Raw genomic sequence first — 129,147 nt, 5'->3', positions numbered from 1 at the left:
TTGGTGGATGTCTCCAAACTCCTTTCCTGCCCATAACATCCTGAAACGCTTACCCTGGAGACAGGTACTGACATTATGCTAGAGTCTGTTCGTACATCAAAACATAATTTGGCATAAAAGATTAAAATTTGAAACCAGTGTTCTTATTCATGTTGACAATGTTATTTTAGGGCTGTAGATTCCAGGATTCTGCATTTGGACAAACTTAAGATATCTATTCTCCGTGCTATATATTGTACTTGAAGAACTGGGGCAAACAAACATTGAAGGTGTAATCACACAGAAATACAGTAGAAGTCTTTCTTTTTTCATGTTGGTGTTGATGTTAAATGAAGAATTTAGTTTCGAGGACGGACTAAATATGAATTCTAATACCTATCCGCAGATTAACAATGTGGTGATTACTTTCGACAAGCAGGAAAAGACTGTCATGGCACTGATAAATAGATCAAATTCAAACACAGAAGATACTTCATGTAGCCTCCTTTTTAACCAGAAGTCTGTGACACACACACTAAAACAAAAAACAACAGCAACTATATATATATATATATATATATATATATATATATATATATAATGAATGGTGTGTCCATCGAGATCGATGATGACCATCGTTGTCATCCAGATGGGGGATGGGGGATGGGGGGAGGGTGGTGGTGGGGTGGGGGGAAGGATGCTCATGAATCTATCTGTGAGTGCGCAGATGGCTGAATAGTCCAATCTGCGCACGAAATGTTCGCTGACAGTTGGGGCAGACAAAGACAGGCATATCATTGTCAGGGAGCTTGTTTGCCCGTGACTTTCTGGCCTGCCTCTTCTCAACAGCTGCAGCAGTCCTGTTGGCCTCGCACAACCTGGCGCCTTTGTGCACAGCAGCGCGCCATTTGTCACGGTCCACTGCAGATTCCTCCCAGGAGTCAGGGTTGATATCAAACGCTTTCAGAGAGACTTTCAGAGTATCTCTGAAGCGCTTCTTCTGACCTCCGTGTGATCTCTTCCCTTGTTGCAGCTCGCCATAGAAGAGCCTTTTGGGCAGCCGATGGTCTGGCATGCGCGCCACGTGTCCAGCCCAGCGAAGCTGGGACTGCATCAGGATGGTGAAGATGCTGGGAAGGGTGGCTTTTGCGAGCACCTCTGTGTCAGGGGTCTTGTCTTGCCACTTGATGTTCAGTAGCTTCCTGAGGCATGTTGTGTGGAAGTGGTTCAGCTTCTTGGCATGTCGTTGGTACACTGTCCAAGTTTCGCAGGCGTACAGTAGTGTGGGGAGAACTACTGCTCTGTAGACCTTTAGCTTGGTCTCAAGACTAATGCCTCTTCTGTTCCAGACATTTGCATTGAGTCTACCAAAAGCTGCGCTTGCTTTTGCAATCCTGACGTTCACTTCATCGTCGATTGTCACATTTCGTGACAGTGTGCTGCCAAGGTATGTGAACCGCTCCACCGCACTGAGTCTCTGACCGTTGACTGTGATGTTGGGCTCAACGTAGGGTTTCCCTGGGGCTGGCTGATGGAGAACTTCAGTTTTCCTCGTGCTGATGGTAAGGCCGAAGTTCCTGCTGGCAGTGGCAAACTTGTCGACGCTGAGTTGCATGTCAGCTTCAGATCCAGCGTTGAGGGCACAATCATCAGCAAACAAAAAGTCTCTGATGATGTCTGTCATGACCTTCGTTTTTGCTTGAAGCCTTCTGAGGTTAAACAGCTTGCCATCTGTTCGGTACTTTAGGCCGATTCCAACATCGCCATCTCTGAAGGCATCAGTAACCTTTGCAGAGAACATGAGGCTGAACAGCGTTGGAGCCAGGACGCAGCCTTGCTTGACACCATTTGTGACAGCAAAAGGAGCAGATGTTTCACCATTGTCCTGGACTCGAGCCTGCATGCCTTCATGGAATTAGCTGACCAAGGAAATAAATTTCCGAGGGCATCCGTACTTGGCCATGATCTTCCACAGTCCCTCTCTACTCACGGTGTCGAAGGCCTTAGTGAGGTCGACATAGGTGGAGAACAGATCAGCATTTTGCTCCTGACATTTCTCTTGCAGCTGCCTTGCAGCAAACACCATGTCAGTGGTTCCGCGCTCTTTCCGGAATCCACATTGGCTCTCAGGCAAATAACCTTGGTCAAGGTGTGCTGTGAGGCGGTTAAGTAGGATCCTGGCAAGTATCTTGCCTGCGATGGAGAGCAAGGAAATGCCCCGATGGTTATCACAGGCTTGCCGGTTCCCCTTTCGCTTGTACAAGTGAATGATAGATGCATCTTTGAAATCCTGGGGGATCGTCTCTTCTTTCCACATGAGTGAGTACAGCTGATGAAGCTTCTCAGTCAGCACAGTGCCTCCATCCTTGTAGACCTCTGCTGGTATGGAGTCTGAGCCAGGTGCTTTGCCACTGGATAGCAGACGGATTGCTTTCTGGGTCTCAAGAAGTGTTGGCGGATCATCCAGTGCTTCGTTGGTGGGGACTTGTGGGAGACGGTCTATGGCTTCATCATTTATGGAGGAAGGGCGATTTAAGACACTGTTGAAGTGCTCAGCCCATCGTTCAAGAATGTTCTCCTTCTCGGTGATCAAGGTATTCCCATCTGCACTGAGGAGGGGGGATGATCCTGAGGATGTGGGGCCGTAGACTTCTTTTAAGGCATCATAAAACCTCTTCATATCGTGCCTGTCAGCATATCCCTGGATCTCATCAGCTTTGTCACTCAGCCACTTATCTTGCATCTGGCGTAACTTTTGCTGAACAGTCCTGCGAATGTCATTGTATGCATCCTTTTTTGATGTGGACTTTGGGTTGCTCAGGTGGGCTTGATGCAGACGGCGTTTCTCATCCAGAAGCTGCTTGATTTCATCACAGTTTTCATCAAACCAGTCTTTGTGCTTTCTGGTCATGGGTCCCAGGGTCTCTGAAGCTGTACTATAGATCAGCTCACGCAGGGTCCTCCAGTCAGACTCCACATTCTGGTTGTCCAGAGAGGCGGATTCCAGACGATCTTCCAGCAGCTCCACAAATGACTGTTTGATGGTGATGCTTTTCAGCTTAGCGATGTTGAGCCGTTTTGGAGCCTTCTGGCCTTGGGGGCGTCTCTTGGGTTGGATTCGAATATTCAGCTTCGAGACTACAAGGCGATGGTCTGTCCAACACTCGGCGCCGCACATGGTCTTTGTTACACGTACATCTTGCCTATCCCTTTTCCTGACGATGACATAATCGATGAGATGCCAATGCTTTGAGCGAGGGTGCATCCATGACGTCCTGTTACGGGTAGGGAGGCAGAAAACTGTGTTGGTTATCAGCAGTTCGTGCTCTGCACAGGTCTGAAGCAAAAGCAATCCATTTGGGTTGCAGTGGCCCACACCGTGCTTTCCAATCACTCCATCCCAGGAGATGTAGTCAGAGCCAACTCTAGCATTGAAGTCCCCAAGAATGATGAGCTTGTCTGCTTTAGGGATGGCAGCAATGACAGAGTGAAGGTCCTCGTAGAACTTCGCCTTCACTTCATCCGGGTTGGTCATGGTTGGGGCGTAGGCACTGACAATGGTGAGGTGCTTCTGGCCAGATGCCAGTGGGAGTTTCATGGTCATAAGCCTATCGTTGACTCCCTTTGGGATTCCAGCTAGCTTGCTGACAAGTGCTGTTTTTACTGCAAAACCAACGCCAGCCTCACGTCGCTCTTCGCTTCCTCGTCCACTCCAGAAGAAGGTGTAACCAGATCCCCGTTCACAGAGCTCGCCTTCGCCTGCAAGCCGAGTCTCACTCAAGGCTGCGATGTCGATGTTGTATCTGGCGAGTTCGGATGCAACTAGTGCTGTTCTCCTTTGGGGTCTGTCCGTGTTATCTCTGTCCAGGAGAGTCCTTATGTTCCAAGCACCAATGGTGAGAGGAACGATCCTTGTTTTTTTCTTTTCTTTCTCTTTGTTTCGACCGCTGATGTAGGGTCCCCGCCAGCCGCGGTATGCTGGCCAGGGTGATATGGAGCAGGCAATTTTTAGGGCACCTTTTCTAGCCCCTTCCTCATGCCAGGGAGGTGAGCAGTGCATTCCTAAAGAGGGCTGCTCAGACGCTCAGACGGCTGCCGAGCTCCATCGCTGCTCCTGTCGACGAAGAACGACCCTATGGCCTGAGCCGCCTGCGTGCAGGTCTGCGGCTGCGACTGCCAGTGTACCCACACCTGTCGTTTCGTCGCTCGCCTGTCGCCACAGGACTTGGGGGTGATGAAATGATGAAGGATGAAAGGTCATTTTGGATGACTGATGACTTGCGCGATGAGTTTGTTTAAAGTGAAGAGGAGTTGCGCAACGTCGACCTCACTCTCTCGTCCGGGTCCACCAATTTCCAGTGGCAAGACTAAGTCGAGACGACTGGATGATGAGCACGGATGCAGTGGATGACCAAGATATCCTTTCAGTGTCTCATCTTGCTCTCTGCACTCCACAGTGCGTTGCTGTAACCGCCTTCCTCTCCGTTGAACCGATAGGTTTCTTCCGCAGATTCTGCCGGATCCAGATTTCGCATACATGGGTAGACACACCCCGGAGACCAACTGCGTGTGGCATGCACACAGCACAGTGGAGCTAGATGGCCGTCGGTGGCTCTCCTGAGCCGACGCCCTTTTATGGATCTCCATAAGGGTGTCTAGCCACCCGCCTCACCAGTCCCAGAAGGGAGCGGTGGAAGTGCCGGTTTAGTCGTCGGCAACCCGACCCTGAACAGGTTGTACTGGATTACAGGTTACCAGTAGCAGATCTAATGACCTGACCTGACAGTAATATATATATATATATATATATTATTGGAACGATAAACAAACGTCAATGTTTCTGTAAAAGAAAAGCCAGGTTTTGTATTTGTATTTCTCTTTTTATCACAACAGATTTCCCTGTGTGAAATTCGGGCTGCTCTTCCCAGGGAGAGCGCGTCGCTATACTACAGCACCACCCATTTTTTGGTATTTTTTCCTGCGTGCAGTTTTATTTATTTTTCCTACCGAAGTGGATTTTTCTACAGAATTTTGCCAGGAACAACCCCTTTGTTGCCGTGGGTTCTTTTGCGTGCGCTAAGTGCATGCTGCACACGGGACCTCGGTTTATCGTCTCATCCGAATGACTAGCGTCCAGACCACCACTCAAGGTCTAATGGAGGGGGAGAAAATATCGGCGTCTGAGCCATGATTCAAACCAGCGCGCTCAGATTCTCTCGCTTCCTATGCGGACGCGTTACCTCTAGGCCATCACTCCACTTTCAGCGTCATCACACATTTCTTGTCAACTATGACTTGCACAAGTCAAAATTGTGTTTCGATCTGGGAAGAGAGACAGACAGACAGACAGACAAACAAACAAACCTACTAAGACAGACAAGAGAGGGAAAGACTGACAGTGAGACAGATACAAAGAGAGGGAGTTGCAGAATGCAGAGCAACAGACACGTAAGAAATGATGAGAGACCAATAAACATACATAGACATAAGAGATAGACAAGAGAGAAAATGTGCAAGCGGACTGACAGACAGACAGACAGACAGATAAACAGATCGTAGCGGAGTGGTGACCTATGCGTAACGTGTCCGCCGAGGAAGCGAGAGAATCTGAGCATTCATGACAAATCCCACAGTCACCAGATTGTTCTCCCTTCCACATCCACCAGACCTTTAAATTAGTTATCTGGACGCTAGTCATTCGAAAGAGATGATAAACCGTGCACTTACCGCACATAAAAGAACCCATGGCAACAAAAGTGTTGTCGCTAGCAAAATTATGTTGATGCTAAAACAAGAGACACTCCCAGACAGAAAAAAGGGTGGCGCTGCACTATGGCGACGCGCTTTCCCCGGTAAGAGCAGCCCCGGAGTTTCTCACGAGAAATTTGTAGTGACAGTTCAGTTCAGTTACTCAAGGAGGCGTCACTGCGTTCGAACACATCCATATACATTGCAGTAACAACAAAAAAGTACAACACAATACAAATCGCCAAGTCTGAAAAAACAAAAGCAACGAATGCCAACCTAGCCTCACCTTCACCATGAGGGACAACACTGTGTCCGTCAGTCAGGGGATGGTCCAGTCTTTCCCACCCCCTTCAGGCCCTCCTCCTCCTCCTCCTCCCCACTGGCCACCCTGCCTCCAGGCACCAGCCATCGGGCCAGCACCCTCCTGCCCCAACCCCCGGGCAGCAGCTGGCACAGGGAGAGAGCCAGAAGACGGCGTAGAGGCATCCTCCTCAGGTACATCTCGTCCCCCACGCGCCGCACGCGCCAGGCCAGCCTCCTCTCCACGGACCATTTCCTGGAGCACACCGGAAGAGGAGGAATCTGCATCACAGGCCACATGTGCAGCTGACACAAAGCCCGGGCATCAACGTCTGACGGGGCGTGGGGGGCAATGGCTGCTGAGTGGATGGTTGGGATTTTCCTTGGTGATTCTGCTCCTCCAGTGATGGTGGGGATTTTCCTGGGTGATTCTGCTCCTCCAGTGATGGTGGGGATTTTCCTGGGTGATTCTGCTCCTCCAGTGATTGTGGCAGCTGTGGATGAGGACATACTGCAGACAGTGACTGTGATGAGACTTGGAACACTCAGGCTTTGCATGATGGACGTCTTCGTCACTAAGTCTTTACGTCCCCAGTGGACTGAAACCTTGAAAATTCGGTCCACGTTCTCTTAAAACAAATTTAACGTAAAGTCAGATGCTTCAGTACAAAAATTTTCAGCAAGCAGAACTTTAAATGTTTCTTGTTGCGGTTCACTGTTAACGAACTGTCAAAATCCTAACTGTCCAAACCCTTCACACACTCGGGCAAACAGAAAATCACGAGACCCCTTTCCCAAGCAAGGTGTATTAGCCCAACACACTATCGGGTAACTCCTAGACTCTTCGAGCACCGGCAAGAGCCAACAAAGGACTGACCTGTCAATAGCCAGTCACACGTCTTTTATCCCCACGGCTCGCCCAACATTCGACAGGAATGGCGGCCAGTGATTGGTCAGTCTTTGGCCTAGTTCCCATCGGGAGGCCCAGTTCCAGTTGAGAAGCAGGTTAGTGGAGGGAATGTGTGGGTGTGACCTACATTAGTCATCGATGAATGGACTTATCGATCTATTGGGAGGATGTATTACGAACTTAAATATTGATCACTCTGACTGCTGAGGGAGGGTTTTGGGACAAGATGTTGTTACAAGAACAGTTAAGCTGTGGCGAGAAAGGTCAGGAATCCCCCAGTTTATAAATGTAACTGGGTCAAAGGGTTTTGAGCGTAAAATGTGAAGACCTTTCATTTTTCAAATCAAATCAGGATAAGTAAAACTGCTTATATGATATACCTATATAAAAAAATAAATAATAATAAAATAAAATAAAACAGTAAAGGTAATAATGACATTATACGAGTCTCATAAGGGACTCTGTTGTCAAAATCATTGCTTCGGTAAAAACTATTTGAAAATCTCAGAGAGAGAGAGGGAAGAGAAAGAGAGAGAGAGAGGAGGAGGAGGAGGAAGAGACAGAGAGAGAGAGACAGAGATTACAAACACAGACTCGATTACAGAGACTGACACAGAGCGAATGACTGACTGACTTGGGCTGGCTGACTGAATGATTGATGCTTTACACCGAAACAAAAAAAGCGATACAGTGTACTACAATCCACGCAACACCTCCACAACCACTGACAATGTCACGTCAGCACACAGAGTCTCTGTTAGCATGTGTGTTTGTTTAACCCCCCACCCCCCGACTGCTAAACATTGGTAAAACAGTGTGACATCAGCTTTAAATGTAGTTCCCATGTAATATACAACTTCTGTTCAAATGTGTGTGTGTGTGTGTGTGTGTGTGTGTGTGTGTGTGTGTGTGCAGTGCGTGCATGTGTGAGTATGCACAAGTTTTTATATTGACATGCACTTGTATATATCCTAATTTCTACTGTGTCTGTGTTTGTGTATGATTTTCGATTTATGTTCGAATCTTGTTATGTACTATCCCCCCAATATTCCTTGTGACCCCGGTACACTTGGTAATAAAGACATATAGACATATTCTATTCTATTCTATTCTATCTTTTGTTTACTTTTTGATTGTGTAACTGAATTTGCTGTTGGAAATATAGTTCCTATCTTTTGTTTACTTTTCGATCGTGTAACTGAATTTGCTGATGAATGTTAATATGATACCAAGAGGAAGAAGCCCAAATAAGGAATGGTGACTACATTCATCTGTGTGACTAAGAAATGTAACAGGCGTAGTCTTTGAATGCTTTTGTGCGGTTTTTTTTTTTAGTTACTGCGCGCGCATGTGTGTGTGTGTGTGTGTGTGTGTGTGTGTGTGTGTGTGTGTGTGTGTGTTATGTTTATTGTAAAGCGCCTTGAGCTCCCTTTCAGAGAGGAAAGCGCTCAACAAGTATCCATTATTATTATTATTATCTATTCATTATTATTGATATCATTAATATAAATATCTTTTTATCATATTTTATTTATTTATCTGTGTATTTATTTATTTATCTGGGCCAAATGCTCACCTTATGTCACAGATTGATATAAGCTTACAGCTGGGCCAACAGCAGAGTGAGAGCTGTATCATCAATGGTTTCTCCACTGCAATGGGAACTCATTTACAGCTTGGCCTTTTGTGAAGGACGATGACACTCTATGAGGCAAGATTTGCACTGGCTCTTAGTGCTGCGGCTTTGGGGGACCATCCCTAACACCGACTGTCCTAAAACCCTCTTGGCCGAGAGAGTGGGGCCGTAGTTTGGGCACTCTGTTGTGGCATGTATTGTCACCCCTGCATGGATTGTCGCACCAGTGCAGAAGGGCGACAATATGTGCATAGAGGGCTGTACGTTTTGTCGCCGGCGACAATCCATTTAGCGGCGACAGTACATGCCGCAACACACTCTCCATCATCAACATATTCTCGCCCAGATAGTCGGGACAGCAGTTGCCTCCTCTGCTGTTGTGATGGTCATAGTCGGACACGACCGACTATCAAGTTATGTAAGTTTGTGCCTGCCTATGTGTGCGTATGTGTTAGGGTAGCTGTTAGATACACATGTATTGCTAAAATGTATGTATGCAGTGTGTGTGTGTGTGTGTGTGTGTGTGTGTGTGTGTGTGTGTGTGTGTGTGTGTGTGTGTGTGTGTATAGTCACATTTTGGTGTGTGTATGTAACATAAATGTAATGTTTTATGTTAACAAAGCGTTTTTGTAAAGCACCTAGAGCAGATTTCTGGATAGTGTGCTATATAAGTATCCATTATTATTATTATCATCATCATCATCACACACTTCGGGGTGGCACCGTGGCAGAATGGGTAAGGCGTTGAACTTCTGATCCAGTGTTTATCAGTGATCAGGGTTCGTTTTGTTTTGTGAAGGTGTTGTGTCCTCGGGGGAAAAAGCACTTTTCTCCCATTTTCCTGACTCCATCTGGGCGTGAATGGGTCCACGACTTCCACTGGAAAAGGTTTAACATTTTCCCTTTCACCGCCTAGAGTGAAATAACCCTTGGTGCCAGAAGCACGACAAAAAAAAAAGGCGTCTAAGAATAGCTGGGGATTCCCCTGTGATGTGAACGAAATATGACTTATCATCCCACCACCGAAAATTAAGAGCAGTGGGTTGTAAACAACCGACCCATGATCTGGTCGCATTTCAGCAATATATGTGTTCTATTTGGCTGGTGCTGAAATGCGACATAGGTGTTCTATCTGGTTGGTGCTGAAATGCGACATAGGTGTTCTATCTGGCTGGTGCTGAAATGCGACATAGGTGTTCTATCTGGCTGGTGCTGAAATGCGACATAGGTGTTCTATCTGGTTGGTGCTGAAATGCGACATAGGTGTTCTATCTGGCTGGTGCTGATTTGCGACATAGGTATGTTGTCTGGCTGGTGCTGAAATGCGACATAGGTGTTCTATCTGGTTGGTGCTGAAATGCGACATAGGTGTTCTATCTGGCTGGTGCTGAAATGCGACATAGGTGTTCTATCTGGTTGGTGCTGAAATGCGACATAGGTGTTCTATCTGGCTGGTGCTGAAATACGATATAGGTGTTATATCTGGCTGGTGCTGAAATGCGACATAGGTGTTCTATCTGGTTGGCGCTGAAATACGACATAGGTGTTCTATCTGGCTGGTGCTGAAATGCGACATAGGTGTTCTATCTGGTTGGCGCTGAAATGCGACATAGGTGTTCTGTCTGGCTGGTGCTGAAATGCGACATAGGTGTTCTATCTGGCTGGTGCTGAAATGCGACATAGGTGTTCTATCTGGTTGGCGCTGAAATGCGACATAGGTGTTCTATCTGGCTGGTGCTGAAATGCGACATCGGCGGTGAGAGGGAATTTTTAAAACAGCGGAAGGAGAGGACTGGGCCCCGCCTTCCTGCCCCGATGACCCTAAAAGGCTATGGCACCTTTGACCTTAAACCCCGGTTTGATTGTAAGGCACCGGCCGGAAAGAATCGAGTCTACATACAGCTAAGAAGCATAAATAGCTTCCCTATTAATAAACAGTATGTAACCAGTTTAGGGAGTCGACTGAGTCAACCACGAGACAAATATGCTCGTTAGTGACTGTATGCAAACAGAGCACACACACACACACACACACACACACACACACACACACACACACACACACACACACACACACACACACACACACACACACACACACACACACACACACACACACATCTGGTATCAGAAACAGGTGACAAAATAAGTACACACGTGTGAAAATCGGAACACGTTCAAACCCAAACGGTGAGAGTGGAGAGGAAGGTTCCAGAGGCCAGCTGGACTTTGTGACGAAGCTCTGGCCGCCCTGAGGTCACTGACCTGCCCAGTTAGTCCACCTGCATGCCGTCTGTGTGTGTGTGGGCAGTGAAGGGCGTGTGCCTGTTACCTTAGTAAATGGGGACTGGAACACTGAAACCGTTTTTTATACCCCGTTTCTCTCTCTCTCTCTCTCTCTCTCTCTCTCTCTCTCCGATGATGATGATGATGATAATGAGTGAGGGCTATATTAGCAATGGTTTCTCCATTAGGTGGAAGGAGGCAGGTGGCAGAATGGTTAAGACGCTCAGCTGCCAATACAGAGAGTCCGTGAGGGTGTGGGTTCGAATCCCGCTCTCGCCCTTTCTCCTAAGTTTGACTGGAAAATCAAACTGAGCGTCTAGTCTTTCTGATGAGACGATAAACCGAGGTCCCGTGTGCAGCACGCACTTGGCGCACTGAAAAAGAACCCATGGCAACGAGAGTGTTGTCCTCTGGCGAAATTATATAAAATGAAATCCACTTTCATAGGTACACAAATATGTAAGCATGCACTCAAGGCCTGACTAAGCGCGTTGGGTTATGCTGCTGGTCAGGCATCTGCTCAACAGATGTGGTGTAGCGTGTATGGATTTGTCCGAACGCAGTGACGCCTCCGTGAGAAAGTGAAACTGAAATCTCCATTACAATGGGAAATCATTTTCAGCTTTGTCTTTTGTGTAGGATCATGACTCTCAAACAAGGAGGCAAAATCGCACTGGCTCTTAGTGCTGCTACTTTGGGGGCTTTGGGAACCATCCCAACACCGACTCTCCTAAAACCCTCTTGGCCGAGAGAGGGGGGATGTAACTTGGGGCAAGACACTCTCCACCATAATCAAAAGTCTAGCCCAGAAAGTCGGGACAGCGGTTGCCTCCTCTGCATTTCTGATGGTCATAGTCGGACACGACTGAATATCATACAATGATAAGAAGAAGAAGAAGAAGTAGTAGTAGTAGTAGTAGCGGTAGCTGCAGTAGTAGTATAACGAACAGCCCATTATAGCCTCGGTGTGTCCGGCATCAAGATGATGATGATGATGATGATGATAATAAAACCACCGCGCTGGGTTTATGTCGCAGGTCATGAATCTGCTCCCTTTTTGTTTGTTTGTTCAGTTGTAGATGTTTTGTTGTTGTTGTTGTTGTTGTTGTTTAGAATCTAAAGCTGATATGAATCGGGATCACTCACCTTCTTTCAGTCTCACAGTTTCAAAGAGGTGTCAAAGCGTGCGTACTGATCCATATGCGCTACACCACATCTGCTTTATATAATTAAAAAAAAGGGGGGGCGGGATGCCTGATCTTTGCATAAGCCCAACACGCTGATGAGACCTTGGGAGCCTGGATAGGCTTGTATAGGATGGGAATAAGAAAAAAAAAGTGAATACAATGAAATATAGTGAAGTGAAAGATATACAGAGTGCAAATGATAAGAAAAATCTAAACAAACAAACAAAGATTTTTTTTTTTAAATTCATGAAGCATAATACTCTGTTGCACTTACACGGTGTCTGTCATAGTGTCTGTGTGTCTGTCTGTCGGTCTGTTTCTGTCTCTCCTTCTCGCGTGAATATTGACCGTAGAGAATTCAATGTGGAGAACAAAAATAGGGGTGGGGGCAGGGGAGGACAAACACTAATCTTGTTTGAATTCTTGCTTCATACGGCGTCACAATCATCCGCGGAACCTCTGCGACAGAAACACCTTGCTGTTCAAACAGAAAGACAGAAAGACCGCTACGTAAGAATGTATAACAAACCATGAAAGTCAACGGACAAAACTTGTAAAGATTCGGCTCTATAATTTTGCTTTCTCATACAAACCCGTGTGCTTGCCTGAGTTGAGCATTTATACAGACTTCCACATACCTTCCAACAATAACTTTTTTTCAGCGTCTATTGTCCGGCCCAGCCTCCGGTATACACGGCCACGAAACCTGAAGTTTAGACAGTGGGACTGCACAGGTTTGGGGAATGTTGACCGTTATACTGCCAGTTGTGTGCGTTTAAGATTGATTGGTCTGTTTGTGTTACATGCACCTGTGGTGTGTTTTGCTCTTATGCCGTCAGAGAACTCGATCGGCCAAACCGGGTTGATGAACGTTGGTTTCTTGTTCTTGGACAGTTCTTTTGTCATGTGTGTGTGTGTGTGTGTGTGTGTGTGTGTGTGTTGGGAAGGGTGGTGGGGGACTTGGGGGAGGGGAGGGCTGAAGAGATAGACTCACGGAGACAGAGACAGAGACAAGTAGATGGAAAGAGAGACAGAGACAGACAGACAGACAGACAGGCACATAGACAGACAGACGGTTTCAAATTTCGGTTTGAAGGAGGTATCAGAGCGTGCTGTTATGTATGTGTGTATGTGTGAATGTGTGTCTGCATGTTTTACATTTATTTGCTTTTTTATCATCATTGTTGTCTTTTTTGTCTTTTTTTCTTTTTTGTGCGCTTAGAGTTGACTTCATCAAGATTTTGCGCCTTGTAAATATTATTATTAGTAGTAGTATTTTTATGTATTTTTCTCCTTTTTTAGGAGGGGGAGTTTGTTGTTGTTTTTTGTGTGGGTTTTTTTTGTTGTTGTTGTTGTTGTTTTTTTCTCAAGGCCTGACTAAGCGCGTTGGGTTACGCTGCTGGTCAGGCATGTGCTTGGCAGATGTGGTGTAGCGTATATGGATTTGACCGAACGCAGTGACGCCTCCTTGAGCTACTGATACTGATACTGATACTGACTGATCCATATAAGCTAGACCAAACACTCACAGTCTCAGACACCTAGGCCCAACATTTCAACCGACAAGCGTACACATGTACCTACATACCCAGGCGCCCCCACCTACAGTTTTATTGGGCCATTGGGTTGCAGTCAGAGGCTGTCACACACTGACCCATTGGCGTAACGAACCACGTCACATGCCACACACCACTGATAGGTATATATTCTATTTTTAAATTAGTGATCACACACACACACACACACACACACACACACACACACACACACACACACACACACACACACACACACACACACACACACACACACACACACACACACACACACACACACACACACACAGACGGACAGAAACTCGTATCCAAATCTCCCGACCGAATATGTCTCCAATGTCTGTGTTGTGATATCCATTACTTTTCAAAGGTAATTCTTTCAAAAAGAGGAAAGCCTGTGTCCTTTCCACGTTCACAGTGTCAGTACACATTCAGTAGCACTTTCAATGTGTCAATGCGTGCGGACAGATCCATATTCGCTACACCACATCAAGAAAAGAAGGTAAGACTAGATGCCCCAGACCAACGCATAAACCCAGCGCACTGGTCAGACCTAGAGAGCCTGCCAAAGGTTTGTATTAAACATGACCTAAAATGAAGGAGGAGGAGGAATTTTGTTTAATGTCCCGTCACACATATCGGTGATTGAAGACATTTTGTTAAAGTGTTCATGTATACATTTGATTATTATCGGTTAGAAGGGGTGGGAGATTTGAATGAATGGAGGGTTGGGGGAAACTGGGTAAATGAGGGTGAAAAAAAAAAAAATTAAATACAATTACAGGAAATTTCTTAAAGGACTTCGTAAAAGAGAAGTCGTTAAACTTACAAGCGAAACAACTGATAATGAATGCAAAAAGTCAAAAACATCAACGTTCTCAGTCATTTGTGAAGACGCATTTTCGTGAACATAAGGCTTCATCAAGCTACAGTCAAAAATTATATGCTTAATTGTCAGGTTACTGAAGCATATGCACTTGACATTAGAACAATACTTGGTCCGTAATGAATTTGATAATAGTCTGAGAGCTAAACTCAGAACTGGTCTGCGAATCGGACCAAAGTCTGAGAAAGTCAACTGATGTGTAAATACATTAACAAATGTTAACATGTTAGGCCCAACGTACGTGACAATGCGATGTTACCTGTTTCTCTTGCCAGGGTTTTCTCATACATTGCCAGGGAAGTGTATTAAAATATTCATCCCTTTTTCTCAGTATGTTATCAGTCACACACACACACACACACACACACACACACACACACACACACACACACACACACACACACACACACACACACACACACACACACACACACACACACACACACACACACACACAAAATATATTTGTTCTACAACTCATTTTAGCAGATTATGTCTAAGAAGAAGTTACAAACATGTGGGAATCTATCAGTCCCACAATGGAACTCTCGCTCTATGACAACAAATATTGATAATATTAATGCATGCATACCTTTCTAATAATTTTCATCATATTCTCCTTCTTCAGTCCTTAAATGTTACTAAAAACAAATTACCGAATCTGAAAGGTTATTATCATCATCCGGTTTATCATACAAGCGAGGATTCTGACAGAATTAGTACAGCTATTATGTGCTGTGTGGTTTGAATTACGAACGTGCCCATCTGTCTCGTGTTTCAAACTATACCGAAAAGATGTCAGCAACATTTGTAAAACTGCATGTCTCGTATAATCAAACCATACATTTTGCGTCAGTCTACTACCCTAAAGGTCAAAGTAGGCAAAATGCTAATTGGTTGCGAGCATTAAATTGCTCAAAAGAAAGATGGATCGTCGGAGGAGATTTTAATTCCCACACGCCCTTCTGGAAATGTCACTGTCAAATAGTATCTCATCCTGATTTTGTCGAAAATATTGTTGATTCATCGTCACATTTACTGAACGTTGGGAGGATTACGCGTATCCCAGATGTGGCTCATCATAGAGCATCGGCACTTGACCTAACCTTCATATCATTATTTCTAGCTTTAACAGTACAGTGGGATACTGGCGATGATCCACTCGGCAGTGACTACGTGCCAATCACACTGTCTTGTAAGACCACATCTAAATACAGCGGAGAAAATGAAATCCCCAAATTTGATTATGAATAAGCAAACTGGGAAACTTTTCAAAACTATCTCATGAAGGTGAAATAGTTTGTGATGATTTAAATGCTTTTTATAATGAACCTTTAAAAGTCAGTTGTTTGAGCTGGTGAAATAGCTATCCCCCCAAATAAATGTTCAAAGAGGAGTGACACTTTTTCTTAAAATGTTTGGTGGAATGATAGATGTGTGGAGTCTGTCAATGCAAAGAAATTAGCATACCTAACATGATTAAGACTAAGAAAAGTACCTGATAAAGATGCTAAAGAAGCCGCTCATAAAGAAATGTGCTTCACAAAAATCAAGGCGAACAGTCATAGCCCAAGAAAAAAAGACGGTACTGGGCACAGTTCTGTTTCAATGAAGTATCTGACCATAAAGATATGAAAAACGTGTGTGTTTGTGTGTCTGTGTGTCTGTCACACACACACACACACACACACACACACACACACACACACACACACACACACACACACACCACAGAGAGTACAGGAAATAGTTGCCTATATCAACAATACACAACATGCATATGCATTCAGTGCCTACTGTCTGAGAACATCGGGTAAAGCGGAATGGTTCCATAATATCCGGAGACTATAGATAAAGAGTCCACGAGGCCAAAAATGGCCGTTATACCCTTTATGTCGGCTATAGCGGACATCGGATATACTGACACCCTAAGTCTTATTTCCCCAGAGTGGCCAGTACAGCCGGAATTTACTGGGGAGGGGCCGGGCCGGGGTGTGTGGGGGGGGTTGTGTAGGTATGAGTTGTTGTTGTGTTGTATTTGTGCAATATGTTGGCTGGTTTTTGAGTGGTAAGATAGGTGTGTAGACGACTATATAACCGCGCAGAATAAGTTCACCCGCTTTCCTTCCCTTCTCTCACCATATCTCCCCCCCACCCGCCCCATCCCCAGCTTACCCCCATTCCTACAAATCCCCATCCCACCACCCTATCCTATCCCCCGTAGCTGCCCCACCTCCCATCCTAACCACCACCACCACCACCCTTCTTATCTCCCTCACCCTAAACAATCAACTGACTCATACCTGTGTCCTTCTCCACCCCGCCCTTCTTCAGTCTCTCTGTTTGTCGGAGTTAATGCCCAAGGTTTTCTTCATCAGATTCAGAATGCAATCGGTTCAATTTTGAGGGCAACATCCATTTAATTCATGCTCAAAATCAGAATGTAACATGTTTAGCATATATATATATATATATATATATATATATATATATATATATATATATATATATATATATCCGTCATCCCCTCCAGTCTGTCTCTGTCTCTCTCTCTCTCTGAATGAATGAACTGTCTGAATCCAACAAGACTTCATTCTGCAACACATTTTCATGGACAAAAAACGAGACAAACAAGACAAAAGGAATGATGGCACAGTTTTTTTGTTTGTTTTGTTTTTGGTTTTTTTTGTTTTTGGTTTTTTTAGTCCACACACTGCTCAGTATACTGTAGCTTCGGTTCGAAGCCATCTCTCCCTCTGTCTGTCTGTCTGTCAATCTCTCCTTCTTCGCATCTCTTCTTTCCTTACCTTCTTCCTCTCCCTGTCTCCTTCACACGTATGCATACTATGTTATTTTGTGGAGAATTGTGTATTTTTTATGCCATTTATTTGTTCTTTGTTGTTGTTGCCATGCGATGTGTATGTATTTTTTTCCCCACTTTTTTTTCATTTTGTATTTCCTAAATTAGTTTGTACAGTGTTTGGGGTTGTTGTTTTTTTTAAAGAGGGTAGGATGAAAACAGGCTGGTAAGTGCTTATTCCTTTTCCGAGGGGCCCTCAATTAAAAAAAGTTTTGGTTTCGATTTCGATTTCGATCTCTCTCTCTCTCCTTCTCCTTTCTGCTCTCTGTTTTAACGCATAAAAATAAACATTGCTACAGAGAGAGACAGACAGAGACAGACAGACAGTGGGAATTGTACAAAAATTCTGAGTACACTGTCTGTTTTCAGGTGATTCCACCCGCCATTGACCCCAGTTGCCCGCCTCCACAACTCCTTCTGCACTCATATCTGACAAGAGAGTTGTCGCCCTTGTTAGCAGTGACGTCGGGGCAGTCGGCATGTCAGACTGGCAGAAATGTTTGTTGATTCCGGTGGAGATTCGGGAAATGCTGTAAGTTCTGTCTAGCCAAGCTGACACACAGGTTGTTTTCTTCAGCAGTGGTTTTTTTGTGGGGGAAAAACACACACACAAAGATTTTTCGAACCAAACTCCCGCACTGTGTATGTTTGTGGGAATCGGGCATAGCTTTCGTCGTCGGAAAGCAGCTAGATCTGACACAGTTAGTTGAATACAAATATGAAGCTCGGTCAGATCATTAGATCTAATATGAAAGTTGCCTTTTTTTCTTTTGAATTATGAATGTGATTTTTCAAAAAGTCATCCATGTTTCCAGATACCCCTTTCCCGATATCTTACTCTTTTTATGTCACATAGTGCCTTGATTAAACCAACTACCAAGCAGCAATGTTCAATGTTAAGCAAAGTTGGTTATATGCCCATACACGGTTCAAAATACACAGTGTTTGTGAGGTATTCCCTGTAAATCCTGTTTGCAAAGTAAAAAGATAAGGTCTGCTGGGATATTGATTTTACTTTAAAATTTTAGTCTGTTTAAAGTGTCCACTGCTGGTACAGTGTTTTGTAAGTATTGAAATGATTTGACTTAGGTTCTGACATGACAGTATTCATGTGCATATTTTCATCATCATCCATGTATTACATCAGCAATCAACTCACTGATTATTCTGTCAGTTTAAAGGGCACAATAACCAATTGTAATGTAAACAAACGGAAAGTAATTTGTTAAGTCTGGCCAGGAACAGTGGTAACATCCAAAGCGTGGAAACGTGGGCTGTTCACGGGTGTTCAGTTCTGGCACTTTAGTTGGCCCAGCGAAAGTTCATGAACCCAGGAAGTAGGGCATGGATATAAATAAACGCGGCTGACAAACAGCTGTATGCTTGTTCAGCGGTAAATCTGCTTTGTTTCTTTCACGCATCATCTTCCCGGATGGATCAGAAATAACGACAAAAGAAGTGGGTTTCTACAAAGAACGCAAATACGCTTTCCATTGACTCCAAACACAATATGTTTTCTTACATAGCAATTGTTGCGGCAACGGTTGAAACATACATGAAGAAAGAGAAGAGAAGGTCAGCAGAAACATGATCACAAAAATCGTAAAATTTAAATACCTCACTAAGAAAACATACGCTTATTACAATGAAATCGTAAAAATCACCAGTTGACCTACCAGAAGGGAAGAAACACCCAGAAATCATCAGCAAGAGCGGCATGAGACCTGACATAGTGCTCCACTCCAAGGCAACGAAACAAGCGATTCTGACTGAGCTCACTGTACCATACAAAAGCAGAATGGAGGAAGTCCACATCTGCAAGACTGAGAAGTTTGCTAGTCTAGCCAGCAGCCTGAGAAAATCTGGCTTCAAAGCCAAAGTCCTCACCATAGAGATTGGTGCAAGAGGGTTTGTGAGCACATCTGCCTACAGCCTCATGAAACAGCTGTCGATTTCTGGCAGAGGGAGGATGAGGGCTCTTAAGGCAATGGCAGAAGCAGCTGAAAAGAGTTCCAGCTGGATCTGATCGATGAGGAATAAACGTAAAATTCATTAGGGTTAAATTTCCCTACTCAAACTAGGCGTACCATGGCTCAGTGGTCAAAACATCTGCCAGAAAGGTGACTCAGTCTTGAAGTGGTGACCACCCTGGAGGCGCGGGTTCGAACCTGCTGAGGACCAGGAGAAAAAAGGTGGCAATACAAGGGCATTCACAAGTCATAACCTGGGTGCGCCCGGCCCCCTTACAGTGTAAGGAGTTAAGGGCCAAACACTTGACTGAGGGGGCTTCTTCTCTAAAGACCTTGTACTGTCCAGCTCCCCCTAGAGTTGCTTATCACTGTAAACAAATGCTAAAGGAAATATAGAAGTTGGGAGTTTGGAAAGAGAGAAGTTGAGTGTGAGCTATAGCTGAGCAGGGGGGGGGTGAGCTGTGGCTGGGCTGGAGGGAAAGGAAGAGGTATAACTTGAGGTGTGAAAAAAAAAACCACTTGACTTACATTTACACATCGGCTTTGTATGCTACCTGACTATGTAAGTGCAAGCATTCTTTGCACGAGAAGGGAAAAGCTTGAGTTAAAGCTTTGGGTAATGAGAGTGAAAAAATCATGCAGAGCAGAGGAGTAAAATTTTATCATTATCATCATTACTTCTTCATTTTGTTCTCCATCATAAAATCTTGTTTACATTCTTCTCTTTCGGTCTCTTCTTTATATTATGTGTTGTTTGTTACTGTCACTGTTGGATCATTTAATTTCGCTATGTGATTTTTCTTTTTCTTTATTTATATAGATATATTCAATCATTTTCTTTTGATTCAAACAGGATGACGTACATGGCAGTGGTTTGAAATGTACAATGTCAACACTTCCAAGTCCTGGACCAACACTGTTACTGATTAACATATTCTTTAGGTTTTGACCCAAGAGACTGTGGACTGATGGAGTGTCAAGTGGCTTCCCACTCTGATGATGAAACAAGTCAACTGACCTGGCCGGATGGCAGCGAGTATCTACGCATGTTGCAACAGCATAGAATATCTGACGAAATGGAAAGTTGAAATCCAGAGCTCTGAAGACTTTTATTCCACGTTCAATCCACCTTTTAAATTCTTGAGAACTCTGTGTGTGTGTGTGCGCGCGCGTGCATGCACTCTCATGTGAGATGTGTGAAAGTCCGTGCATGATAGGTTGTACCTTGTTCTAGTTGTGTGTGTGTTTGTGTTTACTGAGCTTAAAAACGTGACAATTGGTTATTATGAATGCGCAATATGTAGGATGAATAATGTGCAATATGCAGAATGAATGTACAATGTAATATGTCTAATGCTAACGTCCATATTCTAAATATATTTCTGTTAATAATTACGATGTAATAATTAATTGCAATGTTTTAAAAGTGAATATGTGAAATGCTTTTATTTTAGAACATATGTTTATTACTCTACATATTACTCTTGTTTAATCACGTAAACCATGTGTGGGGGTTGGGTGGGTGCGGGTGTGTGCTGATTATCTGGTTGTGGCTTTCCGCAATTTATCTTTATTCTCATCTTATCTGTCTATTATAATCAGTGTGCAATACAGTAGGCTATGCTTATAATTATATTCAAAATAATGTTTCTTAATTCTTTCTGTTTTTACATTAAGAATACCAGTTGTTACCTGCAGTGTGTGGAGGTATGTATGAAATGGTGTATGTGATATTTTTTACATTTGTGTCTTCGTAATATTCGTAAAAGCTGTTGTTGACTTTTACAGTTATGGTCCCCATGTTGTTTACTTGTCTATGTTGTGATAATGCACCTGACCAAATTTCTCCAGTTGGAGATAATAAAGTTATTCTTATTCTTCTTATTCATATTCTTATCGAGGGCCACTTTTTCAATTTTTTAATCGTTCACATATAAATGCGCACGCACACATACACAGACACATTGCATGCGCCCACACACACACACACGCACACACGCACGCACGCATGCATGCACAAGTCTTTTGCACTCATATGATAAAGTATATATATGCAATACCAGTCTCTCTTTGTATCTTTGAATGGAATTACCTTATTTATCTGGTGGCATGTGTACACACATGAGTGTACATATACAGATGTACCCGGTACATGTCTGTGCATTTCAATGAAACTGACATTTCAGTGTCTTTTTTTTTTTTTTTTTTTTTTGTCAGTCGCACACTTTTGGTCATAGGGATAGCACTGTAGAAAAGCGTTTGTTATTACAGTCACTTGGTGATCCTTTACAAAATATTTACTGTGCAAAATGAACTATCAATCCAAATTATGTTCAGCATTACATGTTTTGAATCATCTGCAATACCCTGACAAAACCAGACTGATAGATACAGTTTGTAGAACATCTAGCCAAAGACTGTCCTTAAAAATGATACAATCATATGAAAAAAATACTTTTTTTAGCCGGCCAGATGTAGATTTAATGGCATGACGTATGCATCCAGCCAGAATGTAATTTACTCAAGTTGCAAAAGTGCAGGTCTAATGTTACATCCTGTAACCAGAAGTGGTTTTATTGTCATGGATTTCCATTTCAGGTTACCTACTGACCCAGGTTTAATGGTAGATCATTGCACTGCTCTCTTAACTGATAGTGGTAGTGTATCAGGAAAAAAAGAAAAAAAAGAAAGGGGTCTGTGGGGGGCGAGGGGGAGAAGGCAGGAAAAAAAGAAAATAAACGTTAAAACATTTCCACACTTTTTTCCCAAACTTATTTTTTTTAGTTAGATTACTTGACCCTTACAAAATATTTTGTCCTGAATACAGTATGCCGTGATCAGTTTTTAAAGCCCTTGAATTAAAATGGGAAAAAAAAGAAAGGAATATCCTACACAAAATTATCATTTTCAGCAGACCAGATATATGCACAAGTTACGTTTTTAGCATAAAATTATGTACTGTGCAGAAATGTTAAAGACATACTTACCAAATTAACTGCACTGTATTCTCATTATGTAAACTTGTTTTAGTCCACTATTTTTTCCAAATCAACTCTTCAGCAGTTATTTTGGAAATTGTGTGCAGTAGCATATCTGCCAAACTTGTTCAAATGTATTGGTATGTCTTGTATCCTGTATTTTGGAAATTGTGTGCAGTAGCATATCTGCCAAACTTGTTCAAATGTATTGGTATGTCTTGTATCCTGTATTTTGGAAATTGTGTGCAGTAGCATATCTGCCAAACTTGTTCATATGTATTGGTATGTCTTGTATCCTGTATTTTGGAAATTGTGTGCAGTAGCATATCTGCCAAACTTGTTCAGATGTATTGGTATGTCTTGTATCCTGTATTTTGGAAATTGTGTGTAGTAGCATATCTGCCAAACTTGTTCAAATGTATTGGTATGTCTTGTATCCTGTCTTAGAGTGTGTGTGTGAGTGAGTGAGTGAGTGTGTGTGTGTGTGTGTTTGAGAGAGAGAGTCTGTGATGTAAAAAGTGCAGAAGGCACACACACACACACTGATAAAAGGCTTTTTTAGATTGAAAAAAAATTGAATAACTTGGTATGTCACCTGGTAAGTTAAGCTGTGCCCTTCAGTTCTGCAATGTGAAGGGCAGTGAAGGATAATTGGAGGTGAACCTCAACTCTCCAATAAAAGCTGGGCACAAGGACTACAAATGAAGATGTGTAGAGGATAGGACAGACACAGATCCAATCCTTTGGTGTGTTTGTTGCAAGGAATAGTTGCACGATGAAAAAAGCTAGGTTGAAGAAGCCTCCAGTTGATGCTATGCGACAGTGGAAGAGTTGTATATTCCTTTTGGGCAGAAAGGTTGGATTTGTGGGCAGTGTATCATCTGTATGTGCAAGCATACTTTGTGTGTGTGTGCATTAACAATTTTTACTGACAAGGAAACAGTGGTACTGAGTGGATGTTCAAATGTTGGTTAGTGTATAGTTATAGATTATACACAACGTTATGGATCACATATTTTTACACTTGCATGTACACAATGTGTGTGTGCATAACAACCTTATTTTGATTGTCACTGTGTGTGTCTCTGTGAGTGTCCACAGTAAACTTTGACCATGCATTTTTTTAGGAACTAATATATATGTCTGTTGAAAAGTTTTAAGCATGATGACAAGTTTGTCAGAGGATAGAAGCTTTAAAAGGCATTCCAGTTTAATAAGTGAAGTGCATTTAGCTAGGATTACCGGAACATAGTTGTACAGTTTCCTTAGTTATTTTCTTTCAGGAATCTTTGTGCATGAACAGGAAGCAATAACACAACTATGTTGCACGCTTGCAAGTAACATAACATGTAAGTTACACTGCTTAGTTACACACTTGGGGGTCATGTAACATGTGAGTAACACTACTTAGTTACATGCTAAAAAATAAATAAATAAAAACTTAGTTACATGCTTGGAAGTCATGTAACATGTGAGTGACACTAATTAGTTACACACTCAGAAGGTATGTAGCATGTAAGTAACACCACTTAGTTACATGCTTAGAAGTCATGTGACATGTAAGTGACACTACTTAGTTACAGGCTTGGAAGTCATGTAACATGTAAGTAACACTTCTTAGTTACACACTTGGAAGTCATGTAACATATAAATCACTACAACACAAATAGGCAGACAGTAATATCAGAAGGACATTGCTTATACTGTTTTGTTTTTGTCATTTGTTAATGTGTGTGTGTTTATAAGAAATGTGTGTTTATGTGCAGGTATGTGTATGTTTGCTAGCAATGCACACACATGTATGTACAAATGCACTCACACCAAAAACAAGTGTGCAGTCACACATCAAGAGGACAGGCATCTCCTCACTTGTACACATGTGTATACACATGTACATGCCGGTATGCATGCACATTGTCAGGCATGCACATGCACACACACACACACACACACACACATTCAAACACACAAACAAACAACACGCGCGCACACACACACACACACACACACACAAGTGACAAAGTCCTCACCTTGATCCTATGCTGTGTTCAGGACATCCCAGAGAAGAAGGTTGTGGTGGGAATCTGTGCCATGGCCAAGAAGGCCCACTCCAGCTCCATGAAGGAGATCATCAAGCGGCTGGAGAACTTCTCTCGCCTGCAGATCATCATCTTTGACGAGGAGGTGATCCTGAACCACCCTGTGGAGGACTGGCCACTGGTCAACGCCCTTATCTCCTTCTTTTCCAAGGGCTTCCCACTGGACAAGGCCATCGCTTACAAGAACCTCCGTCAGCCCTTCGTCGTCAACGATCTGGAGATGCAGAAGATACTTCAGGACAGGTTAGTCACTAACCGCAGTCCTAGGTTAGTCACTGAATGCTGTCCTAGGTCAGTCACTGAACGCTGTCCTAGGTCAGTCATGCTGCTGCCCTAGGTTAGTCACGTTGCAGCCCTAGGTTACTCACACTGCTGCCCCAGGTCAGTCATGCTGCTGTCCTAGGTTAGTCATGCTGCTGTCCTAGGTTTGTCATGCTGCTGTCCTAGGTCAGTCACACTGCTATCTTAGGTCAGTCACACTGCTGCCTGTTTGGGGAGGGTTTGTTTTGTGTGTGTGGTGTTTTTTTCTCTGCCAACCATGACGTCTCAATAGCACTGCTGCTAATTCTGACTACCTCCATACCCAGCCACACACAGGGTCATTCTGACTGTCCCTAACGACATGATTTGTTGTCCTACATAATCTCAGTTGAATTATACACTGCTGCCCTACATGATGAAATCTAAATTGTGCTCCTGTGCTACATAATATAATCTGAATTACATACTTGCTGTCCCACATAATGGAAGTTGAATTGAATTCGTGTTGTCCTTCATAATGTGAGGTAAATTACGAACTTTTCCTATGTAATGTGAGCTAAATTGTAACCTGCTGTTCTGGATAACAAGCTGAATTGTATTCTTGTTGTCCTACATAATGTGAGCTGAGTTACACACTTGTCCTCCATAATGGAAGCTGAGTTATGCTCATGATGTCCTACATCATGCAAACTAAATTATATACACTTGTCTTACATGATGTAAGATGAATAATGCACTTGGTGTTCTACATAATGTAAACTGAGCTATACACTTAATGTAAACTGAACTACGCACTTGTTCTTGTCCTTCATAATGTAAGCTGAGTTACACATTTGTTGTCACATATTATGAACACTGATTTATTTCTGCATCAGGTTTGGATCCCCTTTGATTTCAGGACAGAAGTGTACAGGGTTTTGGCAGAGCACAGCGTTCCTCACCCACGCTACACAGTGCTGAACAGAGAGAAGGATCCAAACTGTATGTGTTGGCTGACCCTAACTGTATGTGTTTCCCAAACACACAGACTGTCTGACTCGAACTGTATGTGTTTCCCCAACACACAGACTGGCTGACCCTATGTGTTTCCCCAACACACAGACTGGCTGACCCTAACTCTATGTGTTTCCTCAACACACAGACTGCCTGACCCTAACTCTATGTGTTTCCTCAACACACAGACTGCCTGACCCTAACTCTATGTGTTTCCTCAACACACAGACTGCCTGACCCTAACTCTATGTGTTTTCTCAACACACAGACTGGCTGACCCTAACTGTATGTGTTTCCCCAACACACAGACTGCCTGACCCTAACTGTATGTGTTTCCCAAACACACAGACTGGCTGACTAGTGTTTTTGTCTGCTTTTCTACACACTTTAATCGGTGTCTAGCGATGTCTAGTGTGTGTTCATGTACCTGTTGTATGATCTGTTCTTCCCCACTCTCTCGCTCTCTCTTTGAAATCATAATTATGTTGTTATTATGAACTTGTAACCACCCTCACTGACTTGTGTCCGTGGTCATTAAACCATTTAGAGTTTCTCTCTCTCTCTCTCTCTCTCTCTGTCTCTCTGTCTGTCTCTCTGTATCTGTCTGTCTGTCTCTGTCTCTCTCTCTGTGCCTCTGTCTCTTCACTCTCTCTCTCTCTCTGTCTGTCTGTCTGTCGGTCGGTCTCTCTCTCTCTCTCTCTCTCTCTCTCTCTCTGTCGGTCTGTCTGTCTCTATCTCTCTCTCTATGTCTCTGTCTCTTCACTCTCTCTCACTCTCTTTCTCTTTCTCTCTCTCTCTCTGATCACATCTGCTTTCACATCCTTCACTTCCTGCTGGTTGGTGATTGTTAACTGTCCTCTCCACCACCACACAGCTACTCTTCATCACCTTTTTCTTCTTTCTTTTTTAGAATTAAAAACAACAACAATCCTTCCCTCTTCCATATCTGTATGTCTTGTCTGTCCCTGTCTGTGCCTCTGTCTGTCTGTCTCTCTCTTTTTATTCTCTCTCTCTTTCCCTCTGTCTTGCTCTGTTTCTCTCTCTCTCTCTCTCTCTCTCTCTCTCTCTCTCTCTCTCTCTCTCTCTCTCTCTCTCTCTCCCCCCTTCCTCTCACCTCCCTCCCATAACCCTGGTCCCACCCCCTGTAATCTGTGTTTGTCCACATCCCTTTGTACCTCTGTCCCTTGATGCCTCTGTCTCTCGCTGCATTTGCTTTTGTTTGATGTGTTTTTTTTGTGTGTTTTTTTTACAACTCTCACTTTATTCATTCATTTTTTGCATTCATGCAAGCATTTGTGTGCCTGTTGTTAAGTGTCTATGTGTGAAGCTTCTATCATAGTAACATATTACTCACGCTCTTTTTATGAATTCATTAGCAGTGCTATTTCTCTTAGATTTTTGTCTTTTTATATGCATATATGCATATGGTTGCATATTAAAACAATGATAGATAATGTAAGTTGCATGATGTCTCCACCAATGGAAAATAAAGGTTCATTGATTCGTTTTTTCTTTCTTTCTTTGTCTGTTTCTATCTCTCTCTTTCTCCTTTTATCCCACTCTCCCTCTCAGTTCCTATCTCTCTCTATCTCTCTCTCTCTCTCTCTCTCTCTCACACACGCGCACACACGCACACACACACACACACACACACACACACACACACACAGAGGCGTGCCAACACCCATACACACCCTCACATTCACATGTAAAGGTCCCATTCCCTTCTTTCCCATATATGACTCATAATTATAGACTTTAAAGACTGACATCAGTAAATACTGAAATATACAGGCTTCTTCTGCTGTGGCTGTTTAAGAAATGTTCATTGCTTTTGCACATCAGGTCTGAACATTCATCATGTTTATTGAAAAATGGATTCTTGTTTGGCATTTTTCAGGTGAGGTGAAAGAAACAGACGACTCCATAGAGATCAACAGTCAGCGGTACATTAAGCCTTTTGTGGAGAAACCCATTGATGCAGAGAATCACAATGTCTACATCTACTTCCCTCAGTCTGCTGGCGGGGGAAGCACACACCTCTTTCGGAAGGTGGGGTCAGTTTGGACGTGTGTTACCTGAATTCCTTGTTTGTTTTTTACGATGTTTTTCTTCTTTTTATTTGGGGGTACTGATACATAAATATGTGTGAAATGGATTTTTGTGTAAGTGTATGTATATACTTTTGTATGGAAGCATGTATTATTTGACTGTTGTTTTTTTTACCTTGGTTCTTCCTTTTGGGTGAGGGCTTGCATGTCCATGTGTGCATGTATATCTGTGTGTGTGTGGTTGTGTTTCAGCCAGCTCCGAAACATCAAGATGTTGTGGGGGTTGTTCTTGAAAACAGTGGACGGTCTCCTTTTCTTTTGATGGCCATAGGGGCAGTGAATTTTGTTTGCTGACTGATTTGCTTCCAGTCTTTGACAAGGCCCTCACAGTTGTCTGACCTACAAACAGTGTGAAGTGAATCAGCTATTTGGGTTGGATCCTAATGATAGCAATACCACCCCTACAGAGGAGGAAAGAAGCGTGGCATGTGACTTTAAGTGCACATACATGGAATGGTGTAGATTGCAAGATAGATTATAAACTAGCAACCATGTGTTTCAGTGCCATAAACCATACTGAACCCACATACCTTTCTGACTTACTTTCAATCTATACTTTTTCTTGATCTGTACTCTTGGTTGCTAAATCTACAGTGTTAATAATTCCTTGAAGGAAACAAAAAGTCATAGGGTCAACACTCCTTTTCCTCCCTTGGCCCAGCAGTATGGAACAAACTACCCATCTCACTCCGTCTCATGGATTCCCCACTTCAGCTTAAAAAGTCTCTCTAAACACACCTCTACAGTTCTCCCTACTTGAACTTCTGTTGGTGACTGTGTGTGTGTGTGTGTGTGCATGCATATGCTTGTGTTTGGTGAACCTGATTCATGACGTTTTTCTTTGCATAACCTTTTTACAGTAAGCACCATGAGCTCCCTGACTGGGAGGAGTGCGGAACAATGTCAGAAGATGGAGATTTGACAGACCTCTGTGTGTGTAGGTGAAAGACCGCAGCAGTGTGTATTCTCCACACAGCAGCAGTGTGAGAACAAATGGATCATACCTTTATGAAGACTTCATGCAGACAGACGGGACAGATGTCAAGGTGAGATGGACTGCAGGCCGTGTGTTTGGAAATGTGTCTGACTAGGTAGTGTGGGTTCGATTCTCCTTTGGATCTGGACTTTTACTCCTCCTTTCACTAGACCTAGAGTAATGGTCTGGGTGCTAGCTAGTCTTATGGATAGGATGATAAACCAAGGTCCTGTGTGTCCTGTTGCAACTGAAAGGTTGTCCCTCGCAAAATTCTGTAGAAAAGTCCACTTTGACAGTAAAACAAATAGTTACAGATAGAAAAAAAAATGGATACACTGGCGGCACAGTCTCAACATGGAGAACATAAATTTCACACAGAAACATCTGTTTTGACAAAAAGCAGTACTGGTCATTGAGAGGCTGATGTGCTACATAGAATCTGTTGTGTGATAGGCTTGGGTTATATACATCCTCTGTCTTTGGTTTGAAACAAAATTTATTTATATTTGAATTAAAAAAAAATATAAAAGACACAAATGTAGAAAGGAAGTCAAGCTATGACTTGTTTTAACTTTCCAGCGATTCCAGGTCTTTGGTTTTGTACTATGTCAGTTGGAATCTGTACCATACAATAATAATGATGATAATGATAAACATAACACTTATATGATGCAAATTCGCTGTGTAGTGGGTTCTAAGCACCTCACATGAAACAATACATTGAGACTTAGGGGTTTTGAAGGAGCCTTTTTCCAGAATATCTGAGAGAATGATAGTGGAGTAAATGTAAAGGACAGAAGATACTAAGTAATTGGGGAAAAGATCTTTGAAGTGATGATAAGCTAAAAAGCCATTTTTGTACAGAATTCTATACTGGATGGGGAACCACTGAGGTTGATGTAAGAGAGGGGTAACATAATCTATTTTTTTTAAATAAAAATAACTCTTGCAACATTGTTCAAGATCATCTGAAGGCATGAGATCAAACCAGAAGACAAACCAGCAAGGAATTAATTGTAGTTGTCAATGCGACTCAGGATCAAGGAACAGACAAGCTGAGTAGTTGCTTTAACATTCAGATACATTCAAATGGTACAGACTTTTCTCACTTAGGAGTTTTCAGTTTTACGAAAGTTACTGACATAGTCATGCATGGGCAGAGCTGAATCAAAATATGCACCCAGGTTTCTGACGGAATTTTGAAAGTTGACATCAACTTTACACACAGTCAGGGTATGGTCTGAAATATGACAGAATTCACACTTAAAGATTATGAATATGGCTTCTATGTTAACATGATTAAGTCTGAGTACCATCAGTCAGTGAGTGTGTGGTGTGTGTCAGATCTACACAGTGAGTGTATGGCATGTGTCAGGTCTACACAGAGAGTGTGTGGCATGTCAGATCTATAAGGAGAGTGTGTGGCATGTGTCAGATCTACACAGAGAGTGTGTGGCATGTCAGATCTACACAGAGAGTGTGTGTCATGTGTCAGATCTACACAGTGGGTTCAGACTACCAGCATGCAGAGGCTCGCAAGTCGCCCTGCCTGGACGGGAAGGTGGAGAGGGATGCCAATGGAAAGGAGGTGCGCTACCCCGTCCTCCTGTCCGCCAAGGAGAAACTCATCGCTCGCAAAGTCGTCTGGGCCTTCGGCGTAAGTCTGCACACACATTTGTGGTGATCTAGTTTTGTTGTACTGCTAGCTGTGGAGTTTGGCCGGTACAAGTATTGCAGCAATCCTAAGAGTAACTCTGGCACCATCAGTCAAGGAATTTACGTAAACAACCAACCTTTTTCCTTGCTGTAACACTTCTCTCTTTGTCTCTGATTCTTTCTCCCCTTCCCTTGCATGCGTAAATGGCTTATAGCACTTCACTCAGACTCTTATTGTTATAGACCTCTCTTTACTGTAGCCTATATTTGAAAAGAATAAAATGTTTATAAGTCCAAACAGTGTGCATATGGATGTAATGACTGAACCTTACAACAACATTATTATTTATTATTATGAATATTATGATTATTTTTATTATTGATATTTCTGTTGTTATTGTCACAACTTTCGGCTTGTGTGTTTGGCATGCTGATTAGGTGGCCAGAGTTTGGAGAAGTTTGTTGTGCTGGTGTCTGTTAGGGTAGAGGCCCTGTGGTAACATACCTGACCAGGAAGCGAGTGTCCATGGGTTCAGATCCCATATATGGACCAGGATTTTTCCTTTCCTTTCCACTGGACCTTGAATGGTGGTCTGGTTGCTAGTCGTTTGGATGAACCCTGACCACTGGTGACTGCTGGATCGTAAGTCCAACGCCTGATTGATTCTGCCACGGCAACCTCCTAAACTCTTAAAATATCACTGTACTTGGGCTTGATTTTCTTGTCCAGGTACGTATTTTATTTTATTTTCCAGGTGTGGATGTGGATGTGGTTAGGGGTCGTTTTTTGGGGTGTTTATTTTTCAGGTTCTACTGGATAGCTTTAGTTTTTCAGACCTGGAATGGCCCTGCATGGCTGGCTGGGCTGTAATTGTGCAGGAAACAAAGATAGATACATAGATAAATAAATGAAAGTATAGATAAAATCATGCGTTGACTGTTGACAGCAAAATGTGTGTGCGTAAATGAATGAATGAATAGATAAAATCATGTGTTGACTGTTGACAGCAAAACATGTGTGGGTAAATAAATGAATGAATATCTAGATAAAATCCTGTGTTGACTGTTGACAGCAAAACGTGTGTGGGTTTGATCTGCTGAGGGCCAATGGGAAGTGCTATGTGTGCGACGTGAATGGGTTCAGCTTTGTGAAGACCTCCAGCAAGTACTACGACGACTGTGCTCGCATTCTGGGGTGAGCTGCTGTCTGTCTGAGCTTTGTATTGTATTGTGTTGTTCTAAATTGTATTAATTTTTGTCAAAATAGATTTCTCTGTGCAAAGTTCAGACTGCTCTCTCCAGTAGGAATGCTTTACCACACAGTGCAGTACCACTTTATTTTTTCTTTATTTTTTTTGTCTGCGGGTATATTTGTTGTACTGTCAAAATGGATTTTTCTGTAGAATTTTGCCATGTACAACCCCTTTGTAGCCATGGGCTTTACATTTTGCTGAGTGCACACTGCACATAAGATCTTGGTTTATTGTCTCATTAGAAAGACTTCATGCCTGTGCTGAATTCTTGCTTTGTCTTTCTGTCTGACCCCTCCATTTTGGGGTTCTTTTGTTTGTCCATTTCTTGTTCTCTCTCTGTCTTTGTCTGCTTCTGTATCTCTCTTGTCTTTATCTCTCTCTGCCTCTGTCTGTCTCTCCCCCATTCTTTCTGTCAGACTTTATCTCTGTCTGCCTCTCTCTCTCTCCTCAGTCTCTCTTGTCTTTGTTTCTGTCATATGTCTTTGTCTCTGTTTCTTTTGTCTCTGTTTCTGTCTCTTTTTTTCTCTCCCCCGTCTCTCTCAGATTGTTGTTTACTAGATGTTTTAACCTTTTTCATAGTCTCAGTAAAAGCTGACTTTCTGTCAGTGTGGCACTACTTGGCAGAAGTGAAATCATGGTTCAGTTTGACTCACCCCAGAAATGCCCTGTCAGTGTGGCACTGCTTGGCAGAAGTGAAATCATGGTTTGATTTGACTCACCCCAAAAATGTTCTGTCAGTGTAGCACTACTTGGCAGAAGTGAAATCATGGTTTGATTTGACTCACCCCAAAAATGTTCTGTCAGTGTAGCACTACTTGGCAGAAGTGAAATCATGGTTTGATTTGACTCACCCCAAAAATGTTCTGTCAGTGTAGCACTACTTGGCAGAAGTGAAATCATGGTTTGATTTGACTCACCCCAAAAATGTTCTGTCAGTGTGGCACTGCTTGGCAGAAGTGAAATCATGGTTTGATTTGACTCACCCCAAAAATGTTCTGTCAGTGTAGCACTACTTGGCAGAAGTGAAATCATGGTTTGATTCGACTCACCCCAAAAATGTTCTGTCAGTGTAGCACTACTTGGCAGAAGTGAAATCATGGTTCAGTTTGACTCACCCCAGAAATGCCCTGTCAGTGTGGTACTACTTGGCAGAAGTGAAATCATGGTTCAGTTTGACTCACCCCAGAAATGCCCTGTCAGTGTGGCACTACTTGGCAGAAGTGAAATCATGGTTCAGTTTGACTCACCCCAGAAATGCCCTGTCAGTGTGGTACTACTTGGCAGAAGTGAAATCATGGTTCAGTTTGACTCACCCCAGAAATGCCCTGTCAGTGTGGCACTACTTGGCAGAAGTGAAATCATGGTTCAGTTTGACTCACCCCAGAAATGCCCTGTCAGTGTGGTACTACTTGGCAGAAGTGAAATCATGGTTCAGTTTGACTCACCCCAGAAATGCCCTGTCAGTGTGGTACTACTTGGCAGAAGTGAAATCATGGTTCAGTTTGACTCACCCCAGAAATGCCCTGTCAGTGTAGCACTACTTGGCAGAAGTGAAATCATGGTTCAGTTTGACTCACCCCAGAAATGCCCTGTCAGTGTGGTACTACTTGGCAGAAGTGAAATCATGGTTTGATTTGACTCACCCCAAAAATGTTCTGTCAGTGTGGCACTACTTGGCAGAAGTGAAATCATGGTTCAGTTTGACTCACCCCAGAAATGCCCTGTCAGTGTGGCACTACTTGGCAGAAGTGAAATCATGGTTCGATTTGACTAACCCTAGAAATGTTCCTGATGTGTTGATGTCAGTGGTTTTTGTTGTTGGTCAGCACTCTGATTCTGAGGGCGGTGTGTCCCACTCTCCACATCCCCTACCCCCTGGGACCAGCACCTGAAGATGACCCTGTTGTGCCCACCACTTCAGGGCAGATGTGAGTCTCTCTTGGGGATGTGTAGGGGTGTATGTACACGCACATCGACATTATTCTTCCATGTTTGCTTTTTGTGTGCATCTGCACATACAAACATGTGTGTGTGTGTGTTTGTTCTCATGAAAACACATAATTATGCTGGTATGCACACTTAGATTTTTTAGGTGTGTTTTATGTTTATTTCATAACTCTTTGTAGGTGGACGGAAGTGTATTTGGTGGGTTGACTTTTCTCACATGTGTATGTTTTACCAAAAGGATTTATTATAAATGTATGTGTTTCCTAAAGGATTTAATCTGTGTGTGTGTGTGTGCATTTTCCAAAGAATTAAAAACATGCATGCATTTCCTTAGGGTTTTATTATATGTGTATGCATTTCTCAAAAGATATTATATATGTATGTTTTTTAAGGATATCATTATATACATACCGTAAAGTTCGGTCTATAAGCCGCAACTTTTTACCCCAGCTTCAACCTCTGCGGCTTATACAGTGATGCGGCTTATTTGCGGATTTTAACGATCCCGGGAGTGTCACGTTCTTGTCTATTCTTAGCTGCCCTTCAACTCACCAAAATCATGATTTCTGTCCATGAATTTTTGGATGAGCTTCAGGATAGTGTGCTAACTGTTCACGTTTTATAAATCAAATCCACACACATTAAAGCCTTCAGATCAGCATTAAGTTCTACTCTGCTCAAGCGTACACCCTCATCATGCCGAAAACGCGACATTATGCCTATGATGAAGCCTTCAAATTGAAGGCGATCGACCTAGCAGACGACAGTGCAAGCAACGAACCAGCAGTGACCTCCACCTTCATGTTCATGAAGTGAAAGCGAGGCTGAAGTCAGTGACAAGATGGCGGAGGAAGCTGTGCTGGTTCTCTTCAACTCAGACACTGAAGACGAAGATTTTAGTGGATTCAGTGAGCAGGATGACGTTGAATAAATGTGACTATCCCTAAATTATGGATCTTATTTTCGTTGTGTTTTTTTTTGTTTTTTTTTTTTTTTTGTTTTTTTGGTGGCAATAGCAGTATTTTCACCTGCTTTTCTTTGTGTTGTTCCCACTTGTGTTTATTTCATAATCTACAGTATCGACAGCTTTTCTGTAGTATCAGTATGTGTTCCGGTACCAGAAATAAGTGCGGCTTATAAACCGGTGCAGCTTATGTATGTATAAAGTTCAATTTTTTCCAAAATTTAGTGGGACCGAACTTTAATTTATGCAAATGGATTTTGTAAAGGAGTCATTCTGTGTGTATGTATTTCTGAAAGGGTTTATTCAGTGTGCTTGTGGTTGTTTTTTTTAAAGGTTTGTAACATGTGCATGTTTTCTTTAAAGGATGGAGCTGCGATGCGTTGTGGCTTTGGTTCGTCATGGAGACCGCACCCCGAAGCAGAAGTTGAAGATGGAGGTTAAGAACAAGCTGTGAGTTGAGCAGTATGTGTTTTATTTGAATCTGTGTGTGTGTTTGCTTGTGTCTGTCCTGCCAGCAGTCCCGTTGGTAGCTTCTGGTGACTGCGGTGACACCTCACCCACAGTTCTGTGCAGGGCTAGACCTGCTGTACTGCTATGACTCATGCCTCAGTGCTGTGTTTGTGGCTAATAAGCGGGATTTGAACCCCAAGCACCCAGAGAATCATATCAGACGCAACCAGTGAACCAAGCTTGTGAGGGACTCAGATGTTCTGTTCACAAAGGCTTTGGCCCTTTAGAAGTGGTGGTGGGTGAGCGTAAGCATGTTTCAGCACTGATTAATATGGCAGAGGCTGCTGTCGGATACTCTTTTTTTACATGCAAAATAAAATTAAAATAAATTGATATAACAATTTTTTGATGTAATGTTACACCAGTACCTTTAAAATGATGTAATTTTCTAACCATGTCCATATTATAAAATGAATGGTTATGTCATTAAAAAAAAGTACATCGCACTGTATATGTTTATATGTTTAATAGTGATGCACATAAAAAGACAGATCTCTGTGTTTACACATGGTACATGTTGCATCTTTAGAAAGGTTATTGTGAGTTTACATACATGAAACAATAAACTTTCATCTTGAGAAAGATTTATGTAAGTTTACACTCATCAGTCATCAGTGTTGCATTTTTAAAAAGGTTTATATGAGTTTACAGACATGAAAGTTGCATCTTCAGGAATGTGAGTTTATGGACATCTCATGAAGTTGCATCTTGATGAAGATTCTGATACTTTACAGTTACTAATGTTGCATCCTAAGAAAGATACCTGTGAATTTACAGACAAGAGTATTGCAGCTCAAAAAAGATATCTGTAGAATTTACAGACACGAATGTTGCATCAAGAAAGATTTCTGTCAGTTTACAGACATTAAGTTTGCCTCTTGAGAACGAGTTACCCTAAGTTTACAGACATAAACTTGCAGATCAAGAAAGATTTCTGTAAGTTTCACCCTTCACCTATCTTTGATATCTGCAGATGTCGTTCGGGCACCAACATCTTTAAGTTTAAAGACAAGAAAAATTACCCGTTGCATTATGTTATCTGCTTGCCTTGCAAATCCAGGCATGTGCTGCGCGTTGCAGGTTCTTTGAGCTGTTTGAGCGACACGGGGGCAAGAAGCAGAAGAACCTCAAGCTGAAGCACCCTAGTCAGCTGCAGGAGGTGCTGGACATTGTGCGACGCCTGCTGGACTCTGACCTGCTGGAGGATCCTGAGCTGCTCGACAAGAAGACCAAGCTGCAGCAGATGAAGCTGGTGCTGGAAATGTGAGTGGGGTCATCAGCAGGACTTGGGGTGGGTGGATGGAGGGGGTGAGGTGGGAGTGATATTTGGCACTGTACAAGTCAGAATTTAGGCAGAGCAGTTGTAAAAGGGCTGACTTTGATGTAGGGCACTGTGCAAGTCGGGACTTGGCAGAGAAGGAATGTAGATGGTCTAACAGCACTGTACAGAGAGTGGGTGTGGAGGGTCTGACACCTGTAAGGAGGAACGTGGCAGAAAGGTTAAGACGCTCATCTGCCCACTCAGAGAGTCTGTGAGAGTCTGGGTTTGAATCCCGCTCTCGCCCTGGAAAATCGGACTGAGCATAAACTGAGGGCTCACTGAAAAGGAACCCAAGGCAACAAGAATGTTATCCTCTGGCAAAATTCTGTTGTAGAAATCCACTTTGATAAGTAAATAAATATATATGCATGCACTCAAGGCCTGACTAAGTGGGTTGGGTTATGATGCTGGTCAATCATCTGCCTAGCAGATGTGGTGCAGCATATATGGATTTGTCCAAACGCAGTGTTGCCTCATTGAGAAATTGAAACTGAAACTGAGAGAGTGGGTGATAGAGGGTCTGACCTTGACACAGCACTGTACATAGAGTCGGTGTGGAGGGCTGTACATAGAGTGGGTGTGGAGCACTGTACACACATAGAGTGGGTGTGGAGCACTGTACACAGAGTGGGTGTGGAGCACTGTACACACATAGAGTGGGTGTGGAGCACTGTACACAGAGTGGGTGTGGAGCACTGTACACACATAGAGTGGGTGTGGAGCACTGTACACAGAGTGGGTGTGGAGCACTGTACATAGAGTGGGTGTGGAGGGCTGTACATAGAGTGGGTGTGGAGGGCTGTACACACATAGAGTGGGTGTGGAGCACTGTACACACACAGAGTGGGTGTGGAGCACTGTACACAGAGTGGGTGTGGAGCACTGTACACACATAGAGTGGGTGTGGAGCACTGTACACACACAGAGTGGGTGTGGAGCACTGTACATAGAGTGGGTGTGGAGCACTGTACACACATAGAGTGGGTGTGGAGCACTGTACACACATAGAGTGGGTGTGGAGCACTGTACACACACAGAGTGGGTGTGGAGCACTGTACACACACAGAGTGGGTGTGGAGCACTGTACACACATAGAGTGGGTGTGGAGCACTGTACATAGAGTGGGTGTGGAGCACTGTACATAGAGTGGGTGTGGAGCACTGTACATAGTGTGTGGAGCACTGTACACACACAGAGTGGGTGTGGAGCACTGTACACACATAGAGTGGGTGTGGAGCACTGTACACACATAGAGTGGGTGTGGAGCACTGTACACACATAGAGTGGGTGTGGAGCACTGTACACACACAGAGTGGGTGTGGAGCACTGTACACACATAGAGTGGGTGTGGAGCACTGTACACACATAGAGTGGGTGTGGAGCACTGTACATAGAGTAGGTGTGGAGCACTGTACATAGAGTGGGTGTGGAGCACTGTACACACATAGAGTGGGTGTGGAGGGCTGTACATAGAGTGGGTGTGGAGCACTGTACATAGAGTGGGTGTGGAGGGCTGTACATAGAGTGGGTGTGGAGCACTGTACATAGAGTGGGTGTGGAGGGCTGTACATAGAGTGGGTGTGGAGCACTGTACATAGAGTGGGTGTGGAGGGCTGTACATAGAGTGGGTGTGGAGCACTGTACATAGAGTGGGTGTGGAGCACTGTACACACATAGAGTGGGTGTGGAGGGCTGTACATAGAGTGGGTGTGGAGCACTGTACATAGAGTGGGTGTGGAGCACTGTACACACATAGAGTGGGTGTGGAGCACTGTACACACATAGAGTGGGTGTGGAGCACTGTACATAGAGTAGGTGTGGAGCACTGTACATAGAGTGGGTGTGGAGCACTGTACATAGAGTGGGTGTGGAGCACTGTACACACATAGAGTGGGTGTGGAGGGCTGTACATAGAGTGGGTGTGGAGCACTGTACATAGAGTGGGTGTGGAGCACTGTACACACATAGAGTGGGTGTGGAGCACTGTACATAGAGTGGGTGTGGAGCACTGTACACACATAGAGTGGGTGTGGAGCACTGTACACACATAGAGTGGGTGTGGAGCACTGTACATAGAGTGGGCGTGGAGCACTGTACACACATAGAGTGGGTGTGGAGCACTGTACATAGAGTGGGTGTGGAGCACTGTACACACATAGAGTGGGTGTGGAGCACTGTACACACATAGAGTGGGTGTGGAGCACTGTACACACATAGAGTGGGTGTGGAGCACTGTACACACAGAGTGGGTGTGGAGCACTGTACACACAGTGGGTGTGGAGCACTGTACACACAGAGTGGGCGTGGAGCACTGTACACACATAGAGTGGGTCTGGAGCACTGTACATAGAGTGGGTGTGGAGCACTGTACACACATAGAGTGGGTGTGGAAGGTCTGACCCTGATGTATAACACTGTACAAGTCAGGATTTGTGAGAGTTGGGGTGTGGGGGGTGGAAGCTGAGGAGGGTGGGATATTGGGAGTCAATCCAGAAAAGCCCTGTGCAGTTTGTTGGTCTCTTGGTATATTGGAGTTGAATTAGAGCGTGATTGGGAAGGGGTTGGAGGGTATTATTCTCTCCCCTTTATTTCTTATCTGTCTGTCTGAGTTGTGATTGTTATCATAAACCTATAAACTGTTTACAGTTTTAAATTGACAACAAGCATATCATTTCTGTGTTTTGTTTGTTTTCCTTTTGGATGTCAATCTTTAGAGGTAGAAACTGACTCTTTTTTTTTGTAAGCACAGAAATGGTTATGTCCACTTTAAAATGCCTGTATACTTCTCTGCTATCAAAATGATAGGAAAATAAACCCAGATTCAGAATTGTCAGTAATTTTCCTGAAAAGAAAAAAAAATGTTCACTTTATTCTCTTTATCTCATAGCTTTTGTGCCAGTTTTTGTTGCTTTTTTCCGATACATTATTCTAGAGTACAGAACTCAAAAGGTAGAGGACTTATTTGTGATGTTCTCTGGCACAAAGCAGGTTCATTTTGTGTTTGAGCATTAACATAATAAATATATGTTCTAGCCCTTTCATTCTCCATGGTTCTGCAACCAGTTGCAAATATGAATATTTTTTATATAGATGCACCTGTTCCACTCCACAAATGCAACAATGACCAAACCACTTTTTACTTTCTCTCGCTCGCTTTTTTTTTTTTTTTTTTTTTTCACCTGTACAGAAATTCTTATTAAAGCAGAATCTCATGTGAGTCATGGAAGCTTTGCCTCTTGCTTATTTCAAGTCTCTGTGTGTGGGAATGTCCTTGATATGTGCTTTCATCCTGATAGAAGGGTGCACAGGCTTGTTCAGGTTTGTAGAGAATGGACCCTGCTTATAATGTCCACATGAACAGCAGGTGTGGTTGTGTGGTGAGGTGTAACAGTGGGGGAAGGTGCTGGCTGCAGGTATGGGAGCTTTTCTGGCATCAACCGCAAAATACAGCTGAAATACTTGACCGAAGAAGAATGCCACAAGCAGACATCTCAGTTGGGTGGGTTTGAGTCTTCCTCAGCACAACCCCCTTCTTTTGTATTCCCCGGAGAGTTGTGTTGCCCAAACTAATGCTGTTACATGATTTACTCAGGAAGCGTCACCCTTGTCATCTGGTATCATGTCTAGCAGTGATGTATACTGTTCAGGAGGCTCTGTAATTGGGAATCCTTTTTTGTATCCCTGTCTTCACATTGTTTCAGTGGCATTTTTTTTCTGGAATCCCCCAAAACAAACAGATGACGGGTGCAGTAGCCAAGTGGTTAAACGGTTGGACTTTCACTCTGAGTGTCCCAGGTTCGAATCTCGGTAAGGGCACCTGGTGGGTAAAGGGTGGAAATTTTTCCTGATCTCCAAGGTCAACTTAATGAATGTTACGTGCACACCTGCTTGTGTCTGAACCCCCTTTGTGTGTATACGCAAGCAGAAGATCAAATACGCACATTAAAGATCCTCTAGTCCATGTTGGTGTTTGGTGGGAAACAAGAACATACCCAGCATGCACACCCCCCAAAACAGAATATGGCTGCCTACATGGTGGGGTAGAAATGGTCATACAGGTAAAAGCCCCACTCATGTAGATACGAGTGAAGGTGGGAGTTGCACCCCACAAACGAAGAAGAAGAAGACAAACAGATGTGACTACTGCAGTCCCATTGCAAGCAGTGGTGTTCAGTAGTAACTGTTCTGATTCGTTGTGTACTCAGGACTGACTTACAACATTACACGTTTCTGACTGTGGCTGCCAAATAGTCCCACGCAGTTCCAGCCGTGGACTGCAGCTGATAAATTGTCAGTTGTGATTACTGCTTTTGGTTTTGGCTGTTGCCAGAAACTTCAAATGAATGCCAAGCAAGAGTGTCAGGAGAAAACTATTCTCTGAACTTCCTGTGAAGGCAGTGTTTGAGAATATGTTCATAATTATGGCTTTGCGCAGATTTTATGCGATACAACCAATTACTTGGCCCAGGGGTAGCAATTCAGTGGATTTACGTGGTCAGAAATGTGTTAATCACCCAGATGCAGAGCCAGACTGTGTGAGCGCCTCCAAAGTGAGAATGTTTGTGTGAATCTGGTGCCATGTGGGATCTGCTGGGCAGTGGAGAACCTGTTTGAATGTTTGCCGACACAACAGGAGCCCAAACCTTTGGCAGGGACGTCTTTCATGAATCGGTAGCAGGTGTACTGTTCTGTATGCATTTTGCCAGGTGCCTGCTTGCTGCTGTGTGTCACTGTATGCTTATTTTGTACTGCTTTGTCACTTTTTTTTTGTTCCTTCAGTTTGGTATAGGTTTGGGGTTTTTTAATGCAGATGCGGAAACAACAAACATAAAAATTCAATGACAACAGTTGAGTCTTTTCAGGATGTCTTTTCTTTCTTTCTTTATTTTAAGTGTACAGATACTTCTTCCCTCTTTTCTTCTGTCCCTCCCTTGCTCTCTTGCACAAGTTTTTTTTTTTTTTTTTTTTTTTTTTTTTTTTCACTGGGCATCATATTCTGTTGTGATCATTTGTGATTTGTATTCATGAATTTTTGTTCTTGTTGTTTATATTGAAAGTCCCATTCTTAAATCATTTTGCTGATTGCACCTGTCATATATATTTTGTTGTATTTTTTGTTTTTAATTTCTACCCCAAAGTGGTATGTGTATTTCCTTTGAGAATTTCTTATACCTACTGTCTGCCTCTGCCACTCTCTCTCACTTTCTCTCTCCACTGTATCTCTGTGTGTGTCTCTCTCTTTCTGTGCATATGTGTGTGTGTGTGTGTGTGTGTGTATGGCGTGGGGTGTGTCCTTCAGGTATAAATTTACAGGCATAAACCGCAAGGTACAGTTGAAGTATGAGCCTTCGCCTTGCTCAAAGAATGATGATGGCAGTCAGTGCAGCATAAGTCTTGGCCGGCTTTTGACCTTTGTTGTTGTTGTTGTTGTTTTTCTTTTGTCTTTCTTCTGTTTCTTTCAGTTTGATGTTGATCATTACTGCTACTGAAGTTTTGCTGTGTTTGGAAAGAGGGTGGGTTGTTGTTGTTTTTCCTTTTTGAGTGTGTGTGTGTGTTGTTGTTGTTGTTTATTTGTTTGTTTGTTTTTGATTTTCATTTTTTTAATTTAGGTGGCTTCAGTCATCGTCAAAGACTAACTCAAACAACAGAAACAGAAAGAATAACATGCATTGCTAATCCAGCATTCTAACATGTAAAACCTGTGCATTTATACATAGTTACCTACTGATCAATGACTGAAACCAGTATGTTTTGTGAGGTGTGGTTTTTGTCATTGTAATGATATCAATGGGTATTTATAATGCGCTCTGCCTCCTTAGCACAGGGCCCAGAGCGCTGATATTTAACATCAGTATGGGGGATTGGGGGGGGGGGGAATAAATAACACAGGGCACTACATGGAATGTTTCAATGACAAAGCATGCACACACACACACACACACACACACACACACACATGCACACACACACACACACACACACACACACACATGCACACACACACGCACACACACACATGCCACATGCCACCCGCCACACCACACCACACACAAATACCTTGACATCCATAAAAGTAGATTTGTACTAGCAAACTGAATGTCTGCTTTTTTGAGGTAGCATTGACTTGAAGATTGTGTACCTTGTAAATGGAGAGTTGCCATTCTTTATTGTTCAAACATATCAAGTGACTTGTTGATGGAGGTACCTCTCTGTATCTTAAGGAATGCACGGATAAGTTGTTTGGGTTTTTGGTGGGTTTTTTTTGTTGTTGTTTTTGTTTGTTTGTTTTTTGTAACATAGGACTGAGAGTGTGAATCTGTTTTTGTGTGTCTGTGTGTGTGAGAGAAACTTGCATGCTGTTGATGTTACAGTCAAAGTAGCATGGACTTTGAGGAATAAAGCATGATATTAAAGTTGCTGTAATTTTTTTAATATACTATACTCTTCTTGATTTTATAGTTATTTCTGTTACTGGTAGTAGTAGTAGTAGTAGTAGTATCTATCAGTTCTTAGTAAACATTCTGCTTTTCAGATGTGTTGTCTTAGGAATACACAATGGGATGGTAATATGTAATAATTGTGTGTGTTTGTGTGTGTGTGATTTGTGAGATTGGCATAAACTGTTCACAAAAATAAAATATAATCAAAAGATCAAGCAACAGGTTTTCACCACAAGATACGGAGGTCAGAGCTCAGAGGAATTCCTTTCTGTATTTACCCATAGGGTAGAAGACACACAAATACTTAGGTCTTGAAAAACAATGTTACACACTTTGAAATATCTATTGATCTGCGGTACCTGGGTATGTTTGTGTGTGTGTGTGTTTCTACAATGATGCACAGATTACAGGTAAGAGTCCTGACATAGCTTACCAGAAAAGTCCTCTGTGATGAATTACTAAAATGATTGATATTGTAGTGTGCAACAGTGTGCTCTTGGAAATGCCTTGTGATGTTTGGAACCTTTATGTAAAGTTGTGTATGTATAGGTTTTAAATAAATTTGTATTTCCTGCTGAAGCATTTTTACAAAATAGCCACTATGAACCAGGAACCTTGATTGGCTGAGCGGAAGATGTTTTAATGTGGAATGATCGTGGTGTTGCTGTCAGAAACGCTGATTCTATGAGCAGGGGATAGTTTGGAGGGGACAGACGAAGTTTAAAGTGGTGAGAAGAGAAGAACCCTATGGAGTTAGAGATGGACAGTCAAGAAAAGAAATAGGCAATATTAGATAAGATATGCCCCATTAGCCCTGAACATAGATATGGACGTACATACAAAATATCAACAACAACACGGGCTTAATGACCGGTCATATAAACATTTATTCATTCACCCGTAACATCAAATTTTAATATTTACTCCAACGCACCTTGCACTCTCAATCATACATCTACTCTAACACACATTTATACACATTCGCTCAACCAAGTCATTTGACCCTTATGTAGGTCACTAAATTCATTCATATCCTTCCGTCAGGTTCCTCCTCGAACCGTCCAGGGAAATACAAATAATAAAACTTTTCTTTCACCAGGATAACGTCCACAATAAAATCGTGATGTCAAGTTCCTTCTCAATGTAATACAATAAAGCCTGTCCGAAGCCTACCCCACAGCTGACGCACAGTCTGGCCATTCACTTTATAGGCGTAGATGCCAGAATGGGGAGGAGCAGGGGTGTAAGGGAAATGGTAAGTGGAAATGGGGTATAAGATGGGGCACAGAAAATGAACCCTGGAGTCTCCAGAATGCACAGCCCACAGCCCGGCCCAGAGTAGCCTGCCACCTCAACACACGTAACTGACAGGACAGACGAATTCTTGCCCACTCGGAATCCTAAATCCTTCCTCAAGGATTTTTACTGGGATTATTGTGCTAATAAATACACCTAACTTGTCACTCCCCCGTTTCAGGAGTCTAAAGCTAGAACATACATAGAATACAACAAAACTGATCCATACTAGAACGAATCTAGCACAGCTGAAGGTTCCAACAATCACACAGACTGTTCTCCACTGACAGTTGCAGAACAATTCTGACTTCTGGCACTAAAGATCTTTACGTTTTTATCTAAAGTGACTTCTAACCGGGACTCTTCCCAGACAATAGGTCTCTATAGATCTATATAGTGATACAATACTATACATATAAAGGTAGCTCACCTATCCAATATAACATGTTGAAGTGGCAGGAGGGTCTACACTATTTCTAGGGCTTTTAATATTTGTGTTAAAACAATTAAGCTCTGCAACAACATAACGATTATGTTCCAACAATAGTACATATTTAGATTGATGGCTGTGGCAGTTGCAGACGATACGCCAAAGGATCCCTCGCTGCTGTTGATTCTGAAGTGGGGAGGGGAGCTCACTCCGGCTGGCAGGATTCAAGCAGAGAATCTGGGCAAAGCTTTCCGAACCCTGTACCCAGGGGGGCAGGGTGAGTGGGCAGGTGTAACCACTTCAGAGAACTGTCAAAAGTGTTGGCTCGTAGCAGGTGTGATTTTCTCTCTGTGTGTTTATGTAAGGGTGGGAGGCATGGATTGCTTCCATCAGCTAGTGCTGTACCCTGTTTTGGGGGTTAGTTTTTATCCACACGTATAGAGGGATGAAACTTGATGAAATTGTGAATGGATTTTACAGGTAGAACAAAATAATACTATATACAAGGATGTCTGGTGTAACAATAGATAACAGATAGCAGGATACATAAGTTAAATAGATAATCATATATATTATTTGTTTGACCATATTTAGCAACCTCTGACTTTCGGCTCGGGGAACTAACATAGACATAATACATATCACACAAAACTGCAAGAGACGAGCATTTTCTTAAGCTAAACCATTTTCTAAAAAAATAATGTGTTAAAAACTGTAACCAAAAAGAGCCACTGAATGAACGAGCTTTTAACGAGTTCATGTATCATTTCTGTACATTAGGACAGTCAATGCAACACAATATGTAATATAATTGTAACAGTTGTAATTGTAACAGTTAAATAACTACAAATCCTCAATTTCCAACCATATAAAAATTATCTATAAAATCTGCTTCTAGAGTAAAGATTTTTTTATGTCAAAATTCAAGAGAAAACTCAGCGGACAGCTCCTGTGTCGGCACCGCTTGGTGGTGCTTTTGGCACTAGTGATCAGCAATGAAATACTTCATTTAAACCAACTACAACCCAGTTATATATGTATGATATGAATCAGATTGATAACAGAAATGCAAACATCTGCAAAACATGCTATAAAAATGTCTAGGTATTATAAAAACATATTTTGCTCAGATTGGCACTGACGAATTCCAACGGTTTGAAGAAGAGATAGTTTTGTGGGGCCGATATACTGTCAGACATTTCGTACCATCGCATGCCTGTAACTTAGGTGTACATGGAAAGCGATACACGAGAAGAAAGCTTAATCATTTACATTTTAATGCACAATCTAAACTCCACAGCAACTATATTGATTTATAGAAAACTAAGGTATTTTGTATAACTGAGTGGATTTCAAAGATCGCACCAAAATTCATTCACATAAATATTGTTTTAAAAGAGTTATCGGCTTTCCGGCCCAGTGATATCATTAAAGCTAAAAAGTATGATCTTCCTGAAGTCCAATAACATAAAAACTATTATCTCATCTATTAGGAAGTGTTTATGATTTGACAAATTGATGAAAAATCATACGGCTCCCTGTAAAGGGAGATAACTTGTGACCGATTTACCAACTTCCTCAGTAACCTTCAGTGAGTCACAAAAGTTGTCTGCTAAGTTGGCCCAACAAAGATTGTAGTTAACCCGGCTACATCTCTCTCTCTCTCTTTCTGTGTGTGTGTGTGTGTGTGTATGTGTGTGTATATATATATATATATATATTGCATACGTTCTCGAACTTAAGTATCTGTGTCTGTCTCTCAATATACATGTGTGTGCATGACTGAAGTCTGACTGACTGACACAGGAAATGAATGATGAAGTCAGCTGTCAGTCAGCACTACCCAGATAGGCAGACTGTTGTGCAAATGACTGGGTGTTTTTAAAGCATTTTAAAGCTTGGTCGCTGACCAAGGATAGGCTCTGAATAAGTATCCATATCAGTCAGTCAGGTGGTGCCAAGGAGTGCATGATTTTTGGGGGGTTGTGTTGTTTTTCGGCAGTGTCACTGACCAGTTTAAACCATGGTGGATGAGTTGTGTGTGTTGGTGAGATGTAGGGTTCCTGTGGTGCAGGTCAGTTTGAGGCACCAGGTCTGGGGTTTCTCCGTCTCCACAGCACCTTCAGACACGACCTCAAGATCTATTCCTCTGACGAGGGTCGAGTCCAAATGACTGCAGCTGCATTCGCCAAGGTACTGTGATAGTTCTTTGTTGAATGTTATTACGATGATAAGGTGCATTCACCAGTGTACTGGGGGTGAAAAAATTTCTTGGGAGTCATGAATTACATGTCCGGCCTAGTTATAGAAAAGCACACTCACATTGATCAACCAACTATTGTATGCAGGTGAAATTATGAACCGTGCTCACCCCACTCCTTAGACCTTTTCTGTCTACAATTGGATGCAAAGTTCAGCTCTTTCGGTCTACAATTAGATGCAAAGTTCAAGCTATCCTGTCTACCATTAGATGCCAGGTTTGGCATGAGCTTTTCTTTTTCCTGACAACAGGGTCTGCTGGCGCTGGAGGGAGAGTTAACTCCCATTGTGGTGCAGATGGTGAAGTCGTCCAACACTGAGGGTCTGCTGGACGGGGAGAGCAAAACATGCAAGTCACAGCTGGCGTAAGATGGTCCTCTCTTCTTTTTGCTTGTCATCTGTTCTTTTTCCTTTGTGTCTGTTCCTTAAGCTTGTGTGCTTTTCTTTTGGCTTATTGTCTGTTTTAGGTTTTGAAATAGGTTTTAAAGTCCTGTTCAAATGCACTATTTTCTATTTCTTCAATGAACACTGGTGTATGTTCTCTGTATGTTATGTTTCAGAGTGAAGGAAAGAATGCAGTCTATCTTCAACCAAGACCACAACTTCACTGAGGCAGATTATACTAAGGTGTGTGGGTGGTTGTGTTGGGTTTGTCTTTATGCTGTCCACGGATTCATTTGTAACGTGAACACTGTCTTGTTTAACAGTGGGCTGGAAATGTGGGTTGGAAATGTGCCTGGTTTGTTCGGGGTTGGGTTTTTGTTTTTTTTGTTTCTGGTGCTATATTTTAGACGTATATGTTAACATGATTGGTGTGTACGATGTCTGTGTGTATTAGCATGCATGCATATGCATTTATATGAGTGCAAGCTCAGGTTTGCTTTGATTTTTTTATAAGAGCACACACACACACACACACACACACACACACACACACCACATGACATGTACTTACACACATACACCACACACAAATACATACCACACCTCACTACATGTGCACACACACACCACTACAACCCCTCACCCTCCACACAAAAACCACTACACCCCCCCCCCCAAAAAAAAAAAAAAAAAAAAACACACACACCTAACCCCCAAACACAGTCACACCCTTATCCCCAAACACACACACACACATACACACACACCCTTAACCCCTAAACCACACACACCCTTACCCCCCAAATCACAAACACAACCCCCCATACCCCCCAAAACACACACACACAACACACTCACTGCTGTGCACAGGCTGAGTCCTTACTAACCTGTGTTTCCAAAACAGGGGATTATAGTTGTTTGTTTTTTGTTTTGTTTTTATATCCAAGGATGTTGATGGGCAAGAGGAAGACAGATTGACCTAATTATATCATGATTGAAAACAAATCTCTTTCAGGCTGGCCTGTTTGTAACATATTGAAAAAAACTTTCTTACCAGCTGCTGTATGGAAGTGGTTAGCGTCACGAACTGACAACTTGGAGGATGTGGTTTTTTTTCCCATCAGCAGTAGGGTTTTTCCTACCCAGGGTTGAGTGTCCTATAGACTCACATGGGAAGACTGGGACCACACAGTTGAGGGTCATCCACTTCACCGATGTGTCTTTGGAAGCGTTGCTCAAATTTCCTGACCAGCACTGCAGATGTATGTATCCCTTAGTGCAGTCGATGCTGGGATATATTGCGAAAGTATTGCATTGTCAGGTTGCCCAAAACCTAAATGGAACATCTTTATCACCCCCATCATCATTCAGCATCATGGAAAAATGACAAACAAAATATGCTTATATATTCAAGATGGCGCCAAGCAGTGGCAACACGGGGATAGCTGCCCTGTTTATTTTGTGTTTAATTCTGTTTATGTGTGAGGGAAACAGTTGCGATCTTACAATATGATCGTGACACGCTGCTGCATTTTAGGGAACGGGTAGGTGAGTCCAGTGTTTTGAGATCTCACTTCAACTTACTCTATCATGATTTACAATCATCAACAATGAACTCCGACTGGTCAGCACGCAAGGCTCAGTCCTCGAGGAAACGCGGAAAGCAAGGTGGGGCCCTTTCAAGGTTACGCCAACGAAGTTTTCGCCCACCTCTGTCCAGTATGTTCCTACCCAGCAAAACTGACGAACTCACATGTAATATTCAGACGAGGAGAGACTACAAAGAGTGCTCTATGTTTTGTTTCATTGAAACACGGCTTAACCCTGACATCCCTGACAACCACCAGGCTTCATGGTACACAGAGCTGACCGCACTGCTGACTCAGGCAAGCAAAGGGGCGGTGGTGTGTGTTTCTTCGTCAACACACGCTGGTGCTCCGATGTCAAAGTGCTGTCAGTTGCCTGGTTCCCTGACGTGGAGTTCCTAACCATCCAGTGCCGACCCTTCTACCTCCCATGCGAAATTCCCCCAGTGACGCTGATCGCTGTGTACATACATACCACAGCGAACCACTCCGCCGCACTTGGTCTGCTAGTACACGAAATTATCAAGTGCAAGAACAGTTGGCCTGACTCTACCATCATTGTTGCTGGTGATTTTAACAAAGCCAGCCTCAAGAAAGAAATGCCAAAGCTGTACCAGCAAGTGGACTGTCCAACACATGGTGACAAGACCCTCGACCACTGCTACACCTCCATCAAGAAGGCGTACCACTCGATCTGCCGTGCGCCTTTGGGACAGTCCAACTACAGCATGATTTTTCTGGTGCCAGTGTGCCGGGGACTTAAATGAATATACCGACACAGTGTGTGATTATATTTCATTCTGTGAAAGTGTTTGCATTCCATCAAGAAATATCAAAATATTTTCAAACGACAAAATTTGGTGTAATGGGGCTGTTAGGCAAAACCTAAAGGAAAAAGAGAGAGCTTTTCGCGAAACTGATGATAGAATAGTCCACAATAAGGCAAAAAGAAGTGTTGAAAAATGCATTAAAAAGGCAAAGTTTTTATATCTGAAAAAATAGAAGAAAACCTGTCTGCAAACAATTCTAGGAATGTATGGACCAGACTGCAGAACATCACTGATTATAAAATGACCCACCAGACAGTCGACAGCGCTGACAGAACTCTTCCAGACAAACTCAACACATTCTACTCCAGATTCAACAAACCATTGTCTACTTCTGACGTGGTTGCACCCCAAATCACCCCCACTCCCCCTTTCATAGTCCAAGAGAATGAAGTCAGACGCCACTTCAGTCATCTGAAAATGAGAAAAGCCGCTGTTCCTGACAACATCTCACCAGGCCTTTTGAGAAAGTGTGCAGTCCAACTATCTAGTGTCTTCACTGACATATTTAACATGTCCCTTCAGTCTTGTGTGGTGCCACACTGCTTTAAGAAATCAACATTCCTGTTCCAAAAAAAGCACAGCCTAGTTGTCTTAATGATTATTGTCCTGTAGCCATAACATCAGTCGTAATGAAAACATTTGAACCCTTGATTCTGCAATTCCTAAAAACCTGCATTCCTCCATCTTTTGATCCCTTTCAGTTCGCCTATAGAGCTAACAGATCAGTTGAAGATGCCATTAGCATAGGTCTCTACCACGTCCACAGACATCTCGAAAATTGTAACAGCTGTGCCAGGATCCTTTTCATTGACTACAGCTTTGCGTTCAACACAATAGTGCCATCAAAACTATATTTTAAACTGAAAGACCTCTCGCTGCCTGAATCAGTTTGTACATGGATCCTAAATTTTCAAAGATGCAGACCGCAAGTTGTTGAAGTTGGTGACTTCACCTCCTCCACATGTGTTCCCCACTGTTGTACTCACTATTCACACATGACTGTGCAGCTCAAAATGAATGTAACACCGTGGTCAAGTTTGCCAACAATACTACTCTAGAAGGGCTGATTTCAAACAGTGATGAGTCAAAATATAGGGAAGAAGTACTGGAATGTGTCAGCTGGTGTGATCAAAACAACTTAGAACTCAACGTATTAAAAATCAAAGAATTAATTTTAGATTTCAGGAAGACCAGATCTGACCCCCTACCACTTGTCATTAAAGACAAGCAAGTACAGATCAACAGCGACTTTAAATTTCTCGGACTGATCATTTCCAACAATTTCAAATGGGAGAAAAATACAGAAAAAATTGTTAAGAAAGCACAACAGTGCCTGTACTTTCTTCGGCGCCTCAAAAAGTTCGGAATTAAAAAAGAAATCATGGTTGATTTCTACCAAGCAGTCATTGAAAGTGAGCTAACCTTCGCTATTACTGTTTGATACAGAAACATTTCCAAGGCAGAAGTTGCAGCCCATAACAGAATCGTAAAAACTGCCACCAAGATTACCTGGGCTGATCTACCTTCTCTAGAAGACATACATTATAAGCGGCTACTCAAAAAAGCAAAATCAATCAGCCAGGACGAATCACATCCAGCTATTGGTATTTTCGAGATGCTCCCCTCTGGTCGACGGTACAGAAGTATAAGGACGAAAACCAATCGCTTTGCCAATAGCTTTTTCCCCAAAGCAGTCAATGCTCTGTCTCTCGAACAAATCCAGTGTGATGAATAGAATTGCACAATCAACAACCATCTACCTGAAGATCTAGTCATCAACCCCATCCACATGTAATACTCAGCTTCTGTTCAAATGTGTGTGTGTGTGAGAGAGAGAGAGAGGGTTTGTGTGTGTGTGTGCGTGCATGTGTGAGTATGCACAAGTTTTTATATTGATATGTACTTGTTTCCTAATTTCTACTGTATCTGTGTTTATGTATGATTTACGATTTATGTTCGTATCTTGTTATGTACTATCCCCCTGAATATTCCTTGTGACCCCGGTACACTTGTTAATAAAGACATTCTATTCTATTCTAATTCTGGGCACCAAAAAACATTAACAAAAACCCTTTTTTTCTGGCTGCAGTTGAATCCCACCAACACACTGGCCCTGACCAACGCCATGGTGTTTGTGAAAAACCCCAAGGCCATGTGTCAGCAGGTGCACCAGATGATCAAGGAACTCACAGCCAAGATACAGACCCTTAAAGCCAAGGTGGACAGCACAGGTGGGTGTGTTAGCGGTTCATTTGTTTCCAGTCTCTTTCACATGAGTGATTTCAGACAAGGGGGTTAGATGAGGGTCTGGGGGGGGGGGGGGGGGGGGGGGTTAAGGAGGAGGAAAGAGGGAGGAGTGTGATTTTTTTTTTTGAAAAGGAAGCTGATGGTGGTGTGGTGAAATGTAGAAGGCGTTAGTTATGTTAATGGTTAACTCACTCCGGACGAAAGGCCCTGATCGAGGCCCAGCTGTTTGTTTCAGACGAAGGGCCCCATTCGGGGCCTTAAATAGTTTTGAATTTTTGTTTTGGAGTAGCGTCTAATTTCCATAATGACATTATGAGCTAAGACTATCTTCACTGACCTTTCCACTCTCCACTGCCACCAGAAATGCAGTGTGTGTTGCTGTGCTTGAGAGCAGGAGAGTTATTTTCACACTGACTGGTTCATGTGAATAGTGCATGTCAACAATGGCATCTGACCCACTTTCGTCTCAGTCACAAGGCAGACAACAGACTTAGAGGAAGGGGCCCTATTGCAGCAGTGTACCTTTCTGAAGTTAATCTGTTTCAAACTCTTTGTGCTTTCTTGGATTCATTTACAAGTCATCAGTGTGTGCAGATTTCGAACAAAAATATGGATACTGTATCATGTGTATGACAGCATGAGAAGGGAGGAAGTTTTGTTTTGTCCCCAACAAACTCGTTATGTTACTGATCACTTTGGAAGTTTTTAGTTTATAAATTCTACCATTTGTTTTTTGATGATTGTTTTTTTCTTACCCATACAAATGGGTCGTCTGTGGGGAAAGTCAGGGGAGCTAACTGGCAGTACTAACACAAACATGCAAGAAACAACAACCAAAAAACAACAACAAAACACGCAATTTGACCACATTTACGAGGTGGTCAACGTTGTCAGTTATGGTCAACAATGAACAGCAGAAAGTAATGATTAGCTAATGGTCAGGTTCTGCCAAGAATTGTATAACCATCACAGAGTAGTTCAGTTTGAACACAAAGGTCAGCAGTTATCAACAGTGGTCAGGCAGTGATCATAAAAAACTCATGAAGACATCACAATACAAAAATCTGAACACTTTGGGGTTGTGGTCAACAGTGGCCATTGACCTGGGGGAACATTGACCTGGTGGAGCAAAGACCTACAAAATGTAAATTTTGGGGAACGTAGAGCTGAGGGAACATAGAGATGACTTATAGATTCCCCTCCTCACTGTTTCCGATGCACTAGACTTACGTGTTTATTTACTTATCTGTTCATTCTTTCATTTATTCCCTTCAACCATATAGGTATGTCACAAGAGAGGAGCTTCAATGCAGGCTATTACAGTTTGACTTCCCCGCCTTTTATTTGCATCTGTAAATTTGTGGTGGACGGGAGAGGAAGAGGTGGGAGGATGGGTCAGTAAAAGGCTAGCCTAGAACAACGCCCCTCCAGACCCCACCAAGATGAGATTTTTCCGTATATTTATGGAAATATATAAATCTGAGAGACCCACAAGGGTCAATCCTGAGATCCATGTAAATCCATTGTGAAAATCAAGGGGCATATGTATGTGTGATTGGTTTGTTTTTCGTTGAGCGGACTTGCACATCGATCCATATTCTCAAACGGTTTGGATTTTTTTTTTAATTCAAAATGCAGCAAACTTTATGTTTAGTGAACCATTTGAAAACACAACTCAACGCCATAATTTTCTTCACATTGCATGCATGAATCTGAATCTGACTCTAAATTTAATACATTCAGAAACAGAAAAGTTCTTCAGTCGGTTTTCTCCGTTTATATACCCTGTAGTAAACGGGCTTTTTGAGAAGAGAGTGACTTCTCAGAGCGCCGAACTCGGACATATGTTTCATAACCGTGGTGGTTGATTGAAGTCATGTCCGTAATGCTGATCATGACAGAAGGTGATCTCTATGTGGCACATGTTTGTTGAGACCACTGTGAAACACACACACACACAACACAACACAACACAACACAACACAGCACAGCACAGCACAGCACAGCACAGCACAGCACAGCACAGCACAGCACACACACACACACAACATAACACACACACACACAACACAACAACACAGCACAGCACAGCACAGCACAGCACAGCACACACACACACACACCACACACACAACATAACACACACACACACACACACACGTTTGATAGTTTTACCATGCTACGCATTTGTGAAAAGGCTGGTGTCTATTCAGACACATTCACTCTCATGCGTGGAGAAATACTCTCACATAAATTATGACACAAGGGGGAAGGGGGGGTATGGGGGTGATGACCCAGAACGTCCCCAGGGGACATTTCAGGACACTAAAGTGACCCCCGGGGGACGATGTAGGACACTGACAAATCTCCTAGGGGACAATTTGGGACACTAAAGTGACCCCCGGGGGACGATTTAGGATACTGACAAATCTCCTAGGGGACAATTTGGGACACTGACAAGACCCCAGGGGACCTACATGAGGGGGGGGACAATTTTGGACGTTACACCTGGATTCAAACCCAGACCTGTAGGGCACTGTATTGGCGAAGTGTCTTAACCATTCTGCCACCTTCCTCCTTTTACATAGAGTTTATTTTATCACTTAAGTATTACGCAGTTCCTCTGTGGATGTCACATTAAGACTCAGGTGGAGGAGGTTTTGTGGTGAGGACTATGTGTGTGTGTGTGTTTGGAAAGGTGGACATTCTTCAGAGTAATAATTCTTCATTTTTGTTTGTTTTATTAAAATTACTTGTTTATTTTTGAGTGAGCATAATTTTACTTTTGGTATGTTGATGTTCTTTGACTTGTCAGCTGTTTAATCCTTGATACCCCCCTGCCCCTTCTCCACACACACACACACACACACACACACACAACACCCACCCACACACCCACACACACACACACACACACACACACACACACACACACACACCACACACACACACACACACACACACACACATAAACACACACTACTGTCCCATCCCTCCACACCAGACACACACACAGACACCCACAAGGTCACACACTCCATCCCCCTGTCCAACCTTCAGCTGTACAACGGAGAGTCATGGGAGCTGCTGGCTCGGCGGTGGGGCAAGCTGGAGAAGGACTTTCTGCTGAAGACTGGCCAGTTCCAGGTCAACAAGATCCCTGACATCTACGACTGCATCAAGTACGACCTGCAGCACAACCAGCAGACACTGCAGTTTGAGCGCGCTCACGAGTTGCACATGTGTTCTAAGGCCCTGGCAGACATCATCATTCCGCAGGTATTGTGTTGCATTGTATTGCACCATTGTCCCGGAAAACGGAGTATCTCTGCCTACACGGCAGGGTAAAAAAACGTTCATATGCATAAAAGCCCACTTGTGTACATACGAGTGAATGTGGGAGTTGCAGCCGGCAAATGAAGAAGTGTTGCACCACTCTTTTTGTCACAGCAGAATTCTCTGTGTGAAATTTGTGTTGCTTTCCACAGGGAGAGCGCGTCGCTACACTGAGAGTGGCACCCTTTTTTTCTGTCTTTGATTTTATTTGTTTTCCTGTCAAAGTGGAATTTTCTTCAGAATCCTGCCAGGAACAACCCTTTTGTTGCCGTGGGTTCTTTTGCGTGCGCTAAGTGCATAATGCACATGGGACTTCAGTTTATCATCTCATCTGAATGACTAGCTTCCAGACCACCACTCAGGGTCTAGTGGATGGGGAGAAAATACTGGCAACTATGGGATTCAAACCAGTGCACTCAGATTCTCTCGCTTCCAAGGCCAACTCTCCACAACCCCACATCTGGGATGTTAGGCTACGATTCCTCGCAGTCCCACACTGTCTCACAGTTGTTGTTGACATCATCATTCAGCAGGTAATTGGGTTGTTAGCCTACCATTTCTCACAATCACACACTTTCTCACAATTGTTAACATAATTCCGCAGGTGTTGGGGTTGTTAGCCTACCATTTCTCACAATCACACACTTTCTCACAATTGTTAACGTAATCATTCCACAGGTGTTGGGGTTGTTAGCCTACCATTTCTCACAATCACACACTTTCTCACAATTGTTAACGTAATCATTCCGCAGGTGTTGGGGTTGTTTGCCTATGATTTCTTGCAATCCCACACTTCTCACAGTTGTTGTTGACATCATTATGTAGATATTCGGGTTGTTAGCCTATGATTTCTTGCAATCCCACACTTCTCACAGTTGTTGTTGACATCATCATTACATAGGTATTCGGGTTGTTAGCCTATGATTTCTTGCAATCCCACACTTCTCATAGTTGTTGTTGACATCATCATTATGTAGGTATTCAGGTTGTTAGCCTATGATTTCTTGCAATCCCACACTTCTCATAGTTGTTGGTGACGTCATCATTCTGCAGGTAGTGGGGTTGTTAGTGTTAAAAGGTGGGGTAGTAGAGTAGTGGTGGGGGCAGGGGTTGAGTAGGGGTAGGTGTAGAAGGTGAAGAGGTAGAGTAGGATAACAGGCAGAGGATAGGTGCACAATCCACTCTCTCCTCGTACCACAGCAGGGTCTTTTAGAAAGATGAATTGAGGTGTTTATTTCTCTAACTTAACAGCACACAGCCCCCTGGTATTGTCTTGTCAGTCTGGCTCTTTTGGCTTCTTCTTGGCAAGGCAGAAAGTGACGAAACCCCTCTGCATACTGGTTTTATTCTCTCTCACCCATTCACTCAATGCAAATTATCTTACAACCCAGATCTTCCCAATTGGTTGAGGTTAACTGACCAATCAGCCAAGTACACTACCAGACCCTCCCACACTGGTTGTGGAGGAAACTAACCAATCTGGAACCAGCAGTGCTAGACTTTACACTTTTGATGCTTTCCCACGGAACCCACACTGACAAGGAGAAGGGGAAGGAGGGGGGTGGGGAGGGGGGTGGAGGTGACGAAAATGGGAAGGGAAAGGGGAGGAAAGATCGCTCAGCCCTGATTCTGTTCTAAATAGCTCATGATAAACACACCATACCACACGGTTACCATTGAAGCAGATGCCATCCTGCCAGAGATCAACAGGGATAGCACGCACACACTCTGGTAGTGTCATGTGTGGTAAATATCAGAATCAGAGAGGAAGGGTCAACAAGGGAGAAAGCGGGTGTGATGTTGATGGAAAGGAAATGGAAAAGGGCAGGGGACTGTAAACATCTATGGCCTGACATCTCAAGAGACATCACATTTAATTAGTATTTATATTCCACAATAACTTGCTTCCTCTGGACTCAGTGCTAGAGGGGGTGAGGAGGGAGAGGGGGTGTAAGCAGAGATAGATGCCAGGGAGGGGGGCCTGTAGGGGTAAGGGGGGTGAAAAGGAGAGGGGGGCTTAGGATAAATGGGGTGCCATCCTATGAAGTATCAACGCCCATAATTTCTGGTCTTGCTATCTCGGCACTCTGTGGCCAAGGGTAAAGGGGATGGGGGAAGGGAGAGATGGTAGAAAAAAAGGGGGGTGGGGGGTGGGGGTGAAGGGGGTTTACAGCCTGTCCGAGGAAGGAGTTCATTTAGTGTATTGGTAAGAAGAGAAGGGGGAAGGAAGGAGAGGATGGGGGATGGGAGTAGGAGGGGTCTGTCAGTAAGCAACGTGTGCTGCAAAATCTCTACCATTGGTGCCTGACACACTATAACATCCACCCCTTGCTTTTGAAAGCAATGTCCTCATTGCTGCAGATCGCATACAAATCAATCACTTCATGCAAATGGTGAGACTAGTTCCCTATCCAAGAGCATTAGTAATCAACACAAGTAGTTCACCCAGAGAGGGGACCTAAGCATAAGAATCCTACCTCTCTGTTCTCAACTCCTGGCTGATCGAGGACCATCCTTTTAGGGTGGGTGCTGAACCCAAATATTCCTGAAGCAAGGAACTTGAGTGGAGGACATTAACGGATAGACAAGTTACCCGCAATCTGTTACTTCTGAACCGCACTACAAGGTAATTTCGTGGGGTTCGAATGTATACCTTTGTTCGTCCGAGCACTCCTACGGGCTGGAACCTGAGAACTGCTTGACCCACTTCGCGCATCATCGTCATGACTCTGGTCTGATGCTGAAGGAACCTCGGGTCTCACCACCGGAGAGGACCCTTGGATGGGAATCAGAACCCATCCGTCATCACTTTCATCATCACTGTTCTCAACCCTGTTTGGTTTGGCCTGTCCTCCTGTCTTTTCTACTGGTGACAGAAACTGAGGTGGGGCAGTGACAAGGAGAAGGTCTGCACGGTTCAGGGTGAACTCACGCCCACCCGTGAATGGACGCACTACATATACAGGCGTGTTGCTGAAAGGACGAGCAGTCACTATGTGCAAGTCTGGAAGCCACCGATCTTGAATCTTTCTCCTTCCAGTTCCCCGGTTCTTTATACGGACCATGTCACCTACAGCCAGTGACATGTCTGTGCAAGGCTGCTGTTTGTCAGCACGATCCTTGGCCACCTTGTGGAGATGGTTCTGAACCTTGGAATGAGCCTCAAGAAGCCTGGCCCGATGTTGGCGGACCCAGTCTGTGGCTCTTGTGGCAGCAGCTGGTTCCCGACCTAAGAGAACATCGACTGGTAGTCGGGGATCCTGCCCAAAGAGAAGGTAGTGAGGAGAGAATCCTGTTGTGGAATGGGGCGTGTTGTTGTAAGCCTGTACAACCTCCTGCAAATATACCGGCCACCTTTTCTTTTGTTCGGCTGACAGTGTTCTGAGAAGATCATGGAGGGTGCGATTGAAACGCTCACACTGCCCATTCCCCTGAGGATGGTATGGAGTTGTCCTGGATTTGTGGATTCCATACATGTCACAAAGGGATCGAACCAAAGCTGATTCAAAATCCCTCCCCTGGTCACTGTGTATCCTCTCTGGCACCCCGTAACGACTGAACCATTCTTTCACAAGACCCTGGACAACTGTGTTTGCCTCCTGATTTCTGGTGGGGATAGCTACTGTGAATTTGGTAAAATCATCCGTCATTACCAGTACATTTTCCCGACCATCACTTGCCATCTCTAGCTTTGTGAAATCTATGGCTAGGATCTGCAGAGGACGACTGGCATGAATGTGCCCCATAGCTGGTTTTGCAGTGGCTCTCCTGTTCACCAGACAACGAGGACAGCGATCAATGTACTGCTGCACATCTTTTGCCATTCCCGGCCAATAGACTCGCTGCTGCAACAGACTCAGAGTTCTGTCCAGCCCTTGGTGGCCCATTTTGTCATGTAGCTCATATAAAACTGTGGGTCGGAGTGTGGTGGGAAGTACAATCTGCTCGACATTGCCCCAGCTGGGGTCTATGACATGCCTGACTAACACGCTATCCCTCACCTCAAGCCTGCGATACTGTCTCAACAAGGACTGTTCAACAGCTGACCTCTCCCTTGGCTTGCTAGGCCACAACTTCAAGACTGAGTTCAACTGGGGATCCTCCATTTGTGCCCTGGCCAGATCCTGCCGTGACAAGGTCGGCATTACTGGTGTCCCTGAATCAATGGTTGTCACCTTCTTATCACTGCCTTCCCGCTTGGTGACACGTGAACTCTGACACCAAACCTCTCGCAGGCTGGCAACTTCCGGGGGAACCTGTGTTCCACCTTGGTGAAACACCAAGTGAGAAGGAAGTCGAGACAGGGCATCAGCCCTGTTATCCCTACCAGGCCTGTATTTGACTTCAAAGTCAAATTGAGCTAACTGCGCAGCCCATCTCTGCTCTAACGCACCAAGCTTGGAAGATTTAAAATGAGCTAAAGGGTTGTTATCTGTGAACACTTCAAATTTTGAGCCCAGAAGATAGCCCCTGAATTTCTCAGTCACTGCCCATTTCAGTGCCAACATCTCTAATTTGAAGCTGCTGTAGTTGGCCTCATTTTTCTCTGTGGGGCGCAGCCTGCGGCTGGCATATGCTACGACCCTAGTAGTCCCATCTGGCTGCTTCTGACTAAGAATTGCACCAAGGCCCTCAAAGCTGGCGTCAGTCTCCAGGACGAAAGGCCTTGAGAAGTCAGCAAAAGCTAGAACCTCAGATCCAGTAAGTGCCTGCTTTAGCTGATCAAAAGCCACCTGGTGTTCTTCTTGCCATGCCTGGCTGATAGATGCCAGTTTCCCTTTCTTGCCACTGGAATGCTGGTTGACAAGACTATGAAGTGGTCCAGCAATTTTGGCATAGTTCTTCACAAACCGCCGATAATACCCAGCAAACCCCAGAAAAGAACGAAGTTCCCTGACATTTGATGGTGTGGGCCAGTTCTGCACTGCTTCAGTTTTCTCAGTCTGACAACTGATCCCTTGGGCAGAGATAGTATGCCCCAGATAGTCAACCTTATGTCGCAACAACTGGCACTTCTCTAGCTTTATCTTCAAACCAGTCTCTTCAATTCTCATCAAAACTCTTTCCAGATGTTGCAAATGTTCTTCAAAAGTTTTAGAGAACACAAGCAAGTCATCCAGATACACCAGGAGAAAACTGAAAAGGAAGTCTGACATGACTGAATTCATGAGACGCTGAAATGTGGCAGGTGCGCCAGACAACCCAAAAGGCATTCTAGTATACTCATACAGCCCAAATGGAGTGATGAAGGCTGTCTTTGGTTGATCTAGTGAGTCCATGGCTATCTGATGATACCCACTTGCAAGATCCAAAGTTGAGAAGAATTGTGCGCCAGTGAGCGCATCAAAACTTTCCTGGATTCTGGGCAAGGGGTATGCATCCTTCACAGTTTTGCTGTTCAGCCGCCGATAATCAACACAAAGGCGCACTGACCCATCCTTCTTGCGGACTACAACAATTGGGGCTGCATATGGGCTGTGGCTTTCTTTCACTACCCCCTTTTCTATGAGATCCCGTATATGCTCCCTGACCTCTTGAAAATCCCGAGGGGGAATGGGTCGGTATGTCTGAGCAACTGGGACATCATCTGTGGTTGGAATTTTGTGCACCTCCCTGTCTGTAAAGCCAATGTCTGCCCCTTCGGATGAAATGACATGCTTATATCTAACAAGGAGATCCAAGACCTGCCGCTTCTGCTCCTCTGACCCTTCAAAGCCCTGCAACTGTGAGTTCAAAGACTCACCTGTCCCCTCTGCCTGACTGGGTGACTGATTCTGCACAACAATCTCTTCCGAGTTGACCTGCAAATGGGGCGTTTCTCCTGATTCTACCGACTCAACCGCATGCAGGACTGCAACTGGAGTTCTGGAATCCAAAACAATATCATCATCAGACAAGTTTGCAACTCTAATATACCTAGAAGTGTTGTCAGTGCCAACTAAAGTGGGGACAACAAACAAGCCTGGGGGTAGGGGGTGACTAGAGGGTTCTGCAAGCAGTTTTCTAAAGGGTCTTTCTATGCCACTTATCTTCATACACATCAAACTGCAACCCGGAACCCGTGTTCTACCCACTACTCTAGCAATGCCCCGGACAGAAGTGCAATGGGCACGTACTTCACTGATGACTGGTTGCAGACAAGGTGGAAAATTTGCATCATAAATTTTCTCACTACTGAGGGGAGAAAGAACCTGCTGCAAAACATTCATACCTAGGATAGCAGGGGTATGCTGTTTGCGCACATAGATGGAGGGGTCAGCTGAATCCTTTACAACCAACAGGGATGCCTGGCATTTCTTCCCAAATACCTCTACCTCTCCTTCCAACAAACCAACATATGGAATGTCTAGCCCATTGGCTGCCTTGACAGTCAGCCAACTCGTTTGCTGGAGAGGAACCTTACCTAACTGCTGTCTGTACCAAGATTCTGAGATAGTACTAACTTCACTACCTGTATCCACTAATGCCTTAACTTCCCTCCCCTCTATCACCATGACTGTTTGTGGGCATCGACCTGTCAAGTTGGTAAAGCTAGCCTTGGTGTTCGCCTCCACTGTTTGGCTTCTCACAGCAGAGGCATCTAGTTTCCCCCCTGGCTAGGGCGGTTCTGCTGCTCATCCCTCTTCCTTTTTCTGCAGTCCCGTTTGATGTGGCCAAGCTTTTGGCAGTAGTAACACCGCCCGTCGTTCACTGGTGCCTGGGTCGTCGATCTTGGGAGGGCCACAGGGGATGGTCCAGGGACTGTGCGCTCCTGCAGGGTTGCCATGGCAGTCTGCATGGCCTGGACAGACTCCGTGAGCGAGGCCAGTTGTCTCCTCAGTTCCATCACCTCTGGCGATGGTTGTGGCACCAGCTGATGCTGGAAAACTGCTGGCATGGCATCTTCTGGTTCGCCCTCTTCCCGGGTCCATCTGAGGGCTTCGTCCCGGATGGTGCAGAAAGTGGTGCTGTCCCGCTCCCGAACGAGGCGCCGTAGCTCTCTCTTGAGTGGAGCAGAGGTCAGGCCCTCGATGAACCTGTCACGAAGCATCTCCGCTGAGACGTCGTCTCCATCTCGTTCGTTGATCCGGGCCTCCATGTTCCTCAGCTCTTGCGCAAACTCAAGAACGGATTGTCCTGGTGCCTGACGTCTGCCATGGAAGGCTGACATCAACCCTGTCAGAGGCCGGCTGTCTCCAAAGGTCCTCCTTAAGATTTCCAAGACCTTCTGTGGTGTGTTGATCTCGTCTCCTGTGTATGCCAGTACTTCGCGTCTGGCCTTCCCCTGCAGGTGACGGATGATGAAATCCACTGCCACTGGATTGGCTATCCGGTAAGCCTCCAGGACTCTGCTGACCTCTGCAATGAAATCCTCTGCAGGCCCATCAGCAGACTCTCCTGAGAAGTGGGGTAGCTTAGGTGGTGCCCACCACTGTGTTCCAGCTACCTGTTGACCTTCGTCTGCCATTTCGTGTTGTCTTAGGGTCTTGCTTGGGCTGTGTTGGGCTGCGTTGAGCTGCGTTGGGCTGCGTTGGGCTGTGTGCTGCTAAAGCTAAGAGACACCTCACCTGCTGATCCTGTCGGCGACGCCAAGTTGTTAAAAGGGGGGTAGTAGAGTAGTGGTGGGGGTAGGGGTTGAGTAGGGGTAGGTGTAGAAGGTGAAGAGGTAGAGTAGGATAACAGGCAGAGGATAGGTGCACAATCCACTCTCTCCTCGTACCACAGCAGGGTCTTTTAGAAAGATGAATTGAGGTGTTTATTTCTCTAACTTAACAGCACACAGCCCCCTGGTATTGTCTTGTCAGTCTGGCTCTTTTGGCTTCTTCTTGGCAAGGCAGAAAGTGACGAAACCCCTCTGCATACTGGTTTTATTCTCTCTCACCCATTCACTCAATGCAAATTATCATACAACCCAGATCTTCCCAATTGGTTGAGGTTAACTGACCAATCAGCCAAGTACACTACCAGACCCTCCCACACTGGTTGTGGAGGAAACTAACCAATCTGGAACCAGCAGTGCTAGACTTTACACTTTTGATGCTTTCCCACGGAACCCACACTGACAAGGAGAAGGGGAAGGAGGGGGGTGGGGAGGGGGGTGGAGGTGACGAAAATGGGAAGGGAAAGGGGAGGAAAGATCGCTCAGCCCTGATTCTGTTCTAAATAGCTCATGATAAACACACCATATCACACGGTTACCATTGAAGCAGATGCCATCCTGCCAGAGATCAACAGGGATAGCACGCACGCACTCTGGTAGTGTCATGTGTGGTAAATATCAGAATCAGAGAGGAAGGGTCAACAAGTGAGAAAGCGGGTGTGATGTTGATGGAAAGGAAATGGAAAAGGGCAGGGGACTGTAAACATCTATGGCCTGACATCTCAAGAGACATCACGTTTAATTAGTATTTATATTCCACAATAACTTGCTTCCTCTGGACTCAGTGCTAGAGGGGGTGAGGAGGGAGAGGGGGTGTAAGCAGAGATAGATGCCAGGGATGGGGGCCTGTAGGGGGTAAGGGGGGTGAAAAGGAGAGGGGGGCTTAGGATAAATGGGGTGCCATCCTATGAAGTATCAACGCCCATAATTTCTGGTCTTGCTATCTCGGCACTCTGTGGCCAAGGGTAAAGGGGATGGGGAAAGGGAGAGATGGTAGAAAAGGGGTGGGGGTGGGGGGTGAAGGGGGTTTACAGCCTGTCCGAGGAAGGAGTTCATTTAGTGTATTGGTAAGAAGAGAAGGGGGAAGGAAGGAGAGGATGGGGGATAGGAGTAGGAGGGTCTGTCAGTAAGCAACGTGTGCTGCAAAATCTCCACCATTGGTGCCTGACACACTATAACATTAGCCTACCATTTTTCACAGTCTCACACTTGCATGTAATTGTTGTCATCCTTCCTCCCTCTTTCTCCTCTTCTTTTTCTCTCTCTTGTTTCTATAAGATTTGCATTATGAAAAAAACAAGAAACCTACCACAATGACAAAGAAAATGTTTTCAGTGGAAAAAACATAAGAGGGACTTTCCAAGCTTTCTCACACATTGTGACTGACCACGCAGAATGACACCAACTACACCATCAGTGTGTTCATTGCATACCAATATTTTTAAGAGGGCACTGACTACAAAGAACATGTTGAGCATTTAAGTCCACAGTGTGATTTACAGCTTCTTCATCCGCCATCTTACCTGAACAATTGATCACTGTAGGAATCATTCAGTATGTGATATATTTTTTTTTTATTATAAAGTATCCAAGCAGTAAAGTCGAGTAAAAAAAATGGGGAATAGGTTAAAAGTTTGACAGATAGAAATAAAAAAGTTGTTTGGATGTTAGTGAAATGTAGGTCTGATGTTGCTCAGACTGTCTAGCTGTGCATTCACTTACTGGTCAGTGCAACATTTCAGTAGATCTACAACAAAATCTTGTTTTAGAATGAGAAAATATAATGATTTTTGATCAACTTATGCTCTTAACAGATTGTCCAATTGCAGTGATTCAGTTGGTTTAAATGAAAGAAAATAACCCTGAGACAGGCAGTCAGCAACATTATATGATTTGATGAGCCTGTGTTTGACAGCGTATTTCAGAGATTGACATAAGCTTACGGTTAGGTCAACAGCAGAGTGAGAGTTGTATGACCAATGGTTTCTCCACTGTAGTAGGAATTCATTCACAGCTAAGTCTTTTCTGAAGTGACTCTGACCCTCACACGAGGAGGTAAGATTGCACTGGCTCTTGGTACTGCAGCCTTGGGCACCACTTGATCTTCGGGGACAGTCCCAAAGCTGACTGTCCTAAAAGCCCTCTCGGCCGAGAGATGGGGATGTAACTTGTTCAAGACACTCTCCACTATAATCAAATTCTAGCCTGGGACATCAGTTGCCTCCTCTGCTGTTCTGATGGCCCTAGTCAGACACGACAATCACACATACAAGACCATCATGTGTACACAACTATCATCATGCTTACACAGCGTACACAGCTATCATACATACATACACAAGTATCATTCGTACATGACTATGATATATACAGAACTATCATACATTTGTACACACTATCATACGTCCATGCTGTGACCGAACAGGAGTACGGGATCACAGTGGAGGAGAAGCTGCACATTGCCCAGAATTACTGCTCCATGTTCCTCAGCAAGATCCGCAGTGACTTCCAGCAGGCCATCAGCGTCAGTGGGGAAGACTCCATCACACGCCTTGATTCCCGGTAACATACCAGTGTCTGTTGATATCAGTTATACTCCACCACACGCCTCAACTCCCAGTAACATACCAGTGTCTGTTGATATCAGTTATACTCCATCACACGCCTTGATTCCCGGTAACACACCAGTGTTTGTTGATATCAGTTATACTCCACCACACGCCTCAACTCCCAGTAACACACCAGTGTTTGTTGATATCAGTTATACTCCACCACACGCCTCAACTCCCAGTAACACACCAGTGTCTGTTGATATCAGTTATACTCCACTACACGCCTTGATTCCCGGTAACACACCAGTGTCTGTTGATATCAGTTATACTCCACCACACGCCTCAACTCCCAGTAACATACCAGTGTCTGTTGATATCAGTTATACTCCACCACACGCCTCAACTCCCAGTAACACACCAGTGTCTGTTGATATCAGTTATACTCCACCACACGCCTCAACTCCCAGTAACATACCAGTGTCTGTTGATATCAGTTATACTCCATCACACGCCTCAACTCCCAGTAACATACCAGGGTCTGTTGATATCAGTTATACTCCATCACACGCCTCAACTCCCAGTAACACACCAGTGTCTGTTGATATCAGTTATACTCCACTACACGCCTCAACTCCCAGTAACATACCAGTGTCTGTTGATATCAGTTATACTCCACTACACGCCTCAACTCCCAGTAACACACCAGTGTCTGTTGATATCAGTTATACTCCACTACACGCCTCAACTCCCAGTAACATACCAGTGTCTGTTGATATCAGTTATACTCCACTACACGCCTCAACTCCCAGTAACACACCAGTGTATGTTGATATCAGTTATACTCCACCACACGCCTCAACTCCCAGTAACACACCAGTGTTTGTTGATATCAGTTATACTCCATCACACGCCTCAACTCCCAGTAACACACCAGTGTTTGTTGATATCAGTTATACTCCACCACACACCTCAACTCCCAGTAACACACCAGTGTCTGTTGATATCAGTTATACTCCACCACACGCCTCAACTCCCAGTAACACACCAGTGTCTGTTGATATCAGTTATACTCCATCACACGCCTCAACTCCCAGTAACACACCAGTGTCTGTTGATATCAGTTATACTCCATTTCACGCCTCAACTCCCAGTAACACACCAGTGTCTGTTGATATCAGTTATACTCCACTACACGCCTCAACTCCCAGTAACACACCAGTGTCTGTTGATATCAGTTATACTCCACCACACGTCTCAACTCCCAGTAACACACCAGTGTTTGTTGATATCAGTTATACTCCACTACACGCCTCAACTCCCAGTAACACACCAGTGTTTTGTTCTTATTGGTTATACTCCACCACACACCTCAACTCCCAGTAACATACCAGTGTTTGTTGATATCAGTTATACTCCACTACACGACTCAACTCCCAGTAACACACCAGTGTTTGTTGATACCAGTTATACTCCACTACACGCCTCAACTCCCAGTAACATACCAGTGTTTGTTGATATCAGTTATACTCCACCACACGCCTCAACTCCCAGTAACACACCAGTGTTTGTTGATACCAGTTATACTCCACTACACGCCTCAACTCCCAGTAACACACCAGTGTATGTTGTTAACGGTTTGACTCCATCACACGCCTCGACTCTTGGTAACATACCAGTGTTTGTTGTTATCGGTTAGACTCCATCAAACGCCTCAACTCCCAGTAACAGACCAGTGTTTGTTGGTTACAATTAGACTCCATCACACGCCTCGACTCTTGGTAACATACTAGTGTTTGTTGGTATCGGTTAGACTCCATCACTTGTCTCAAGTCCCGGTAACACACCAGTGTATGTTGGTATCAGACTCCATCAAACGCCTCAACTCCCAGTAACAGACCAGTGTTTGTTGGTTACAATTAGACTCCATCACACGCCTCGACTCACGGTAACATACTAGTGTTTGTTGGTATCGGTTAGACTCCAACGCTCGCCTCAACTCCCAGTAACAGACCAGTGTTGGTTGGTATCGGTTATACTCCATCACACACCTTGACTCCCGGTAACATACTAGTGTTTGTTGGTATCGGTTATACTCCATCACACACCTTGACTCCCGGTAACATACCAGTGTTTGTTGGTATTGGTTATACTCCACCACATGCCTCGACTCCCAGTAACATACCAGTGTTTGTTGGTATCGGTTAGACTCAGTCACACGCCTCAACTCTCGGTAACATACTAGTGTGCGTTTGTATCGGTTAGACTCGGTCACACACCTCGACTCCTAGTAACACATTAGTGTCTGTTGGTTACAATTAGACCCCATCACATGGCTTGACTATAGGTAAGACCCTGGTATTTTGTTTGCATCGGTTAGACTCCATCACATGTCTTGACACATGGTGACACCTTAGTGTGTGTGTGTATCGGTTAGACTCCATCACATGTCTTGACACATGGTAACACCTTAGTGTTTGCATCGGTTAGACTCCATCACATGTCTTGACACATGGTGACACCTTAGTGTGTGTGTGTATCGGTTGGACTCCATCACATGTCTTGACACATGGTGACACCTTAGTGTGTGTTTGCATCGGTTAGACTCCATCACATGTCTTGACACATGGTAACACCTTAGTGTGTGTTTGTATCGGTTGGACTCCATCACATGTCTTGACACATGGTGACACCTTAGTGTGTGTGTGTATCGGTTGGACTCCATCACATGTCTTGACACATGGTGACACCTTAGTGTTTGTGTGCATCGGTTGGACTCCATCACATGTCTTGACACATGGTAACACCTTAGTGTGTGTGTGTATCGGTTGGACTCCATCACATGTCTTGACACATGGTAACACCTTAGTGTGTGTTTGTATCGGTTGGACTCCATCACACACCTGGCACACCTTGACTCCAGGTAGCACCCTAGTGTTCCTGGTAACAGGTTAGACTCTATCACACACCTGGCACACCTTGACTCCAGGTAGCACCCTAGTGTTCCTGGTAACAGGTAAGACTCTATCACACACCTGGCGCACCTTGACTCCAGGTAGCACCCTAGTGTTCCTGGTAACAGGTTAGACTCTATCACACACCTGGCACACCTTGACTCCAGGTAGCACCCTAGTGTTCCTGGTAACAGGTTAGACTCCATCACACACCTGGCACACCTTGACTCCAGGTAGCACCCTAGTGTTCCTGGTAACAGGTTAGACTCCATCACACACCTGGCACACCTTGACTCCAGGTAGCACCCTAGTGTTCCTGGTAACAGGTTAGACTCTATCACACACCTGGCACACCTTGACTCCAGGTAGCACCCTAGTGTTCCTGGTAACAGGTTAGACTCCATCACACACCTGGCACACCTTGACTCCAGGTAGCACCCTAGTGTTCCTGGTAACAGGTTAGACTCTATCACACACCTGGCGCACCTTGACTCCAGGTAGCACCCTAGTGTTCCTGGTAACAGGTTAGACTCTATCACACACCTGGCACACCTTGACTCCAGGTAGCACCCTAGTGTTCCTGGTAACAGGTTAGACTCTATCACACACCTGGCACACCTTGACTCCAGGTAGCACCCTAGTGTTCCTGGTAACAGGTTAGACTCCATCACACACCTGGCACACCTTGACTCCAGGTAGCACCCTAGTGTTCCTGGTAACAGGTTAGACTCCATCACACACCTGGCACACCTTGACTCCAGGTAGCACCCTAGTGTTCCTGGTAACAGGTTAGACTCCATCACACACCTGGCACACCTTGACTCCAGGTAGCACCCTAGTGTTCCTGGTAACAGGTTAGACTCTATCACACACCTGGCACACCTTGACTCCAGGTAGCACCCTAGTGTTCCTGGTAACAGGTTAGACTCTATCACACACCTGGCACACCTTGACTCCAGGTAGCACCCTAGTGTTCCTGGTAACAGGTTAGACTCTATCACACACCTGGCACACCTTGACTCCAGGTAGCACCCTAGTGTTCCTGGTAACAGGTTAGACTCTATCACACACCTCAACTCCCAGTAAAACACTAGTGTTTGTTGGTATAGGTTCTCTGATTTTGGATACTTACAGAAGATATTTCCTTACTTAAAATCAAATGTGGAACTTGACTTGTATATTTCAATGGCTTCTCACCATTTTCCTCAGTTGTGAAACTATAAAAAAAAATATGTGAGTCAGTTTCACTTTTGAATCTGTGTTAGGAAATTCCTTCCACATGCTACTGCGAACATCAGTGCCCAGCTAAGAAGTGAGTGTCCACCAGTTCTCAGTCCCACACTGGATTGGGATTTTTACTGCTCCCCCACCGCACCCCCACCCCCACCCCTCTCCCCATCCACAAGGCCTTGTGTGGTGGTCTGGATGCTAGTCTTTTAGATGAGATTATAAACCAAGGTCCCATGTACAGTATGCATTTAGCGCGCATAAAATAACTCACGGTGACAAAGGGATTGTCCCAGACAAAAGTCTGTAGGAAATGGAACATTACTTTGTTGATAAAACATATACATTTGCAGACAGACCACAACAGTAAAGAAATGGTTGGCACTGCACTGTAGCAAGTGCAACCCCCCAACTTCACACTGAGAAATCTGTTGTGATCAACAACAGCAACAAAACATCAAACATGTGTGTGTGTGTGTGTGTGTGTGTATACAGTGCAGTAGACTGCAGTACAATATAGTGCAATACAGTGCAGTAGACTGCAGTACAATATAGTGCAATACAGTGCAGTAGACTGCAGTACAATATAGTGCAATACAGTGCAGCAGACTGCAGTACAATATAGTGCAATACAGTGCAGTACACTGCAGTACAATATAGTGCAATACAGTGCAGTACACTGCAGTACAATATAGTGCAATACAGTGCAGTACACTGCAGTACAATATAGTGCAATACAGTGCAGTAGACTGCAGTGCAATACAGTGCAGTAGAATGCAGTACAATATAGTGCAATACAGTGCAGTACACTGCAGTACAGTATAGTGCAATACAGTGCAGTACACTGCAGTACAATATAGTGCAATACAGTGCAGTAGACTGCAGTACAATATAGTGCAATACAGTGCAGTAGACTGCAGTACAGTATAGTGCAATACAGTGCAGTACACTGCAGTACAGTATAGTGCAATACAGTGCAGTACACTGCAGTACAGTATAGTGCAATACAGTGCAGTACACTGCAGTACAATATAGCGCAATACAGTGCAGTAGACTGCAGCACAATATAGTGCAATACAGTGCAGTAGAATGCAGTACAATATAGTGCAATACAGTGCAGTACACTGCAGTACAGTATAGTGCAATACAGTGCAGTACACTGCAGTACAATATAGTGCAATACAGTGCAGTACACTGCAGTACAATATAGTGCAATACAGTGCAGTACACTGCAGTACAATATAGTGCAATACAGTGCATTGATGCAGGACCTTTGGATGCCATACAGTGCCTGCCACCAAGAGGAGAGGAAGAGCACAAGGCAGACAAAGCCAAGTGGCAGTCCTCCTCCCTGTGTCTTGCCTTGTGTCCTTCACTCAGCATGCATGCCCTGACAGGGACTGTAGACAAGTGCTTAGAGCAATGCAGTTTCACTGCTGAGGGTGCTGGTTTTCCCCCTGGGGTCGGTACCTGGTGGGTAAATGATGAAGATCAGGTGTTCTCTTTTTATTTGGGATCTCCCTGTTCAACGTAGGTGTAGACCTGCTTGCCCCTGAGTGCATCCATTGAGTGTGCATGCAGAAGATGAACTATGCGCGTTAAAGATCTTGTGTCAGTGTTGATGTTTGGTGGATTAAGGACACATGAACATTACCAGCATATATACTGCTCCTGGCTCCTCCCTGGACACAGAGTGTGGCTGCCCGCATGGCATGGTAAAGACAGTCATGGACGTAAAAGTCTCCTTGTTGGTACACAGGAACATGGGAGTTGTGGCCCACAAATGTGGGAGACGTGTTGTCCAGGCCTGAGTTGTTGTCGGCTTTCCCCACCAGCAACTTTTTTTTTGTTCCATTATCTTGTATTTTCTAAATGACATGAGCATCATTTACCTGCATCACATGTACAGTAAATTCAGTGTGTGTGAGAGAGAGAGATTGTGTGTGTGTGTGTGTGTTCTTCATTGATTTTATGTCTTTTCACTAAGAGTGATATAAGACAAAAACAAAAATGGAGTGATGGGGGGTTTAAAGTGAGAAGGGGGTGGTGGTGTAATGGGCTGGTCATGAGAAAAGTGTGTGTGTGTGTGTGTTTGAGATTGTGTGTGTGAGTCTGTGTGTGTGGTGTGTGTATGCATGTGCATGTGCAGGTATTTCTTAGGAAGTAGTTTTCTGGGAAATCGATAGAAAAAGAAATATCTATTTGTATACCTGTAAGTGTGTATATCAGCCTTAATTTGGCCCAACAAAAGTTGGTTTAGAAAACAGTATGATGAAACGCAAATTTTCAGTTCAGGCAGAGTGTCAAAGACTTGACCAGACATCAAAAACTGGGAAATCTGTTAAGAAGTATGTATGATCAGGCCTGTGTGTGGAACGGTTTTTATACTTTTTAAATGTCCACATGCCATGACATGGAAAAGGAGCACATGTGATTGCCAGCAGATTATCCAATGGGGTGGCAACACCGGGGCGATTTGTGAGGACACGCCTGTACTTTTCCAGCGAATCTCATATCCACTCTGTGATGAACATTCTGCGCTACGGAAATTTCATTGAAGTGAGTATGCTGCTAGCACGGGTCGCATCAGTGTCGTGAGAGAGTGGCATGGGATTTGCCTCCATGGCTTCCCCGTTACCCGCTTCATTGGTGTGTGACTGTGAGTGAAAGGAACGAGGTGCTCTGTCACCTTTTAACCTCTCTGCAAGTCTGCATTATATGAAGACTGTCTTTCCTGAGAATATTGAAAGTTCTTTAAGGGGGGGGCGGGGGGGGGTTAAAGCCTGTCAGCAAAGAAGAAGTACTGTTATGAATACTATCTTTTCTTTCAAATGTGTTTTTCAGGAACGCAGCATGTTGGTAGCTTCATTTTACACTATTGCCTTCAATAAGCTCAGGAGGTTTGACTGAATGAAATTTAAAAGCATGAATTTATCCATTTTATTCCAGACATTTTGCCAACAGTATAGAAGAGTGTGTGAAGCTGTGAAAGGGTTAATGAACCAGTGCTGACAAAGAATAAATGAAGGAGGTTGATTGTTCACCAGACGTTGAAAGGGTTAATGAACCAGTGCTGACAAAAAACTAACAAAGGAGGTTGACGGTTGGTTCATAAGACATTGAGAGGGTTAATAAACAAGTGCTGACAAAAAACTAAGGATATTGACAGTTGGTTCACCACACTTGAAAGGGTTAATGAACCGGTGCTGACAAAAAACGGTTGGTTCACCAGACGTGGAAAGGTTTAATGAATCAGTGCTAACAAAAAACTAACACAAAGGAGGTTGGTTTACCAGACGTTGAAAGGATGAATGAACCAGTGCTGACAAAGAATTAACAAAGGAGGTTGACAGTTGGTTCACCAGACGTTGAAAGGGTTAATGAACCAGTGCTGACAAATAACTAACGAAGGATGTTGACAGTTGGTTCAGCAGACATTGATTGGGTCAGTGAACCAGTGCTGACAAATAACTAACGAAGGAGGTTGACGGTTCACCAGACGTTGAAAGGGTTAATGAACCAGTGCTGACAAAGAACTAACAAAGCAGATTGACGGTTGGTTCACCAGAGGTCGGACAGTCAGTGGGAGGGGGCCGTTCATTTCCTGGACAGCACTGCCGAGTTCAACTACATGTCCCAGGTCATCTTCATGCTGTTTGAGGACTCTTCCAAGGTACCTGTCTCTTCTCTGCTGTCTGCTCAGCTTACTTACGAGTAAACTTCTTTTATTTCAATGTATATTTAAGAAATATTTCAAAAAAGTAAAAGATCCTATTGCCTTTTTCCACTGTAGGGGCAGTGAATATGTATCCACTCTGTCTAGGTGTTGGCCTGGGAAGATGGGGTCCAGTCCTCTCCTTCCTGCACTTTAACCTTTCCTGAGTGAAATGCAGTATCCATTCACACCTGGATGAGCAGAGATGCCAACTGTTATGATTTCGCCTTTCTCTTTTTTTTTCTTTTTTTTTTTTTTTTTTTTTGCCCCATCATCTGCACCGTTTCAGTGGCATTACTCCCATGCCACTCATTTAGATTCCCCCATACACGGCCACACCCGGGTTCATCCGTCAAAGTTCCAGCGTCAGCAGTCCACAGGGAACCATCAATGTTAGGTTGCCAGGATGCCACACACCAGAGGAGACCCTGCACTGCTGCTGAGTCACTTTGGTGGTGTTCAGTGGTGCCTGTTCTGATTTAACGTACTTAGGACACCACCTACTAAGCCCCCTACTAACGACAATAATGGCTTAGTCGCAGAGCCAGACTGAGTGAGCGTCCCTCCCAGAGTGGAGACCGCCACCATGTCCCTCAAACAACAGCCCCCCATGAATCCGCCGATACTGACGACATTGACAGGACTCACCCCAAGCACAGAAGTGGAGGGGTATCAAAACTGAGGTCACCATGAGAGCAGGGCATGAAAGGCCGCAGACTTTTGAGACTATTTTGTTTATATTGATGACGATGAAGGAGGAGGAGGATGACGATGATGATGACAATGTTGCTATGGAGGTCCATTTTGGTTTGGGACTGCGTGACAAGGCTGTACTCTACGCTTCCTGTCATAATGATATCCCGGCAATAACCAGGCCCGAGAGATACAGACACTTGCAGTGTTGGTCAGGTAATTAGAGCAACACACCCAAAGACGCATCCTTGAAGTGCATGACACTCGACTGTGTGGTCCCAGTCTCCCAAGTTAAGCCCACAGCACACTCAACTCTGGGTAGGAGCCGGCCACGGGCTGAAAAACCCATCTCCGCTGGGATTTGAACCCGCGTCCTCCCAGCCTTCAGCCCGCAACGCTAACCACTTCGCCATGGCGGCTGGTGATTTCGCCATATTTTGTTGCTCTCAGTCACAGTTTGTTCCAACATTACACCAACATCAAAATTGTTCCGACTTGCTCATTTTCGACTGCATAGTATGGTCACATGTTTTCCTGTTGTAACATTTCCCAGACACTCTAGACCTATCGATCACGAGGCCAGGGCAGTCACTACCAACCTTGGTCTCACATGATGATGCTCAGCTAATCACGTGCGTGTTTACATTGAAAAACCATTGAATGGATCAGTCAGCTTAATCATCTGCCCAAACAAGAGAGAACATGATTGAATCAAGTTGCGTCTCAGTCAAACAGCGTATGTGCCCGGTGGATTACAAGTTGTAGATAAAATGTATGTTTGCTGATGTGGCTCATAGTCCCGAGTTTTACCAGATTCAGAACGTTCCCACCAAATTTCCCATGCTTTTGTGTCTATAACTACAGGAGGCACTAATTTCTTGCAGCTACATTTGCTTGATCAGTTTGTGTACATAGTTTTTTGGGGGGGTTTGGTGGGTTTTTTGTTTGTTTTTTTGTTTGTTTTTTTTTGTTTGTTTGTGTTGTTTTTTACTTTTCAGTCTAACACGATTTTGTTAAAGGTGCCAAGGTTTTAAAAAAAAATTTTTTAGCTTTAAGTCCTGAACTCTGGCGGCTAAGCTATAAGCCTTGTTGGATCACACCTGTGGGTGTATAGGGAGGAAGGTGGCAGAAATGATTGAGGTGCCAGTGGTGTCTGTGATGGTCTTCGTTTGAATGCTGGTCTCGCCCTTTCTCCCAGGTTTTGACTGAAATATCAAACAGAGCATCTAGTCGTTTGGATGAGACAATGAACCGAGGTTCTGTGTGCATCATGCACTTTGTGCACTGATGAAGAACTCATGGCAGTATTAGTGTTGTCCTCTGGCAAAATTGTGTTGAACAAAATCCACTCTGATGGATGTGCAGATATATTTGTATTTGTAAATCTTAATATCACAGCAGATTTCTCTGTGTGAAATTCGGGCTGCTCTCCTCAGGGAGAGCGCGTCGCTACGCTACAGCACCACCCTTTTTTTTCTTTTTTTCTTTTTCCTGCGTGCAGTTTTATTTGTTTTTCCTATCGAAGTGGACTTTTCTACAGAATTTTGCCAGGAACAACCCTTTTGTTGCCGTAGGTTCTTTTACGTCCACTAGGTGCATGCTGCACGGGACCTCGGTTTATCGTCTCATCCGAATGTCTACGTCCAGACCACCACTCAAGGTCTAGTGGAGGGGGAGAAAATATCGGCAGCTGAGCTGTGATTCGAACCAGCGCGCTCAGATTCTCTCACTTCCTAGGCGGACACGTTACCTCTAGGCCATCACTCCACACATATATATATGTGCATGCACCCAAGGCCTGACAAAGGGTGTTGGGTTATGCTGCTGGTCAGGCATCTGCCAAGCAGACCTGCAGCGTATAAAGGCATTGACAGCTCCTTGAGAAACTGGAACTGAAACTGTGGTTGTTGGCAGGACAAGGATAGTGATGAACGCTACCACATGGAACTCCACTTCAGTCCCGGTGCATACACATCCTGTGATGAACCCAGCCAGTCACGAGGCATGGGATTCCGCTCCAGACAGTCTACGTGGGCAAGTGGCTTTTTTTTTCTTTTTTTTTTTTTTTTTTTTTAAATAATAATTCTAATATGGTTTGGCGTTATTTCTTGGAAGTGTACATTCCCTTGTGTGTTGGTTGGGGTTTTTTTTGATGTTTTGGTAGACTCAATGCAAATGTCTGGAACAGAAGAGGCATTAGTCTTGAGACCAAGCTGAAGGTCTACAGAGCAGTAGTTCTCCCCACACTACTGTACGCCTGCGAAACTTGGACAGTGTACCAACGACATGCCTAGAAGCTGAACCACTTCCACACAACATGCCTCAGGAAGCTACTGAACATCAAGTGGCAAGACAGGACCCCAGACACAGAGGTGCTCGCAAAAGCCACCCTTCCCAGCATCTTCACCATCCTGATGCAGTCCCAGCTTCACTGGGCTGGACACGTGGCGCGCATGCCAGACCATCGGCTGCCCAAAAGGCTCTTCTATTGCGAGCTGCAACAAGGGAAGAGATCACACGGAGGTCAGAAGAAGCGCTTCAGAGATACTCTGAAAGTCTCTCTGAAAGCGTTTGATATCAACCCTGACTCCTGGGAGGAATCTGCACTGGACCGTGACAAATGGCGCGCTGCTGTGCACAAAGGCGCCAAGTTGTGCGAGGCCAACAGGACTGCTGCAGCTGTTCAGAAGAGGCAGGCCAGAAAGTCATGGGCAAACAAGCTCCCTGACAATGGTATGCCTGTCTTTGTCTGCCCCAACTGTCAGCGAATATTTCATGCGCAGATTGGACTATTCAGCCATCTGCGCATTCACAGATAGATTCATGAGCATCCTCCCCCCCACCCCACCACCACCCTCCCCCCATACCCCAGCTGGATGACAACGATGGTCATCATCGATCTCGATGGACACACCACCACCACATTCCCTTGTGTGTTTTTTTTTTCTTTTTTTCTTTCTTTCATTTTGTTTGCTGAACGTGGCCCATTTCTATTATTGTTGTTACTTATCAATCATGTGCCTTACTCGTTATCTTCCATTTTATTATACATACTGTATTTACTAATTTGTTGGGGTTTTGAGGTCATAATTTTATTATACTTTGATGTATTTACTAATTTTTTTTTTATCATTTCTTTTTTTTTAATTGGTTTATTCAAACCTAGTGTATGGTGTCAGAGCCTGACCAGCGTACTAGGTTAATGATCCTTTTCTTATTTTTCAAGCAATTATGGTGTTTATATGGATCAATCCACACATTTTGACTCGTTGAAACTAAATGAAGTTGAAACACCTTGTTACACATTTTCCCAGTGCCAGTTGCCCTGCACTGTTGCGTGCACACACACACACACACACACACACACACACAGCCACACAGCCAGGCTGGTTGTGTTTCAGTCCCAGCACACACAGTCCACAGGGGTCTGTCAGTGTGAGGGCCATGTGTCAGCAGTGGTATAAATTGTTGACTGGTACTTTTTCACACACACACACACACACACACACGTTATTTTCAGTCTGATCCAACCCTGACTTCCTATGGTGTGCCACAAGGCTGTGTCCCGGGTCCCGTTCTGTTTGTTTTCTGATGTCATTCATGGTCATTCTGTTCTTCGCCACTCATTTTGCTGATGATACTCAGCTACAGAAGTCTTCAGAACCTAGCCAAAAAGACATTATGATTCTGTCAGTGCAAGACTGCATTCTTGATTAAATCCTGGATGACATTTAACAAACTAAAGTTAAATGATGACAAAACTGAAGAATGTCCACATATGTCTCTTTCCCTGCCTCTGTTGTGGATGGTGACGCCGCAGTTCAGTTTTCTAAATCGGCAAGTAACCTCGGAGTCATTCTTGACTCAGACTTCAGTGTGCACTCTCAAGAAGTCAATCTGATACGCATTCAGTTGTGAACTTCGTCAGATTATCTCTGTTTGTCAGTACCTTTCTGTTGAAACAACTTTTGTGCTGACACAAATCGACTACTGTAGTTCTCTTCCCACAGGTTGTCAACATAATCTTCTTCAGCAAATTCAAATACTTCAAAGTAATGCTGCCCATCTGACTCGCAGAGTTCTACGTACTGATCACATTTCTCCCCACCTCCATACTCTACACTGGCTCCCCATTGAAGCAAGAATTAAAAACAAAGTTGCGTGTCTCTGTTATTCTGCTTTCCTCTCCACAGGACCTACCTACCTTCGTCTGACTATTACATTCTGAAACTTCCTCATGTTAATACAAGAAACTATGGTGAATGTACTTTCCTCTTTGCTGCTCCTCATATCTGGAACAACCTTCCTCATCATATTAGTGCATCTGATTCCATCTCTACCTTTAACTCTTCAATAAAAACTCATTTCAAACCTGTCTATAAGCATTCTGTTTCCTTCTTTGCCAATACCACCCCATGTCTGTGAGCTCACTTTGTATGTATGACGATTGAGAATTGGAGATGGTTAGGAAGTGGGAGTGGGGGGGTCCAAGAAAGGGTGATCATGAATGATTCATGTAATTTGTAACTTTCTCTTTCATGTAAAGTACCCTGAGCTCTTAGAGAGGAAGGGTGCTGTATGAGTGTACATGATAATTATTATTATTAAAATCATATTAAATGGATAAATATAAGAGTATTAAGAAGTCATCACACATACACAAATGCATGCGAACACACACCCACACACACATCTTTTCTAATATTACTTAAAATGGAAATAAAAAAACTGCTGCCCGACTCGTCCTCAGAAAGAAAAGATCTGAGCACATCACTCCTCTTTTGCAACATCTCCACTGGCTCCCTGTCTCACACCAAATAAAGTACAAGATCAGCACTCTGTGTTATAGATGCATTCACAAAACTGCCCCTTCCTATCTCTGCGGCTGCCTTCACCTCTACACTCCATCTAGCTCACTACGATCGGCTTCGGATCTACTCTGTTTACGCATACCCAGATTCAAACACTCGACTGTTGGCCGCCGTTCTTTCTCTGTCTCCAGACCTTGCGATTGGAATGAACTTCCTCTTTCGCTTCGTCAAGTCTCCACATTGAGCTCTTTCAAGTCTGGCCTTAAAACCCACCTCTTCCCAAAATAGCCTCCCTTGCCTGCCCTTCCTTGTCTTTAGTTTCTACAGTTATGCGAGTGAATGACTGGTGCGAAAGCGCTTTGATTTGTCTGCACAAGATTCAGCGCTATATAACTACCATTATTATTATTATTATTAAATAATACTGTTGAAGGGTAGGGGTAGAAGAAGAAGAGAAGGAGGTAGGGCTAGGGTAGGATTACAGGCAGAGGACAGGTGCACACGCCACTCTCTCCTCTACCAGCAGCAGGGTCTTTTAGTAAGATGAACTGAGGTGTTTATTTCTCTAACTTAAGAGCACTTAACAGCACATCCGAACTTAGCAGTTAGCAGCACACGGCCCCCATAGTACTGTCTTGTCCGTCAGGCTGTCCCGGACTGCTCCAAGCAAGGACAAAGGATGGAATCACACATGCCTACCAGTTTTATCCTCTCTCACAAAAATTTGTTCCACATGTAAACCATCTTACAACCCAGAACTTTCCCAACTGGTTGAAGTTAATGAACCAGTCTGGGACCAACAGTGCTAGACTGGCACATCCAGTGATTTTCTCACAGAACCCTGCATTACCAAGGAGAAGGGGAGAGGAGGGGGGGAGGGGGTGTTGATGAAATGATACAGAAGTGTAGGAGGAAAGATCGTCCAGCTCTGCTTCTGTTCTGAACAGCTCATCATACACACCACACCAGGCATTGACCATTGAGGCAGATGCCAGAGATTGACATAGGGGAGTAGGGGGTGGTGTGTGTGTGGGGGGGGGGGGAAGAAAGATGCAGCGCTAATAATTGGTAGTACACACACTACTGGAGGCGGTGTCATGTGCGGTAAATATCAATGAGAGGAAAGGTTAACAAAGGAGGAAACGGGACGAAAGTGATGAAAGGGGGAAGGAAAGGGGCAGGGAAATGTATCGGGGGGGAAAGAAAGAAAAAACATTTGTGGCCTGACACAGAAGATGAATGGTTGCAGTCCCAGGAGATATCATCTTTAATTAGTATTTCATGACAACTTGCTGCCAGTGCACTCGGTCAAGGGAAGGGCGGAAGGGAGAGAGGGTATGGGGAGGAGTGTTGGGGGGGATAGATGCCATGGAAGGGAGAGGGAAGAGAGTAGGGAGTTAGGAAGGAGGGGTCCATCGGTAAGCAGTGTGCGCTGGGAAAATCCCACACTTCCACCACAGGCACCTGGCACACTATAACAATATGAATTGAAGACTACGCATATCTTCATCGCAGTAAAATATCTTTCTTTCAGCTGTGTTAGATGTGTTGGCAGAAATAACAGGCAGTGGTACACACACACACACACACACACACACACACACACACACACACCGCAATGCAACGCAACGCAACACAAGACAACACAACAACACACACCACACACTCTCTCTCTCTTTGTCACACACACACACACATACACACACACACACACAACACACCACAACACAACAAAACACACCACACACTCTCTCTCTTTGTCACTTTGGAACATCTTTCTCACAGCTGTGTGAGACGTGTTGTTGACATTAATAACCTACTACAGCTGACACCGGACTTAGCCAGCCTCAGCAGCAGCAGCTGCCACCCCCTTGCCAAACTACCAGAGGATCCTGCTGTTGATTCCACCCCTACCCCAGCCCCCTCCTTCCCCACCACCACCACCACCACCACCACCGCCATATCCGGCAACAGCATCACCTCCACAGCCCCCATGCCTGAGGTGGTAGAAATCCACACAGAGTATGAAGGCAAGGTAAGTCTGTGGTAGACTGGGGATGGGGGGATGTTTGTTTGTCATATTTACTAGCTTGGGGAAGGAATCTTGTATGCGTACATGTGTGTGCACATGCTTGCTTGTGTGTGGTATATCTAACTTGGATGCATGTGTATTTTATAAATGTATAAATTCTGTGGTAAACACCATGAGCTCCCTGAATTTTATCAGGGATATCTGCTTTGTTGCTGAAGGGGCTGCTGGTGTTTAATTGTGCTGCCCCATCATCTGCAGTTTCAGTGACATTACTCTGTTGCTGAAGGGGGTGGTGTTGTTTAATTGTGCTGCCCCATCATCTGCAGTTTCAGTGACATTACTCTGTTGCTGAAGGGGGTGCTGGTGTTTAATTGTGCTGCCCCATCATCTGCAGTTTCAGTGACATTACTCTGTTGCTGAAGGGGGTGGTGTTGTTTAATTGTGCTGCCCCATCATCTGCAGTTTCAGTGACATTACTCTGTTGCCTCTCATTCTGAGTCCCCCATACACAGCCACAACCATGTTTTTCTGCCGTTGTCTCAGTGCTGGCAGGAACTACCGTTGTTAAGTCTCCAAGAGGCCACACACACCAGAGGAGACCCTGCACTTCTGCTAAGTCATGTTGGTTGTGTTCAGCAGTGCCTGTTCTGATTCTGCATACACAGGATGACAGATACTGCTCAGTCATGGAGTCAGACTGAGTGAGCGTCCTCCCCAGATTGGAGACTGCCACCATGTCCCTCCGACAACAGTCCCCATGAATCTGGCAACACTGAAGACCTTGACACAAACTCATCCCAAGCATAGAAGTGGAGGGGGATCAAAACTGAAGTCACCATGAGAGCATTGAATGAAAGGTCACATAATCTGAGACCATTGATGATGATGAGGAGGAGGAGGAGGATGCTATTGAGGTCCATTTTAGATTTGGGACAATGTGACAAGGCAGTTCTCAGTGCTTCCTTTGATGATATATCCTGGCATCAACCAGGCCCATGAAATACAGACACCACAGTGTTGGTCAGGAAATTAGAGCAACACTCCCAAAGACATGTCTGTGAAGTGGATGATACTAGACTGTGTGGTCCCAATCTTCCCATTTTAGCCCACAGCACACTCGGTGCTGGCTAGGTACCAGCCACAGGCAAACAAAAAAAAACTCCTCTGCTGAGACTTAAACCCACTTTCTCCCAGTTCTCAGTCCGCGATGTTTAACCACTTTGCCACAGTGGCTGGTGCTGTAGGTTCCTTTACATGTGCTTGGTGCATGCTGCACACAGGACATTGCTATATTGTCTCATTTGAAAGACTAGCGTACAGACCACCTCTGTTGGTCTGGTGGAGGAGGATGTAAAAGTTCCAGGCCTTGCTGGAATCAAACCCAGGACACTGACTATCTGGTCAGGCACTTTGCTGTTAGGCCACCATTCCACTGTTTGAGACTTTTCACAGTGTTTCTGGTAGCAAAATTAATATTGATGCAGCTAGATCTTTAAGTTCATTTCAAGCAGTGTTTTTAATCTGGTTCTGTTGTATAACCAGCATATGTCTAGTTCTGTTATACTACGTGTCTGGTTCATTTGTACCCCACGTCTGGTTCTGTTGTACTGCATGTCTGTTTCTGTTGTACCATAAGTCTGGTTCTGTTGTTACCACACGTCTGGTTCTGTTGTGCCATAAGTCTGGTTCTGTTGTGCCATAAGTCTGGTTCTGGTTCTGTTGTGCCATAAGTCTGGTTCTGTTGTGCCATAAGTCTGGTTCTGGTTCTGTTGTGCCATAAGTCTGGTTCTGTTGTGCCATAAGTCTGGTTCTGTTGTGCCATAAGTCTGGTTCTGGTGTTCCACAAGTCTGGTACTGTTGTGCCATACGTCTGGTTCTGTTGTGCCGTAAGTCTGGTTCTGTTGTGCCACACGTCTGGTTCTGTTGTACCACACGTCTGGTTCTGTTGTGCCACACATCTGGTTCTGTTGTGCCATACGTCTGGTTCTGTTGTACCATAAGTCTGGTTCTGTTGTGCCATACGTCTGGTTCTGTTGTGCCATAAGTCTGGTTCTGTTGTGCCATAAGTCTGGTTCTGTTGTGCCATAAGTCTGGTTCTGTTGTACCACACGTCTGGTTCTGTTGTGCCACACGTCTGGTTCTGTTGTGCCATAAGTCTGGTTCTGTTGTGCCACACGTCTGGTTCTGTTGTGCCATACGTCTGGTTCTGTTGTGCCACACAGTCTGGTTCTGTTGTACCATAAGTCTGGTTCTGTTGTGCCATAAGTTTGGTTTCGAAAGTCCTGAGGTGGGCGATGTAGTGACAGGACTGCAAGCAAGATGATTTACTATCCAGTTTGTTTGCTGCAGATGAGACCAAGATCAGAGTCTCAGCCAACACTGAAAAACAATGGAGAAAACACATTGGACAGTACCGTTTGTCTACTGCCCCTCGGACACTTCAACCCTGAACAGAGTGAATCACCGACAAGTGGTTGGTTGTTGTTGTTGTTGGGTTGTTGTTTTCTTTACAATGATATTGACTGGTTCTGACTAGAATGGTGTGTGTTGTTAGTATGGAGAACATCTGCGTGTGTCTCTACACAATAACTCTCAACAACAATAACAAGAATGGTTCATCCAGTTTTCCCAAGCCATCCGGTTCATCTAAACAGATTTTTTTTAAATAAAGTTAGCATTCTGAAGGTAAGTAAACAAACGTTTTGCTGCAAAAATCACATGCACTTCAGCACACGTGTAAGTCCCATGTGATGCCACTGAAATATGCTTATCAGCTGTAATGCTTCGTTACACAAAAAAGATCAAAACATTTGTTTATGTAAACTGCTAATTTAAATACCAGTTTAGCAGTTGTGTGACACAGTAACTGCACCTTAGATTCTGTAGGAGTAAGAATTATTTGCAGAATGCAGCATTTATATATGAACGTGTGTGTATGTGTGTGTGCATGAGTTCGTGTGTTTGTGAGTGAGTAATTGAGCCTCTTTGAAGAAGTCTGTGCAAAACAAGTTAAAAAGAAAAAAAAAGAAAGAAAAGAATCCAAACACGCATATAAAGAAAAGGTAGAAAGGCAGTTTAAAAGAGGTAGGATGGTTGATGGGTGGAAAGAACTGAAATCACTTTCCGGACGATGAAAGACGCAGCCGTCTGCATCACCAATGATGAACAGAAACATTTTTCAGAAAAACTCATTGAGTTCTAACATCGCTTTGAATGTAATGACTTAGAAAGGTAATTGCAGACCTTGAAATGAGTGCCTTCAAAGATGAAAACGATGTTCTCGTTGACCCCTGTGTTGTTGAATCTTCATTCAAAAAACTGTGTGTGAAAAAAGCAACTGGACCAGATGAGATTAGTGGTCGTCTTTTGAAGATAATTATGTGCCTCACAGTTGTGTGGTGTGTTTATCAGCCTCTTCACCTGGTCTCTAAGAGATTGTTCTGTTCCTGATTTATGGAAAAAATAAATCATCCACCCTGTCCCAAGAAACAAAAGACCTTTTACCTTGAACGACTATCGTCCTATTGCCCATACCCCTATTGTGATGAAATGCTTTGAACGAATAATATTCAGATACATTCTGTCGTACCCTGTTCCATACAATGATCAACATCAGTTTGCATACAGAGCCAGTAGAAGTACTGCCGAAGCTACACTCGCCCTCCTTCATCACGCATACACCCACCCTGAGAAACCAAATTCCTTTGCTTGTGTTCTGTTCATAGATTTTTCTTCTGCTTTCAACACCATCCAACCTCATCTGATGGTACTGAATCTTCTTTCCCTCAATCTCAGCTCAAAGCTTGTTCAATGGATCATCAACTTTCTCATTAAGAGGACCCAGTCTGTTTGTTTCCATCAAGCTCTTTCCTCTTTTAAAATAACTTCAACTGGTGCCCCCCAAGGAACAGTTCTGCCACCTCTCCTGTTCACATTATACACCAGTGACTGCACTGGTACTGAAACAACACCTTTGATTAAATACTCTGATGACACTGCACTTGAAGATCTTTCTAACTCTTGACACTATTTTGAACAAGTTCAGATCTTTCCATCTTAGTGTAAGAACTATGTAGATTTAAATGTTGAAAAAATGAAAGAAATGGTACTTGATATCAGGAAAAGAGCTACCCCAGACCCTCATCTTCTTATCAATGACACACAAGTCGAAAGAGTTAGGGAATACAAGTATCTGGGAACAGCAATTGACGATAAATTCAGTTTTACACCCAACACCTGTCACATCCAAAAGAAATGCCAGTCTCGCATCTACTGCTTACAGAAGCTCAGAAAACATTCAGGTCAGTCCTAAAATTCTTCAGAGTTTTTATTGCTGCTTCATTGAATCAGTTTTAACATTCTCATTTATCTGCTGGTATGAAACTTTAAACGTGAAGAACAAGAACATATTGAGTAAAATTGTAAATGTGTCTAGCAAAATAGTTGGTGTCAAACAAGACCCTTTGAATCAGCTGTATAAACGACGGGCAAAACAAAAGTCAACACAGATCATAAGCGATGATCACCATATACTATCAAAATACTGTGAACTCTTACCTTCAGGGAAACACTACCGATTTCCCAGACTGAAAACTCTTAAAACCGGCAACATTTTTATACCCCAGGCAGTTCATTTGTTAAATAATTGATCAGTTTTAATACACAAGTGTTGTTATAATAAGTTTGCGCATGTGTGTGTTTGTGTGTGTGTGTGTAATTACACGCATATGTAGCTGTTCTCTCTATGTATACATCAGTAATTATGCATATTACCAGAAGACTGTTTGTGAATGCTGTGAATTAGCCAGATCTTACAATCTTTGACTGAAAGACATAATAAAAGTCTTGTCATTGACTTGATAATGATAAGAATAATGATGATAATGATAATAGTAATGATAACAATGATGATGCATATGTATCGCACTTTCAAACCTCTCAAAGGGTTTTCAGTATTACATAACATTGGTCAGACAAAGCACGCACACACACACACACACACACACACACACACACACACATGCTAGATTCAAGATTTAATTTCCTTTCACCCCTTTTGGGGTATGGAGGATTACAAATAAAAGAACAGAAGCATGAGAAACAACTAATAACTGAATTGCATACTCACACACACACACACACACACACCACACACACACACACACACACACACACACACACACACACACACATACATACACACACTCTCATACTCACACACACACACACACACACACACACTCTCACACTCTCACACTCACACACACACACGCGCGCGCACACGCTACACACACACACACACGCACACACTACACACTCACACAACCACACACATGCTGTTGTTGATGTTGGTTTCTTGCTTTCAGCACCTCTTTCCCATCACAACTACGGAATGGTTCACATGCCACATCACAGCCAGAGTCTATCCAGATGGTCGCTACCTTGCGTATCGCCCAGTGTCTTAGGGCCAAAGATGAAAGGTACTGTGCTTTGGTTTTCGTCCCTACAGATGTGTGTGTGTGTGTGACCAAGACTCTTTTCATTATCTCAAGAACCAAAAAGTGCCTGCAGACACAATGTGGCAAAGGGTTTTCTGGTGTTCAGTCCATTCAAAAAGATGTAATGCACAGGCATTTATAAACATGCTTCCTATCTGAATGTATGCTTGTAATTAAAAATTGTGTGGCATGGACCTTGCCTGTAACTGTTACATTTTGGGATAGCAGAAGAGTTTTGTCCTTTCTGTATCTTCATGACCAGTCCCAGTCTTATAGAAATGTCTGTTGCGGCTGTCCTAAAGATGAAGCTCATCTTCTATCACACCACACACCGTACATGTTTTTTCTTCTCTCAGGATGTTAATATCTCTAGCTCTTTCTGTTTGGAAGTTGTCAGCTCTGACAAAGTATCTGTGTATTTAGTGGAGTGATGGCCTTGAAGTAATGCGTCCGCCTTGGAAGCAAGAGAATCTGAGCACACTGGTTCAAATCCTGGCACAGTCACAAGTATTTTCTCCCCCTCCACTAGACCTTGAGTAATGGTCTGGATGCTTGTCATTTGGATGAGACGATAAAACCAAGGTCCCGTGTGCAGCATGCGCTTGGCACATGTAAAAGAACTCACGGCAACAGAAGGGTTGTCCTTGGCAAAATTCTGTAGGAAAATCCACTTTGATAGGAAAACAAATTTTTAAAAAATGCAGGCAGTGGGGGGGGGGGCAGGGGGGGGGGGGGCGCTCTCAGTGTAGCTATGCGCTCTCCCTTGGGAAAGCAGCCCGAATTTCACACAGAGGAATCTGTTATGACAAAAAAGAGTATTACAATACAATACTCATCTGTCATTGGTGTTTTTCTTTTTCTATTATTATTCATTGTATATGGTTTTAGGCAGTATGCAGTTGTAAGTTTGTTGGAGAAATAGAGTCTTGACTTTCTTTTCTTTTCAGAAGTCTGGTGTTTTGTTTTGTTTTAGATTTGTGCTGCTTTTTCACTGCTTATCTAATTGTTGTATTATGGAATGTCAACCAGTTTTATGTGTGTGTATGTGTGCAGGGGTAGCATGATTTTTATGACTGAACAGCTAAAATCTGCTGCCAGAACAAGATGTAGTGTACTCCTCTCCTGCCAGCCTCCCTTCAGCTGTGCCTTTGTGTCCATCTAATAGATGTGTGTGTGCGTGTGTGTACAAGTGTCAAAAAAAGTTAAAAAAACTCTGTATATGTGCGTGTGTGTGTGTGAATATGAAACCTCGAGTAAAACTGAAATCTGTTACACTGGATTTGTTCATGTTAGTATGTGCAGGTGTGTTGTTGTTTTTTGTTGTTTTTTTCTCATCTCTTTATGGTTGTGTGTTTCCCTTATGGCTTTTCATATGGGCTGTTGCAGTATTGTACCGGCAGTACACCCACCCCATGGAGAAACTGCGAATGATCAACATCAAGCCATTCTTCAGCCGTCAGGGTGAGGGGTATTCTGTCTCTGCCTGTCTTCTGTCTGGAGGGCTGTCTGCAGTGTGTCTCCCTCAAGCAGTCAAAAAGTAAAAGGGTTTGTTAGTCATCGTTCAGTTTTTTAAAACCTCTCTGTTTAAATTCTGAAAATCATAGAATTTTCAGCTGTAGAGTTTGTGGTCGTTTCAGAAAGAGTAAAACTTTTTCAAAATGAAGTTGTTAATGCGGATTTTTTTGTTTGAATAAGTCACAAAAATGAGCAAGCTGATTAATAAGAAATAATTAAACATTCAATTTCTTGTGTGTGTGTGTGTGCGCGCGCGCGCCACGGGCAGCGTCACCTGCAGTCCTCATTGCATGATGCATCCTATGTTCCTCAGGGAGATAGTCTTTGGAAAGAAGACATTTGTCTTCTCACTTTTAAATTTCACCACCTGTGTGGCAAAATCAGCCTTAGCGGTTTCCGTTTTGCATGCAAACATTAGCGGGCTTGAATTTTTGTGTGTGGGTGAAGGCAGGTTGTTTAACAACCATGAAGGGGGTAAGAATACTGTGGAGACGCACTAGGGTTGGGGCATTGTTAGTGATACACAACTGGATGCTTTAAAATACACAGCTGGACACTTTGCACAGTATTTTGAGATTTCAACATCATTAGTCACACAATTTTCTATTATATGTGTGTGGAGTATGCTGGGGAAAAAATTTTGGGGGACTGAGGGGAAGAAATGTTGCTTTTTTGTGTGCTTTTTTATTACTTTTTTTTCCATTTACCAGAGAAGACAAAACTTCAGAACTGATTATCTCAAATTGTGTGCTCAGTGCTGGAAGGTTTCAACTACGTGCCACAGTTACATCCCCTGGAGACTCTCCACAACATGCTGACCCTGCACGAGGTCAAGGAGTTTCTGATCCGCGTCACCTCTGTGGAGTACATGTCTCCCTACTCGTCCATGGATCACCTTTCTGTGGAATCCCTCTCCAGAATGAAAGGTCAGCCACCAGTGTGAAGGAACAAATAATGGATCATTGTCCTCATTTAGCAGCAGTTATTTGGTAAGGCAGTAGACAGGCACAATAGTTGAGTGCTTTGAGTGTTGGACTGAATAATAATGATGATAATAATGTACATTTGTACAGCACGTAACCTGAGGTTCTAAGCGCCATTGACAATACACCTATTATAAATAAGAAACAGGAATATAATTTTAGAAAGATTATGACATACAACTCGCTAACCATTTAAAAACAGTGTAACATCACTCACGACTCACACAACTCTCAACTCACCCCCATAGTGAAATGTTAAGATACAGTCTGAAGGTCTTGGGTTTGAATCCAGATTGCTGTGCCTGGTGATTTTACAGTCAAGATCTTGTTTCTTGGTTTTTGATGGGGTTTTTTTTGGTTTGTTTGTTGTTGTTTTTTGGTGTGGTTTTTTTTTTTTTTTTTTTTTTCTTTTCTTTTCCAATCTTCCCCGGTCGATATACACACAGGCTTGCAAAGTGCCTCAACTCCTTGACCACTGCTGATAAATATGTTGGTCCCTGAAGGGCTGTCACCTCACTGAGGTAAGACGAGCTTATACCTACTGTTCACTGTGACAGCCTTCTGTTTACACTTCTTTCTCCTTGGATTGCATTGCTTTTGGTGCAGCAAAATCAAGTGCACAAAACGTTGTAAGTGCACACTGAACTGTCACCAAACTGATCTCATATCCTATAGGTTCAGCAGTCAGGGGGTTAAATATTCATGCACCCACTTTGTAGAACGATTCACACAGTCCCAGGGATGTGAGAGTTATGCAGAAACTCATAAATGTGCTTTTTCCTTAAAAAAAAATTTTAAAAAGAAAAGAAAAAAAAAGAAAATTAGTCATCTTAGCAAGACTACAGTAGAAAATCCTCAGAAGCTATTCTGGAGTTATTTGCTAATCCAGGGAGAACATGGGGGACGGGAGAAGGGGCCAAGACCTACAGGTGATGTCACCAACAACAGCTGTAGTGATGTTACTGCCGATGTGTTTGACCAACAACAAAAAAATCAGGGGAAAAAACAAAAACCACCACCCCCTTCTTGATTGCATCCGTCCGGATAATGAAAAGGCTCATTTCTCATCTGTTCTGTGTTGAGCCAACAAACTCTTGTGCCAAACATTATGCATTTTTCATATCTGGGAGTCAGTTGAATTTCTTGGGTTCAGTTGAATTACTATATCATTTTGATCAAATTGAGAGATTCTTTTCACAACAAGCATGCTGTGAGTAAATCTTTTTTAGAATTAAAAAAACAACAACAGTGAAACGATTAACTTGTCCGATGTGCTGATATTTTTTGCAGGGAACACACACACACAGATTTTACTATTGACACACATCAACTCCCACCCTGGCAGACACATACACACACATACAGACGCACTAACACACACAGACACACATACAAACTATCAATCCCAGTCTTGTTCTTAGGTCCATTCATCACTTTTTGCAACAGACTTAGGCATTTGACATCAGTGATTTTTTGTGTTGAAAGTTAGTCCAGACAGACGAATACAGACCCAAAACAAGGAAACTTCACACAAACCCTTCGTTAATTTATTCAGAGGTTTTCCTTCCTCCCCACAGCCCGGGAACAAGACTCCCACTCTCTCCCTCCCTCCGCCTCCAGCTCTGGAATGGCCACTCCTCCGGTGACCACGAGCAGTGCTTTCTCCAGAAGTGAGCCAAACGACTGCACACAGCAATCATCACCATCCGGCCCTCCCCCTTGTCAGCAGGCCATAGTGGAGGATGGTAGGTATGGCTTCTGTGTTCAGCTGATTCCTCCCATTGCGTTAGCATCACCACCACCCACAGTTCGGCAGACCTGAACCAGATTGTTTTACCCTTCACTGTTCCCAGATCGTTTGTTTGAAGTTGAGGGTGCAGTCACAGTCATAAAGAACATCTTAGGGGAGCATGGGGTGTGCAGTTAAAATGAAAGAGGTGCTATTATCGTTTTTTGAGAATGGACAGTGGTGGTAGAGGTGGCGTTGCAGTTTCTTTTCATGTCTATGATGCAGTGATGCCCCTCCCCCTGTTTTTTTGTTGTTGTTTGTTTTAATGCTCCAAAATTGAGGGCATTTTGTTGTCAATATTTCAGTGATGATGGGGTTGATGAAGATGCTGTTGGGGTCCATTTAGGTGTGGGATCCTTGACAAGATTGTAATCTCATATCATGGTGTCAGTCAGGCTGAGAGATACAGACACTTGCAGTGTTGGTCAAGAAATTAGAGCAGCACCCCCAAAGATGCATCATTGAAGTGGATGGCCATCAACTTTGTGGCCCCAGTCTTCCATTGATCCCATAGCACACTCCGCTCTGGGCAGCAACCAGGTGGAGGAAAAAAAAAATCCACTTCTGATGGGAATCAAACCTGCGTCCTACCAGTCATTAGTTCATGACGCTGACCACTTTGCCAGGGCAGCTGGTATTTTTCCCCCATGTTTGCTTGAGTGAATATTTCAGGTTGTTAACATGTCTGACAGAAATCAGATTGACAGGGTCAGGGTTTCCACCTCAGTGACAGTTCACTCAGTCCCTCACATACACTCAGTCCCTCACATGGTTCATACACTCAGTCCCTAAGACTCAGTCCCTAAAAGGTTTCCGGCACCAAGTCAGTGACCTGGTTCACCTGTGGGTTTTACTGGACATTGCAGTGTTTTGTTGTGGTATGCATGTGTACAAGTGTGTGTCATGTGCATGCAGTCATGAGTATGTGTGTAAATTTACTGATCTATAAGTATCTTCCTAGATGCTTGCATATTTTGGTTTCCATGTGGGTCTGAATGTGCTTTGAGATTTTTTTGCTTGTTTGATATTTCAGAGACTGAAGTGCTGTAGTTGTCCTGCCCTTGATGCTGTGCTGTCCATGTCAGTCCACCAGCAAGAGGATTTCTCCGATACTTGTTTAAATACAGAGACTGACAACAGAGAGACCCAGAGCCACCAAGCCAGCGACAACAACAACAGCTTTGAATGCATCACTACACCTGTTGTCTGGGACAGCTTCCTTTGCCAGAGTGTGTCAGAATCAGTCAGTTTAATTGTGAACTTTGAAATGGACCGTAAGTTGATTAGTGCTGAAGGAGGGAGAAGTGGGAAGGAGAGGCCCATGACTGTCCAGAACTTTAACATTTAGAAAGTTAAAAGAATTTTTGCGGGAGTCCATCCACACACACCAAAAAAAAGGTAAGAAAAATCATAACATACGCTATTTTTAAACTGGATAATACCATCACTGAATACATCCTCTGCAGAGTACCTCAACACAGGAAATCAGACACAAGAGTGGTGCAGATTATTGCAGTATTTTTATTGTGAATACATGCTGTCAGCCTCCATCAGTCAGTTCTGACAGACGTGCTAACACAGTGGGTGACCCCTCCTCCCTGATCAGGGCTGTGGGTCAGGCTTGGTCTTCCACACACGGACATAGTTCACCTTCATGGCAGCGTCCTCTCCGTTGTTGCTGTCTGGGTGCCAGGTGGGGTACCACAGGTTGCGTGCCGCCCAGAACCGGTCTGATTCGTGGCCAGCCCCATCCTGCCAGGGCTTTGGGTACGGTGCATTGCGGTTCTCGTCCTTGAAGAACCCCACCCCGCCGACAGCCACGTTCAGCACCAGGTAGAACTGAAAACACATCATCAGTGTGTGTACAGCTCATTCGTGTCCACTCCTTGGGAAGCAGAATGCCGCGGCATCACTCTTCCTACGGACTGAGCCCATGGTCAGACAACCAGCTGTCTTCAACTCTGAGGAAAGAGGTTGTTTGTATGTTCTGAAGAATATCTGTGGAAGACTGGAAAAGCAGATACTGTGCATGGAGTTAGACGGGTGTTGGTAGGTACAGCCACCATGAGGAACCAAAAACGCTGTGTGTGTGAAAAGCGTCTGGAAGAGTTGAGTTAAACAAGTGCTCTTACTGGCTGGCACACTGAAGACCAAATAAAAATTAAAGCAGATTTCATACACACGTGTCAAGACTACACGTTTTGTCTCCAGTTTGACAAGCACTCTTTCAGCCACTATCAGGGCTCGGTAGAAACTGACGTCAGCTGTGTATGTGTGTGTTGAAAAATGTGTATCAGATATTTATTTTCAGAGGAAATATGTGCATCACATTGGACAAGTGCTCTATTTCTTGTAACATATGCTGCAAATGTAAGACGTTTTCTGCATGTTTTCAGACTTAGGTTATGAAAACATTTAGCAAAGTGAAAACATTTAGCAAAGTGCATGGGTATATGTGTTCATGTGTGTACTTAATATAATTAACTGTACTATGTATGCATTTGTATCAAATGCTCTATGTTGGCAAATACATGAAGGTGAAACAGACATGAGAACTTCTGTATGAGGAGGTAGAGGGGTGAAATACATCCCATAGCAATCGTACTGTCTTACCTGCAGGTGAATTAGTGATAATGTAAGTTGTGTCATGGGTATAAAGAATGCAGTGACACAGCTGTTCAGTGATTTGGTCTGAACAGACATTTCTTTGAACTGTGCATGTCCACTTCTACACACAAACGGTATGACAGCTTACTCCGTTCAGCCACTTGGCATAAAGTTATAGCAAAGACAGAAATTTACTGTTTCTTGCATTTTAATTTGGCCACATATCCAGTATCTTTATGGACAAAGTTCTTCAGACAGTCATGAGTCTTCATTGGTAACATAATAAATAAATGATTATGTCCATGCTTGTGTGTGTGTGTGATATGGTGTGCATCTTTTGTAATTCATTGTTGCATTTTATGTTGTGGAAATGTTGCGGTATGCTTGTACTTTTTTTTCTTTTTTTTTTTTAAATACTGCTGTCTGTAACAAAGTTCAAATGTGTCTTGCAGTGATGTGTTCAACAAAGTACTCTTACGTACGAAAGTGCATTTTATTTTAAGTTAATAATCTTTAAGGTCTGTGATTTAAGGAGAACATTGTCAGCAACCATTGTCATCTGTTGAAAAAACATACCAGTCTGGACTATTGTCTGTATAAACTCTCATCTGTTGTCATCTATCTTACCCCAACATTTTTCCTAAATACATAAGTATAAATTATTACACAAATCAAGACGGTCGATCAAAAACATTGTCCATAAGGACTGTCACTCATTTAGAATATCATGAGTAAGAACAGTCAAAAAAAAAAAAAGAAAGAAAAAATGTTGGCATGTTTCCTGTTGAAAGCATTTAGAACATCACGAGTAAGGACTGTCAAAAAGTTGGAATGTGACCTGCATTATCTTTCCAAACCCAGCATTGTTAAACCTGTCACCCAAAGCAACTGGCCTCCATCTGGGGTGACATGGCCCTGTGCTGTCGGCTGGACTAAAGCAACAGTGTTAAATGTCAACTCCAGAAGGGGTATCCAACCTCTCAGGCAAACACACACACTGATTACATCTGTGATGGGGTGGTGGTAAGGTGGTGTTAGAGAAGGTCAAGACACAACTATACATGTATGATACGAATCAGATTAATAACAGAAATGCAAACATCTGCAAGACACACTATAAAAATGTCTAGGTATTGTAAAAACGTATTTTGCTCAAATCGGCACTGATGAATTCCAACGGTTTGAAGAAGAGATAGTTTTGTGGGGCCGATATGCTGTCAGACATTTCGTACCATCGCATGCCTATAACTTAGGTGTACACGGAAAGCAGTACACGAGAAGAAAGCTTAATCATTTACATTTTAATGCACAATCTAAATTCCATGGCAACTATATCGATTTATAGAAAACAAAGGTATTTTGTATGTTTGAACTGAGTGGATTTCGAAGATCGTGCCAAAATTCATTCACATAAATATTAGTTTAAAATAGTTATAGGCTGCCTGGCCAAATTATATCATTACAGTTAAAAAGTATGATCTTTCGGAAGTCCAATAACACAAAAACTATAATCTCATCTATAAGGAAGTGTTTGTAATTTAACAAATTGATGAAAAATCATACAGTTCCCTGTAAAGGGAGATAACTTGTGACCGATTTACAAACTTCCTTAGTAACCTTCAGCGAGTCACAAAAGTCGTCTGCTAAGCTGGCCCAACGAAGATTGTAGCCAACCTGGCTACACATCAGTCAACCCCACACACACTGAAGACATGAGCCAACGTCTCACCTCCTGATCGAAGGGGGCCATGTGGGAACCTGCCCTCCAGGGATTCTCATGACCTTTCATCTGATCAAGGCCCCCAAACTCCCAGAACCCCCCTGGACCTGGCGCCACCTTCAGGGTTTCCTGGCCGTCCAGCGTGAAGCTGGACACACGACAGGCATTGTGAACACACACACAACCGGTATTGTGAGCAGACAACAGGTATTATAGACATACACAACATGTAGACACACACACAGCGGGTACTGCGAGCACACAAATCAGATATTGTAGGCACTCACAACATGTAGACACACACACAATGGGTATTGGGAGCACACGCAACAGGCATTGTGAGCACACACACAACAGGTACTGTGAGCACACAACACAAATGCAAGGTCCAGAGACAGAGAAAGAGCAGCGGCCAACAGTGGAGTGTCTGAATCTGGGTATTGGGTATACAAGAAAAGGTACTGGACACAGCAGGTATTGTGAGCACACATAACAGGTATTAGGGGCACACACACATATTCTTGTGGCTAGCACTGAGCAGAGTACATGGGTTGGACAGTTTTTATCATCCGTGAATTTCAGGGAGCAGTGTTTTTGCTTGTCCTGGTGAGTCTGCGCTGGATGTCATGAAGAATTTCTAACAATGGCTACACACATTCTGCCACTGTCACTGAGTTGGTTGCTGTCAAAGCATTTCAGTGACAGCATATCAACATTTTTTTTTAATGTCTCTGATCTGTTTCAGCCTATGGATTTGGAAAGCACGGCGTTTTACAATGCTGTTTCACATTTGTTTGAATGGTAGACAATGAACTGATGTCTCCCAGCACAATGTCATGTGTCTCAACACAGTGACAGAACAAAGGTGCATAAAATGAAAAACTATGTGAACAAATAGTCAGTAATCAACAGTGCATGAGTCTTAATATTTGTGCGATATTTTCATAGCTGAACAATGTGATTCTGAGAAAAAGCAGCAGCTGAATATTTTTACCAGATATAAATTGTTGTATTTCACAATGCATATACAGCTGCACACTCTCAACAAATTCACACACAAATATATGTGTATACATGCATGCACATACACGCACACTCCCACTTACACACACACACACACAGAACTCACGTGATGGAAGTGTTGTCCCATTCCACTCCATATTTGTGGAAGTCATCAGCGAAAGTGCCTCCTGATTGTGACAGACTGTAACGAGAACAACAGTAATGAGGCAATAATCAATAAAGCAATAAAACCATTTTATAAATCCTTTACAAATCGGAAAATACTTCTTTTCAAATAAACTATCTCACAACACCGTACAAATAAATGATATCATCATTTACAAATGGAATAAATGAAAGTGATGGAAAAGAAGACGTACGTTGTGAGGCGTTGAGTGTTTCCCAGTTAAGTGAATGTATCATACTGCACAGTTCTCTCATCGCCATAAATTTTTGTGTTTGAAATTCTGGCTTCTTTCGAGTACAACACAAAATCTGGCAGCACACGTCATCTTTTTTTTTTTTTAATGTGTAAGTGTATATAATTATTTAGCTGTCAATATGTATATTTCTACAGAATTTTGCAAAGGATAGCTTTTTTAGGTTCTTGTGTATACATGCTGCACACAGGACCTCAGTTTATCATCCCATCTGAAAGACTAGAACCCAGACCACTGCTCAAATTTTGGTGGTGGACAGACGATAAAACGCTAGTTCACACACTATTTCAAATATGGACAGGATCTTCCAGAATTCTAGGAAATCTTTTCAACTTATCACGTCTACATGTTTAATCCACACTGTACTGAACTAATCCAAAAAGAAATGGCTTTCTCCACAAAGTTGGGCTTTCTTAGAACTTCAAAATTTGCACCTGAACACATAAACAAATACACACACACACACACACACACACTCATACACACACACACATTTGCACATGAACACACACACACACACACACACATTTGCACGTGAACACATAAACACACGCACACACACACACACACACACATTTGCACGTGAACACATAAACACACACACACATTTGCACATGAACACATAAACACACACACACACATTTGCACGTGAACACATAAACACACACACACACACACACACACACACACACATTTGCATGTGAACACACACACACACACACACACATTTGCACGTGAACACATAAACACTCACACACACATTTGCACGTGAACACATAAACACACACACACACACACACACATTTGCACGTGAACACATAACACTCACACACACACACACACACAATTTGCACGTGAACACATAAACACTCACACACACACACATTTGCACGTGAACACACACACACATTTGCACGTGAACACATAAACACACACACACACACACACACACAATTTGCACGTGAACACATAAACACTCACACACACACACACACACACACATTTGCACGTGAACACATAAACACTCACACACACACACACATTTGCCCGTGAACACATAAACACTCACACACACATACACACACACACACACACACACAAAGACTCGTACACTTCTTTGTGTGCCTTGGGCCACTGGTTGGTCCAGAAGTCACCCCCAAAGTGGAGCGTGCTCCCAACGGAGTCGGCGCCCAACGATTTGCCCTGGGGGTCATGGTAGTTGAGGTTACCGCGGCTCTCCATGATGTCAATCTCCCCTGAAGCGGGCCACTTGCCATACACATTCAGCCTGGGCAGCATCCATATGGCTGGGACACGAGGAAAGAACCAGACATGTCCATCACTCACTGATGGCTGCAAAACTGTACTTTTGGTTGTCAGCAGCTTTCATGTCAATAATAATATTAGGGTTCCCACATACTGTGACCAAACAATATTCCAAACTTTTTCAAGACCCATTCCAGACCAGACTAAAAAAAACAAACCATTTCCATACCATGAGATGATAAAGGACTCGTGTGCAGAGCAAACCTAACAAACAGGAAACAATGGCATCAAAGAGTGATCCATGTAAAAATGTTGTCATGCACCTCCTTCCTTTTATGTTTTTTTAGAGAGATATGGATCAGTCCACATGCTTTAATGCCTCCACGACACTGAAAATTTGTAGAAAAACCTATGTATGTATGTACACCCAAATATATACAAAGGTAACAGTCCCATAGCTTTTTACAGCCATCAGGGTCAGTGGATTCACATCCAGTGTCTAGGGCTGCACAGGAAGGTGGGGCCCACTCCTCTCCTTCAGCCGTTCCCCAACACCAGGCAGATACCCAGTCACACGTGGGTAGTGAGGAAAATCACAGTGAAGTGCCTTTCCCCAAGGACAACACCAGGCAGGTACCCAGTCACACGTGGGTAGTGAGGAAAATTACAGTGAAGTGCCTTCCCCAAGGACAACACCAGGCAGGTACCCAGTCACACCTGGGTAGTGAGGAAAATCACAGTGAAGTGCCTTTCCCCAAGGACAACACCAGGCAGGTACCCAGTCACACGTGGGTAGTGAGGAAAATCACAGTGAAGTGCCTTTCCCCAAGGACAACACCAGGCAGATACCCAGTCACACGTGGGTAGTGAGGAAAATCACAGTGAAGTGCCTTTCCCCAAGGACAACACCAGGCAGGTACCCAGTCACACGTGGGTAGTGAGGAAAATCACAGTGAAGTGCCTTTCCCCAAGGACAACACCAGGCAGATACCCAGTCACACGTGGGTAGTGAGGAAAATCACAGTGAAGTGCCTTTCCCCAAGGACAACAACAGGCAGGTACCCAGTCACACGTGGGTAGTGAGGAAAATCACAGTGAAGTGCCTTTCCCCAAGGACAACACCAGGTAGGTAGCCAGTCACACCTGGGCAGTGAGGAAAATCACAGTGAAGTGCCTTTCCCCAAGGACAACACCAGGTAGGTAGCCAGTCACACCTGGGCAGTGAGGAAAATCACAGTGAAGTGCCTTTCCCCAAGGACAACACCAGGTAGGTAGCCAGTCACACCTGGGCAGTGAGGAAAATCACAGTGAAGTGCCTTTCCCCAAGGACAACACCAGGTAGGTACCCAGTCACACCTGGGTAGTGAGGAAAATCACAGTAAAGTGCCTTTCCCCAAGGACAACACCAGGCAGGTACCCAGTCACACCTGTGTAATGAGGAAAATCACAGTGAAGTGCCTTTCCCCAAGGACAACACCAGGCAGGTACCCAGTCACACCTGGGTAGTGAGGAAAATCACAGTGAAGTGCCTTTCCCCAAGGACAACAACAGGCTGAAATGGGTCCTCAAACTCTGATCACTACCGATATATAATTACTTCTTTTTTTTTAATTTAAAAGCTTAAAAAAAACAAATATATGCACGTGGACAGAAAAAAAAAGGAAGAAAACATGGGTGACAACAGCAACGCACTTTCCCCAGGTGATAGCAGTGCACAGTGCAACCTATGAAGAAGTAAGGTGGTAGAATGTTTAAGACGCTTCTCTGCCAAGACAGTATCAGTGAGGGTCTAAGTTTGAATCCCGGTTTCACCCCTTCTCCCAAGTTTGTCTAGAAAATCAAACATCTAGTCATTCAGATGAGATGATAAACTGACATCCTGTGTGCAGTACACTCTTGGCGCACTGAAAAAGAACCATGGCAACAAAAATGTCCTCTGGCAAAATTCTGTAGCGGAAATCCACTCTGACAGATATACAAATACATCAGCATGCACTCAAGACCTGACTGGCATGCTGGGTTGTGATGCTGGTCAGGAATCTACCAATCAGATGTGGTGTAGCGTATATACGGATTTCTCCAAATGCAGTGACGCCTCCTTGAGAAACTTATAACTGAAACCACGAAAAAAGAAATGTGCTGTGGCTGAAGCACAACACAACATACCACTCGACACTACCCTCCACGCACAGAGAGAGAGATTCAAGATTCAAGTTCAAAAACTTTATTACTCAAGGATAAATATTTTAGGCATCGCCCAGTCTTCCAATCTGTCCTTGTGACAACAATAACAATAACGACATTAACGATAACGACACAAAAATAATAAATTTGTTAACACTGCTACATCCACTGCTATTACAACGAAGAATGATCACCACCATCATCATTAACATCGTAAAAAGTAATAAAACGAACGCATTCATACATTGATATCCATACACATGCACACAGTCTCTCCACCCAACACACACACACACAGAGAGAAGAAGAAAGAGGTGTGCAGCAGCCTATGGTCCTTACCTGGCCACAGCCAGTCCCCACTGGGTAGCTTGGCCTCCACCTCCACCTTGCCATAACGGAAGTTGAACCCCCGCGAGGAGCGGAGCCGGGCGGACTGGATGGGGTTGACAATCTGCCCCGGCTGGCCCTCCCGCGAACACCCCCAGTCCATGTTGCTTGTGCACACGTCAGCCGCGCTGGATCCTGCAACGAGGAACCGTCCCTTTGGAAATCAGTCATCTGTGTGTGTAACCGTCTGACAGAAGCCAGATGACTGGCATAGATTAATACATGGGTTCATTTGTCCCTTATGTGACAGACTTCTTTTTCTCTCTTTAAACCCTTGGAAAAAAAACAATAGAAAGTGGTGTTTCAAGACATAAATCAACACCAACAACAATCAGCCTTATACCGAGAACATGGTCTGGAGATATACCACCACCCCAGATCAAATGTGTGAATTTTCAGCCTCCCACAGTTATTTCCCTTTTTTGATGATTTCATTTGTGACTTCACTATTTACGTACCGGTATGTACTATTTATTATGGCACTTCAAAATCAAATTATGGTGCTTGGAGTATCACTGACCACTAAGGCTTTCTCAAGGTTAACACCACGTTAAATCAAATCAAATTACGGTGCTTAGAACCTCGCTAACAACTGAAGTCATCTCAAGGCTATCACCATGTTAGCATCTACTTCAAGTTAAGGGTAAAAAGTACAATTAAAACTAATGACTGCTTCAATCTTCTCACTCAAAAAGATTAGGGTTTTAACTCTGTGAAGACTCTCTGGTGTGTGCCACAAGGAAGAAGTCACCAGACAGGAATGATTAAACACAGGAAGAAACATGGTGTATTGGGTTATGCTTCCTGACACTTGGTGCTAAAATGCAACACAGAAATAAACAGATTTCCTGTAGTCGGTTCTAGTTTAAAACAGTTGGCTGCCAGGGAGCCTGAAGAACCATCTAATGGACAAATGTTGTAAGAGAACAGCAAGTAGGTGTGAAAAGGATCAACACAACATTTCAAGTTCAAATAACTGAACACAGGTAGGAATCAGTTCAAGGAATACAGCCAGATATACCTACCCCAAAGGTCCAGTTTCCCTTTCTCAAGGTATTCTGTCCCAAAATGATCAGAGGTCAGGGTCTGCAAAGTTCAAAGTCAGATGATGAAAATAAATCATCCTGTTTTTTCTTCTCCTCCTCCTCTTCCTTCTTCATTCTCCTTTCCTTTCTCTGATTCTGTGCATGGTAAGGTAGTGGTGGTGATGAGGTGGTGGTGAGTGTATGTGTGTGTGTGTATCTCTGTGTATAATTTCATCATCATCATTATTATTATAATCATAATCATTGTCATATCTTTTTTTTCTTCTTTTTTTTTTTTTCTTTTTTTGTCTACATCCTTTCCAAGGACGTAAATAATAGAAAAAAATATTTTTGAAATACACACTGTGTTACAACTCTCATCACCTTTCTCTCAACCGTGAAATATATTTACCTGTCAATGGGACATCCACTAATACCACAAGGCAATGATTTATGTCTGCATACAAATGGCAGGGAAGGGGCAGAAGGGTGACAGATGTGTCTGCGTGAGCTGTGTGTGTGTGCATGTGTGTGTGTGTGCGTGCAAGTCGCATATGTGTTTGTGCATGTGGATAAGCATATGTATATTTGGATCAGGCTTAATTCTTGTGCATTTCTAGTACACTGCTTTGTTCTTTAAGTCAGGAGCACAGTGCAGTGTGACATAACAGCAGATTCAATATCATGATGATTATCAGAAATATTACTGTTGTTATCAAATTCTTATCATATGTACGTAGTAGTAGTAGTAGTAGTAGCAGCAGCATCAGTACTAGTTTTAATTTTGTTGTTGTCATCATTATTATTACACTCCTGTAAGAGTAACTGTAATGGTGAAACACTAGTGCAATAGAAGATTAATGTAACCATTATCGCATCATCCGCATCATCACAGACATTGTTTTCATTCTTTCATCATCATTATTCAACATTAACCTGTTGTTGCTGGGTTTGGTTTGGTTTTTCGTACCATGAAGGAAGAGAAAGGCTCAAAAGTAAGCTGTCTTACCGGTTTGATGTACAGAATCCCATCTCTTGTGTAACTGTTTGTGCGGTTGTTTGTGTAGAACTGGAACTCCCAGTTCTGAAAGAAAGAGAAATTAAGTCATGATAAATCATAGGAAAGCAATCAAAACACACACACACACACACACACACACACACACTCACACACACACACTCACCCACATGCGCATCCAGTTCAAACAAAAGGGAGCAGGACAGACATGCACACACAGAGTAAAGGAGACAGATACATATAAATAAACAGACACAGATCTAACAGATCCACACACACAAGGTCACACACAACCCCCACCCACCAATCAGACACTCACCCCTCCACCTCCAGCAGTCAGTTCATGCTCCCACACCCTGTGGTTGATGAAGTCAAAGTTGTCCTCGAAGATCAGGCAAGGAAAGGATTGACACGTCCGGTCGTCCACAAACCCGTCCCCACGACCCGGCCCATCTGATCAAAACACACAAGACTTGGGTCTATTCACTGTGTGCATGTACTGCAAACTACTTTTGTTAAGTGCCCACCCCCACTCTGCAAGAATTTCACCAAGAAGTTGGGGCTGGGTGTTTACTAGGTAGTTCACTTTTTGACGTAGGCCCATTCCCTGTAATTATTCACTTGAACAGCAACATACACGCATGCTATGTATGTTGCTTTGCTACAACACATACTGACACAAAACTAATAATTATCTTTGAGCATACACACTCTACTTGTTGATTGAACCAACACCCTATACTCCTGCTTATCTGTTTCTATAGCTTATTACAGAGTTAATCATTAAATGTTGAGTAAGGCATATGATATTGTGTCCTGTCCGAAGGAGGAAGGTGGCAGAATGGATAAAATGCTCATGTGCCAATACAGTGACCATGAGGTTCTGGATTCAAATCCCAGTCTTGTCCTTTCCCCCAAGTTTCACTAGAAAATAAAACTGGGCAGCCAGTCATTTGGTTGAGATGATAAGCCATGGTCCTATGTACAGCACACACTTGGCACACTGAAAAAGAACCCATGGCAACATGTGTTGTCCTCTGGCAAAATTCTGGAGAAGAAATCCACTCTGACAGGTACACACACACACATACATATGTATATATCTATATGTATATATATACATATATGAGTCCTGTGGTCTTCATCCACAACATATTACATAGCATTACTTATCTAATGGGCTGAAAGTGAGAACAAAACACTAGCTTCTGCATCAAGACACTATCTCTTGCTCACATTAAGTGTTTTTTCGGTAACACTTGAACAACTCATGCAGGCGTTCTATTCTTTATCCCTAGATCTAAATCTACAGTGCTTTGTAAAACAACATGATCGCAAATGAATTTTCATCATAATCTGATCATCATAGTTCATTGGTTGTTTTGATTTGTTCTTTAATGTACGGAGTGGACGTTTACTGGGTGGAATAAATATGAATGGTTTTTAACCCAAAATGGAAGATGGGCATTTACTAAATACTGGGCGTTTACAAAGCAACTGGTACACAGTACTGTAATTTATTGCATCCAACACGGGTCTTTCCAGCTTTCCAGCAGATCACTAATTAATCAATGGGCATCCATCCACTCACAATCACAATTGCAGGATCCACCGCTGCCAGAATTGCTGCCGAGTCTGCTGCTCCCACCAGCGCTGACCGGCATTCCCGAGTTGTAACCATTCCCCATGTTAATGCCAGACCCTCCATTGTTCGTGTCCCCAGCTCCCCCGACATTGGTGTGACTGCTGGACACACCGCTACCTGGGTGAAATCCACTTCCGGTTCCGGTTCCGCTGGGAGCTGTGTTGATCGGGTGCACGTTCGGTTGGGAATTTGTGGGTAATCGAGTTGGAAGGGGCGGCATTTTTAGGGTGGTTGCAGCTGTAGGGAGGGGCGGTCTTACTGGAGGGGTTGGAAGAGTGGGCCTTGGCGTGGCTGGGCCAGCTGTGGATGAGATCGATCACAGTGTTAGTGAGTCTTGGGGTCACACTGTCAGAATAAATAATTAGATCTACGAGCTGTGTTTTTCCCCGTGTTTATCATACGAATGAGAAAGCTACTCTCTCTCTTTCTCTCTCTCTCTCTCTCTGTGCAGTGGGTGTGAAAGACGTCAGCATGGTACAGTTAGCCATTATAAATTCCTGTTTCTACACACACACACACACACACACACACACACACACATATATATAGTATATGATAGACCACACAGCATGTCAACTACGACAGCCCATATTACAGTTTCAAGGTCAGCTGAAGATGAAATCACAAAATGCTGTACACTCCTATCTTAGCATCCTAACTGCATGCCAGTTGAAAAATGAGTAATGAGATAAGTAGGCCTGTTCTGTTCATAGTAAATTTGCTTCATTACATGAAGTCTGTAATTTTGACAAAGCCAGTGTTACGGAAAATTTGCTGCTCTTGTCTTACACAGAATATTATCAACTTTGCTTAATTCGGTGTTTAAAGTTGTAAATGTAATTAGGGTGTTTGAAATTAGATTCATTTGTATTGGTTAAAGCACCCCCACCCTTCTCCTTCCCCTGCACCCCACACCGTGCCTCGTGCGGTCAGCTGGGCTGAAAAGAACCTATGTTAAGGGTTCCGAGGAGGGACGTGTGACTGACCGTAGGTCCAGGATTTATCTGTGGCCTGTACCCCTTCCCCAGTGGTCTTGAACGCCAGCATCCAGTAGTTCACAGTGTCGCCAGGGTGCAGCTGCACTGAGGCGTCCGTTTGCACAAACTCGTCACCTGGTGGGAGAGAAGGAATGAGCTCAAAAAAAGAAGAATTGTTCCAGGAGATCTAGACAAATATTCATGTGTATGGAGGTTGCTAGGTAGATATCTCTGACGTTTCGGGGCCTTTAACAGATCGTGGCAAGGCATCTGCTCCTTTCGTTGTTGTTGGTTGTTTTTTGTTGTTGTTATTTTTTTTTGGGGGGAGGGGGTGTTTAGGGGAGGAGGGAGGGGGTTGTTGTGGTGTGGCATCTATGAATCAATCCACACACTTCGACACCTCCTTTAAACTGAACCTTAGATTATTAGAATTTTCGAACGTAACACACCAAGGTTCAGATGATGTCTGAAGTGGCAAAACGCAAATCAAGCAGTTTTCACAGGGCGAGAGTAAGATCAGACATTGATTTTCCTAAAAGAGCTAAAGCCATCTCTTCACAAGAAACAGTTGCAACTTACATTTCAAATCTGTTAAAAGAATCTGAAGTTAACATGAAAGAGTTAGCTGCAAAACCACATCATTCTCCTGTTCCTTTTTGGGAAATGTTGAAAGCGGATTTTGATATCACTTATTCTGAAACAAAAAAGGAAGAAAACATCAATATCACGACAAGTACTGCCAGAATTCATATAACAGAAAAATATCAGAATCATCTCCATGTATTTACAGATGGATCTGTTCTTGATGACAAAAACGCTGGTGCGGCTTTCTATATTCCTGCCTTTAAAGTTGAAAAATCTTACTTTATTGGAAAACACCTTTCCATATTCACAGCTGAGCTAATTGCTATTATACAAGCTCTGAACTACTTAGTGAGCCATCAAATAGTTTTCTCGAAAATAGCATTCTTTGTTGATTCCAAATCAGTACTTCATGCTCTAGAACTATTCAGCCTTGAAACAAGACCTGACTTAGTTATTGAGGCAAATCATTTGGTACATTGTTTAAGGATTAAAGGGACTGAGGTAAGTTTTTGTTGGGTGCCTTCTCATGTCGGCATTCTTGGCAATGAAACTGTTGATAAAGCAGCTAAAAGAGGAGCGCAAGATTCAGAACAATCGACAAAAATCCATGTCCGTCTCTCCGTAAAAGAGGCATACACTTTGTTAGAAAAATCAGCATGGGGTCGATTTCATAACCGATGGAAGCTAAAGTTTTTAAACCATAAAGGAACATTATTCCCCGAGAATATTATTAAAGAAAAGATACCGAATCCATCAGCTTGCTATACAAGATTAATAACCTCTACTTTCTTCCGTATAAAACTTGATGCGCTGAAGATAAAGTATAGTAAAAATGTTACATGCATCTGTGGTAAGCAGTTCAGCTTGCATCATTGTTTGTTTCACTGCCAGCAGTTACGTACCTTCTTGCCCAAGTATTTCAAAGAGAATAATAATTCTGCAGATGATTTTTGTAAAGTTATTTCTGACGAGGTTCTTATGGTCGAACTTTCACAGGCATTAGTTCATAGCCCTATTTCTACATTCCTTTAATGCACTTCAGAATTGTGTTAATGGTTTCTGATTATTATAATTATTATTATTGAATTGTTACTGTTAAATGTAATAGCATGTTAGTTATACCCCATGCCCCCACCCCACCCCTTTAATTTTTTTTAATTTTTTTTTTATTATTATTATTTTTTTAACGTCTAATATCACTGATGGTGAAAAGACGCTAAACAAAAGAACGAACAGGGCGAGAGCTATTTTATGTTTTCTTTTCTTGATATTCACTTTTCCTTTCCCGTGTTGGCCTTGACTGTGCTGGTGTTCTGTGATGTCCGCGGTGGTGTAAGCAAGTTGGTGTGGCGGTCGTTTTGCCTTTTTTGACTCACTTGTGTAAACAAAGTGAGTCTATGTTTTAACCCGGTGTTCGGTTGTCTGTGTGTCGGTGGTAAACTTTAACATTGACATTTTCTCTGCAACTACTTTGTCAGTTGACACCAAATTTGGCATAAAAATAGGAAAAATTCAGTTATTTCCAGTCATCTTGTTTAAAACAATATTGCACCTCTGGGATGGGCACAAAAAAATAAAAAAATGAAGCCTAATTATATGCAAACTGCATTTACTGTTATATTTATATTTTTTGTATTCTCTAAACTTGGCACTTTGATCTGATATTCTGACCCAACAACTAGAGCAGTCATTATTATCATTTTTTGTTCAAACAGGAACTTCTTTTGCTAAGCATGGAAGTTTTATTTATTTTGCAAACGTTTTGGTGCAGATAGTAAAAAATGGAAATTACTCTGTAATTAATGCTAGGGGAGTTAATTTGCTTTAAACTGATCTTTCTCATCTTAAACATTACATTTTGAAATTATACTCAATACATAAAAAGCTTGGATTTTTTTAAGTGTATCACAAGTGAGTCTTGAAGGCTTTGCCTCTCTTGTTGTTTTTGTTATTGTTCTGGGTACCAAGCGAGTCTCTGTCTGTGTCTGTCTCTCAGTGTGTCTATCAGTGCGTTTGTGTGTGTATGTGTAAGTGTGCACACCCACACAAATAACAGACAGAGAGAGAGAGAGAGTGGGGTGTGGATTTGCTTTCAGACGTGTGTGTATGTGTGTCGGTGTGTGTATGTGAAAGGTTATGTATCTACGTGAGAGTGTGTGTGTAAATGTTTATGTAAGGCATATCTCTCTGTATGTGTGTGTGTGTGTGCCAGTGTGCGAATAAGAGAGACTGACAAGGCGTCATATAAAGACAACGACAGGGATACTAAGAGAACTGAAGACTGCAACAGACTCTTCCTACCCGTCTTGGACTTGATGTCAACAAAATGGTCTCCAGCAGCCACCCCATGCAGTGGCTTGTTGATGTTGTAGTGTATCATCACCTCTCTGTATCCCTGACCTGCAGTCATGGATCAGACTGAGTGTGAGAGAAACACACACACACATGTGCACACACACACACACACACACACACACACACACATGCGCACACACACATGCGCACACATGTGCACACACACACACATGTGCACACACACATGACCACGCACACACTCTCTCTCTCTCTCTCTCTCTCTCTCTCACACACACACACACACACACACACACACACACACACACAGAGGCAGAGACACTACATATCATCATCTCTGTATGCCTGCTTTTCATCTATTCACAATGGGACAGGGAGACAGGATGAATGCCTGTGTGAGAAACACACACGTCACACACACATACACACGTCACACACACATACAGAGAGAGAGAGAGGGGGGGGGGGGCGGGGATGAACAAACACATCAAGAGAGGGGGGCGTGTCAGTACGCGCCTTATCGTCTGACACCAATAACAGTAAAGTCAAATGTCTCAGAAAGGAGAGGTGACATTCGCTCAGTGAGATTCTGCAACTAAGCGATTATTGCCCGCTACTGGCACGAGCCTTTGCAGGTGATATCTAGCTGTGCCTGTTCGATCATCAGAACAGGCACAACTGAACATGACCCAGTGCAGGGTCTCCTCTGTTGTGTAGCCTTATAGCGAACTAACATTGATAGTTCACAGCTGTGGAGCACTAGGAGTGTACCAGACGATTATATACGTGGCTGTGGATGTTGGAATCAGAATGAATGGTGTGTGTGTGTGTGTGTGTGTGTGTGTGTGTGTGTGTGTGTGTGTGTGTGTGACGTGTGTGTGTGTGTGTGTGTGTGTGTGTGTGTGTGTGTGTGTGTGTGACGTGTGTGTGTGTGTGTGTGTGTGTGACGTGTGTGTGTGTGTGTGTGTGTGTGTGTGTGTGTGTGTGTGTGTGTGTGTGTGTGTGTGTGTGTGTGTGTAGAAGGTCGGGTGGGGATGGGGGTAATGTCACTGAAACTGGCACGAACAATGTTGCAGCCAAAAAATTGAAAAAAAAAACAAAAAAAAAACGCAACAAGAAGAGTAGAATAGCAACAACAATGGTGAAGATGATGTTCATGCGACAGTTGGCAATGATAAGACAAGCGCTTAAGTTGATAAAGGGCAATCAGATCAGACAAAAGAAGATGTAGCTGAGAACATTTTGATATGGTCATATTTTAAAGAATGACACACTGCTGAGCTGAACAATTTTTGAAACACAAAGTTGTAGTGCACAACAAAATTCAGATGCATATATATATATATATATATATAATATGTACATAGCTATATATAGATATATATATATATATACATATATAATATATACATATAGATAGATAGATAGACAGATATACTCAAAACGTCTCCAAAACCAAATAGCCAGTACTGGATGCTGCTGCATGAGTAACAGCCTGCCCTCTACTTATGCCCACCTCTCCTGGCGGCTTTGAGCAATGGGGAGGACACCCCAGCTTTGAAGTTGCTTTGTGGCGGCGACACGACACTGGAAACGACAGTCTACCCAGTAGTTTACTACATGTATGTTTTTGCTGCATTCCAGCTTCGAGGGAAAGTAACGCGACCGACATAATAATAATAATAATAATAATAATGGTATTTATATAGCGCTGGATCTTGTGCAGAGACAAATCAAAGCGCTTTCGCACCAGTCATTCACACGCATGCATAACTCTAATACTGCAGAAACTAAAGACAAGGAAGGGCAGGCAAGGGAGGCTATTTTGGGAAGAGGTGGGTTTTAAGGCCAGACTTGAAAGAGCTGAGTGTGGAGACTTGACGAAGCGAAAAAGGAAGTTCATTCCAATCGCAAGGTCCAGAAACAGAGAAAGAACGGCGGCCAATAGTTGAGTGTTTGAATCTGGGTATGCGTAAACAGAGTGGATCCGAGGCCGATCGTAGTGAGCGAGATGGAGTGTAGAGGTGAAGGCAGCCGCAGAGATAGGAAGGGGCAGTTTTGTGAATGCATCTATAACATAGAGTGCTGATCTTGTACTTTATTCGGTGTGAGACAGGGAGCCAGTGGAGATGTTGCAAAAGAGGAGTGATGTGCTCAGATCTTTTCATAAAACAAAACAATAGGAGAGGAAAGAGAGAAGAGACTTGAACCCTGACACAGCACCTCACCTTTCAGTCTGAACTGCAGTCCACCATTGTTAGAAATAGTAGGCTCTGGCACTTGTGCCGTTGCCAGGGCAACCAGACAGGCCAAAACCACAGCTGGCCTCATGCCGAGCTTTCAAAAACAGGAAACAAAATAAGGTGTCAAACTACAAGTAGTCTACATTAAAAACAAGAGCTATACACCAGTCTTAAAAAAATAGTCAGAAAGCATTCAGAGTGTGTCCTGTGTCTTCACAAGTGATTGAGAACGTTGGTGCTTTTGACTTTTTGCATTTGTTATCAGTTGTTTCACTTGTCAGTTTAACGACTTCACTTTTACGAAGTCCTTTAAGTAATTTCCTGTAATTGTATATAGAATTTTTTTTTCAAATTTCACCCTCATTTCACCCTCATTTGCCCATTTTCCCCCAACCCTCCATTCATTCACATCTCCCACCCCTTCTAACCGATAATGCTCAAATGTATTCATAAATACTTTAACAAAATGTCTTAAGTCACCGATATGTGTGACGGGACATTCAACAAAATTCCTCCTCCTCATCCTCCTCCTCCTGTGTCCTGTTTGAAAGGTTAAAAGTCCCATAGCCATTTCGACCATCGGGACAGTGATTTTTGTCATGTCCACTGCGTTGAGGGCTTGGCTTAGAAAGGCAGCAAATCCTCTCCTTCAGCCGCTCAAACCATCCCGGGCCAGCGGGTATCCACTCACACCCGGTGAGAATGAGGAAAATCGGAGTAAAATGCCTCTTCCAAGAACACAACACCATGCCGAAACCGGAGGCTCGAACTCACAAACGGGGGACCACAGACTGATTCAGAAGTCCAACGCCAAACCGACCCGCCACGGCGTCTGATATCATATGAAACCAGTCTTCTTTCTTCTTCTTCTGTCCGTCACACCACCAACATCCACTTGCCGATGACTCTGTCGTGATTCATGCATGGTGGGTATTCAGTTCGTGTCTCCATAACCCACCAAACACTGACATGGGTTACAGGATCTTTAACGTGCGTATTTGATCTTCTGCGTGCGTATACACACGAAGGGGGTTCAGGCACTAGCAGGTCTGCACATATGTTGACCTGGGAGATCGGAAAAATCTCCACCCTTCACCCACCAGGCGCCGTTACCGGAAATCGAACCCAAGACCCTCAGATTGAAAGTCCAACGCAACCACTCGGCTATTGCGCCGACTTCTATAATTACCACATGTTCACGATGTTATTCAACATTTGGATTTTTTTTTTCAGAGGCTTCCACCGTAATAAAGCTTTTGATTAAGACTTTTATCAAAAGCTCCCATGTTATAAAACTTTGAGAATTTTTTTTCCTTCTTTTTCCCCAGAGGCTCCCTACTAAATAAGGCCTTCAATATCTTCCTCTGAGGCTCCCCCCTGTAATAAAGCCTTTACTGGGATTTTCACAAGAGAAAAGCTCGCCATGAAATAAACTTGAAGCCTTGAAGATTACACACACACACACACACACACACACACACACACACACACACACACACAAACACGCGCGCGCGCACACACACACACACACACACACACACACACACACACACACACACACACCAACGCAATCACGCCCAGCCAGCTTACCGACTTTGTCACACTGAGATGACCAGTCCACTGTTACAAGTAGCGAGCAGTAGCAGACCCAAACCAAGGAAGGCGACAAGGAAGCGGGACGTCAGGGCAGCTGTCGCCACCGACACAAAAGAAAGACGCTGCCCAGTTATCTCTGTACCCGTGTAGGTACAGAAGCGGAGTTTCAAGATCAAGTTCTCCCTTATCTGGGTCCCCGAGTCTCAACGTCTGGGGTAGTAGGCAGGCCAGGCCGGCTTTTATAGGACATGTTTTTATAGGTAAATCAGGACGTAAAGATGTGTGTGCATGTCCGTTAGTGAGGTATGAGAAGATAACCCCCCCACCCCCCACCCCCACCCTAGGTTCATTAAACCATGCGGGTGTATAATCCAGCCGACCACGAAAGCCGTCCAAAGGGAGCAGGTCCGATCCGCCTGCTTGTTGGTGGTGTCGCCTCCCTTAGTCAGTGGTCTCTGGAGAGCTAGCTGGACTCTTTGTCCCTGTTTCGCCTACCGCCATTCCCTTTCCGCCCCGGGCCTGTCGCTCAGCCTCTCACTCTCTCAACACACACATTGGCCTTTGCACGCGCACTCAGACACACACACACACACACACACGTCTAATATCACTCAAAGTGAAAAGACGTTAAATTAAAGAAAGAACACACACACACACACGCACACACACACACACACGCATACACCCGCACACACACACACACACACACACACACACACACACACACACACACACACACACACACACACGCACACACACGCACTCGCGTATGGTCCGTACATGGATAAGTAGCTTATTTAGATATACTGATATTTGTGTTCAGATGCCAATGCTCAATTAGCAAACAGAACAAAAAGGTGTGCACATTGAAGCAAAAACGAACTTTTGGAGAAACTGAAAACTTTTTTCTTTTTTTTTTTTTCAATGATAGAAGAGCAAATGATAACCAGTCCAGTGATAGGCGAATCGGAAATAGGTGAATCGATAATAGGTGCACCGGGATGACACCATTGGGAGAGCTTTCAGATAGAACAAAGTCAGGTTAATGTTGATATGGCAGACACTTGACCAAAACTGTCAGCATTTTTCCTCCAAGCGCTCCTGCATAGGCTGCTCATATAACAGCACATGTTTCTAGTTCTTCCACTTGATGTTTGATGAAATCAGTCAGACGTTTTAAGCTTATATTATGTTAGTTTTCTCTGTTTTACCAGTTTTTGTTATTGTTGTTGTTGTTTTTAACGTTGAAGAGTAGTCATATACAAGTACGTTTATCTAAATTTTGCCCGTTTTGGGGATGGGGGTGAATCCTTTAAATTATGCAGCCAAATGAGTGAAAACAATGATTATAGTTACGCAGCTGGCACATAGCTTCATAACGTATTCTATTTGTCATAAAGAGTAAACAGCGCTCGACAGATGAACAATCTTTTTTGTTATGAATACAGTGGTCACGTGTCCCATTCTCCATGATAGCAATCACGTTTGATAAGAATTACTCAAAGCAAATCTAAAGTAGTTATCACTGTGGCTGTTTTGACTTTCATTTTCGTTGTGTTTCCGTGTCCGTTCCTTACCTCCAACCCATACTTGTCTATCTGTATATCTGTCCTATGTATGTAGGTATTATGTATCCTAACGCCACCTTCTGTACATGTAGATCCATACGCGTCGAACTAATAAGCTGACAGCATGAGGATGGAAAGCTAGTTTGGATTCATTTTTGATGCATAGACATGATTTAATGTGTATGTATGTATGTTGGCCTATATATGTAGACATAATTTTGATGCATAGACATGATTTAATGTGTATGTATGTATGTAGGCCTATATATGTAGACATAATTTTGATGCATAGACATGATTTAATGTGTATGTATGTAGGTAGGCCTATATATGTAGACATAATTTTGATGCATAGACATGATTTAATGTGTATGTATGTATGTAGGCCTATATATGTAGACATAATTTTGATGCATAGACATGATTTAATGTGTATGTATGTAGGTAGGCCTATATATGTAGACATAATTTTGATGCATAGACATGATTTAATGTGTATGTATGTATGTAGGCCTATATATGTAGACATAATTTTGATGCATAGACATGATTTAATGTGTATGTATGTATGTAGGCCTATATATGTAGACATAATTTTGATGCATAGACATGATTTAATGTGTATGTATGTAGGTAGGCCTATATATGTAGACATAATTTTGATGCATAGACATGATTTAATGTGTATGTATGTATGTAGGCCTATATATGTAGACATAATTTTGATGCATAGACATGATTTAATGTGTATGTATGTAGGTAGGCCTATATATGTAGACATAATTTTGATGCATAGACATGATTTAATGTGTATGTATGTATGTAGGCCTATATATGTAGACATAATTTTGATGCATAGACATGATTTAATGTGTATGTATGTATGTAGGCCTATATATGTAGACATAATTTTGATGCATAGATATGATTTAATGTGTATGTATGTATGTAGGCCTATATATGTAGACATAATTTTGATGCATAGACATGATTTAATGTGTATGTATGTATGTTGGCCTATATATGTAGACATAATTTTGATGCATAGACATGATTTAATGTGTATGTATGTAGGTAGGCCTATATATGTAGACATAATTTTGATGCATAGACATGATTTAATGTGTATGTATGTATGTAGGCCTATATATGTAGACATAATTTTGATGCATAGACATGATTTAATGTGTATGTATGTAGGTAGGCCTATATATGTAGACATAATTTTGATGCATAGACATGATTTAATGTGTATGTATGTATGTAGGCCTATATATGTAGACATAATTTTGATGCATAGACATGATTTAATGTGTATGTATGTATGTAGGCCTATATATGTAGACATAATTTTGATGCATAGACATGATTTAATGTGTATGTATGTAGGTAGGCCTATATATGTAGACATAATTTTGATGCATAGACATGATTTAATGTGTATGTATGTATGTAGGCCTATATATGTAGACATAATTTTGATGCATAGACATGATTTAATGTGTATGTATGTAGGTAGGCCTATATATGTAGACATAATTTTGATGCATAGACATGATTTAATGTGTATGTATGTATGTAGGCCTATATATGTAGACATAATTTTGATGCATAGATATGATTTAATGTGTATGTATGTATGTAGGCCTATATATGTAGACATAATTTTGATGCATAGACATGATTTAATGTGTATGTATGTATGTTGGCCTATATATGTAGACATAATTTTGATGCATAGACATGATTTAATGTGTATGTATGTATGTTGGCCTATATATGTAGACATATTAATATATCCGGCTGTCTGCTGCATAAACCCGTTTTTGTTTTCTAGTTAAATCTTTTGTGGTGAGAACTATCAAACTTGCTAACACACACACACACACTGACACACACACACGCACGCACGCATGCACGCGCGCGCGCCTGAATAAGCACGAACTATATGTCAGAAAATGGGTTGACTCTGCAGCCAGAAATTTCTTGGATGGTTCTATTCATTCCTGGTTGTAACCCAGACACATTACCTACTTTTAAAATAGTCTGGTCAGTGATTGAATATAAACAAGTTGTAAGATTCCTTGGCGTACATCTCACAGCAAAATTGACATGGAACATACACTTGAAATACCTCTTGACAAAGACTAGGAAAACCCTCAACTTTTTAAAGATTGTAAGCAGGCAACACTGTGGTCAGGATACCTGTGTACTTATACACCTGCAACATCACTAGTACGCTCAAAGCTAACCTATGCACAAGAGGTATTCTTTTCTGCACCAAAATACATGTTGAAAAATTACAAAGTGTTGATAGTGAAGCATATATGCTTGCTACTGGTCTTCCAGTTCATGCTTCGACGTTAAAAACGTACACAGAGGTAAAAATTCTGCCCTTTGAGATGAAACTTGCATCAGGGCAGTATACCTTGAGAAGTACAACGTTCAAAATTCAATTACTGCCGAGATAAGTTTAAAATGAGGCCTTCATTTCCCAGAAAGAGCACAATTTATTCACTCCCGAACAACTTTTGGTGTGACATGCGTTGCCGGGTTGGCTACAATCTTCAGGTAAATCGGACACAGGTGATTTACCTCCCTTTAAAGGAAGCGTTATTTCAAATCAATTTGATAAATCATGAACACTTCCTAATAAAAGAAATTGTTGTTTTTATGTTATCGAACTTCAGTAAGATAACATTTTTGATGTCAGAAGGTCAGAAAACCTTTGATTCTTTTGAATTAATATCTATGTGAAGGAATTTTGGCGCGACCTTCGAAATCCACTCAGTCAAATACAAAAATGCCTTCTTGTATACGTCTCCATCTGGACGGGGCCTTACCCGACACACGACCTTACCACACCATCACAATATTTAAACCATCAGAAGTGAAAAATAAATGAAATTGCTCCTCGGTTATCATACAAGACAATGCCTAAATGGAAAATGAACAACCTAACATTTGACGTTTGTGACCTAGATTTAAAGAAAGCTGAAGGCCCTGCTCTTTCCGGTTTTGTTTAATTTCACATTCAAGAAAATTGTCCAAAGCGCCTTAAAGTATATACAGATGGTTCAGTATTTTATAACAACTAGGCAGGGGCAGCATTTATAATCCCGTCATTAAAAGTAGAGAAGTACTTTAACAGCGATAAAGATTTATCTACATTCATAGTAGAATTTACGGTTATATCAACTGGGGTCAAATCATTTGATTAATCTTCTCATTACCATATTTCAAGTGTTATTTAGTGGTGATTCTAAATATGCATAATAAACATTAAAATCTTTAAATTCGAAGACAACAGAATAACTCGTAACAAATATTCTTCACTGATGTATTCTTTTCTTTTTTTTCTTTTTTTTTACCATTTGTGGTACAAGATTAATTATTATTGGATCCCTTCTCACAAAGGGATTGTGGGAAATAAGCGGGTGGATCGTAGTGCGAAAAAAGGCGCAACAAATAATTCATAATGCCACTAAAAATTCGTATTCTATATTTATTACAAGAAGGTTATGCTCTTACTGGAGAAACTTACCGGGAACCATGTCAATAACTGATACAGGAGTCTGATCCTGCCAGAGAAAATGCTGACTGTACCTGGCGCAAAACTGAACGTTTGTCAATTTTCTTTTAAAACAAAAGGACAACACAGAAGCAGAAGGTTCACCAGTCTTCTATAAACAGACTTCGACTGGATGCCATGAGAACAAAACATACTTCTAAAGTGACATGCATTTATGGTAATGAAATTACCCCCGTGCATATCATCTTTGAATGTGAACAGTTAAAAACATAGTTACCTATTTCATTTACAAAATCTGCAGTTCCATCTGCTTGCCTTAGAAACTTTTTACATGATAATTAACTTGTGTTTGAAATAGTTCAGATTTTAATTAGGAGCTCCACTGGCTCTTTGATGTAATTTTACTGCATGGTTGACTAGATAGTTTTGTTTTATTGTATTAACATTCTTTTATGATGCCGAGGAGAGAGGAACAGGGAAAGTAGTGATGACTTAAAGTCATGGGTGGGGTGGGGAAGGTAATGGATTTAGTAATAATAATATAGTAATAATAATAATGATGATGATAGTAATAATAATAATAATTACAATTGTGGATAGATAAACAAAAGAACGAACACACGCACGCACGCACATACACACACACGCGCGCGCGCACGACACTAATCTAAATCTTGGATGACCTCGAAGTTCACTGTCCGTTTTTTGGAAGTTAAGGTTGTACACCAGAAAATCTAAACAGAACAGACGCCGGAGATATCGCAAGGTTTGAAAATGTCAACGTTTCTAAAGAAAACGGAAATGGTGATGGGTGTTGGAGGGTCATTTGACTCATCATCAATCAAGCGGAAGGCCAGTTACTTTGGGACAGCCAGCAAGGGCACGAGCTACGTGCGTGTGTGTGTGTTTGTGTGTGTGTGTGTGTGTGTGTGTGTGTGTGTGTGTGTTGTGTTGTGCTGTGCTGTGCTGTGCTGTGCTGTGTGAACGTGTGCCGATAAACGTATACCTGCACGTGCGTGTGTACATGTGCTTCCGTGTGTGCGTGCGTGAGCGCGCGCGTCTGTGTGTGCTGGTATGCATATGTATTCGTGTGTGTGTGTGAGGGCGGGGTGGGGGATGTGGGGGATTATATATGTATGGTACGTCTGTTTCTCTCATGGGTGTGGGTATATTTGTCAGAATGGGAAATGTTATAAGATTATATGATCGTTTTTTGGTTGTTTTCTTTAACCCGTTTTTTTTAATTAAATTTTTTTGGGGGGGTACGGATGTCGTGAGTTTTTGTTGTTGCTTACGTTTACTTTGGATGTGATATATATACTTTAGATCCTCCACACCCCAAAATGGATCAAAGGATTATGTATTCTCGATTCTATTGTGTGTGTGTGTGGTGTGTGTGTGTGTGTGCGCGCGCGCGCGCCTTTGTTTTGAGAACGTGTGCACATTAGCATATACTGGCACGTGTTGGTGCGCATGCGGGTTTGCATATGTGTACGCGTGTGAGAGATGTGAAAATGTGCCTGCAAGCATAAAAATGCATTTTCGCGGTATGTGCTATAGTGTCTGTGAGTGTTCATGTGAATGTGCCTGCACGCATTATTAGTGAGTGTGTACTGGAATGTATGTAAATTAGCAACAACACAAAAAAAAAGCATACATGCGTATGTTTTACTTAGTGTTTGTGAATGTGTATGTGAAAACATGCGCTCAAATGTGTGCATGGGAGTGTGTGTAGTTAAGTGTGTGTGTGTGTTTGGTGTGCGTGTTTGTGTCATAGGTGTGTTCAGTGCGTGTTTAGAGGGCGTGTTTGGTGTGTGTGTGCGTTTGGTGTGCGTGTGCGTGCGAGAAGTGTGTGTGTGGTGGGTGTGAAGAGTGAGAGTGAATATTTTCCATCTTACTAGGGGATGACCTATTTTCCACCAGTGGCAGCAGAATTCCTTGATCACCACCCCAACCGACTGACCGAGAGTGTTTGCACTGCCGCTGCTTCATGCGTGTTTTACTTACAGAACCCGACCAAACCCTAGCTCTATTTCTTCCGTGTGTGTGTGTGTGTGTGTGTGTGTGTGTTCTTGTGTGCTTTGTGTCTGACAGATGTGTTATTGTGAACCACTTTTGAGAGGTTTATAATTTCTGTGATGGTGACTTTCGCTTGTTGGCATTCAAACATTTATGGGTTGTTGCTGTTTTTTAATCCCTCCACAATCCCTCCTCCCTTTCTTTAACAGTATTTCTGTGACCCAATTTTCATGATAGAAAATTATGCACTTCAGTCCAGTATCATGTTGCTCAGATCAGTTCAGTACAAATGTTCAGACTTATTCTTAGAAATACTACCCGAGTCATACTATACATGAGTGTATCAAAATTCACACATACACACAAGAACGTGAAAAGTCATATATGGTCGTTTAATTTATTTTGATTTTTTACACCAGAGAAGGAGCAGATGGGAAAAATACAATGTGCCAAAACGGATAAATTATGACAACTGTACATCACATGTATTTTTGACCTCTTAGTAATGGTTGCCACAGAAACACGATTGTGGTGATAAATTAATAATCACTATGTTCTTTTGTTCACACTTTCTGTTCACCTGTGTGTGTATTGATGGGAGTGTGAACGTGTGCACTCATGTGTGAACTCACATGTTTGTATTAAAACATTCTGATGTACACATAAAGCACAAACCAGATCAGTTTTATATTACTTTTAATTATGTGTGTGTGATGCATGGGCATGCGAGAGTGTACATGTGCCATGCAAATGTGTGTGAACACTCCCCAATCTTTTGTTGAGCAAGTAATTTCTGTGATGTCCTAATTAATTCATCCACCAAATGAGAAAAAGGCAAAACATGTGCAAACTTTACTTCATGTTGGTGTTGGTGAATCTGTTCAACAACATGTGAACACAGCATTTTTGTCAAAGGACACAAAGAATGACAGGCAGACAGAAAGAGAGAGAATCACAACACAGACACCAAAACAACAACAATGTAACACACACACAACAGGCAAATAATACTTTTTTTCCCCCTACGCCCACTGATCACAACATATCTATATATAAACAAAACAAATACAAAACAAACAACAACAAAAAACACTAGAAATAACAACCAAAACAAAACAGTATCTACCTCAACAAATTTGAAGCACACTCACACAGTGCATCATCGATAAAGACACTCAAATAAGTCATTCAGTTTGAAACCTCCAGTGAAGCACAGACTTTATAACACAAATTCTATTTTCTAAAAAAAACAGTGGGAGGGTCGGGGGATGGGTAAGGGGAGAAGAAGGGTGCCTGAGGAAAGAGAGAGTGGAATGGAAAGACGAGACAGAGAAGAGGTGAAACAAGAGAGGAAGAGAAAGTCATGACGAGACAGAGAGGTGAAACAAGAGAGAGAGGGATGGAAAGACGAGACAGAGAGGTGAAACAAGAGAGGAAGAGAAAGTCATGACGAGACAGAGAGGTGAAACAAGAGAGACAGGAAGGGAAAGACGAGACAGAGAAGAGGTGAAACAAGAGAGAGAGGAAGGGAAAGACGACACAGAGAAGAGGTGAAACAAGAGAGAGAGGAAGGGAAAGACGACACAGAGAAGAGGTGAAACAAGAGAAAGGGGGAAAGACAGAGAGCAGGGAAACAGAAATGGCAGATCTATTCCCAGAAACAACAACAACCCCCCAAAACAAATCTATAGAAGGGAACAGAGCTTAGCACCCAGTTAACGTGTACCTTAAAAAAAAAATTAAAAAAAAAAAAAATATATTGATATGTCCAATACATAAATGACAATAACAGAACAAACATAGGTGTATATTGAAGAGATGCTGAACATCACCAGTTAATGTCTTTTTTTTTTTATGTGTCCAATGTATAAAAAAAGAAAAAAAAAAGAGGCAAGATTGTAACACATAAACACTCGTAACTGGTATAAAATGAAAAAAATGTTGAGTGTCATAGTATTCATGTTCATTACTTGATCTCACGAGCAAAACGGAGGTGAAACAATCAACTGAAAACCTGATTGCAAACAATCTGTGCTTTGCTTGAGTTATGTCACCAATTAAAAAAGAAAAGAAAAGAAAAGTTATATCACCAACTATACGTTAAAGACTGCACTGGTTAAATCATCAGCTGCGAAACATTCAAGACTCTTGATAACATGCAATACACAATTATGTACAGACCATAAAACACGTGCAAAGAATTTAACTCCAGACAAAAACAATACAACACAAAATGTTTGTTGTACCAATATCACAAAATAATACATCAAGAGAGACAAAGAGAGAGAGGGGGGGGGGGAGGGTTGCATGTAAAGAGAATGAATCTAAAAACAAATTTGTGTTATGATTTCATTAGAAGAACCATGTTCTTTTGATACATTACATTTAAAATGTTCAAGTCCAACAGCCTCTTACTGCCTACATGGGAAGTGAATTCACATCCACTGTATCTAGAGCTTGGCAAAGGAGAACAGCACTCACTCCTCTTTTTTTCACTGTTTTCACCGTCCCCAGCTCAAGTCCAGTACTCATTGACACCTGGGTGGAGTGAGGAGAAGTGGAGAAAACTGGCTGTCCCAAACACACAGCACCATGCCCAGACACTGAGCACTGGTCAACTGTATCACAAGTCTAACCATTCCACCATGGTGCCTCTCCTTATAAACTATAAAAACTGGATATATACACAATGATAAATGACTGCATGTCAAACAAACCCACCAAATTAAACACACACACAACCATGCATTTTGGTTTCAACAGACTTTAGAATGAGTAGTGCATCTGGGGAAAGTTTTCGAACCATCTTCCTACCAAATTCTTTCAGATATTTGCAAACACATGTGAGAAATGATAAGGATGTGCATGTGTGTATGTGAGTGAAAGAGAGAGAAAGGTCTCTCAGACCGGAAGAGCACCTGTGGATGGTTCTGAGGGCACTGAATACCCCCAGTGCATACCCAGTGACATGGGGACTCCAGTGGTGTGCATCAGTCAACATACATGTACACCTTTCAGTCATGCAGTGACTGCAATCATACACTACATCAAAAACACTCTTTTCTTTCCAAGAAACAAATATATTGACAAAATTTACCACAAATTTCAAATAAAAAACAAACAAACCAACCAATTCATACAATATATTAAAAACAAAAAACAAAAACAACAAAACAAGAAATCCCCCTCTGCCTCTTCCTTCAGTCATGTCCGAAGCTCCTGATAATGACCATAACTACATACAACTTTCACATTCAGCACGACACAGAAGCTCATCACAACCGCAGTTACATCACGGCCACACCATGATTTCTTTTGATGAACCTGTAAAAATGGAATACTGCTGCTGACCAGAACGAACAGTGGGGATCAGTGTTGGTCCACACCTCCTCAATCCACACAATGACTTCTCTCTCTTCAACAACAGCTGCAGTCACTGTGTCACAGTCTGCAGGCACCACAACCTGCCACCAGCGAATTCAAGTCTTCCCTCTTCACCGCTGACACCAGCCAGTCACTGACTGTCAAACACCAGGACACCCCTTCACCTGAACGGCAAAGGTTTAGAGAACATGAGGGAAAGGGGTCGTTGGGAGCAAACTGGACAGTCGCTCGGTGAATCAAAATCCTCATAGTCACAGCATCACCCAGCTTCTCAATGTTGTGGTGGAGGTTCTGGTTTGTCAAGCCAGGGATTTGTCCTTGGTACGGGGGTTTGGGGTTGTTTTTGTTTGTTTTTTTTGTTTTTTTGGTGCAGCAGGTACTCAAAGGTTTTGGATAACTTTGTCCATGGTGGATGTTGGTAAAATGTCACAGACAGGTTTTGGGGGTCATCCATGACAGCAGTGAAATCTCACAAGTGCACACTGACCAACTAACACCTCCCCCCTCCTGCCTGTCTCCAGCGCCAAGCCACCCTCAAACATGTGTGAAGCGGGTGAGGTCATCTTCACTCTGAAATCTGCTGTCACCACCCCAGTCATAAATAAAAACCTTGCTTCTCCATGAAGGAAAGTGGTACTTAATGCGTCTGATACCAGTCAGGAAAGAAAAAAACAAGAACCGGTGCCAATGCCTGGCCAAAGGCAAACATCACACACACAGATACACTACAGACAACATCACACACTGACACACACAAAGACATGCATTTCACACATGATAAACACACAACCCATACACATCACACACTGACACACACAAAGACATGCATTTCACACATGATAAACACACAACCCATACACATCACACACTGACACACACAAAGACATGCATTTCACACATGATAAACACACAACCCATACACATCACACAGACAGACACACATCCAGATGAAGTCATAGTGCTCACTTGCTGGCATCCACACTGGTGACCACATACACACATCACGCACTCAGAGGCTGAGTGACAGCAGGTCAGAGGATGGACTCCACACTACTGAACACACACACACACACACAGAGACAGACATCACACACACACACAAACATTTCACACACACACAGAGGCTGAGTGAAAGCAGGTCAGAGGGTGGACTCCACACTACTGAACACACACACACACAGACATCACACAGACATCACACACACACACACACAGACATCACACACACACACACACAGACATCACACACACACAGACATCACACACACACAGAGACATCACACACACACACACACACACACACTCTGACACATGACACACACAGAGGCTGGGTGAGAACAGGTCAGAGGGTGGACTCCACACTGGTGAAGGTGCTGGCACTGCTGACACTGTCCAGGGACAGGAGGGACACGCTGGTCTTCACCTGGTAGCTGCCCCCACGGTCCTTGTCCGGGGACGGGGCAAAGCGCACCTGTCTGCTGCACACACACACCACACACCATCTTCACCTTCACCACTGTCAGCTTAGGGAAGCAATACATCTCAACCTCCCTCCAACACTTTGCCATCTAGCATACTACCTCAACACAACTCAACCTCCCTCCAACACTTTGCTATCTAGCATACTACCTCAACACAACTCAACCTCTCCCCAACACTTTGCTATCTAGCATACTACCTCAACACAACTCAACCTCCCTCCAACACTTTGCTATCTAGCATACTACCTCAACACAACTCAACCTCTCCCCAACACTTTGCCATCTAGCATACTACCTCAACACAACTCAACCTGCTAGTGCCACAAAAAAATAATAAATAAACACAACGAAAATAAGATCCATAATTTAGGGATAGTCACATTTATTCAACGTCATCCAGCTCACTGAATCCACTAAAATCTTCGTCTTCAGTGTCCGAGTTGAAGAGAACCAGCACAACTTCCTCTGCCATCTTGTCACTGACTTCAGCCTCGCTTTCACTTCATGAACATGAAGGTGGAGGTCACTGCTGGTTCGTCGCTTGCACTGTTGTCTGCTAGGTCGATCACCTTCAATTTGAAGGCTGCATCACAGGCATAATGTCACGTTTTCCGTATGATGAGGGTGTACGCTTGAGCAGAGTAGAACTGAATGCTGATCTGAAGGCTTTAATGTGTGCGGATTTGATTTATAAAACGTGAACAGTTAGCACACTATCCTGAAGCTCATTCAAAAATTCATGGACAGAAATCATGATTTTGGTGAGTTGAAGGGCAGCTAAGAATAGACGAGAACGTGACACTCCCGGGATCGTTAAAATCCGCAAATAAGCCGCATCATTGTATAAGCCGCAGAGGTTGAAGCTGGGGTAAAAAGTTGCGGCTTATTGACCGAACTTTACGGCAGTTGTCCATAATGAACAAAATTTTTATACAATGACCGGCAAACAAAACCAAAAATTGCCAGTAGGCACCTTACATCTGCCAGGCACAAAAAACAAACCCATAATACAGTAAGAACGCCCAATTATCAAGTCCAGAAAAAATATTCAAGGCTCTCTGGAAAAAAATATATAGGTGATTAGCCAGCAAGGCAAATAATAAGAAAGAAAGAGACAACAAAATGAAAAGGATGAAGCAAAAAAAAAACAAAGACAGCGACAGAAAAAAAAAAAGAAAGGAAATTCTAGCACAGAATTTCCACAAGGTGGGGACACTGCTGACACCAAAATAGCCCCCACCCCTACCCCCTCACGTTCCCACAAGGGGTCTCTTTCTCTCTCTGCACACCTGCCGCTACTTCAGTCACCTGTTCAGCCAGGTGCTCACTCACCTGGTCCAGGTCACGTTCTCCTTCTCGTCGTCACTGTCCGGGAGCTCTCGGCGCAGGTCGCGGGCCCGGAGGTGGATGACCTCTGTGATGCCGTTGCCGCTGCTGGCCAGGTAGATGGCGCCACCCTCCTCCGCCCGGCCCAGGTAGCGGGGCGCCGGGAGGTCCACCGCTGTCTGACAGCCCCTGGACACAGCACAGCACAGCACAGCTGACACTCTCTGCCATGCATACCTTCACCAACAGCCTTTTTTTTTTTTTTTTTTTGAACATTCTTTCACTTCCTTTTTATTCTTAATAACATCTTAAAAGATGCATATATACTTTATATCAGAACAATTTGGAAAGAAAACAACAACATCATACACATGAAAAAAAAAGTTGTTGAAATAATAATGAGAAGAAGACAAAGAAGAAGAAGAAGAAGAAATGATCTTTTTTTTTTCCATTTTTCATAAAACTTTAGAAAATTAACAAAGATACATGTATTTGGAAAAAAAAAAAAGAAAAAGGGGGACAATTCGATGAAACATGAAAAAACACTAACAAAAACGAAAAATACATGGTGACATGCAAATAAAGTATTCTGAGGAAATCACTATGAATAGATAAATAAATAATTTGAAATAGCTATCAAATAGAAAAGAAAAACGCCCTTCCATGCATCATTTTCGGAACAGAGTGAAGGAAGAGAGAGAGAGGGAGACAGAGAAAGCAGAACCCAGACAGAAAGAGAGAGTTAAGGACAGGACAGAGACAGCCACAGACCAACACAGAATGAGACAGGGCAGTACACACAAAATATACATGTATTGTGCGCAAGACTGAAGCATGACTGAGTGACACAGGAAACAAATGATAAGCGCCTAAAGGCAGCTTTAAGTTGGCTCTACCCAGGAAGGCAACCTGTTGTGCAAATGACTGTGTTTGTAGAGTGCTTAGAGTTTGGTCTCTAACCAGAGATGGCTACCATTTAACTTTTAAGTATCAATAATAATGATAGTGATGATGATACTGACTTGACCTGATCCTTGTCTGTGGGTACCACAGTGGCCTGCAGACTGTTGAAGTAGGTGATGTAGAGGAAGGGCTCTGTGTAGGCTGTTAAATCAACAATCAGCAAAACAGTTATTCAATCCTTTGACCCATGTTGGGGCATGGAGGATATATACAGAAACACAACAAGTATCATATGCCAAACTTTAAATGAAAACAGCAACAAAAACATACAGAATTGGTGATCAAAACCAAAATCCATTCCCATCATTTTCACAAAACTTTATCACCACACTGCTTTTCATCATTCACTGATTTCTAAACTAAGCACCTCCCAACACAATAATAAGCTGAATGCCTGAATGTGAACAGGAAGAAAACTTGTTCATGACTTGCTATGTGAAGAGCTGAAGTGCAGAACCTTTTATATTAAAGAAAGAAAACAAAAATGATTCAAACGACAGGGACATGGAAAACCTCGGGATCTACACAAAATACTGAAGGCAACAGTAAGCCTTTTATCAGCACCTACATCTTGTATAGCAACCCAGATCTACACAAAATACTGAAGGCAACAGTAAGCCTTTTATCAGCACCTACATCTTGTATAGCAACCCAGATCTACACAAAATACTGAAGGCAACAGTAAGCCTTTTATCAGCACCTACATCTTGTATAGCAACACAGATCTACACAAAATACTGAAGGCAACAGTAAGCCTTTTATCAGCACCTACATCTTGTATAGCAACACAGATCTACACAAAATACTGAAGGCAACAGTAAGCCTTTTATCAGCACCTACATCTTGTATAGCAACACAGATCTACACAAAATACTGAAGGCAACAGTAAGCCTTTTATCAGCACCTACATCTTGTATAGCAACACAGATCTACACAAAATACTGAAGGCAACAGTAAGCCTTTTATCAGCACCTACATCTTGTATAGCAACCCAGATCTACACAAAATACTGAAGGCAACAGTAAGCCTTTTATCAGCACCTACATCTTGTATAGCAACACAGATCTACACAAAATACTGAAGGCAACAGTAAGCCTTTTATCAGCACCTACATCTTGTATACCAACACAGATCTACACAAAATACTGAAGGCAAAAGTAAGCCTTTTATCAGCACCTACATCTTGTATAGCAACACAGATCTACACAAAATACTGAAGGCAACAGTAAGCCTTTTATCAGCACCTACATCTTGTATAGCAACACAGATCTACACAAAATACTGAAGGCAAAAGTAAGCCTTTTATCAGCACCTACATCTTGTATAGCAACACAGATCTACACAAAATACTGAAGGCAACAGTAAGCCTTTTATCAGCACCTACATCTTGTATAGCAACACAGATCTACACAAAATACTGAAGGCAACAGTAAGCCTTTTATCAGCACCTACATCTTGTATAGCAACACAGATCTACACAAAATACTGAAGGCAACAGTAAGCCTTTTATCAGCACCTACATCTTGTATAGCAACCCAGATCTACACAAAATACTGAAGGCAACAGTAAGCCTTTTATCAGCACCTACATCTTGTATAGCAACCCAGATCTACACAAAATACTGAAGGCAACAGTAAGCCTTTTATCAGCACCTACATCTTATATACCAACACAAAAAAGATTCAGACACATTTAAAAAAAATTTTTTTTATGGTTAAACCACGAAAGTACCAAATGGGTGTAAAATGCGTTAATTCTCACAAAGAATTTTGAAAACAGACAAGATAAAAACCAGCTGGACGGAAGCAACATTATCACAAGCCCCTTCAGCCGGTTTCCTGTGACACAGGTGAGTGGCACTCACAGAAGGACAGAGGCAGTCCGCTCCACTTGATGTCCGACTCTCGGCTGCGTTGCCCTCGGTGATCCACAAACACGCCAAATTCTGCCAGAACAATTCAAACATCAGAACTTATTTTCTTTCCACTGCAACCACTACTGTACTGAACTGTATTGTGGAGCCATGTGGCAAAGTGGTCATGCAGCTGACTAAGATGCCAGTGTCCACAAGTTCAAGTCCTACACAGGGACTGGGATTTTACATTCCCCTCCGCTAGACCTTGAGTGGTGGCCTGGGTGCTAGTCATTCAGACTGATAGGATAAAACTGAGGTCCTGTGCACATCATGCACTTAGTGCACATCTAAGAACCCACAGCAACAAAAAGGTTGTCCCTGGCAAAATTCTGCAGAAAAATCCACTTTGACAGCAAAACAATATACACTTGCAAACATTAAAAAAAAAAATTTTTAATTTAAAAAATGGGTGGGGGTGGTGGGTGGGGCACTGCACTGTGGCAACATGCTCTCCAAAGGAAGAGCAGTCCGAATTTCACACAGAGAAATCTGTTGTGACAAAAACTGTATTGTACTGTATTGTATTGTATTGTATATTGTATTGTATTGTACCATAAGGCAATGTTGCACAAGCTGACTTTAACCCCCCCCACACAAAAAACTCATTCTGAAAAAGGTGAAGAACAGCACTGAATTCAACCTGAGCAATCACACCCAAACACTTGTATTCACAATTAAAAAATAAAACAAAGCACTGTTTAAAAAAACAAAAAGAAAAACAAAACCAAAAAAAACCACCCTCTTTTTCATACATATTAATTAAGGAAACCACTTCTGAGCACAGCTGTACTCTCCATGGAAACCAGTGGCAGGGACGGATGTACTTACCATGGAAACACAGTAGGAACTCGAGGGGCAGGCCATCAGGGGACACCTGCACCACAGCCAGAGGGAAGCTGTGGTGGTTGGCCGCCCCAAAGGCCGCAAAGGCCAATGAGCTGTCCTGTCGGTCCACAAAGTCTGCACACAAACATCAATACCGTGACAGGACTGGAGTTCAAATCATCATGAAGTTACACTATACAAACCATGAATATCAAAAAGAACAAATAAACGGGAAACACTGTGTCTGTACAGAAACACACTCATCTGCATTAAGATACAGTGGACTGTATGCTGTAGTCTTGATCTTGTACTGGCCACTGTACTGAGAGGATCAGTTTATTACTGTTCCTTGCCCTCCATCTCTCCTCACCCACAAGCCAACCTCCAGGGTCCAGGGCCTTTCTAACAAGCTTATGCTGTATTGATTTTTTCCACTTTCACGCTGCTAACATTATCAAAACTCTCACTCACTCTGTCACAAAGGCACACACACATACACAAACACAGCATTTTAGTCCAGACAAAT

The 129,147-nt window shown here is 43.1% G+C and overlaps 4 protein-coding genes across 8 annotated transcripts in view; 1 reads left to right on the top strand and 3 right to left on the bottom strand.

Moving 5' to 3' along the window:
* Positions 1–20,901: 20,901 nt before the first annotated feature.
* Positions 20,902–91,958, top strand: LOC143302178 (inositol hexakisphosphate and diphosphoinositol-pentakisphosphate kinase 2-like). 5 transcript variants are annotated; one of them, XM_076616721.1, is made up of 28 exons: positions 20,902–21,025; positions 24,349–24,638; positions 25,555–25,637; positions 27,550–27,701; positions 28,702–28,806; positions 30,232–30,393; positions 31,466–31,587; positions 33,472–33,573; positions 34,920–35,006; positions 36,147–36,329; positions 39,801–39,886; positions 44,705–44,830; positions 46,628–46,746; positions 47,065–47,177; positions 47,373–47,439; positions 51,702–51,843; positions 54,864–55,138; positions 65,260–65,396; positions 72,006–72,123; positions 73,133–73,237; positions 75,887–76,006; positions 80,609–80,818; positions 83,165–83,288; positions 86,182–86,295; positions 87,700–87,774; positions 88,584–88,754; positions 90,389–90,556; positions 91,634–91,958. In XM_076616721.1, the coding sequence occupies exons 1-28, from the start codon at positions 20,939–20,941 to the stop codon at positions 91,648–91,650; spliced, it is 3,660 nt and encodes a 1,219-aa protein (XP_076472836.1). In that variant the 5' UTR covers positions 20,902–20,938; the 3' UTR covers positions 91,651–91,958. The 5 variants fall into 5 exon arrangements, with proteins under 5 accessions (XP_076472836.1, XP_076472837.1, XP_076472834.1 ...); XM_076616722.1 differs by having other exon boundaries at positions 20,903–21,025; positions 72,009–72,123; XM_076616719.1 differs by having other exon boundaries at positions 20,903–21,025; positions 44,699–44,830; positions 72,009–72,123.
* LOC143302180 (uncharacterized) lies at positions 59,221–62,940 on the bottom strand. The gene has a single exon (XM_076616724.1). The coding sequence runs from the start codon at positions 62,640–62,642 to the stop codon at positions 61,776–61,778; it is 867 nt and encodes a 288-aa protein (XP_076472839.1). The 5' UTR covers positions 62,643–62,940; the 3' UTR covers positions 59,221–61,775.
* Positions 91,959–92,105: 147 nt separating the features above from the next.
* On the bottom strand, positions 92,106–104,000 carry LOC143302179 (beta-1,3-glucan-binding protein-like). Its single transcript, XM_076616723.1, has 9 exons — positions 103,841–104,000; positions 102,569–102,702; positions 102,241–102,315; positions 101,232–101,292; positions 100,159–100,341; positions 97,481–97,676; positions 96,057–96,131; positions 94,937–95,075; positions 92,106–92,439 (listed from the first exon to the last, which is right to left on the bottom strand). The coding sequence occupies exons 1-9, from the start codon at positions 103,935–103,937 to the stop codon at positions 92,203–92,205; spliced, it is 1,197 nt and encodes a 398-aa protein (XP_076472838.1). The 5' UTR covers positions 103,938–104,000; the 3' UTR covers positions 92,106–92,202.
* Positions 104,001–123,372: 19,372 nt separating this feature from the next.
* Positions 123,373–129,147, bottom strand: part of LOC143274829 (uncharacterized) — an 80,949-nt gene continuing 75,174 nt past the window's right edge. The window contains exons 42-46 of the mRNA XM_076578769.1: positions 128,625–128,756; positions 127,746–127,826; positions 125,941–126,022; positions 124,925–125,107; positions 123,373–123,589 (exon numbers count right to left, since the gene is read on the bottom strand). Of these exons, the coding sequence (XP_076434884.1) occupies positions 123,454–123,589; positions 124,925–125,107; positions 125,941–126,022; positions 127,746–127,826; positions 128,625–128,756 (614 nt within the window). The 3' untranslated portion in view covers positions 123,373–123,453. The remainder of the gene's footprint in view (positions 123,590–124,924; positions 125,108–125,940; positions 126,023–127,745; positions 127,827–128,624; positions 128,757–129,147) is intronic.

Source organism: Babylonia areolata, chromosome 29, assembly GCF_041734735.1.
Source record: "Babylonia areolata isolate BAREFJ2019XMU chromosome 29, ASM4173473v1, whole genome shotgun sequence".
Lineage (NCBI taxonomy): Eukaryota > Metazoa > Mollusca > Gastropoda > Neogastropoda > Buccinidae > Babylonia > Babylonia areolata.
Note: the sequence above shows the minus strand (reverse complement) of the source record. Positions and strands in the feature narration are given on the sequence as shown.

Bases quoted from the DNA above. Each gene is read 5' to 3' on its own strand.
- LOC143302178 (XM_076616718.1), top strand. From the start codon at position 20,939: ATGCTTATAATTATATTCAAAATAATGTTTCTTAATTCTTTCTGTTTT. The intron at 30,394-31,465 runs GTAAGTCTGCAC...GACTGTTGACAG, and splicing joins AAGTCGTCTGGGCCTTCGGC to CAAAACGTGTGTGGGTTTGA. The intron at 73,238-75,886 runs GTACCTGTCTCT...GGTTGTTGGCAG, and splicing joins TGTTTGAGGACTCTTCCAAG to GACAAGGATAGTGATGAACG.
- LOC143302180 (XM_076616724.1), bottom strand. From the start codon at position 62,642: ATGGCAGACGAAGGTCAACAGGTAGCTGGAACACAGTGGTGGGCACCA.
- LOC143302179 (XM_076616723.1), bottom strand. From the start codon at position 103,937: ATGGGGAATGGTTACAACTCGGGAATGCCGGTCAGCGCTGGTGGGAGC. The intron at 96,132-97,480 runs GTACGAGTCTTT...TTCTCGTTACAG, and splicing joins CCCAAGGCACACAAAGAAGT to TCTGTCACAATCAGGAGGCA. The intron at 95,076-96,056 runs GTGAGTTCTGTG...TCGTGTGTCCAG, and splicing joins TGGGACAACACTTCCATCAC to CTTCACGCTGGACGGCCAGG.